Raw genomic sequence first — 144,179 nt, 5'->3', positions numbered from 1 at the left:
TGTACAGTATATTAGAGGGTTTTTTCACCCCAGTAACCAAAAAGCTGTATTTCTGTCCTAAATGTGACAGTGACTTATGCACGTGTAATCACAGATGTGCAGTATATTAGAGGCTTTTTTTTTACCCTAACCAAAAAGCTGTATTTCTGTCCTAAATGTGACAGTGACTTATGCACGTGTAATCCCAGATGTGCAGTATATTAGAGGGTTTTTTCACCCTAACCAAAAAGCTGTATTTCTGTCCTAAATGTGACAGTGACTTATGCACGTTTAATCACAGATGTGCAGTATATTAGAGGTTTTTTTTCACTCTAACCAAAAAGATGTATTTCTGTCCTTAATGTGACAGTGACTTATGTACGTGTAATCACAGATGTGCAGTATATTAGAGGCTTTTTTCACCCCAGTATGCCAAAGCTGTATTTATGGCCTAAATGTGACAGTGACTTATGCACGTGTAATCACAGATATGCAGTATATTAGAGGGTTTTTTCACCCCAGTATGCCAAAGCCGTATTTGTGGCCTAAATGTGACAGTGACTTATGCACGTGTAATCACAGATGTGCAGTATATTAGAGGCTTTTTTTTTACCATAACCAAAAAGCTGTATTTCTGTCCTAAATGTGACAGTCACTTATGCTTGTCTAATCCCAGATGTGCAGTATATTAGAGGGTTTTTTCACCCTAGTATGCCAAAGCTATTTTTCTGGACTTGCAGATAGCCTATGCTGGTGCACTATCGTTGCATAAAATGGCTGCCGATCATCTATTGATATTGACTAACTGAAGGAAAAAAAGTTTGTTTTCAGCAGTAGTTGGCTGAGGGCAGGCTTAAAAAAATTGTGCACTGCACCAACAAAACACTTTTTCTGTAGATCGCTGAGTACATAAACCAGTTCTTGACGAGATTTCTCCCTGATCTCTCCCTCACAGCAGCTGCAGCCTCTCCCTACACTAATCCGAGCAGAGTGACGGGCGGCGCTACGTGACTCCAGCTTAAATAGAGGCTGGGTCACATGCTGCAGTTGGCCAATCACAGCCATGCCAATAAAAGGCATGGCTGTGATGGCCTTTTGGGGCAAGTAGTATGACGCTTCTTGATTGGCTGCTTTGCAGCCTTTCAAAAAGCGCCATAAAAATCGCAGAACACCGAATTCGAACTCTTACGTAAATGTTCGGGTTCGGGTCCAGGTGCCAAAAACCCTAAAGTTCGGTACAAACCCGAACTTTACAGTTCGGGTTCGCTCAACTCTACTCAGCATGTCTAGCCCTGTCAATCAAAAGGAGGGGGGAGTGTGCAGAGCACAAGGGGTATTGCAAAGCAATGCTCAAAGGATTCAGCCCACCTCTTGATGCTCTAAATTCTCATTTGCATATAAATAAAAACACAGATTTCTCTGCAGCTGTTCATCACACAGACAAAAGAAAGGTATAGTTTTAATCAGCCTTATGAGCCCTACAAGTCAGTATGCCTGGTTTAAGTTGACTGGAAGGTGCACTCTTTTTTCCCTCGGGGTACATCCTGGTGTTGGGGCTCCTCCCTGGTGGTAGCTGGGGTGCCCTTGATGGTAAACAGTTTAGCAGGGTGCAAGACAGGAGTGTGGTGACCAATGGATGGATGGTGGAATCAATAACTGCGCCCACAGGTTGCAATAAATAAAGTCTTTCTTTATTTAAAGAGGTTATCCCATGACTAATGTAAAGGGAGCTTTCTCAGTGAGCAGGTCAAAGACATAAGAAAAAAAATAACAGCAGGGGGCGCTATCCAGATACTCTGTGGCTATGCTAAATTTTTAATTACATGCAACTACAAAAGTATTCAGATTCAGGTGCTGGTTTGAAAACTGTAGAATATTTTTTGTGGGACAACCCCTTTAACTGAAGATGGGAGTAGTAGTACACATGGCAGTATATATCCCATTGCAATCCTCTCCCAATAGCAGCATATGGGCAGCAATGTTGATGGCAGTTGTAGTATTCCCTGTCTCTCTAAGAACACTTTACAGTCTCTCAACAGAATCACAGGCATGCAATCACTGCTGCCAGTGATTGGTTGCAGTGACAGTCAAACCAAATTTTGATATGCAAAGAGCAGTGCGAGGCAGTGGGGGAGCAAAGAAGGCAGATCCCAGTGGTCAGGAGATGGTAAGTATGGTTCCTTCCGCAGGACTTGCCACAGGGGCGGAAGGCCTGTCTAAAAGGTCCCCAAAGATGGAAAACCCTTTTAAAGAGGTTATCCAAGTTCTCAAACTCCCCCCCATGGGCCCCTCACAGGTAATATACTTACCCCGCTCCCGGCGCCGCTCCTGGTCCCCGCACCACCTCTGCTGCTTCTCTCTGTACACGGATAAAAACATCCGGTGTCAGGAAGAGCAGCCAATGGCAGGCTGGGACAGGGACAAGCCTCCCTAGCAATGCAGGTGATGCTAGGGAGGCTCGTCCCCATCCCTACCTGCCATTGGCTGCTCCCCGCCGACACCGGATGTTTTCATGTGCAGGGACCAGGAGGGGCACCGGGAGCGGGGAGCGGGGTAAGTATATTACCTGTGAGGGGCCCGGCACATGGGGGGCTGTTTGAGAACTTAGATAACCCCTTTAATAGCCTAAAACAACTGATATGATATTAAGTTTATCTATATTTTTGCAACTGCAATGTGTTATAAATGTGTTCCCATTTTCAATGGCTTGATATTGAGGTACACAGCTTAAAGAGGACCTTTCACCGATTCTTACCCTATGAACTAACTATACAGACATGTGGAGCGGCGCCCGGGGATCTCACTGCACTTACTATTATCCCCGGGCGCCGCTCCGTTCTGCCGCTATGCCCTCCGGTATCTCCGCTCACTAAGTTATAGTAGGCGGAGATACCAGTCCCTAAGTTATGGTAGGCGGAGTCTGCCCTAGCGCTGGCCAATCGCAGCGCAGAGCTCACAGCCTGGGAGGTTATTTTCTCCCAGGCTGTGAGCTCTGCAATGCGATTGGCCAGCGCTAGGGCAGACTCCGCCTACCATAACTTAGGGAACGGAGATACCGGAGGGCATAGCAGGAGAACGGAGCGGCGCCCGGGGATAATAGTAAGTGCAGAGAGATCCCCGGGCGCCGCTCCACATGTCTGTATACTTAGTTCATAGGGTAAGAATCGGTGAAAGGTCCTCTTTAAGGCAAAGGGAAATCTCATTATTAGTGTTCAGCGGACCAAAGCATTCGAAGCAGAATTCGGTCCAAAGTTTTGGAAAACTTTGATTCGCAACGAATCCGAATCTCCTCACGCTTTGTGGTAACGAATTAGTTTTTCCTAAAATGGCGGCTGCACGTGTTACAAAGTGAAAGTAAAAAGCCCGAAATTGCAAGATCACCCATAATGCCGTGCAGCTGGCCAATCCGCAGACAGCCATCCCCTGTTATGTCACAGCCCTATAAAGCCCTCATCCCGCGTGGTCTCCACCATTGTCCTATGAGCTGAGCATAGGGAGAGCCGTGGCAAGCGCTCATGTGCTAGGGACAGTGTTGCTGTAGACGATTACTAGAAGAATATTAGAGAAGGGAGAGTGCAGAGAGACTGCAGGGAGTGCAGGGAGCCTTATGCTGTGTCAGTTTTATTTATTTATTTCTAGTGATGAGCGGCATAGGCAATATTAGTTTTCATGATATTTCGCGAATTTTTCGCATAATATTCACAATAAATTTGCAAATTTTTGAATTCGTGATCTCCAGTCATTATTTTCTCGATTGTGAAAATCGACATTAATGATGCACATATTTTTTGTGCAATACATGCAACTTCACATTTTATCAGGTCTGAGTAGATATTACTGATTGGTGCACTAAGTATTGTTGTGACATCACAGCACTATGTCTGTAGCATGGATGTATGTATGGACAGCAGAGAAACAGTAATTCCTATCGCACTACCTAACACCCTGCACTGGAGCCCATCAGCTACACTATATCACTATCTAACCTACACTGACTATCTGTCACCGCCAGTTCTGTGAGAAGGTCTGGCAGACGTTCTTCTCTACCTCTTGTATGACGTTCTTTGTTTTGGTTTCACTTTGTCATCTCCTTTCCTTCTGCCAGGTGTCACTTATTTAGACTAATCGTCTTCCTTTATATTCCCTCCCATACTACCTCACTTTGCGGTTTATACTACTTCCTGGATGAAGTGTTCGCTGCTGGAGGCTGTTGCTGCTGTTTGCTCAGATAAGTCTTTTCCTTTATTGTGTTTCCTTGCTGGCTTGATTCTAGGTGACCCTGACTCCGTCCGTATTATGTGCAGGGAACCAGTGGTCGTGTCCCCTCACTATTATAGGGTTTTCAGGTGTCACACAGTCTTAGGTACGTGGGCATGCAATTGTCTACCATTGAGACCCTTGCATGTGCATAGCAGTCAGGGAGAGCTCTTAGGTATTTAAAGGGCTCACCTATATGCTCCTTAGTTTGGGATCAAGCCAGTCGGTCGATTATTTATAAGTTCCAGCTATCTGCAACATCATCCGTGACATTATAAACCGCCATAACCGTCTTAAGCATGGATCCGGTTTCAGCCTTGATTGACCGCATGCAAGGTCTTTCGCTGGAGGTAGCAGATCTCCGTAAAACTGTGTCTCAGTTTCAGGTGACCAGTTCTGCTGGCGTTCATGGAGTTTGTTCCGAGCCTAAGATCTCGCTTCCGGATACGTTCTCCGGGGGTAGTGAGAATTTTGTTCGCTTTAGAGAGGCTTGCAAACTCCATTTTCGCCTACTTCCCCATTCCTCTGGTGATGAGGAGCAGAGGGTGGGGATCATCATCTCGCTGCTCAGGGATAACGCTCAGTCTTGGGCCTTTTCGCTGCTGGTGGGGGCACGGCCCCTCCGATCGGTGAATGAATTTTTTGTAGTCCTGGGGCAGATATATGATGACCCGGATCGTATTGCTCTGGCTGAATCTAAACTGCATCTTTTATGCCAGGGTAAACAGTCTGCAGAGATATATTGTTCTGCATTTCGGAGATGGGCAGCTGATACTGGTTGGAATGATGCTGCACTCCGAAGTCAATTTTGCCATGGTCTTTCAGAAAGATTGAAAGATGCATTTGCTTTTCATGAGAGACCAGAGTCGTTAGAGTCTGCCATGTCTCTAGCTGTTTGTATTGACAGGCGTCTTAGAGAGAGAGAGGAGACTACTCTTTCCTGTCATATTCAGCCCAAGGACAGTGGGGCTGTCTCATTCAGTGCGCAGGGGTCTCAGTCTGTCTCAATCCCCTCTGAGGAGGAGGCCATGCAGCTGGGTTTGCTTGCCTCTGATAGTAGAGGATTCAGCTCTCAGAGGAGGGTTTGTTTCTGTTGTGGGGGTATAAATCATTTGGCTAATGTTTGCCCCTCCGGAGATTCATGGAGTTTTCTGAGGATAATAAAAAATAAAAAAAATATTAAAAAAATTAAAAGAAAACTTTCCATTTGCTACTAATTGCAAGATTTATGCGGAAATGGAAGGTTTACCGTTTGCTTGTAGTTCCCATTTTCTCCTACCTGCCAGTGTGGCGCTAGACAGCAAGAACATTGTTTGTGAGATTTTTGTAGATAGTGGAGCAGCTGTCAATCTCATTGATAATCAATTTGCAACAACGCATGTTTTCCAGGTGTGCACTTTGGAAAAGGATATACAGTACAGACCAAAAGTTTGGACACACCTTCTCATTCAAAGAGTTTTCTTTATTTTTATGACTATGAAGGCATCAAAACTATGAATTAACACATGTGGAATTATATACATAACAAACAAGTGTGAAACACCTGAAAATATGTCATATTCTAGGTTCTTCAAAGTAGCCACCTTTTGCTTTGATTACTGCTTTGCACACTCTTGGCATTCTCTTGAGGAGCTTCAAGAGGTAGCCATCTGAAATGGTCTTCCAACAGTCTTGAAGGAGTTCCCAGAGATGCTTAGCACTTGTTGGCCCTTTTGCCTTCACTCTGCGGTCCAGCTCACCCCAAACCATCTCGATTGGGTTCAGGTCCGGTGACTGTGGAGGCCAGGTCATCTGGCGCAGCACCCCATCACTTTCCTTCATGGTCAAATAGCCCTTACTTTCAAAGTTTTCCCAATTTTTCGGCTGACTGACTGACCTTCATTTCTTAAAGTAATGATGACCACTCGTTTTTCTTTACTTAGCTGCTTTTTTCTTGCCATAAAACAAATTCTAACAGTCTATTCAGTAGGACTATCAGCTGTGTATCCACCTGACTTCTCCTAAATACAACTGATGGTCCCAACCCCATTTATAAGGCAAGAAATCCCACCTATTAAACCTGACAGGGCACACCTGTGAAGTGAAAACCATTTCAGGGGACTACCTCTTGAAGCTCATCAAGAGAATGCCAAGAGTGTGCAAAGCAGTAATCAAAGCAAAAGGTGGCTACTTTGAAGAACCTAGAATATGACATATTTTCAGTTGTTTCACACTTGTTTGTTATGTATATAATTCCACATGTGTTAATTCATAGTTTTGATGCCTTCAGTGTGAATCTACAATTGTCATAGTCATGAAAATAAAGAAAACTCTTTGAATGAGAAGGTGTGTCCAAACTTTTGGTCTGTACTGTACCTGTTTTTGCTATCGATTCCGCTCCAGTTTTTCAGAGAGAATTGCCTCTCAACGTCTCTTTCAGAGGTTTCTACCAAGACTGTACCATCTTTTCTCTCTGAATTTTCTGATGTGTTTTCCGAAAGTGGTGTCCAGGAGTTGCCCCCTCACCGGGAGTACGACTGCCCTATTAATCTTATCCCAGGCGCCAAGCTGCCAAAATCACGATTATACAATCTCTCCCAACCTGAAAGAGTCGCTATGCGTACTTATATCTCTGAAAGCCTGAGAAAGGGACACATCCAACCCTCAAAGTCACCTGTTGCCGCTGTTTTCTTTTTTTTTTTGTTAAGAAAAAAGATGCTTCTTTAAGACCTTGTCTGGATTTCAGGGAGCTGAACCGTATCACGATTCGTGACCCATATCCGCCTCCTCTGATCCCGGACCTGTTTAACCAGATTGTTGGGGCTAAAGTTTTTTCTAAATTGGATTTAAGAGGGGCATACAACCTAGTCAGGGTCAGGGAAGGGGACGAATGGAAGACGGCCTTCAATACCCCTGAGGGTCATTTCGAGAATTTGGTTATGCCCTTTGGTTTGAATAATGCTCCGGCCGTCTTCCAACATTTTGTGAACAGCATTTTTTATCATTTAATGGGGAAATTTGTACTGGTGCATGTGCATAGCAGTCAGGGAGAGCTCTTGTCGGTCGTTTATTTATAAGTTCCAGCTATCTGCAACTTCATCCGTGACACTATCTCCCACTATTTTTATTATATATATATGAGCTAGCTAACTATCTATCTAATGTAATTGGATAAGGAATATGATCCAGATGAAAGCACAGAGCACAGCAATGACACTGCTCTCTCTCTCAGAACTGCAAAAAAAACTGTAGAAAATGGCTGCTGGGGAGTTTCTTATATAGTAAGGGGTAGGCAGCTTTCCTTTTGGTTGCTAGGGATGTTGCTAAGCCCTGACAAAGATATTGCAGCCTTCTCATTGGCCCACAAGCAAGAAGGGAGGTTACTGATAAAAAAAATAGTAGAATATTCGCGATTACGAATATATAGCACTATATTCTATATCTTCGCAAATTCTCGAAGATATTCGCAATAAAAATTTGCGATTAGAATGTTTGTGATCAACACTATTTATTTCTACATTTACTTATCATCCGCAAACTAAGATATGTCATTTATCAGCCGTAAACTAAAATATGTAATTCAATACCAATAAGATGGAAGCCTTTATTATTCTGGTGCCAGAGTGCCAACCAATACCATCCAGTCAACACTTCTTATAGGAGCCAGGTCTTAATGATGACCATCCTCATCTTTTGCTGGCTTTACTTCTTCCAAATCACCATTCAAAGTCTCCATGTCATAGAAAAGTCAGCAAGATGCAGAGAGAAGAGGAGCTGGATGTTTCTGATGACATTTTCCCATCAATATAAGATGATGTGGAAAAGGAGGAAAATCAGATGGCAGAAGAAGGGTTCCCACCTGTAGGGTAGGAGAGCACTGGGCTTGGAGTATGGGTATGCCAGAGCTGATTAATATTCTGCGTTTACTGTCAAATAACCTGCAGGATGGTGCAGCAAGAACAGCGATAATATGCATATTGTCCCCTACCTAACTAGCCAAACCCCTTACAAGCATCCATTATCGTGTCCGCCCAGCGTGATGATCACTGCAGCGTGCAGGAGATTTTGAACTTTTTATTCAAACAAGATGGCTATGATGCCTCTCCATGATCAAATGGATGAGGTGGGTATGTTTTTCTTTTTGTTTTGTTTTTTATTATTATAACAAATTGAATTTCTTGTTGAAGTTTGACAAAGCAGACGAATTGCACTTTTGAAAACTTCGCTCATCACTAATTATCTACAGTTTCCTTATTTTGTCAACTAAATTCTTCTAGCTGATATGATTTGCAACTAAAGAAGCAGCTATGGGGAGAACATGTTTTCACCAGTGAACCCTGAAGCCTGCATAGACTATTTCTGGAAGTTTAAAGCTTGTATATGGAGTGTGGACTAGAGACTGTCTGCAGCTTGTTGATGAGTTGTAGGGAATCAACAGGGAATGTGTTATTCTTATAGCTACCTTTTTCTAAATCTAGACAAAGATTACTTCAGCTTCTGGCACAGATGGTTCTGCTGCTAAAAGTATACAACAAATAAGGCTATTCCCTGTAAGATTTACAGCAAAGTAAAATAAGCCTGTAGGTACTTTTTAAATCAGGTAATAAATAATCTTGTCCTGGTTCTAATGCTGATGACAAGTGGAATGGTCATAAGATAGTAAAAACAGTTATATGTTAGTAAAATATATGTTTATTGCTTGAGGAAGTGAATTAAATTCCCTATTTGACAATCCAGAAGTATAACCCTTTAGATCATAAATTAAGAGTAGAAAAGTAGCCAAAGAATGGAAACATAGAAAAAGTAGATTCTGAGAAATGCATAGTATTTGATGATAAGCCATTCATTGCAAACATAGATTTCCTATACTTTTATACATGCATATACATTGTGCAAAAAACCCTAAAGCGGTGTCTATAAATCAGGACATAAGAATCTATGCAAGACAATGTGAAAATCTTAGGTCTGTAATTACAGACCTTAGATTAATTACATACCTTGGATTTTAATTTACAGTGCATATAAGTGTTCATCCCTTTGGAGTGTTTTATGTTTTATTATTGAAAAAAATAAAACATTAAATCATATTGGATTTAATAAGGCCTTTATGGCACTGATCAATAGTAAAGACACTTAGATGTCAAAATGAAGCAAAATCTCTGCAAAGTTATCTACATTAAATACAATGATTAATTAAGGCCCTTAATCTTATATATGGTATCGCTAAAGGTGTTTTTTTTCTTCAAAAACATTCACACATTGCTCAAAATACATTAAAAAAATTCTAATATAGTTACCTCTTAAATTTGTCACTGATCCCCTGCTGCTCCCTAGGAATATATCAGAGGGCAGCACCTGTCCTTGATATCCCTTGTGCCACTAGAGGATGCACTTAATATATTATGAGGCACAGGCATCATCATAAATTAGGTGCATCCTCTGGCAGTCCATGCACTTGGCGTAGATTATAGTGTTGAGGGCAGTGTTGAAGAGCCACTTTCATCTACATTTAGGCAATCTGTTTTTAAAAAGTCTAGGACCCAGAAAAAACTGCCATATAGGTTAAGATAAATTTCTCCCATAGTCATTGTTACTTTCCTATAAAATGTTCAGTTTTCCACATATCACCTATAGAAGATTACTTGCCTCTAAATAAGATGACTTCAAACTGATGACAACATAGCTGTTAACTTTTCTCTCCTTGTGACACTAGGCCGAGCATCAGGATGAGGGTGCTGGCGGGGTGTCATGAAAGTGTCCCAGTCCTTGGAGAGTGTTGCCTAGCCTCTGTTGGAACTGCTGTGTGTTACCCTCGTTTCCTCTCCTCGGTTGCCCAAGGAACTACGTACTGTCCTGCCAGCATTATCAGCTGGAAACTTTTGGAGCAAAGCCTTTTCATTGGCCCACAAGCTAGAAGAAGGGAGGGATGATCACCTGATATGTACTATGTTAAAAAAAAAAGTGCGGGACGCTGTGAGATGTATCGGTTGCTGCGCCAGGCTTTACCACTACATTAGTGCCACAGTTTTCCCAGGCCACTTTGCTGTGATGCTCCATGTATTGACGCAGGGCCTTGGTGCCAACATTAGCACCCTTACTGTGCTTCACCTTCTGCCCACATATCCTGCATACCACCACGCTAACGTCCTACAGCAACTTGATAAAAAATTCCCACACTGCCGAGTATGGCATTTTACCCCCGACATTCTGTGCTAACTGCCTGCTGTTGCCTTTATGAACCTGTCCTAGTTGTTTCCTGACAGGTACATTGGCTCCTGAGTAGCAGACAGTCTACTCTGGGCGAGTTTGCCTCCAGATCTCCCATTGCTTCCACCCTGCTGGCTTATCGTCACACTGACACTCTACTGCTGTCTCATAGGCCTGCTGCCACCCTCAACCTCTGATGATGATCATCATCCACTAATGTCTGTTCATCACTTATGTCACCCTCACCAGTCTCATGGCCACGTCCCTGATCGCTCGCAACACTTACTCCCACCCAACGGTCATCATTGCCAGTTGCACGCCTAAGGGAGGACGCAGCGGACCTTTCATCCAAGTCTGTGCTGGCCTGCAGCTGCTGACTGTTCTCGGTAAGCTCGTCCTCGCTGAAAAGCAGAGCAGAGCCGGCTGCATGTATAATGTACCGAGTAGAAGTAGCAGCAAAAGAAAGAGGCAGTTGGAGTACAGTTGAAGGTACAGAGGTTGTTCCTCGACCATGCCAACTAAGTGTGGTGCAAGAGGAACCCACCGATTTCTGGCTGAGTGTATCTGTTGTAACCTGAGATGCTGTTGAAGAGCGAGTCAACCATTCTGGTACAGCTGGATTGTTGGTAAAAACACGACCGCTGGCTGAATCAGTAACGTAGCAGATGAAGTATGCATGACTTCATCAAATAGACAAAAAAAATGTGACTATATATTAGACCGCCAGTTCACAATGAGTCTGATGCATCATACGTCTATGTATAACTGAACAGAATAATTATTAATGGCTCAGCAGTAGTGTTGGGCGAGCATGCTTGTCCGAACACCATTTTGACTCGAGCATCCCAATGCTTGGCACATCGCGGTGTTCGGACGAACATCACGTGTGCTTGAGCGCGATGCTAGAGTCTCCTCCCTGCACGTTTGTTGCCTGCTACGCAGCCAATAAACGTGTGGGGAAGTACTGGCACTCACTGTAATGCCGTAGCCATGTGGGTTACTGGTATTACAGTGATTACCTGGCCGCAACGTGTCATCGGTTGCTATATAGCACCCGATGAGACGTGGTTTGGCTCTGTCTTAGTCAGTGAGAGCTGCAGCAGAAGGGACAGATAGTGTAGGGACAGGAATTGTTTTTATTTTTAGGCAGGGTTTAGTCTTGAAAGGTGTTAGAGACCTAAAATTCCTTTTAAGGACTATTGTTTTATCTGGCTGCAATATATATTATTAGTGCAACCTGCGCTAAATTGCGTGCAATTGTTTGGCCGCTGCTGACAGTGACACAACCTATGCTACATCTGTTGTCTTATATTTGTGCATTCTAAATATCTGTGACATTCAGCACAATTGTTTGGCCGCTGGTGACCGCGACATTACTTGCGCTACATTTCCTGTATAACGTTTGTGCATCCTAAATATCCGTGACATTCAGTTTAATATTTTCGCCGCTGGTGACAGCGACATTACCTGCACTACATCTCCTGTATAATGTTTGCGTATCTTAAATATCTCTGACATTCAGTTAAATTTTTTCGCCGTTGGTGACAGCGATATTACCTGGGCTACATTTCCTGTATAACGTTTTCACATCCTAAATATCTGTGACATTCAGTTTAATATTTTCGCCGCTGGTGACAGCGACATTACCTGCACTACATCTCCTATTTAACGTTTGCCTATCTTAAATATCTATGACATTCAGTTTAATTTTTTTGCCGCTGGTGACAGCGTCATTACCTGCGCTACATGTCCTGTAGAACGTTTGCACATCCTAAATATCAGTGACAGTCAGTAAAAAAAAATTACCGCTGGTGACAGCGACATTACCTGCGCTACATTTCCTGTATAACGTTTGCACATCCTAAATATCTGTGACATTCAGTTTAATATTTTCGCCGCTGGTGACAGCGACATTACCTGTGCTACATCTCCTGTATAACGCTTGCGGATCCTAAATATCTGTGACATTCAGTTTAATTTATTTCCGCATACACTTACAAAACCTGCGCTAGTGTACGTGTGACATACTTGCAATCATATATACCATTTAATGTGCTCAAGTCGAGCAGTAAGGGACGGGGAAGTGGCCATGCTGCTGATGGTGCACTCAGAGGCCATGGCCCTGGGCGCGGTGAAACTGTGCCTGCTGCCAGAGCACAAGAAACACACTCATCCACAATGCATATATCAAGGGGAGAAAAACAGAACTGGATCGCACATACACAATGCTATGCTTAGATCTAATTAAACTCGCTTCTCAGGCAATATTAACGTGTACAGCCCCCTATACTGCATGCTGTACAAGAGGTATTAAAGAAAGTCATCTACAGCTGCCGCCGGTCTGGCAACGCTGCAGCAGCAATGTGCGACGTGAGCACGTGCTGGAACTCCATGCTCCACATGTTGGCCAGGCTTTTTGAGCAGCAGAGGGCAGTAGTGGAATACCAGCTGAAACATGGTCGTCACCTTTCCAGTCAGCTTCTGCTCTTCACAAGCGACGAGTGGGCATGGATGTCTGATCTCTGTGCTCAACTTTGAGGAATCAACACAGATGGTGAGCGGCGATTCTGCTATTATCAGCGTAACCATCCCACTTTTGTGTCTACTGAAATGCTCGCTAGTGATGGACGAACATTGGCCGGGACGATCAAATGTTCGTGAACCGCAAGTTCGCGGCGGGCCCCATTCATTTTAATGGCAGGTAAACCTGAGAAACCTTCAGGTCATATTTGCAGCCACCAAATATTTACTAGAAGTGCACAAATCGCCCCAGAACATGGACAGTGACATACCAGAGGGGGAACAATGGCTAAAATTCCCACAAAAAAATATGTATTTTAATCAGGGGCATTTTTATGCATCTTAAAGGGAAACAAAATGTGCCCTGCTGGAGCCTAGAAAAGTTTTATTTTAGACCACGGGAGTACAGGCCCCACGCATTAGGCATTCGCCAGACAGAAAACATCAAGTGATTATGTGGCTGAAGGTATATTAGACGGTCATTGGATAACAATTTTAATGCAGGCCAGTGTAGTACAGGCCCCAAAAATTATTCATTCAACGTACAGAAAAGGACAAGTGATTATGTGGCTGGAGGTATATTAGACAGTCATTGGATATCAATTTTACTGCAGGCCAGTACAAAAACATATGTTTAAAAGAACAAAAAAATAAATATTGTATTAAAAACATGGCTAACAAAATCCCCCCTCTTGAAAAACCCCCAAATAATAATAGTTGAAATTCGATAACACGTGGTCGTCACAGGTGTTGAATTCCTTCGAGGTGCCAAACATTAGGCATTCACCTCACAGAAAAGGCCTTTTATACAGCTGTATTTACCTAAGACAGGGACCGTTATTTGTTCTGGGTCGTGGCGGATATGTGTGGGCTGGCATGAGGAAATTCAATTAAACGTGGTTGTCACACGTGTTGAATTCCTCCAAGATCCATGCCTCTTCTTCTTAATTCTTAGAAATGTGAGGTATTCAACACTGTCGTGAGCTAGGCGAGTGCGCTTATTGGTCACGATCCCATCTGCTGCGCTGAACGTCCTTTCGGACAGGACAGTCGACAAGGGGCAAACCAAGAGTTCCATGGCAAATTGTGCCAGCTCTGGCCACAGGTCAAGCCTGCACACCCAGTAGTCAAGGAGTTTCTTGCTTCTCAGAGCATCCACATAGGCCGTTAACCCAATGTAGTCGGACACCTGTCGGTCTAGGCGTTCCCTGAGGCCGGATCCGGAGGAAGGCTGTCAATGGGTTGGCTGCAAGATCTCATATCCGAAGTGACCAACACATCTTCAAACCGCCCTCTTCTTGCATGCGCTGTAGGATTGGTACCGGCAACTGTTTCTCTGTGGGTGGAAATTCCACTGCCAGCGCCCACAACAGCAGAATTCAGCATCTCTCGAAGCAAGGCCTGGAAATGGTGCATTCTGACAGTACTCTGTGATGCTGGTAATATGTCCACCATTTTGTGTTTGTACCGGGGGTCTAAGTACGTTGCCACCCAGTACTGGGCCTTGCCCTTTATGTTTTTTATACGGGGGTCCCTCTTTAAACACTGGGGGATGATGCCCCCATTTGCACTAAATTGGAAGCGGTGGAGCGGCCTGGCTCCTGCTCATTGCCCAGGAGAATGTCGTCCTCGGTCTCCTCCCTCCATCCACGGACAACACCAGCGATCTAAGAAAAGTTTAAAGCCTGCTCTTCCTTCTCCTTCTCCCCCTAGGCACCATCCTCCTCCGACTCCTCTTCAGACTCCTGCTGACTTGTCTTAGATGGAGTAGCCCCCAATGGGAATTCATTTAGCATTGCGACTTCCTCATCTTCCTGCTCCTCGATGGCTTGATCAATGACACGACGCAATGCACGCTCCAGAAAGAAGGCGTAAGGTACGATGTCACTGATGGCGCCCTGGCTGTGACTGACCATTTTGGTGATCTCATCAAATGGCCGCAGAAGTCTGCATGCGTCGCGCATGAGCAGCCACTGGCGCAGTGAAAAAAAAAGTTCCCCAGAACCTGTCCTGCCGCAGAGTTCGTACAGGTACAGTAGTCGTTAACGGCACGTTTCTGCTGGAGCAGCCTATCAAGCTTATACAAGGTGGAGTTCCAGCGCGTCCTGCAGTCACAAATCAAACGTCTGACAGGCAAGTGGTGTCGCTGCTGAACATCAGTAAGGCGAGCCATGGCCGTGTAAGATCTTCTAAAATGGCCAGATATTTTCCTGGCCTGCCGCAAGACGTCCTGGACCTGCGGTATTTGGCAACGAATCGCTGCACGACTAAGTTCAGGATGTGTGCCATGCACGACATGTGTGTCATTTTGTCCTGTTTCAGCGCATTCAGCAGATTGGCACCGTTGTCGCACACCACTTTACCAACTGTCAAATTGAGCGGGGTTAGCCACTGATTGGCCTGTGACCGCAGAGCTGAAAGGAGTGCAGGACCGGTGTGGCTCTTGGCTTCCAGGCACAACAGCCGCAGCACAGTATAGCAGCGTCTCACCTGGCACGTCCAATAGGTTCTGGGGAGCTGCAGAGGAAGAGGCGGTAGCAGTGGAAAAGGAGGAGTCATCCGAGGAGGAGACGGATGATGGAGTAGAAGGAGGAGAAGAAGAGGCAGCCCTGCATGCAATCTGTGGCGGTAACACCAAATCCACACAGGTTCCACGGGTTGCATGCTTGACAGCCAGGGCTGGCGCTTCCATTAAGGCAAGGGGGGCAATTGCTCCCGGGCCCCCAAGTCCTTAGGGGCCCCCGCCGGCCCGCAACTAAATATATTTTCGTGGGCCCCGTCCCCCATTAGCGGCAAGTTCGGGGCAGCGGCGCCAGGACAGTCACAAAGGGAGATGAGCGCTTCCATTGTGGAAGCGCTCATCTCCATAGTCATCTGTATCGCCGTCCTCAGGACAGCGATACAGATGGCTGTGCTGTGGAGCAGAGGAGGGAGAGGTGTGTCCCTCCCCTGTTCCTCTGATAGGCTGCCGGCATCAGAGGCCGGCGCAGGCAGTGTGATGATGTCATCGCGCCGCCTGAGCCGTACAGCACGGGACACAGGCCGGAAGGGGCCTGCATCGCATCGCTGACATGGAGGTAAGTATAAGTGTTTTTTTTTGTGTGTGTGTGTGTTTTTTGTGTACAATACTGGCGGCTACTGATATGGGGGGGGCTCTTGCTACTGGCACATGATGGGGGGGCCTCTGGCTACCGACACATGATGGGGGGGCTCTGGCTACTGGCACATTATAGGGAAGCTCTGGCTACTGGCACATGATGGTGGGGCCTCTGGCTACTGGAACATGGGGCTCTGGCTACTGGCACATGATATGGGGGGGCTCTGGCTACTGACACATGATAGGGGGACCTCTGGCTACTGGCACATGGGGCTCTGGCTACTGGCACATGGGGCTCTGGCTACTGGCACATGATATGGGTGGCTCTATCTACTGGCACATGATGGGGGGCCTCTGGCTACTGGCACATGATATGGGGGGTCTCTGGCTCCTGGCACAGGATGGTAGGGGGGCTCTTATTACTGGCACATGATTGGGGGGCATCTATGGGGGCACATTTTACTGGCACATTATTTAGGGACATCTATGGGGGAACTTATTACTGGCACATTATTGGGTGGCACTATGGGGGCACTTCTTACTGGCACATTATTGGTGGGCACTATAGGGGCATCTACTGAGGCCACAAAGAAGGGGTATTTTATATGGGGGGTTCTGTACAGTAGCATTTTATAGTGTGACACATTATGGTGGGTACAATAGGGTAGGTGGGAGAGGAGTACTATGGGGTCATTTACGGGGGCACTAAGAAGGGGTATTTTATACTTAAAAATTATGGGGGACACTGAGGGCATCTACAGGGGCACTATATATGGGGCATTTTATACTGGTACATTATGGGGGGCACTAGGAGGGAGGGGGGAGAGGAGCACTATGGGGGCATTTACTGGGGGCACTATATAGGGGTATTTTATACTGGCACATTATGGGGGCACAATTTGTAACATTAGCTCAACTGGGGGCATTACAAGGGGGTATTTTTTGCACTGTCACATTATAAGGAGAATTATTTCTACTGGGTGGGCCCCCGGCCAAAGTGTTGAAGTGGTGTCCAAGATTCCCAAGGGCCAAGCCAAGTAATTGTAAGTTTTCATGTGAAATATGTTTGTTATACACATATAGCATACACTGTGCCACACAATATACAGTTTCTTCTGTATGAACGTCCACAAATTACATCTCCAGAGTCAAGAAGGGAGGCCTTATTGTTTTTTGCCCCAGGGCCCCATTTCACCTAGAACCGGCCATGTTGACAGCCATCAGAAGGTTCACCCAGTGGGCAGTAAAAGTTATGTACCTTCCCTGCCCGTGTTTGCTAGACCATGTGTCTGTGGTCATATGTATCTTGGCACCGACACCGCGTGCCAGAGATACATTCACTTGCCGCTGAACATGGCCATATAGCAATGGCATGCCCTTCTAGGAAAAATATTTCCTTCCAGGGACCTTCCATTGCGGTGTGCCAATGGCCACAAATTTTCTAAAGGCCTCCGAGTCCACCAGTTTATATGGCAGTAGTTTTTATGGTGGAACATTTGGGCCATGGAAACCTGCCTTTTCCCAGATGAATGCAACGACAGCACGGTGGAAGGTGGAGCGGAGGACAAATGGAAGGAGACAGGAGAAGGATAAGAGGCAGGACGTGGAGCGCCGGGAGTGTGGCTTTGTGGATTCTGATGGTGTTGCTCCCACTGGGCTCAGTGATGGGAGGCCAGGTGCCTTACTTAAGGCGGTCGTCCCTAGGTAAGTGTTGGGCTTACCGCGACTTATGCGTTGACAGCACAGGCTGCAGATGGCAACAATATTGTCAGCAGCTGACACTTTAAAAAAAGCCCACACTGCAGAGCCATGTGCTGGTATCCTGGGAGCACCAGATGTGACCGTGCATGGCTCGTCCAGATACATTTGCAGTCTGCTTTTTGCCTCCTGTGCACTGCAAGTTCTGCCTGCTTCTCCTTCTTCTCCCTATCTGCTGCTCCATCTCTCCCTCTGAACTCCCCTCCTCTTCCTCTCTTGTGAGCACCCACGTGACGTCCATCGACATGTCATCATCGTCACCTTCACAACCACTGACATTAGAGATCTTGGAGTAGGCAGCAACAGCGGGGACCACCCTCCTTGGGCTGATCTGGGTACTGTCGTCAGACCGCTGGGTGGCGGCCGTTGCTACCTCCTCTTCCTTATCCGATGACAAGAATGCCTGTGCATCGGTAAGTTCTGGGAATGGATGAGAAAATAATTCTTCTGACTCGAGTGGAGGGGCTATGGTGGTGGTGGTGTCTTTGGGGGTGCACACAGCAGAGAGTGATGAGGGTGCTTATACAGAGGATGAGAAGGGTGCAGAAGCGGAAGGCTGAGTGAGCCACTCCACCAACTCTGGTGCACCTTCTCCAACTTCCCACTTAGGCTCCGGCCTGGGGCACCTGCCCGACCCCTTCCACCCCTGCGAAATGGCCTGCCTCTTCCTCTGCCTGTCATTTTCAAAATGACCCTGTGACAAAGTCCTTATAGAAGAGCAGTATTTGTGGAAGCAGGTATATCGCAGGCCTCAATCAATATTTGGTGAAAGCCGGTATATCAATACCCTGTATCAGTATTTTGTGGAAACAGGTATATAGAACTCAATAATGAGTTATTCCAATAGCGTTTGTCCCTCTATCTAGCTGCAGTATCACAGCAGAACCGCACTCAACTGCTGCACAATACAAATGCACTATAATATACTTTCTATGTTAGAAAGTATATTATGAGTATATCACACTCCTCTGTATGTCACACCTATCGATAGCACACCTATACCAGTCCTTAAAAGGACTTTTGTTGCCCTATATGCAAGCATTTGGTGTCACTAACAGTCTGGCCCTGCTCCACACAGCAACCTCTCCCTACACTGGCAAAAAAACTGAATGTAAAATGTCTGCCAGATCGGGTTTATTTATTGGGTAGGGGGTATGTCCATGTATTGAAACATCTCAATTGGCTGTCCTGTCCCACCTGATGGATGTGTCATGGGTCAAAGCTCGGCGCTATGCAAAAAAATATGGCACGTGCGAATATCGCCATATATTCACATGTTCGGCGAATCGCGAACGAGCAAAGTTCGCCGCGAAGTGACAGCCAGGCGAACCGCAAGGCCATCTCTAATGCTCGCTGTTCGTCTTCTCAGCTCGAATTGGATGATGATGAGGAGAAGCAGGAGACGGTTGCCTCCGCTACAGAGGGTAGTACCCATAGCAGGCTTATTCCATCTGTTCAGCGTGGATGGGCCGAAGAGGAGGAAGAGGATGAGGAGATTGAGAGTAATCCTCCTGATGAGGACAGCAAAGTCTTGTCTGTTGGGACTCTGGCACACATGGCAGACTTTATGTTATGCTGCCTTTCCCGTGAGCCTCAAGTTATACGCATTTTGGCCGACACTGATTACTGGTTGTTCACCCTTCTAGACCCCCGCTACAACTTCTCATGTCGCATTCCTGTGGTGGAGAGGACTAGCAAAAAAGTGCAATACCAGAAGGTCCTTGTGGAAAAATTGCTACAAAATTTTCCATCTGACTATGCTGGCGGCAGAGTACGTAGTTCCTTCGGCAACCGAGGAGGGGATATGAGGGGACCACACAGCAGTTCCAACAGAGGTAGGGAAACTGTCTCCAAGGCCTGGGGCAGTTTCATGACACCCCATCAGCAATTTAACTCTGATGCGCAGCCTAGTGTCACAAGGAGGGAAAAGTTTTGGAAGATGGTGAAGGAGTACATTGCAGACTGTGTCAGTGTCCTCAGTGATCCCTCTGTGCCTTACAGCTATTGAGTGCCCAACCTGGACACGTTGCATGAACTGGCGCTCTACGCCTTGGAGGTGCTGGCCTGCCCTGCTGCCAGCCCTTTGTCAGAGCGGGTATTTAGTGCTGCTGGGGGCATAATAACTGATAAGTACATCCGCCTGACAACTGAAAATGCTGACAGGCTGACTCTTATCAAAATGAACAAGACCTGGATTGCCCCTGACTTCTCTACTCCACCAGAGGAAAGCGGCTGTACATAAAGGCACTTTAAATGTGGCTTTTATGGTGTATTGAATACACTATATTCCCATGTAGAGATGGCCTTGCGGTTCGCCCGGCGGTCGATTTGCCAAACATGCGAAACATATGGCGATATTCGCGCCCGCCATATTCTTTTACATTGTGAAGAACTTTGACCCATGACACATCCATCAGGTGGTACAGAACAGCCAATTGAGACGTTTCAGCATATGGACACACCCCCACCCTCTAAAAAAAAAAAGAGCTGGCAGACATTTTACATTCAGTTTTTTTCCAGTGTAGGGAGAGGTTGCTGTGTGGAGCAGGGACAGGCTGTTAGGGACACGAAACGCTAGCTAATAGGGCCAAAGTTGCTGTAGTAGGCCGCGCATATGCAAAAATTACATTGCTGATATTTCGCATTGAAATAAATTATGACTGGAGATCGCAAATTCGAATAATACATCTGGGATGCCACTGTCCATGTTGTGGGACTACAGTCGTGGCCAAAAGTTTTGAGAATGACACAAATATTAGTTTTCACAAAGTTTGCTGCTAAACTGCTTTTAGATCTTTGTTTCAGTTGTTTCTGTGATGTAGTGAAATATAATTACACGCACTGCATACGTTTCAAAGGCTTTTATCGACAATTACATGACATTTATGCAAAGAGTCAGTATTTGCAGTGTTGGCCCTTCTTTTTCAGGACCTCTGCAATTCGACTGGGCATGCTCTCAATCAACTTCTGGGCCAATTCCTGACTGATAGCAACCATTCTTTCATAATCACTTCTTGGAGTTTGTCAGAATTAGTGGGTTTTTGTTTGTCCACCCGCCTCTTGAGGATTGACCACAAGTTCTCAATGGGATTAAGATCTGGGGAGTTTCCAGGCCATGGACCCAAAATGTCAATGTTTTGGTCCCCGAGCCACTTAGTTATCACTTTTGCCTTATGGCCTGGTGCTCCATCGTGCTGGAAAATGCATTGTTCTTCACCAAACAGTTGTTGGATTGTTGAAAGAAGTTGCTGTTGGAGGGTGTTTTGGTACCATTCTTTAGTCATGGCTGTGTTTTTGGGCAAAATTGTGAGTGAGCCCACTCCCTTGGATGAGAAGCAACCCCACACATGAATGGTTTCAGGATGCTTTACTGTTGGCATGACACAGGACTGATGGTAGCGCTCACCTTTTCTTCTCCGGACAAGCCTTTTTCCAGATGCCCCAAACAATCGGAAAGAGGCTTCATCGGAGAATATGACTTTGCCCCAGTCCTCAGCAGTCCATTTACCATACTTTCTGCAGAAGATCAATCTGTCCCTGATGTTTTTTTTGGAGAGAAGTGGCTTCTTTGCTGGCCTTCTTGACACCAGGCCATCTTCCAAAAGTCTTCGCCTCACTGTGCGTGCAGATGCGCTCACACCTGCCTGCTGCCATTCCTGAGCAAGCCCTGCACTGGTGGCACTCCGATCCCGCAGCTGAATCCTCTTTAGGAGAAGATCCTGGCACTTGCTGGACTTTCTTGGACGCCCTGAAGCCTTCTTAACAAGAATTGAACCTCTTTCCTTGAAGTTCTTGATGATCCTATAAATTGTTGATTGAGGTGCAATCTTAGTAGTCACAATTAGAGTTGAGCGAACACCTGGATGTTCGGGTTCGAGAAGTTCGGCCGAACTTCCCGGAAATGTTCGGGTTCAGGATCCGAACCCGACCCGAACTTCGTCCCGAACCCGAACCCCATTGAAGTCAATGGGGACCCGAACTTTTGGGCACTAAAAAGGCTGTAAAACAGCCCAGGAAAGAGCTAGAGGGCTGCAAAAGGCAGCAACATGTAGGTAAATTCCCTGCAAACAAATGTGGATAGGGAAATAAATAAAAATAAAAATAAAAAAAATAAAAATTAACCAATATCAATTGGACAGAGGTCCCATAGCAGAGAATCTGGCTTCACGTCAGCAGAGAATCAGTCTCTTCATGCCATAGCAAAGAATCTGGCTTCATGTCAGCAGTGAATCAGTCTCTTCATGCCATAGCAGAGAATCTGGCTTCATGTCAGCGCAGAATCAGTCTTCATGTCATAGCAGAGAATCAGGCTTCACCTCACCCACCCACTGGAACAGGCCACTGTCACATATTTAGGCCCAGGCACCCAGACAGAGGAGAGAGGTCCCGTAACAGAGAATCTGGCCTTATGTCAGCACAGAATCTGTCTTCATGTCATAGCAGAGAATCAGGCTTCACGTCACCCCCCACTGGAACAGGCCACTGTCACATATTTAGGCCCCGGCACCCAGACAGAGGAGAGAGGTCCCGTAACAGAGAATCTGGCCTTATGTCAGCACAGAATCTGTCTTCATGTCATAGCAGAGAATCAGGCTTCACGTCACCCACCACTGGAACAGGCCACTGTCACATATTTAGGCCCCGGCACCCAGACAGAGGAGAGAGGTCCCGTAACAGAGAATCTGGCCTTATGTCAGCACAGAATCTGTCTTCATGTCATAGCAGAGAATCAGGCTTCACGTCACCCACCACTGGAACAGGCCACTGTCACATATTTAGGCCCCGGCACCCAGACAGAGGAGAGAGGTCCCGTAACAGAGAATATGGCCTTATGTCAGCGCAGAATCTGTCTTCATGTCATAGCAGAGAATCAGGCTTCACGTCACCCACCACTGGAACAGGCCACTGTCACATATTTAGGCCCCGGCACCCAGACAGAGGAGAGAGGTCCCATAACAGAGAATCTGGCCTTATGTCAGCGCAGAATCTGTCTTCATGTCATAGCAGAGAATCAGGCTTCACGTCACCCACCACTGGAACAGGCCGCTGTCACATATTTAGGCCCCGGCACCCAGACAGAGGAGAGAGGTCCTATAACATAGAATCTGGCCTTATGTCAGCACAGAATCTGTCTTTATGTCATAGCAGAGAATCAGGCTTCACGTCACCCACCACTGGAACAGGCCACTGTCACATATTTAGGCCCCGGCACCCAGACAGAGGAGAGAGGTCCCGTAACAGAGAATCTGGCCTTATGTCAGCGCAGAATCAGTCTTCATGTCATAGCAGAGAATCAGGCTTCACGTCACCCACCCACTGGAACAGGCCACAGTCACATATTTAGGCCCAGGCACCCAGACAGAGGAGAGAGGTCCCGTAACAGAGAATCTGGCCTTATGTCAGCACAGAATCTGTCTTCATGTCATAGCAGAGAATCAGGCTTCACGTCACCCACCACTGGAACAGGCCACTGTCACATATTTAGGCCCCGGCACCCAGACAGAGGAGAGAGGTCCCGTAACAGAGAATCTGGCCTTATGTCAGCACAGAATCTGTCTTCATGTCATAGCAGAGAATCAAGCTTCACGTCACCCACCACTGGAACAGGCATCTGTCACATATTTAGGCCCCGGTACCCAGACAGAGGAGAGAGGTCCCGTAACAGAGAATCTGGCCTTATGTCAGCACAGAATCTGTCTTCATGTCATAGCAGAGAATCAGGCTTCACGTCACCCACCACTGGAACAGGCCACTGTCACATATTTAGGCCCCGGCACCCAGACAGAGGAGAGAGGTCCCGTAACAGAGAATCTGGCCTTATGTCAGCACAGAATCTGTCTTCATGTCATAGCAGAGAATCAGGCTTCACGTCACCCACCACTGGAACAGGCATCTGTCACATATTTAGGCCCCGGCACCCAGACAGAGGAGAGAGGTCCCGTAACAGAGAATCTGGCCTTATGTCAGCACAGAATCTGTCTTCATGTCATAGCAGAGAATCAGGCTTCACGTCACCCACCACTGGAACAGGCCACTGTCACATATTTAGGCCCCGGCACCCAGACAGAGGAGAGAGGTCCCGTAACAGAGAATCTGGCCTTATGTCAGCGCAGAACCAGTCTTCATGTCATAGCAGAGAATCAGGCGTCACGTCACCCACCCACTGGAACAGGCCACTGTCACATATTTAGGCCCAGGCACCCAGACAGAGGAGAGAGGTCCCGTAACAGAGAATCTGGCCTTATGTCAGCACAGAATCTGTCTTCATGTCATAGCAGAGAATCAGGCTTCACGTCACCCACCACTGGAACAGGCCACTGTCACATATTTAGGCCCCGGCACCCAGACAGAGGAGAGAGGTCCCGTAACAGAGAATCTGGCCTTATGTCAGCACAGAATCTGTCTTCATGTCATAGCAGAGAATCAGGCTTCACGTCACCCACCACTGGAACAGGCCACTGTCACATATTTAGGCCCCGGCACCCAGACAGAGGAGAGAGGTCCCGTAACAGAGAATCTGGCCTTATGTCAGCACAGAATCTGTCTTCATGTCATAGCAGAGAATCAGGCTTCACGTCACCCACCACTGGAACAGGCCACTGTCACATATTTAGGCCCCGGCACCCAGACAGAGGAGAGAGGTCCCGTAACAGAGAATCTGGCCTTATGTCAGCACAGAATCTGTCTTCATGTCATAGCAGAGAATCAGGCTTCACGTCACCCACCACTGGAACAGGCCACTGTCACATATTTAGGCCCCGGCACCCAGACAGAGGAGAGAGGTCCCGTAACAGAGAATATGGCCTTATGTCAGCGTAGAATCTGTCTTCATGTCATAGCAGAGAATCAGGCTTCACGTCACCCACCACTGGAACAGGCCACTGTCACATATTTAGGCCCCGGCACCCAGACAGAGGAGAGAGGTCCCGTAACAGAGAATCTGGCCTTATGTCAGCGCAGAATCTGTCTTCATGTCATAGCAGAGAATCAGGCTTCACGTCACCCACCACTGGAACAGGCCGCTGTCACATATTTAGGCCCCGGCACCCAGACAGAGGAGAGAGGTCCTATAACATAGAATCTGGCCTTATGTCAGCACAGAATCTGTCTTTATGTCATAGCAGAGAATCAGGCTTCACGTCACCCACCACTGGAACAGGCCACTGTCACATATTTAGGCCCCGGCACCCAGACAGAGGAGAGAGGTCCCGTAACAGAGAATCTGGCCTTATGTCAGCGCAGAATCAGTCTTCATGTCATAGCAGAGAATCAGGCTTCACGTCACCCACCCACTGGAACAGGCCACAGTCACATATTTAGGCCCAGGCACCCAGACAGAGGAGAGAGGTCCCGTAACAGAGAATCTGGCCTTATGTCAGCACAGAATCTGTCTTCATGTCATAGCAGAGAATCAGGCTTCACGTCACCCACCACTGGAACAGGCCACTGTCACATATTTAGGCCCCGGCACCCAGACAGAGGAGAGAGGTCCCGTAACAGAGAATCTGGCCTTATGTCAGCACAGAATCTGTCTTCATGTCATAGCAGAGAATCAGGCTTCACGTCACCCACCACTGGAACAGGCATCTGTCACATATTTAGGCCCCGGCACCCAGACAGAGGAGAGAGGTCCCGTAACAGAGAATCTGGCCTTATGTCAGCACAGAATCTGTCTTCATGTCATAGCAGAGAATCAGGCTTCACGTCACCCACCACTGGAACAGGCCACTGTCACATATTTAGGCCCCGGCACCCAGACAGAGGAGAGAGGTCCCGTAACAGAGAATCTGGCCTTATGTCAGCGCAGAACCAGTCTTCATGTCATAGCAGAGAATCAGGCGTCACGTCACCCACCCACTGGAACAGGCCACTGTCACATATTTAGGCCCAGGCACCCAGACAGAGGAGAGAGGTCCCGTAACAGAGAATCTGGCCTTATGTCAGCACAGAATCTGTCTTCATGTCATAGCAGAGAATCAGGCTTCACGTCACCCACCACTGGAACAGGCCACTGTCACATATTTAGGCCCCGGCATCCAGACAGAGGAGAGAGGTCCAGTAACAGAGAATCTGGCCTTATGTCAGCACAGAATCTGTCTTCATGTCATAGCAGAGAATCAGGCTTCACGTCACCCACCACTGGAACAGGCAACTGTCACATATTTAGGCCCAGGCACCCAGGCAGAGGAGAGAGGTCCCGTAACAGAGAATCTGGCCTTATGTCAGCACAGAATCTGTCTTCATGTCATAGCAGAGAATCAGGCTTCACGTCACCCACCACTGGAACAGGCCACTGTCACACATTTAGGCCCCGGCACCCAGGCAGAGGAGAGGTTCATTCAACTTTGGGTTGCCCCGCAATATAATGGGAGAATGAAAATAAAAATAGTATTGAATGAGGAAGTGCCCTGGAGTAGAATAATATATTGTTAAGGGTAGGTAGTTAATGTCTAATCTGCACAAGGGATGGACAGGTCCTGTGGGATCCATGCCTGGTTCATTTTTATGAACGTCAGCTTGTCCACATTGGCTGTAGACAGGCGGCTGCGTTTGTCTGTAATGACGCCCCCTGCCGTGCTGAATACACGTTCAGACAAATGCTGGCCGTCGGGCAGGCCAGCACCTCCAAGGCATAAAAGGCTAGCTCTGGCCACGTGGACAATTTGGAGACCCAGAAGTTGAATGGGGCCGAACCATCAGTCAGTACGTGGAGGGGTGTGCACAGGTACTGTTCCACCATGTTAGTGAAATGTTGCCTCCTGCTAACACGTTCCGTATCAGGTGGTGGTGCAGTTAGCTGTGGCGTGGTGACAAAACTTTTCCACATCTCTGCCATGCTAACCCTGCCCTCAGAGGAACTGGCCGTGACACAGCTGCGTTGGCGACCTCTTGCTCCTCCTCTGCCTTCGCCTTGGGCTTCCACTGGTTTCCCTGTGACATTTGGGAATACTCTCAGTAGCGCGTCTACCAACGTGCGCTTGTACTCGCGCATCTTCCTATCACGCTCTAGTGTAGGAAGTAAGGTGGGCACATTGTATTTGTACCGGGGATCCAGCAGGGTGGCAACCCAGTAGTCCGCACACGTTAAAATGTGGGCAACTCTGCTGTCGTTGCGCAGGCACTGCAGCATGTAGTCGCTCATGTGTGCCAGGCTGCCCAGAGGTAAGGACAAGCTGTCCTCTGTGGGAGGAGTATCGTCATCGTCCTGTGTTTCCCCCCAGCCACGCATTAGTGATGGGCCCGAGCTGCTTTGGGTGCCACCCCGCTGTGAACATGCTTCATCCTCATCCTCCTCCACCTCCTCCTCATCCTCGTCCTCCTCGTCCTCCAGTAGTGGGCCCTGTCTGGCCACATTTGTACCTGGCCTCTGCTGTTGCAAAAAAACTCCCTCTGAGTCACTTCGAAGAGACTGGCCTGAAAGTGCTAAAAATGACCCCTCTTCCTCCTGGCCACCTCCTCTTCCATCATCGCCCTAAGTGTTTTCTCAAGGAGACATAGAAGTGGTATTGTATCGCTGATAACGGCGTCATCGCCACTGGCCATGTTGGTGGAGTACTCGAAACAGCGCAATAGGGCACACAGGTCTCGCATGGAGGCCCAGTCATTGGTGGTGAAGTGGGTCTGATCCGCAGTGCGACTGACCCGTGCGTGCTGCAGCTGAAACTCCACTATGGCCTGCTGCTGCTCGCACAGTCTGTCCAGCATATGCAAGGTGGAATTCCACCCGGTGGGCACGTCGCATATGAGGCGGTGAGCGGGAAGGCCGAAGTTACGCTGTAGCGCAGACAGGCGAGCAGCGGCAGGGTGTGAACGCCGAAAGCGCGATCAGAGGGCCCGCACTTTATGCAGCAGCTCTGACATGTCGGGGTAGTTGCGAATGAACTTCTGCACCACCAAATTCAGCACATGCGCCAGGCAAGGGATGTGCGGCGTCAAACCGGCTAGTCCCAGAGCTGCAACGAGATTTCGCCCATTATCGCACACCACCAGGCCGGGCTTGAGGCTCACCGGCAGCAACCACTCGTTGGTCTGTTGTTCTATACCCCGCCACAACTCCTGTGCGGTGTGGGGCCTGTCCCCCAAACATATGAGTTTCAGAACGGCCTGCTGACGTTTACCCCGGGCTGTGCTGAAGTTGGTAGTGAAGGTGTGTGGCTGACTGGATGAGCAGGTGGAAGAAGAGGAGGAGGAAGCTGAGTAGGAGGAGGAAGAGACAGGAGGCAAAGAATGTTGCCCTGCGATCCTTGGCGGCGGAAGGACGTGCGCCAAACAGCTCTCCGCCTGGGGCCCAGCCGCCACTACATTTACCCAGTGTGCAGTTAGGGAGATATAGCGTCCCTGGCCGTGCTTACTGGTCCACGTATCTGTGGTTAGGTGGACCTTGCCACAGATGGCGTTGCGCAGTGCACACTTGATTTTATCCGACACTTGGTTGTGCAGGGAAGGCACGGCTCTCTTGGAGAAGTAGTGCCTGCTGGGAACAACATACTGTGGGACAGCAAGCGACATGAGCTGTTTGAAGCTGTGCGTGTCCACCAGCCTAAATGACAGCATTTCATAGGCCAGTAGTTTAGAAATGCTTTCATTCAGGGCCAGGGATCGAGGGTGGCTAGGTGGGAATTTACGCTTTCTCTCAAATGTTTGTGAGATGGAGAGCTGAACGCTGCCGTGTGACATGGTTGAGATGCTTGGTGACGCAGGTGGTGGTGTTGGTGGTACATCCCATGTTTGCTGGGCGGCAGGTGCCAACGTTCCTCCAGAGGCGGAGGAAGAGGCCGAGGCGGCGGCAGCAGCAGAAGAGGCCAAGGCGGCGGCAGAAGCAGAAGATGTAGCAGGGGGAGCCTGAGTGAGTTCCTTGTTTTTAAGGTGTTTATTCCACTGCAGTTCATGCTTTGCATGCAGGTGCCTTGTTCATGCAGGTTGTGCTAAGGTTCAGAACGTTAATGCCTCGCTTCAGGCTCTGATGGCACAGCGTTCAAACCACTCGTGTCTTGTCGTCAGCACATTGTTTGAAGAAGTGCCATGCCAGGGAACTCCTTGAAGCTGCCTTTGGGGTGCTCGGTCCCAGATGGCGGCGGTCAGTAGCAGGCAGAGTCTCTTTGCGGCGGGTGTTCTGATTTTGCCCACTGCTCCCTCTTTTGCTACGCTGTTGGCTCGGTCTCACCACTGCCTCTTCCTCTGAACTCTGAAAGTCAGTGGCACGACCTTCATTCCATGTGGGGTCTAGGACCTCATCGTCCCCTGCATCGTCTTCCACCCAGTCTTGACCCCTGACCTCCTGTTCAGTCTGCACACTGCAGAAAGACGCAGCAGTTGGCACCTGTGTTTCGTCATCATCAGAGATGTGCTGAGGTGGTATTCCCATGTCCTCATCATCAGGAAAAATAAGTGGTTTTTGGTTAGTGCATTCTATCTCTTCCACCCCTGGGGAAGGGCTAGGTGGATGCCCTTGGGAAACCCTGGCAGCAGAGTCTTCAAACAGCATAAGAGACTGCTGCATAACTTGAGGCTCAGACAGTTTCCCTGATATGCATGGGGGTGATGTGACAGACCGATGGGCTTGGTTTTCATGCGCCATCTGTGCGCTTTCTGCAGAAGACTGGGTGGGAGATAATGTGAACGTGCTGGATCCACTGTCGGCCACCCAATTGACTAATGCCTGTACCTGCTCAGGCCTTACCATCCTTAGAACGGCATTGGGCCCCACCAAATATCGCTGTAAATTCTGCTGGCTACTGGGACCTGAGGTAGTTGGTTCACTAGGACGTGTGGCTGTGGCAGAACGGCCATGTCCTCTCCCAGCACCAGAGGGTCCACTAACACCACCACGACCATGTCCACGTCCGCGTCCGCGTCCCTTATTAGATGTTTTCCTCATTGTTCCCGTTCACCACAATTTTGAGAATGGCAAATTTGGGAATAGTTTTTCAACCCTGAACAAAAAATGTGCTTTTACGGTCACTACAAATAACTTGACCAGCTAAAACAGTACAGATTTGGTTGAATAGAAATGTGAGGCCTGTTTTTTTTTGCGCTGTGTGACAGGTATAGGTTTAATCACAGAATTAGACTTGTATCTGCACGGTAGCGTGTGTGTTAAGTTTTTCTGAATGACACTCAGCACCTTGAATGTAAGATATCCTTTTTGGGATAGATTTCAAGTAGGCCTCATATAGCAGAAACTAGTTATTTTGAGAATGGCAAATTTGGGAATGGTTTTTCAACCCAGAACAAAAAGTGTGCTTTTACGGTTACTACAAATAAATTGACCAGCTAAAACAGTAGAGATTTGGTTGAATAGAAATGTGAGCCCTTTTTTTTTGCGCTGTGTGACAGGTATAGGTTTAATCACAGAATTAGACTTGTATCTGCACGGTAGCGTGTGTTAAGTTTTTCTGAATGACACTCAGCACCTTGAATGTAAGATATCCTTTTTGGGATAGATTTCAAGTAGGCCTCATATAGCAGAAACTAGTTATTTTGAGAAAGGCAAATTTGGGAATAGTTTTTCAACCCAGAACAAAAAGTGTGCTTTTACGGTCACTACAAATAACTTGACCAGCTAAAACAGTACAGATTTGGTTGAATAGAAATGTGAGGCCTGTTTTTTTTTTGCGCTGTGTGACAGGTATAGGTTTAATCACAGAATTAGACTTGTATCTGCACGGTAGCGTGTGTGTTAAGTTTTTCTGAATGACACTACCAGCACCTTCAATGTAAGATATCCTTTTTGGGATAGATTTCAAGTAGGCCTCATATAGCAGAAAGTAGTTATTTTGAGAATGGCAAATTTGGGAATAGTTTTTCAAGACAAAAACACAGAAATATAGTGGCAATACTGGAGGAGCGGCTCAACCCCTAACACTGTAGCGTGTTTTACATTGGGGGAGCAGCCCCACCGCATGTGGACCGCAGCAAACGACTATCCCCAGCAAAAAATGCATACGGTGGAGGATGTCGGCGCGGTCCACATGCACCACAAGGGCATCCTACACAAAACGGAGCATTGTGCGGACGTAAATACAATCATATAAAATCACAGAAAAAATGCACCAAACGGATATGCCACTGACTATACTGGCTAGTCATAAATGCAGATATTAAAAGCTGAGACTTTCGCCAATATATTCCTGTCAGGAAAATATCGGAGCCCATCATTGCACCACGTCACGGTCACTCAGCATGGCAAAGGGTCCTACCACTACGCTACCTATGGTGTGAACACTGTCTGAAGGCGATGTAATCCAGCTCGCAGCCAGGCTTCCACACAAACGCCCAGCAGGACAACTAGTGCAATGTGAACAAAGCCAAGACTGCAAGCCACGCCCATATCAGACCCTGTGATGGAGGTCACCAGGTGCAAAAGAGTGTTTGAATGCCAGGTAACGGCACATACACTACATATGAAACAAGACAAAAACACAGAAATATAGTGGCAATACTGGAGGAGCGGCTCAACCCCTAACACTGTAGCGTGTTTTACATTGGGGGAGCAGCCCAATTTATGACAAGCCAGTATAGTCAGTGGCATATCCGTTTGGTGCATTTTTTCTGTGATTTATATGATTGTATTTACATCCGCACAATGCTCCGTTTTGTGTAGGATGCCCTTGTGGTGCATGTGGACCGCGCCGACATCCTCCACCGTATGCATTTTTACTGGGGATAGTCGTTTGCTGCGGTCCACATGCGGTGGGGCTGCTCCCCCAATGTAAAACACGCTACAGTGTTAGGGGTTGAGCCGCTCCTCCAGTATTGCCACTATATTTCTGTGTTTTTGTCTTGTTTCATATGTAGTGTATGTGCCGTTACCTGGCATTCAAACACTCTTTTGCACCTGGTGACCTCCATCACAGGGTCTGATATGGGCGTGGCTTGCAGTCTTGGCTTTGTTCACATTGTACTAGTTGTCCTGCTGGGCGTTTGTGTGGAAGCCTGGCTGCGAGCTGGATTACATCGCCTTCAGACAGTGCTCACACCATAGGTAGCGTAGTGGTAGGACCCTTTGCCATGCTGAGTGACCGTGACGTGGTGCAATGATGGGCTCCGATATTTTCCTGACAGGAATATATTGGCGAAAGTCTCAGCTTTTAATATCTGCATTTATGACTAGCCAGTATAGTCAGTGGCATATCCGTTTGGTGCATTTTTTCTGTGATTTAATAGTTTTTCAACCCAGAACAAAAAGTGTGCTTTTACGGTCACTACAAATAACTTGACCAGCTAAAACAGTACAGATTTGGTTGAATAGAAATGTGAGGCCTGTTTTTTTTTGCGCTGTGTGACAGGTATAGGTTTAATCACAGAATTAGACTTGTATCTGCACGGTAGCGTGTGTGTTAAGTTTTTCTGAATGACACTCAGCACCTTGAATGTAAGATATCCTTTTTGGGATAGATTTCAAGTAGGCCTCATATAGCAGAAACTAGTTATTTTGAGAATGGCAAATTTGGGAATAGTTTTTCAACCCAGAACAAAAAGTGTGCTTTTACTGTCACTACAAATAACTTGACCAGCTAAAACAGTACAGATTTGGTTGAATAGAAATGTGAGGCCTGTTTTTTTTTTGCGCTGTGTGACAGGTATAGGTTTAATCACAGAATTAGACTTGTATCTGCACGGTAGCGTGTGTGTTAAGTTTTTCTGAATGACACTCAGCACCTTGAATGTAAGATATCCTTTTTGGGATAGATTTCAAGTAGGCCTCATATAGCAGAAACTAGTTATTTTGAGAATGGCAAATTTGGGAATAGTTTTTCAACCCTGAACAAAAAATGTGCTTTTACGGTCACTACAAATAACTTGACCAGCTAAAACAGTACAGATTTGGTTGAAAAGAAATGTGAGGCCTGTTTTTTTTTTGCGCTGTGTGACAGGTATAGGTTTAATCACAGAATTAGACTTGTATCTGCACGGTAGCGCGTGTGTTAAGTTTTTCTGAATGACACTATCAGCACCTTCAATGTAAGATATCCTTTTTGGGATAGATTTCAAGTAGGCCTCATATAGCAGAAACTAGTTATTTTCAGAATGGCAAATTTGGGAATAGTTTTTCAACCCAGAACAAAAAGTGTGCTTTTACAGTCACTACAAATAACTTGACCAGCTAAAACAGTACAAATCTGGTTGAATAGAAATGTCAGGTCTATTTTTTAGGCGCTGGGTGACAGGCTCAACTTGCCCCTGATGTAGTATATGGCCAAAAAATAACCACACTATTGATGGTTAAATGCACTTGGGTGACATAGGCTCAGCCTGCACCAGATGTAGTATATGGCCAAAAAATAACCAGACTGTTGATGGTTAAATGCACTTCGGTGACACAGGCTCAGCCTGCAGCTGATGTAGTATATGGCCAAAAAATAACCAGACTGTTGATGGTTAAATGCACTTCGGTGACACAGGCTGCAGATCGATCACAGAATGAAGTCTTTTGGAGGAGTTAATCTGCCTAATGTCGCCCTAACGTCGCAGCAGCAACCTCTCCCTATGCTTCAATCAGCAGAGTGACGTGCAGCGCTACGTGACCCAAGCTTATATAGAGGCTGGGTCACATGCTGCACTGGCCAATCACAACCATGCCAATAGTAGGCAAGGCTGTGATGGCCTCTTGGGGCAAGTAGTATGACGCTTGTTGATTGGCTGCTTTGCAGCCTTTCAAAAAGCGCCAAGAAAGCGCCGAACACCGAACACAAACTTTTACGAAAATGTTCGGGTTCGGGTCCGTGTCACGGACACCCCAAAATTCGGTACGAACCCGAACTATACAGTTCGGGTTCGCTCATCCCTAGTCACAATATCCTTGCCTGTGAAGCCATTTTTATGCAACGCAATGATGGCTGCACGCGTTTCTTTGCAGGTCACCATGGTTAACAATGGAAGAACAATGATTTCAAGCATCACCCTCCTTTTAACATGTCAAGTCTGCCATTTTAACCCAATCAGCCTGACATAATGATCTCCAGCCTTGTGCTCGTCAACATTCTCACCTGAGTTAACAAGACGATTACTGAAATGAACTCAGCAGGTCCTTTAATGACAGCAATGAAATGCAATGGAAAGTTTTTTTTGGGATTAAGTTAATTTTCATGGCAAAGAAGGACTATGCAATTCATCTGATCATTCTTCATAACATTCTGGAGTATATGCAAATTGCTATTATAAAAACTTAAGCAGCAACTTTTCCAATTTCCAATATTTATCTAATTCTCAAAACTTTTGGCCACGACTGTATTTTTGCACTTATAGTAATTATTTGGTGGCTGCAAATATGACCTGAAGGTTTTTCAGGTTCGCCTGCCATTCAAGTCTATGGGGCCCGGTGAGAACACACAGTATAGTTGGTAACAGCAAAACCATTGGTTACACAGCATATACAGTCAGGTCCATAAATTTTGGGACATTGACACAATTCTAACATTTTTGGCTCTATACACCACCACAATGGATTTGAAATGAAACGAACAAGATGTACTTTAACTGCAGACTGTCAGCTTTAATTTAAAGGGTATTTATATCCAAATGAGGTGAACGGTGTAGGAATTACAACAGTTTGCATATGTGCCTCCCACTTGTTAAGGAACCAAAAGTAATGGGACAAAATAATAATCATAAATCAAACTTTCACTTTTTAATACTTGGTTGCAAATCCTTTGCAGTCAATTACAGCCTAAAGTCTGGAATGCATAGACATCACCAGACTCTGGGTTTCATCCCTGGTGATGCTCTGCCAGGCCTCTACCGCAACTGTCTTCAGTTCCTGCTTGTTCTTGGGGCATTTTCCCTTCAGTTTTGTCTTCAGCAAGTGAAATGCATGCTCAATCGGGTTCAGGTCAGGTGATTGACTTGGCCATTGTATAACATTCCACTTCTTTCCCTTAAAAAACTCTTTGGTTGCTTTTGCAGTATGCTTTGGGTTATTGTCCATCTGCACTGTGAAGCACCGTCCAATGAGTTCTGAAGCATTTGGCTGAATATGAGCAGATAATATTGCTCGAAACACTTCAGAATTCATCCTGCTGCTTTTGGTCAGCAGTCACATCATCAATAAATACAAGAGAACCAATTCTATTGGCAGCCATACATGCCCACGCCATGACACTACCACCACCATGCCACACTGATGAGGTGGTATGCTTAAGATCATGAGCAGTTCCTTTCCTTCCCCATAGTCTTCTCTTCCCATCACTCTGGTACAAGTTGATCTTGGTCTCATCTGTCCATAGGATGTTGTTCCAGAACTGTGAAAGCTATTTTAGATGTTGTTTGGCAAACTCTAATCTGGCCTTCCTGTTTTTGAGGCTCACCAATGGTTTACATCTTGTGGTAAACCCTCTGTATTCACTCTGGTGAAGTCTTCTCTTGATTGTTGACTTTGACACACATACACCTACCTCCTGGAGAGTGTTCTTGATCTGGCCAACTGTTGTAAAGGGTGTTTTCTTCACCAGGGAAAGAATTCTTCGGTCATCCACCACAGTTGTTTTCCGTGATCTTCCTGGTATTTTTGTGTTGCTGAGCTCACCGGTGCGTTCCTTCTTTTTAAGAATTTTCCAAACAATTGTTTTGGCCACGCTTAATGTTTTTGCTATCTCTCTGATGAGTTTGTTTTGTTTTTTCACTGATAGTGACAGCTCTTTGGATCTCATCTTGAGAGTTGACAGCAATAGATTCCAAATGCAAATAGCACACTTGAATTTAACTCTGGACCTCTTATCTGCTCCTTGTAATTGGGATAATGAGGGAATAACACACACCTGGCCATGGAAGAGCTGAGAAGCCAATTGTCCCATTACTTTTGGTCCCTTAACAAGTGGGAGGCACATATGCAAACTGTTGTAATTCCTACACCGTTCACTTGATTTGGATGTAAATACCCTCAAATTAAAGCTGACAGTCTGCAGTTAAAGCACATCTTGTTCGTTTCATTTCAAATCCATTGTGGTGGTGTATAGAGCCCAAAATTTTACAATTGTGTCAATGTCCCAATATTTATGGACCTGACTGAACTTACCCAGGGGTGTACCATTCAAGAGGACTATTTTTTAGTCACTAATATTTAGGTTTAGCATATCAATTTAAAATTAAATTAAAACAAATTTGGAATGGAAAAAAGCACTGCACTGAAGTATCATAGAAAAAAGTTCCAATGTTGGCTGAAATTTTTCCTTTTAATACTGTGTTAAATGGAGACCATTGACCGTTTATGCAATCAGATAAAGGCATACTTTAGTTATTTGTGTTTCCAAATACAAGTATTGCAAATTATCAAGAAGTTTAGATATTACTGTGCCATAAAATACCTTCTTTGATCTGACATCATGTCTGGCTAGAGATCAAGAAACAAAACATTTGGTAAATGTTTAAGGTTGAAGCAAACCATAAATCCCCTTTTTAATGTGCATGGCTCACATAAAGTTCAAACACCATCTGTAATAAATGATTATAATTAGTGGATTCCAAAGTTTCTCTACTCCCTAAAATAGTGCAGGGTGGCCGCAAAATTGAAATTTAATGAAGTATGGACTACGCACTGAAAGCGAACACTAAGCAAGTATATCATATTAACATGCATTACACTGCTAAATACCATAATCAAAATAAAATAAAAATTGGGATATATTAGGGGAGATTGATCAAGACCAGCATTTTCTGCGCAGTGGTCTTGATGTCCCCTGCATCCCTGGAGCATGCGTTTAAGTTATTACACCAAATTATAAATTGTGTCCTCCAGCAGTCTGTATACCTAGAATAAAATCTGTGCCAGCTTGTAGCTGGTGTAGATTTCAGTCATCACTTAACTATCTTAGAAAGGTGGTGTAAGATGATTCTGCCGGGGCTGATGGCCCCACCCACACAACTCCAGATAAAGCTTCCTTTTCAGAAAGTGGCAAGGGTAATGTAAAAACACCATTTGTGTCAAAAAACTTTTGTGCAAATCGTATTTAAAAAGTTGCAAACGTATGATTTGCAACATTTTTAGTTCCATTTTCTGCAGTAGGGGATTGATATTAGAAGACATTAATCAATAGATAAAAACTTGATGCACTAGAAATACATTCAGGTTTCAAAATGCAGTTTTGGAAGCCAAAATCAGGAATGGATCATAAATGTAGAGAATTTATTATGGGAAGTTGCTACTTCTCTTCTTTTATTAATTCACTTCTGGTTTCGGCTTCTAAAACTGCATCAGAAAACCTGAACATGTGGCCGTACCCTTAGGCCCCTTTCAGACGGGCGAGTTCAACGCATTTGACTCGCAGCACGAGTATGCGGCAGCTGCCGTCCTGACCTCCCAGCACTGATGGGGTTGCATAGCATTGTGTTGATTTATGATGCTATATAACCTTTAGAGGTCTGGAATATATTGTATAACACTGACATAATGCTTTCAGTGTTATCCAATACATTACAGAACTGTAAGGGTTACATAGCATCATAAATCAATACAATGCTATGCAACCCTGTCAGTGCTGGGAGGTTAGGACGGAAGCTGCCGCATACTCATGCTGCGAGTCCAATGCATGGAAGTCGCTCGACTGAAAGGGGTCTTAGGTTCAAATAACTCATTCAATTTTTGGAAAGGTTTTGGTGCAGATTTGATGCAGTTTTTGAGCCAAAGCCAGGAGTGGATTCAAAGGAATCTAATATATAAAGCTGAGTGTATGTATGTCCACTAAAGGAATCCGCACCATCACATTTACAATCACGAATTTTGTCACACAGGTACATCAGGTGTCCGGGAAGGTTTTAGACCAGGTCTCAGCTCTCTAGGATGTACCATTCCTGAGATATTCCCCAAAAATTCAATAGCCAATAGAAGCTTGGTCACATAACCCTTATCAGCTAATAGAAGCTCGCAGGCCATTAGCCTCCACATACACAGTTTTACTCCAGGTTTCCATAACAACCCAGACATTTTTCTTCACTGCTATAGGTGAGCTTTAACCCCTTAGGACTCAGCCCTATTTGACCTTAAGGACTTGGCCATTTTTTGCAAATCTGACCAGTGTCACTTTAAGTGCTGATAACTTTAAAACGCTTTGACTTATCCAGGCCATTCTGAGGCTGTTTTTTCGTCACATATTGTACTTCATGACACTGGTAAAATGAAGTCAAAAAAATTAATTTTTATTTATAAAAAAAATACAATAAATTTGTAAAAAATTGCAAATTTCCAAATTTTAATTTCTCTACTTCTATAATACATAGTAATACCTCCAAAAAACAGTTATTACTTTACATTCCCCATATGTCTACTTCATGTTTGGATCATTTTGGGAATGATATTTTATTTTTTGGGGATGTTACAAGGCTTAGAAGTTTAGAAGCAAATCTTTAAATTTTTCAGAAATTTTCAAAAACCAAATTTTTAGGGACCAGTTCAGGTCTGAAGTCACTTTGAAACCACCCAAAAATGACCCCATTCTATAAACTACACCCCTCAAGGTATTCAAAACTGATTTTACAAACTTTGTTAACCCTTTAGGTGTTCCACAAGAATTAATGGAAAATAGAGATACAAATTAAAAATTTCACATTTTTGGCAGATTTTCCATTTTAATAATTTTTTTCCAGTTACAAAGCAAGGGTTAACAGCCAAACCAAACTCAATATTTATGGCCCTGATTCTGTAGTTTACAGAAACACCCCATATGTGGTCATAAACCACTGTACGGGCACACAGCAGGGCGCAGAAGGAAAGGAATGCCATACGGTCTTTGGAAGGCAGGCTTTGCTGGACTGGTTTTTTGACACCATGTCCCATTTGAAGCCCCCCTGATGCACCCCTAGAGTAGAAATTCCATAAAAGTGACCCCCATCTAAGAAACTACACCCCTCAAGGTATTCAAAACTGATTTTACAAATGTCGTTAACCAGTTAGGTGTTCCAGAAGAATTAATGGAAAATAGAGATACAATTTCAAAATTCCACATTTTGGCAGATTTTCCATTTTAATAATTTTTTTCCAGTTACAAAGCAAGGGTTAACAGCCAAACCAAACTCAATATTTATGGCCCTGATTCTGTAGTTTACAGAAACACCCCACATGTGGTCGTAAACCGCTGTACGGGCACACAGCAGGGTGCAGAAGGAAAGGAATGCCATAAGGTTTTTGGAAGGCAGGTTTTGCTGGACTGTTTTTTTTTTACACCATGTCCCATTTGAAGCCCCCCTGATGCACCCCTAGAGTAGAAACTCCAAAAAAGTGACCCCATTTTAGAAACTACGGGATAGGGTGGCAGTATTGTTGGTACTAGTTTAGGGTACATATGATTTTTGGTTGCTCTATATTACACTTTTTGTGAGGCAAGGTAACAAGAAATAGCTGTTTTGGCACCTTTTTTATTTTTGTTATTTACAAAATTCGTCTGACAGGTTAGATCATGTGATATTTTTATAGACCAGGTTGTCACGGACGCTGCGATACCTAATATGTATACTTTTTTTTATTTATGTAAGTTTTACACAATGATTTAATTTTTGAAGTAAAAAAAATCATGTTTTAGTGTTTCCATAGTCTGAGAGACATAATTTTTTCAGTTTTTGGACATTTACCTTGGGTAGGGTATGATTTTTGCGAGATGAGATGACGGTTTTATTGGCACTATTTTGGGGTGCGTGTGACTTTTTGATCGCTTGCTATTACATTTTTTGTGATGTAAGGTGACAAAAAATGGCTTTTTTTACACCGTTTTTAGTTTTACTTTTTTATGGTATTCACCTGAGGGGTTAGGTCATGTGATATTTTTATAGAGAAAGTTATTACGGACGCGGAAATACCTAATATGTATAATTTTTTTTTATTTATGTAAGTTTTACACAATGATTTCATTTTTGAAGAAAAAAAATAATGTTTTAGTGTTTCCATAGTCTGAGAGCCATAATTTTTTCAGTTTTTGGACGATTACCTTGGTTAGGGTATGATTTTTGCGGGATGAGATGATGGTTTTATTGGCACTATTTTGGGGTGCGTGTGACTTTTTGATCGCTTGCTATTACACTTTATGTGTGTAAGGTGACAAAAAATGGTTTATGTAGCACAGTTTTTATTTTTTATTTTTTACGGTGTTCATCTCACGGGTTAGGTAATGTGATATTTTTATATAGCCGGTCGATACGGGGACCCGATGGCACCGCTGCTCGCCGGATAAGGTAAAACCGCAAACCGCAGGTCTGAATTGACCTGCGGTTTGCGGCGATTGCCGATGCGGGGGGGTCACGTGACCCCCCACGGCGTTGTGACAGGATGCCCGCTGAATAATTTCAGCGGACATCCTGTTCCGATTAACCCCCGCCGTGTCGCAATCGCGTTTTAAAGTTAGGACGTACCGGTACGTCCTGGGTCCTTAAGGACTCGGCAAACATGGCGTACCGGTACGTCCTAAGTCCCTAAGGGGTTAAAGGAAATCTGTCACCAGGATAATCACTATTGAAGTAAAGCCATGGCCTAATGGCACTTAGTACCTTATTTCAAGATGTGCCTTTATTCCAGCAATTGATGTTTTTATCCTCTGAAAATCCAGCCTATTTGGTATGCAAATGAGCCAGTAAGGTGCCCAGAGGGGCGTCACTCTTGCAGGCAGGAGCCCAGACATGCCCCCTGCCACAATGTGTCCACCCTCAAAAGACGAACCTAAAACTCTGCCCCCAAGTCCATCTAAGCCACGCCCCTCCTCAGCCGACAGGGATTGAAAAAATGAAGTTAAAAATCAACTGAGGAAGCTAGCAGAGCCTGGCGATACGCGTTGGGCCCTTTTCCTGACCACCACGCAAACCCCCACTTTGCTACTTTGAATGATAAGTATTACAGCTTTCTACTTTGTTGATGGATTTCATGCACTTTAAACTGTTATACATCTATTCATGTGGGGGTATGTCCATGCTTCTGTGGTGAGTCAGTGTGGCATGTGTAATTGTTTCACATGGCCCTGATATATTGTATACAATAATTTTAACTTGTCTCTTGTCGTGTCTGTTGCTTTAAATAAATTTGATACATTTTTTTAGATGTTTCTATGTGCGGCTTTCATCTCGGTATTCTTTTTCAGTCCTTGAATCGCATTGTGCATTACATACCGTGTGCCGGCACTCTTTTCTCAACCCTGATGTGCCCCCGTTCTTTGAATTACATGTTAAAAATCAACTTCTGTCATCTGCAGGGGTGGGAGGGACGGTGACTTTCTCCCTGCAGCTCACACTGATACAGCACAGTGCTGCTGTCTTAGAGTAAGCTGTTCAAAAGGACACGCCCCTGATCCAGTTAGGCCATGCCCCCTCCCACTCCTCAGCCAACAGAGATTGAAAAAATGAAGTTAAAAATCAACTTCTAGGTCCCGCTAAGCCACGCCCCCGATTCAGTTAGGCCACGACTCCTCCCACTCCTCAGCCAACAGGGATTGAAAAAAATAAAGTTAAAAATCTACTTGTGAGCTGCAGGGGTGGGAGGGATGGTAACTTTCTACCTGCAGCTCACACTCAGAGAGCATAGTGCTGCTGTCTGAGAGTAAGCTGTTCAAAAGGACATCATTGTGTCTGTCCAGGCCCTGCGCCAGACATAGTACAGGGAGTCTGAAAGCCGGACTGTCCGGCCTAAAACTGGACCTCTGGCCACCCTAGGGGCAGTCTGCTGTGGAGGTCACAGTTAAGGGGATAGTCCACTATGGAGGTGAGTGTTAAGGGACAGATTGCTGTAAAGACCAATGTTAAGGAGGCGGGCCCCTTTGGAGGTCACTGTCAAGGGGGTGGTGTGCTGTGAAACTCACTGCTAAAGGGGAAGGCTGCAGTAAAGGTCAAAGATAAGGTGATGGGTTGCTATGGAGGTCCAATTTTAAGGGACGGGGCACTGTGGGGGGGGGTCTGTGTTAAGGGGTGGGGGGCTGTGGAGGTCACTGTTATAGTGGATAGTGTTGATATCTTTTAACGACACACACAAACATTAAATGAAATAGATTAAATATACCCGAGCATAGCCAGGTTTTTCAGCTAGTAAGAAATATAAAGTAAAGGCTAAGGCTAGTTTGACACTAGTTCTAAACAGTTCTTTACCAGAACAGCCTGCTGGAGTTAGTCATATCCGGCATAGCCAGATACTACTGTTCCCTGCTGGAGCCCATTGACTATAATGGGACCGTGGAGATCTAGGCTAGTTCCAGCATTAGTGCTGACTAGAGATGAGCAAACTTTTCAAATATTCGATTTTCAAATATTCGGAAAATTTGGTTTGATCTAAAAATATTTGCGGCGAATTACGTAAAAAAACTGCTATTTCCTGGCTGCAGAGAGCCTTTATAGTGGTTTAGAACACTGTGCCTTGCACTAACAGGCATAGAGAGTCTGCTGTGGTAGTGAAACAGTACTGTAAGTCAGTATGACAGGCTTCACTCTTAGAATCACTGCACACTTCACTTATTTGGGCAGTCACGGGGCCAAAACTGACCAAACAACTCAAGTATGAACTCAGCCTTACAGGTTGATGTTAGCGCCAAGAAGTGCACACCTTTTACACCATTGTCAGCTGATTCCACATAAATGTCTACAGAACCTGTTCTATTAAACGCTTATACAAGTACAGCCCCCCTGACAGAGTGGAGAGGGTGTCAGCAGTAAGTTTGTGTTGACGTCACTGATTAATTTGCCCTTCCTCTGATCCGTCAGAACAATAACCCACAAAAAACTGATCCTGTCTGTTAAGCATACGCCTTCACTCGGTCAGCATTTGCTCAATAATCCTTCAGTATTGCTAATGCCAAAAAAACAGGAGTGGATCTAAAACAGAGATGACACATGAATGGAATATTTGCATGTCTTCTGTGTTTTGTACCCACTCCTGCTTTTGGCTACCAAATCATAAGCCAATGGTCCATACAGGCCTTACAGCTGCTACACAGACAGGATCCTTTGTGCGTCTCATTTTTTCTTCTTTCTAACAGATCAGAAGAAAGGTCAAATACATGATGATGTCAGCCAGGCCGAAAGCCAAAATAGTGGACCAGTCATGAAGTGCAGAGGGTGTAAACAGCATGAGAAGTCCACAGAGTGGACATATGACACAGTGGTGAGGTGGAAGCAGAATGAGGAGACCACAGAGTGTCCCAATGACAGGGTCTGGAGGTGGAAACAGTATGAGGAGGCCACCGAGTGGCACAATGACAGAGTCTGGAGGTGGCGGCAGCAGCAGAATCAGGAGAAGGCCACCGAGTGGCACAATGACAGAGTCTGGAGTTGGCAGCAGTATGAGGAGGCCATCGAGTGGCACAATGACAGTGTCTGGAGTTAGCGGCAGAAGCAGCATCAGGAGAAGTCCACCAAGTGGCACAATGACATAGTCTGAAGTTGGCAGCATTAGGAGAAGGCCACCGAGTGGCACAATGACAGAGTCTGGAGTTGGCAGCAGTATGAGGAGGCCACCGAGTGGCACAATGACAGAGTCTGGAGGTGGCGCAGCAGCAGCATCAAGAGAAGGCCACCGAGTGGCACAATGACAGAGTCTGGAGGTGGCGGCAGCAGCAGAAATCAGGAGAAAGCCACCCAGTGGCACAATGACAGAGTCTGGAGTTGGCAGCAGTATGAAGAGGCCACTGAGTGGCACAATGACAGAGTCTGGAGATGGCGCAGCAGTAGCATCAAGAGAAGGCCACCGAGTGGCACATTGACAGAGTCTGGAGTTGGCAGCAGTATGATGAGGCCACTGAGTGGCACAATGACACAGTCTGGAGTTGGCAGCAACAGGAGAAGGCCACCGAGTGGCACAATGACAGAGTCTTGAGGTTGCAGCAGTATGAGGAGGCTATTGAGTGGCACAATGACAGAGTCTGGAGTTGGCAGCAGCATGAGGAGGCCACCGAGTGGCACAATGACAGAGTCTGGATGTGGCGGCAGCATCAGGAGAAGGCCACCGAGTGGCACAATGAGAGAGTCTGGAGTTGGCAGCAGTATGAGGAGGCCACCGAGAGGAACAATGACAGAATCTGGAGTTGGCAGCAGTATGAGGAGGCCACCGAGTGGCACAATGACTGAGTCTGAAGGTGGTGGCAGCAGCAGCATTAGGAAAAGGCCACCGAGTGGCACAATAACACAGTCTGGAGTTGGCAGCATCAGGAGAGAGCCACCGAGTGGCACAATGACTGAGTCTGAAGGTGGTGGCAGCAGCAGCATTAGGAAAAGGCCACCGAGTGGCACAATAACACAGTCTGGAGTTGGCAGCATCAGGAGAGAGCCACCGAGTGGCACATTGACAGAGTCTGGAGTTGGCAGCAGTATGAGGAGGCCACCAAATGGCACAATGACGGAGTCTTGAGGTGGTAGCAGTGTAGCTGGCCAGTAAAGACCTGTGCTAGGTTGCTAACATAGCTTATATGTTTATACAGCTAGATCTGCCAATAACCTTAATACAGTTCCTATGTTTGTGTGTTAAAGACAAAAGCAGAGTTATTTACAGTGACTTAATGTTTGGATGTCATATAACTGTTATATATATTGTGTTCACAGAAGCAGAAAAGATAATATGCCTTTAAGATTCATTATGTGGATGTGAGGTAAGCTCAAGGACACAGCAGAAACAACAGAAAGCATAGAGTTAAACTGTTGTTGCTGGGCAGGAGTCTTGGCCAATCACAACCAGCCTCACACACAGCCTGTGTGGGAAATTCCCTAGCAGGAGCTGCTAGAAATTATTTTTCACCAGATAGAGAAGCTGAACAGACACACACTCCACTAAGAGCTGTGTTTTATGGAAGCAGAGAGGCCAAAATAGGTATTTAAAACTGTTATATAATGTTCTTACTGTTAATATAGTGATTAGAACTGTATACTGAACTAGTTATATGTGTGTTTACTTACAGTTCCACCAAATTCAATTGCAAACAGTTAAACCACCATCTTATGCATACTGGCATTTTGTGATATCTTTTCAACACGTGTTATGTACATGGGCTATCTGCTAGGGATGCGACAGTGTTATATATGAAGAAAAGTTGAAGTTAATAAAGAAGTTATTTCAAGCATTTGGAGTGCTCTTTAAACCAATTGTTAACTCAATCAAAAGACAGCCTAAAGCTGTTCTGCTTTATGGGCCTATACGGTCCAAGCAGACTACCGCAAAGTGCAGAGCAAATTAATAAAAACGGGAAGTAGTAAAATATAACTTTTAATATGATATCTAAAATTGAAAGCCCACAATCCTGTTAATAGACACCACTACCAATGGGCAAGTGTCACCAGTGGTCCCTACCATAAGGATATATTGTTGCCTGAAAATGGAGGGAGACGGAAGGGGTAAACTAACATGGAGAGGCAAACGCTTCTTACCAGATAGTCTACGCAGGTGGTGACTTGCTTCAATATTGCACACCTTCAGGTTGTTCTCCTCCTCAAAGACGGGGGAAGCTGCTGTATTCCACCGACCAGAACCGTGCTGCTGTGTCACCGTATAGTCCGTGTATGTATATATAGCAGAAAGAGACAACCAACACCAAACTCAAGGTAGATTCTACCACTAATAATGCAGGGTGCAAAGAAACCTATATAAGTGCTCAAGTAGATAGATATTCTTAGATGTATGTGTCCCTACGCGTTTCATCAAATTTATAGCCCCAGAATCATCAGGGGACACGGGGCTAACACAACATCAATATGGACTGGTTTGTCCTCAATGTGGCCATCCAGGACGGTGTATGATTGCACCTCCGGATCTAAATACCCCTTCTGAGATAGGAAGTGCTGCGGCAAGGGTTCGCTCTAAGAAGTGATGTCTGGCGTCCCTTATTTGCCTGTGGCTGTGGTCTTATAAAAGACACGAGTGACACTGTCACCAGGTTAAAAGACATGCACGCAAATGATAATACGTTTATAGCCAGCCTGGATGTAGAGGCATTATACACGAGCATACAACACGATTTGGGTATAAAAGCGGTAGAATCCTACCTATATACGAAGGGCACTCAATTTCACGAAGACAATAATTTTGTTATTACATTTTATTTTTTTGTAAATCTCTTTTTATTATTTCAAGTTCAGCAAAAAGAAAATCACAATATGACAATCCACAAAATTGACTTGGATTATACATTATTGAAGATTACAGTAGTTACAATATATGGACATCACATCCTGACTTCAATAAACCTTCAGAGTATATTCAAACAAGTGAACAAGTAACATAGGGTGTATGCAGGGGGAGGGGGGGAGGAAAGGAGGAAGGATGACAGGGAAAGGACATAAGGCACTTGAAGTTGAGCAAATAAGGTTGACCCTTAAAGGGTGATGTTATCAAAAGTGTACACTGATGTGTGCAGCATGTAGAGAAGAAATATTGAAAGCAAGATATTTATCCCAATTAATGTGAAGTATCAGTCCTAACCTCTTCCTTTCCTAACTGATCTAAAATCTTGGTATCCCTTGCCTCCTGTGCTTTTTTCCAAGATGACCAAACCTCTAAGTTTTTAACTCTATTGCCATGGGCCCAGCCTAATAATTCTTCTAACCTATGCAGTTGCTGCATTCTGTCATACCACATTTTTAGATCTGGGGGGTTAGTATCCCTCCACTTAGATGGAATGAGCAATTTCGCAGTGGCAATCATATGTGTTCGAAGGTTATGTTTTGAAGGACAGAAAACAGGGGTTGGAATCCATAGCAATACTAATTCAGGGGAGAGTGTTATGGAGGTGGAACAGATCGAGTTGATGGACCGCTCAACATCCTTCCAAAATTGCGTTAGAAGAGGACAAGACCACCAGATATGAATCATAGAACCTTCTTCCGCATGGCATCTCCAACATTGATTATTAGGGGAGAGGCCTATGGAAAATAAGTACGCTGGAGTTCTATACCACCTTGTGACGGTTTTATAGGAATTTTCTTGAAAGCGAGTGCATGTGGAGAACCCAGTTGCATGAGACAGGATGTATGAAGATTCAGTATCAGTAAAACATCTCCCTAAATCTTTTTCCCATTGACGTAAGAAATATGGTTTAGTTCTACTGGACATGTTCAATAAATTATTATATGTGATAGATAGTGACTTCTTCAGGGGTTTAAGTAATATAGTCAAATTTTCCAGCCAGGTAGGTTCAGAGAACTTAAAATCTGGGTTTTTCTCATACTTCTTGCATGTGTTTCTAAAGTCCCATTTTTGGATTGGGGTAGGTGGTTTTCTACCTAACCTGGTGCAAATGTCATCCAAAGGCAAAATGTGGTTGGATTCCACCATCTCACCTATTCTAACTCCTCCTAAAGAGTGCCACCAGCTTTTTTCCCTACCACCCATCTTATCAGAGAGATAGGGGATCACATTAAGCGGGGCTAATTTAGATAATTTACACCCCTTAGGGGGGGCTACTGGAGAATTACGATGACTAAGAAGCATATTTTTGGTTAGTATGCCCATCTCCGGACAAAGAGAGAGAGGAGCATCCTGAGACCACAAAATAGCATTCCTGTGTATCCCGAGCAATACCCTCTCTATATCAAGAAAGGGAGCGTTTATTTTTTCATTAGTTAGTAGCGCCCATCTCGCTAATTGAATGGCTCTGTTATATAATGCCAAATCCGGCAGTGATATACCCCCTTTATGTCTTCTCTGGGAGAGAATAGAATATGCTAATCTAGGTCTCTTAGTATTCCACAGGAAGGAGGAGAACATACTTCTAATCTGGGAATAATAGGAAGTAGGGATATGTATCGGAAGGGCCTGGAATAAATATAGAAATTGAGGTAGGACAAATGTAGAGAGAAGGTTTTTCCTTCCAAACCATGACATATAAGGCACTTTTAGTGATGTGATGAAGGATCTAATTTTAGATATTAATGGGGTATAATTGAGCTTAAACAATAGGTTCAAATTGGAGGGGACATTTACACCTAAAAACTTAATTGATGACGTGGGCCACCTAAACACAGAGGAGCGTTTAAGTGTGGTTAAGACATTATTTGGTATGTTTATAGGAAGGGCTTCTGATTTAGAAAAATTTATCTTAAAGTTGGATACTGCACTATATTTATCAAACAGAGACATAATGGTAGGGAGTGCTTCCTCAGGGTTGGAAATTACTATTAAAAGGTCTTCTGCAAATGCTGCAGATCTATGATGATATTGACCAAGGGATATGCCTTGTATTTTATCTGATTGCCTAATTTTAAGAAGGAACATTTCTAGACAAAGGATGAAGAGGGCTGGTGATAGGGGGCAGCCTTGCCTGGTCCCGTTTTTGATGGGGAAGGCATCCGACAGGGTCCCATTAACCAATACCTGAGCTGTAGGACATGAATACAGCGAAAAAATTGCCGAGACAAATGTCAAGGGCAAACCAAATTTCAGCAAGGTGGCTCTCAGAAAATCCCAGTTTACCCTGTCGAATGCCTTCTCCGCATCTGTTCCCAATAATAACATAGGTGTATTTGTAACTTGAGCATTGTGAATTAAATGGATCACTCTCCAGATATTATGTTTCCCCTCCCTACCTGGGACAAACCCTACTTGTTCAGGGTTGATAAGTTTGTTAAGTAGAGGGGAAATCCTGTACGCTAATAATTTAGACCACCATTTTAGGTCGCAATTTAGTAACGAGATAGGCCTGTAGCTCCCGCACTCCTCAGGGTCCTTTCCTTCTTTATGTAAGATAGTTATATGTGCCCTTAAGGCCTGGGGAGCCAAAGACGCACCCCCCAACAGTGAGTTGCATAAATTAGTGAAGTGGGGAAGTAACCGCTCCTTGAACTTCTTGTAATAAATGATGGGGAGGCCGTCTGGACCCGGGCTCTTCCCTATGGGGATAGAACCAAGGATCTTATCCACCTCAGATATGGAAAAAGGTTCAAGGAGCGTCTGCCGTTCCTCATCTGAAAGAGAGGGGGCCTTAATTGAGGATAGGAATTTTTCAATAAGGCTCATATTGGATGTCCCTGGTGGGTCCAAATCAGTATTTGGTGAAGCGAGATTGTATAAATTAGAGTAAAACGTCTGAAAAGATTTGGCAATAAGGGGAGTGGAAGTGACTCTCAAGGATGGGTCACTCTTAATTGATGAAATTAATGTTTTTTCCCTCCTTTTTTTAATTAAATGGGCCATCATTTTGTTTCCTTTGTCCCCATGTTCATATATTTTACTCTTTAAGCGTAAAAGGGACTTGGCTTCTTTTATATTAAGTAGGTCTTTCACCTTACGTCTTAAAATTGTCAGGGCTTCTTTGTGGGCTTCAGAGTGTGTGAGTTTATGTAATTTTTCTTGTTTGTATCTGAGCGAGTAAAGACAGTAGTTCCTTTGTTGATTTCATTTTAACATATGAACCTAAAGCTATCAACTCCCCCCTTATATAAGCTTTGTGGGCCTCCCATAGTATTGGGGTAGAAGTTTCAGGAGAAGCGTTATCTCTGAAGTAATTCTCTAATTTGTCACATAGTGTATCTATGTGGACTTGTGATTCCAGGAGTGTGGTGTTAAGCCTCCATGACCAGACCTTATGTGGGAGAAACTGTAAGGAGAGAGACATAGTTATGGGTGCATGATCCGACACCACTAAGTTCCCTATTTCCGTACCCTGCACACATTGTATGTATGTATCTGGTAAGAATAAATAATCTATCCTACTGTATGAATTGTGGACATGCGAGAAGAAAGTGAAATCTTTCTCTGAAGGATGTATATTTCTCCAAACGTCTATCAGATGCTGCTCTGCCAGAGCTGCCATCAGTCTCGCAAGCTGTTTTCTAGCTAAGCTGGCAGGTTTATTAGTAGGGGCATCAAGCGAGATGTTAAAGTCACCGCCTACAACTAGCATACCTTCAGAGAAATCTTTGATCCTCTTGAGCGATTTAATCAACCATGGGACTTGGAGAGAATTGGGAGTATAGATATTTGCTATCGTGATCTTAAAGTTAAAGATAGTACCTTGGATTATGAGCAGGCGGCCTTCTGGGTCAGTATAAGATTTGACGATTTGGAAAGGAATAGATGAGCTAATAGCTATTGATACACCTCTAGAAGCTGATGAGTGAGTAGCGTGAAACCATTGGGAGTATTTGGACTTGGGTAGAGAGGGAATGTGGTTATGACGGAAATGGGTTTCCTGCCATAGAACTATGTCAGCTTTTTGTTTGTATAACAGGTTGAGGATCTGTCTTCTTTTTTGAGGGGCATTAAGCCCATTCACATTATGGGACAAAATTTTTAAGTTAGCCATACCGCATTAAGATCAGTGAAAATGTACGCTTATCAAGAGCCTTGTGGGGGTGTATAACTGGGGGAAACCAATTTTTACAGCAAACTTCGGTAATGAACCGGGTGTAAGCATTTACTTGAAGTATAATCAGTAGTTGAGGTGGTGGCGTTTCCTTGGGCCCAACCACGCCACCCCCAAAAGAAATTTGAGGAAGACGGGCCGTCTCGCAGAAACACCCCACCCCGGCTGGGAGGGAAGGAGAACCTTTGGCATCTAGACTGGCTGTCTTATGCTTATATCAAATAATACACCTCATTGTATAACGGGTGAGAAAAATCATGAAAACAAAAAACAGGTGAACCTAAAAAGGGTAAAAAAAGGTATCATAGGTATTCAATACTTTTTCAAATAAGGTAGGCCACTAAGAGGTATTTTCAGATGAGTTCCCAGGCTTTCCCACCACCTAAATTGAAGGTAAGGGAGCTCTGGATCCTCCTCTGGCCAACATGTGTAACCTATCAACTGCAACATGAGATAATCTTAGAACAGATATGACTGTTAGGCCATAACGAATGAAGCCATTAGAACAGTTACTGTTAGAGGGTCGCCATTTGACCCCCTAAGGTCAGCAATAACAGGTGACCATGAGATTATAAAGAAGATGTTATGGAGAGCTTCACAATTCCTCAGGTGACCTTCCTGTTCTTCGGAGACTTCGGCTTCTTAACTACCTGCCATGTTGGAATCTCGGGCAGGTCAGGGATACCCATATCTTCTGGCACCGGCATCCAAGATTGGACTTCTACAGGTGCGATACCAAGCTTGTCCCAAGCATCCGCTAGGTCCAGCGGTGTTCTGATAACAATCTGTTTTCCTGCTTTGGAAGTAGCCAGGCCGAAGGGGAAAAGCCATCTTACTGGAAGCTTGTGCGACCTAAGCGCTTCGGTGACGGGTTTTAGCGCCCTTCTTTTCGCCAAGGTGCTGGAGGCTAGGTCTTGATAAAATTGTAAGCGGGCTCCATTATATATAATTTCTTTTGCTTCTCTTGCGGCCCTTAATATGGATGCAGTGTCCAGGTAATTTAAAAGTCTGCAGATTATATCCCTAGGTGGACCCCCGTCAGACGGTTTTGACCTCAGGGCTCTGTGTGCTCTCTCAATTATTATCTGGGAGGCTTTTTCCTCTCCCACTAGTGAGGCAAAAATGGCTGTAACCACTCTAGTGATCTCCCCAGGGGGAACGTCCTCAGACACTCCTCTTATGCGGACATTCTTCCGCCTGCTCCTATTCTCCTGGTCTTCCAAATGAAGAAGAGCAGAAGTGATGTAGGAGTTATGGCCCTGCAGAACCTTCTGTACTGCTTCCCCATGCGAGGCTATCGCAACCTGCGTTTCTTCTAATGCCATGACGCACCCCCGATTTGTTTTACCTCGGTCTTGATATCCGAAATGTCTCTGTGTAGGGGTTGTAGCGCTTTATATAGCGTCTTCTTAAAGAAGGCTCTAGACAGCGGGAGATCCACATAATCTGCTCCTTCCGACATGGTGCATGAACTCTCGCCGTCTGAATCTTCGGTCTGCGCGGCAGCTCTGGCACCTTCCGGCGCCATCTTGGACCTGTGTGCCGGGGAAAAACTTCTCTTTTTGAGAAAACTATCCATCTCTGCTTGAGTATGACTCGATTTTTGCGTGCCTGGGGTCGAGTCGCTTCTGTCCTTGTTAGTTTTCACCATGTTAGTGGAGTATAGCACCCGTTATGCTCGAAGAACAGCGGCGTCTGTGAGGAGCTCAGAGATCAGGCGTCCATCTCGGCTCGCGGCTAGCTCCGCCCCCCCCCCCCCCCCCGTTATTACACTTTTACGTTATTTACTCACTCACAATTATTTCACATTTGATGGACAATATTATTTACAGACGAATGTCACGGTTTGTGCACCAAGTTTTGCTAATTTATTTTTAGGTAGTGGGAAGATAAATATGTAGTCACAGAACACAATACACACTATACAGTCTTGGCCAAGTTTGCTGCTAAACTGCTTTTAGATCTTTGTTTCAGTTGTTTCTGTGATGTAGTGAAATATAATTACACGCACTTCATACGTTTCAAAGGCTTTTATAGACAATTACATGACATTTATGCAAAGAGTCAGTATTTGCAGTGTTGGCCCTTCTTTTTCAGGACCTCTGCAATTCGACTGGGCATGCTCCCAATCAACTTCTGGGCCAATTCCTGACTGATAGTAACCCATTCTTTCATAATCACTTCTTGGAGTTTGTCAGAATTAGTGGGTTTTTGTTTGTCCATCCGCCTCTTGAGGATTGACCACAAGTTCTCAATGGGATTAAGATCTGGGGAGTTTCCAGGCCATGGACCCAAAATGTCAACGTTTTGGTCCCCGAGCCACTTAGTTATCACTTTTGCCTTATGGCACGGTGCTCCATCGTGCTGGAAAATGCATTGTTCTTCACCAAACTGTTGTTGGATTGTTGGAAGAAGTTGCTGTTGGAGGGTGTTTTGGTACCATTCTTTATTCATGGCTGTGTTTTTGGGCAAAATTGTGATTGAGCCCACTCCCTTGGATGAGAAGCAACCCCACACATGAATGGTCTCAGGATGCTTTACTGTTGGCATGACACAGGACTGATGGTAGCGCTCACCTTTTCTTCTCCGGACAAGCCTTTTTCCAGATGCCCCAAACAATCGGAAAGAGGCTTCATCGGAGAATATGACTTTGCCCCAGTCCTCAGCAGTCTATTCACCAAACTTTCTGCAGAAGATCAATCTGTCCCTGATGTTTTTTTTGGAGAGAAGTGGCTTCTTTGCTGCCCTTCTTGACACCAGGCCATCTTCCAAAAGTCTTCGCCTCACTGTGCGTGCAGATGCGCTCACACCTGCCTGCTGCCATTCCTGAGCAAGCTCTGCACTGGTGGCACTCCGATACCACAGCTGAATCCTCTTTAGGAGACAATCCTGGCGCTTGCTGGACTTTCTTGGACGCCCTTAAGCCTTCTTAACAAGAATTGAACCTCTTTCCTTGAAGTTCTTGATGATCCTATAAATTGTTGATTGAGGTGCAATCTTAGTAGCCACAATATCCTTGCCTGTGAAGCCATTTTTATGCAACGCAATGATGGCTGCACGCGTTTCTTTGCAGGTCACCATGGTTAACAATGGAAGAACAATGATTTCAAGCATCACCTTCCTTTTAACATGTCAAGTCTGCCATTTTAACCAAATCAGCCTGACATAATGATCTCCAGCCTTGTGCTCGTCAACATTCTCACCTGAGTTAACAAGACTATTACTGAAATGATCTCAGCAGGTCCTTTAACGACAGCAATGAAATGCAGTGGAAAGTTTTTTTGGGGATTAAGTTAATTTTCATGGCAAAGAAGGACTATGCAATTCATCTGATCATTCTTCATAACATTCTGGAGTATATGCAAATTGCTATTATAAAAACTTAAGCAGCAACTTTTCCAATTTCCAATATTTATGTAATTCTCAAAACTTTTGGCCACGACTGTACAGAACACATTTTATTTTGGGGAAGATACATAGATGATATTTAGATTTTTTGGAATGGTTTTTCTCAATTCATTAAAAGCCTCATCAGCAATGACATAGGGCTATCCTTTACAGCAGAGATTCATAAGACTAGTCTCAATTTTCTTGATTTAAAAATAAGTCTTGGACCTGGTGGCAGTGTCACAACAGAAGTGTATAGGAAACCTACCTCAACTAACAGCTTCCTACATTGGGAAAGTTTTTACCCACAGCCCCTGAAGAAAGGTATTCCAGTTGGCCAATATCTTAGAGCTAAACGGAACAGTACAAATGAATCAGCATTTGAAGATGCAAGCCGTCTGCTTTATCAGAGATTTCTAGCTAGATTGTACCCTAAGAAAGTATTACATAAAGCGTATAATAGCGCAAAGAATATAGATAGAGATAGCCTCTTTCAGAGGAAAAAATCAAAGGATGAAAAAGTAATATGATGTATAGGTACTTATGACTCACAACATCAACGTATATATGGTATAATCAGACGACATTGGCAGATTTTGAGAGCGGATAATGACTTGAGAGAAGTGCTCCCTGTAAATCCACCAATCACATATAGGAGAGCAAAGAATTTGAAAGAGACAATGGTACATAGCCATTTTCAGAGGAAGAAAAAAAACACTACGACATGGCTGACAACAAAAGGATCCTATCCTTGTGGAGGATGTATCTTTTGTAAATACATGTCTCCAAAAAAGACATTTACGAACCCAAGCCATGGGAACATATCGCATAAAGGACTATATAAACTGTAGAACAGCAGGAGTTGTCTATGCCATACAATGTGACTGTCCAAAAATCTACGTTGGTAAAACAACACAAGAATTAGTCTCTTCATGCCATAGCAGAGAATCTGGCTTCATTTCAGCGCAGAATCAGTCTTCATGTCATAGCAGAGAACCAGGCTTCACGTCACCCACCACTGGAACAGGCCACTGTCACACATTTAGGCCCAGGCACCCAGGCAGAGGAGAGAGGTCCCGTAACAGAGAATCTGGCCTTATGTCAGCGCAGAATCTGTCTTCATGTCATAGCAGAGAATCAGGCTTCACGTCACCCACCACTGGAACAGGCCACTGTCACACATTTAGGCCCAGGCACCCAGGCAGAGGAGAGAGGTCCCGTAACAGAGAATCTGGCCTTATGTCAGCGCAGAATCTGTATTCATGTCATAGCAGAGAATCAGGCTTCACGTCACCCACCACTGGAACAGGCCACTGTCACATATTTAGGCCCAGGCACCCAGGCAGAGGAGAGAGGTCGCGTAACAGAGAATCTGGCTTCATGTCAGCACAGAATAAGTCTTCATGTCATAGCAGAGAATCAGGCTTCACGTCACCCACCACTGGAACAGGCCACTGTCACACATTTAGGCCCCGGCACCCAGACAGAGGAGAGGTTCATTCAACTTTGGGTTGCCCCGCAATATAATGGTAAAATGAAATTAAAAATAGTATTTAATGAGGAAGTGCCCTGGAGTAGAATAATATATTGTTAAGGGGAGGTAGTTAATATCTAATCTGCACAAGGGATGGACAGGTCCTGTGGGATCCATGCCTGGTTCATTTTTATGAACGTCAGCTTGTCCACATTGGCTGTAGACAGGCGGCTGCGTTTGTCTGTAATGACGCCCCCTGCCGTGCTAAATACACGTTCAGACAAAACGCTGTCCGCCGGGCAGGCCAGCACCTCCAAGGCATAAAAGGCTAGCTCTGGCCACGTGGACAATTTGGAGACCCAGAAGTTGAATGGGGCCGAACCATCAGTCAGTACGTGGAGGGGTGTGCACAGGTACTGTTCCACCATGTTAGTGAAATGTTGCCTCCTGCTAACACGTTCCGTATCCGGTGGTGGTGCAGTTAGCTGTGGCGTGGTGACAAAACTTTTCCACATCTCTGCCATGCTAACCCTGCCCTCAGAGGAGCTGGCCGTGACACAGCTGCGTTGGCGACCTCTTGCTCCTCCTCTGCCTTCGCCTTGGGCTTCCACTGGTTCCCCTGTGACATTTGGGAATGCTCTCAGTAGCGCGTCTACCAACGTGCGCTTGTACTCGCGCATCTTCCTATCACGCTCCAGTGTAGGAAGTAAGGTGGGCACATTGTCTTTGTACCGGGGATCCAGCAGGGTGGCAACCCAGTATTCCGCACACGTTAAAATGTGGGCAACTCTGCTGTCGTTGCGCAGGCACTGCAGCATGTAGTCGCTCATGTGTGCCAGGCTGCCCAGAGGTAAGGACAAGCTGTCCTCTGTGGGAGGCGTATCGTCATCGTCCTGTGTTTCCCCCCAGCAACGCACCAGTGATGGGCCCGAGCTGCTTTGGGTGCCACCCCGCTGTGAACATGCTTCATCCTCATCCTCCTCCATTTCCTCCTCATCCTCGTCCTCCTCGTCCTCCAGTAGTGGGCCCTGTCTGGCCACATTTGTACCTGGCCTCTGGTGTTGCAAAAAACCTCCCTCTGAGTCACTTTGAAGAGACTGGCCTGAAAGTGCTAAAAATTACCCCTCTTCCTCCTCTTCCTCCTGGGCCACCTCCTCTTCCATCATCGCCCTAAGTGTTTTCTCAAGGAGACATAGAAGTGGTATTGTAACGCTGATAACGGCGTCATCGCCACTGGCCATGTTGGTGGAGTACTCGAAACAGCGTCACAGGGCACACAGGTCTCGCATGGAGGCCCAGTCATTGGTGGTGAAGTGTGTCTGATCCGCAGTGCGACTGACCAGTGCGTGCTGCAGCTGAAACTCCACTTTGGCCTGCTGCTGCTCGCACAGTCTGTCCAGCATATGCAAGGTGGAGTTCCATCTGGTGGGTACGTCGCATATGAGGCGGTGAGCGGGAAGGCCGAAGTTACGCTGTAGCGCAGACAGGCGAGCAGCGGCAGGGTGTGAACGTCGGAAGCGCGAACAGACGGCCCGCACTTTATGCAGCAGCTCTGACATGTCGGGGTAGTTGCGAATGAACTTCTGCACCACCAAATTCAGCACACTTGTTTGTGCAGGGAAGGCATGGCTCTCTTGGAGAAGTAGTGGCGGCTGGGAACAACATACTGTGGGACAGCAAGTGACATGAGCTGTTTGAAGCTGTGTGTGTCCACCAGCCTAAATGACAGCATTTCATAGGCCAGTAGTTTAGAAATGCTGGCATTCAGGGCCAGGGATCGAGGGTGGCTAGGTGGGAATTTACGCTTTCTCTCAAATGTTTGTGAGATGGAGAGCTGAACGCTGCCGTGTGACATGGTTGAGATGCTTGGTGAAGCAGGTGGTGGTGTTGGTGGTACATCCCATGTTTGCTGGGCGGCAGGTGCCAACGTTCCTCCAGAGGCGGAGGAAGAGGCCGAGCCGGCGGCAGCAGCAGAAGAGGCCGAGGCAGCAGAAGAGGTAGCAGGGGGAGCCTGAGTGACTTCTTTGTTTTTAAGGTGTTTACTCCACTGCAGTTCATGCTTTGCATGCAGGTGCCTGGTCATGCAGGTTGTGCTAAGGTTCAGAACGTTAATGCCTCGCTTCAGGCTCTGATGGCACAGCGTGCAAACCACTCGGGTCTTGTCGTCAGCAAATTGTTTGAAGAAGTGCCATGCCAGGGAACTCCTTGAAGCTGCCTTTGGGGTGCTCGTCCCAGATGGCGGCGGTCAGTAGCAGGCGGAGTCTCTTGGCGGCGGGTGTTCTGATTTTGCCCACTGCTCCCTCTTTTGCTACGCTGTTGGCTCGGTCTCACCACTGCCTCTTCCTCCGAACTGTGAAAGTCAGTGGCACGACCTTCATTCCATGTGGGGTCTAGGACCTCATCGTCCCCTGCATCGTCTTCCACCCAGTCTTGATCCCTGACCTCCTGTTCAGTCTGCACACTGCAGAAAGACGCAGCAGTTGGCACCTGTGTTTCGTCATCATCAGAGACGTGCTGAGGTGGTATTCCCATGTCCTCATCATCAGGAAAAATAAGTGGTTGTGCATTAGTGCATTCTATCTCTTCCACCCCTGGGGAAGGGCTAGGTGGATGCCCTTGGGAAACCCTGGCAGCAGAGTCTTCCCACAGCATAAGAGACTGCTGCATAACTTGAGGCTCAGAAAGTTTCCCTGATATGCATGGGGGTGATGTGACAGACCGATGGGCTTGGTTTTCATGCGCCATCTGTGCGCTTTCTGCAGAAGACTGGGTGGGAGATAATGTGAACGTGCTGGATCCACTGTCGGCCACCCAATTGACTAATGCCTGCACCTGCTCAGGCCTTACCATCCTTAGAACGGCATTGGGCCCCACCAAACATCGCTGTAAATTCTGCTGGCTACTGGGACCTGAGGTAGTTGGTTCACTAGGACGTGTGGCTGTGGCAGAACGGCCACGTCCTCTCCCAGCACCAGAGGGTCCACTAACACCACCACGACCATGTCCACGTCCGCGTCCCTTATTAGATGTTTTCCTCATTGTTCCCGTTCACCACAATTTTGAGAATGGCAAATTTGGGAATGGTTTTTCAACCCAGAAAAAAAAGTGTGCTTTTACGGTCACTACAAATAACTTGACCAGCTAAAACAGTACAGATTTGGTTAAATAGAGATGTGAGGCCTGTTTTTTTTTGCGCTGTGTGACAGGTATAGGTTTAATCACAGAATCAGACTTCTATCAGCACGCTAGCGTGTGTCTTAGGTTTTTCTGAATGACACTATCACTAGCTTCAATGTAAGATATTCTTTTTGGGATAGATTTCAAGTAGGCCTCAAATACCAGAAACTAGTTATTTTGAGAATGGCAAATTTGGGAATGGTTTTTCAACCCAGAAAATAAAGTGTACTTTTACGGTCACTACAAATAACTTGACCAGCTAAAACAGTACAGATTTGGTTAAATAGAGATGTGAGGCCTGTTTTTTTTTGCGCTGTGTGACAGGTATAGGTTTAATCACAGAATCAGATTTCTATCAGCACGCTAGCGTGTGTCTTAGGTTTTTCTGAATGACACTATCAGTACCTTCAATGTAAAATATTCTTTTTGGGATAGATTTCAAGTAGGCCTCAAATACCAGAAACTAGTTATTTTGAGAATGGCAAATTTGGGAATGGTTTTTCAACCCAGAAAAAAAAGTGTGCTTTTACTGTCACTACAAATAACTTGACCAGCTAAAACAGTACAGATTTGGTTAAATAGAGATGTGAGGCCTGTTTTTTTTTTGCGCTGTGTGACAGGTATAGGTTTAATCACAGAATCAGACTTCTATCTGCACGCTAGCGTGTGTCTTAGGTTTTTCTGAATGACACTATCACTAGCTTCAATGTAAGATATTCTTTTTGGGATAGATTTCAAGTAGGCCTCAAATACCAGAAACTAGTTATTTTGAGAATGGCAAATTTGGGAATGGTTTTTCAACCCAGAAAAAAAAGTGTGCTTTTGCGGTCACTACAAATAACTTGACCAGCTAAAACAGTACAGATTTGGTTGAATAGAAATGTCAGGTCTATTTTTTAGGCGCTGGGTGACTTTTTTTTAGGCGCTCAACTTGCCCCTGATGTAATATATGGCCAAAAAATAACCACACTGTTGATGGTTAAATGCACTTGGGTGACACAGGCTCAGCCTGCACCAGATGTAGTATATGGCCAAAAAATAATCAGACTGTCGATGGTTAAATGCACTTCGGTGACACAGGCTCAGCCTGCAGCTGATGTAGTATATGGCCAAAAAATAACCAGACTGTTGATGGTTAAATGCACTTGGTGATAGCTTGTGCTGGCGCACCACAAGTCACAAAATGGCCGCCGATCACCCCAGAAAAAAAGTGATCTAAAAACGCTCTGGGCAGCCTCAAAAAAGTGAGCAAGTCAATAATAGCACTTCAATGATCCACAGCTGCAGATCGATCACAGAATGAAGTCTTTTGGAGGAGTTAATCTGCCTAATCTCGCCCTAACGTCGCAGCTGCAACCTCTCCCTATACTGATCATAGCATAGTGACGTGCGGCGCTACGTGACTCCAGCTTAAATAGAGGCTGGGTCACATGCTGCACTGGCCAATCACAGCCATGCCAATAGTAGGCATGGCTGTGATGGCCTCTTGGGGCAAGTAGTATGACGCTTGTTGATTGGCTGCTTTGCAGCCTTTCAAAAAGCGCCAAGAAAGCGCCGAACACCGAACCCGGACTTTTACGAAAATGTTCGGGTTCGGGTCCGTGTCACGGACACCCCAAAATTCGGTACGAACCCGAACTATACAGTTCGGGTTCGCTCATCCCTAGTAATAGCCCCTCCGAGAAGATATCCGGGTCCTGCAATAAAGAGAAAAAGTAAATAAGAAAAAAGTAAAATAGGAAAAAGTCTCGATATAGAATAAGAAAATAGAGGACAGGATCGTATAGTGTCACCCACTGTGATGGTTGAAAATTATAATAAAATATGCAACATAAATAAATAAGGAGTTATAATACCATCTAGCATTAATACCTATATAGGTGAGATATAGAGCTCCACATAAGTACATAAAATATAGAAGAAGTAGTATCTGGATCATGGATGTATGGCTGCATAATTAATGTGGGATGTTTATCACCTATAGATAAATATGCATAATATGGAGTGTATTAAGACTCCCTCCTCCTAAGATAATAAATATACAAAAGAGAGCCTTTTAGGGCACAGTTGAGTATGTATCTATGATATTTAGGTGTGATGTAAAGGAGTAAAAGATCTACATATAAGCTCCGGCACCGTATTGCATATGACAGACGTAAATGTAGTCTATTTTGAGTATAAAATCTATAAGTTGGCGCGCGTGCGCCGAATCTTGTAAGGCACCAATGTAGATCACCCCAAAAAATTCTCTAAGTAATGGTACCTGCGCAGATCCACATGAGAAAAGAGGAAAAACTTAAAGTTCTTGAGCATGCGTGCTCGCTAGACATACTGACTTGTATATATTTCGGTAGACGCAAGCGGAGTAGAACCGGGGTGAAAAATTCAAAGTTGGCGCGCATGCACTGCACCCTACAAGGTATAGGTGTAGTCTAAATCTAAAAATCATGAGTCGCTGTGCAGGACCATATTGGAGACAATAAGAAAAATGTCTAAGTCCTGGAACATGCGTAGTCCACTCCACATATCGAGGAGGAGCCGGAGAGATGCAGGCGCATTGAACCAGGGTAAGAAATTTCTAAGTTGGTGCGCATGCGCTGAAGTGTTGTGAGGCATCGATATAGCTCATTTGAAATAATCTCTGTGGTTGCGCTTGCGCAGTCCCATAATAGAGGTAAGAGAAAGTTTTAAGTTCCGGAGCATGCGCAGTTCATGTAACATGCCGAAAAGGTGTCTGAGAGGTGAGTAGGAGGGGCGGCAATGATCGGGGGGTGGTAACTATATGACACTGACCTATAAGAATAAGAGAAGGGGTTGAAGGTGGCAACCTTTACACGGCTCAACCTATTGAAATGTAAAAGCCTAGAAAGAAAGAAGGATGGACATCGGAGCAAAGCTAGGATTGGATATTTAACAGACACAATGTGATACCGAATCTTTAAAGGATGGTTCCCGCCCCCAACACACATACCTGCACGATCCCCTGAAGACGCTGGTTGTCCAGCAAAACATGTCGGGAGGCAGGAAATATGTGTGTGTGTCATTTTAGTAACAGTGAATAGCAGAGAGGGAACTCCTTGAGAGGAGTAAATATATAGTTAGCACAGCGGGACAGGAAGTGTAGAAAAGCAGGTAATAGCTGGAGCACCAAGACTGAAGCTGTGAATGACTAGCAGACCCTCTGCTGTGAAAGACAATAAACAGCAGTAAGGTCTAAAGCAAAGGGTCTCTGCAATCACTGGGGATTTTTAAATTTGTCACAGTATTTTTGTAAAAGAAGTTTTAATAAATAGATTAAAAGTGAAGTTTTAAATACCATAGCATATGAAAAAAAGACGAAAATAGGTCCTGAGGACCACTATTGGTGCACTACTGAGGCCACCAAGTGGCACAATGACAGAGTCTAGAGGTGGCAGCAGCAGGAGAAGGCCACCGAGTGGCACAATGACAGAGTCTGGAGGTGGCGACAGCAGCAGTATCAGGATGATACCACAGAGTGGCAAGGTTACATAGTAGTAGTAGTAGTAGTAGTAATAGTTCAGTTTGTCCTCCCTCTCAGTGGGTGTAAAAAGGGTCCCCATTCTTGACCAGTAGCAAGGGTCCAACAAGGTGGAGAGCCAGAAGTCATCCCGACTGGTGACAATTCGGCTGTCACTACGCAAGCAAGTGAGCATGACTCGGAGGGACTCCCTGCCTCCATCTCCACTGCATACTGCCACAGTGTGTCTGGGTCCTCTGTCTTGTCTTCCTCATCGCCCTGTAGCTCCTCTGGCTGCTCCGGCTCCTCCTCTCTTGTCACCTGATTTGAAAAAAACACCTATTTCGCTACACATTGCCTGTGCTCCAATGTCCTCCTCCCCCTCCTCCTCCTCTTCCAGTTCAGCCCCAACAGGGCTCATGTGGCTGTGAGATGTAGGCACCACGCCTCCAGTCACCTGAGCAGCCATTGTTACCACCATCTGTTCCAGGACATGAAGTAGTGGAATGACATAGTTCATCCCGTAGTCCTGGCAATTGACAAATAACGTGGCGTCCTCAAAGGGCCTGAGAAAACGGCAGGTGTCATGTATGAGCTGCCACTGGCTTACATCGAAGTTACACAGAGGAGTACTCCTATCCACTTGCATCATCAAGAAATCGTTGATGGCCTTTCTCTGTTCGTATAGTCGCTCCATATGGAGGGTGGAATTCCAACAGGTGGAAACGTCGCATATCAGCCTATGTTGGGGGATTCCGTTCTGCCGCTGCAGCTCAAGGAGGGTGTGCTTTGCGGTGTTAGAGTGGCTGAAGTGCATGCAAAGTTTCCTGCCCATTTTTAGGATGTCTTGCAGATGGGTGAAGACTTCAGGAACAGCTTGACAACCAGATTCAACACGTGTGCCATGCAGGCCTCATGGCTCAGCCCTCCTTAGCGCAGCGGTGATCGCTTTGCTGACAGAATGACTGACGAGGAGTAGCAGGAGGAGGAGCAGGAGCATCTGGACTAGAAGAAGATGGGAATGACAGACAACTCCCTTCGGCTGAGGTGGTTGAGCCTTGACTGGCTGAAACCGGGTGCCTGCGACTGGGTGATACAGTGGTTGCTGCAGCAGGCTGGACCACCACATCGGAACCACGGTTCTTCCAGGCCACTTTTTGATGCTGCATATGTTGACGCAGGGCCGTGGTGCCAACATTGGAACCCTGGCCACGCTTCACTTTCTGCCCATATATTCTACATATAGCCATGTTAACCTCCTCCGGAGCCTTAACAAAAAACTGCCACACTGTCGAGTAGGTGATTTTACCTCCAACAGTCGGCACTGACTGACTGCTACCGCCGCTGCCTCCGTGAACCCCTGCACCACTACTTCCCGGGCAGGTAGGCTGCTGCGAAGCAGGTGGTCTACCCGGGGCACGTTTGGCTCCCGACCTCCCACTGCACTGCACTGTACTGAAATAGACCACTAAACGCTTTCAACACATATAACTGCAGAAGTGAACTGAGAATATATTTTTATTTTTGTACTGAAATAGGCCAGTAAACGCTTTCAACACAAATAACTGCAACAGTGAAGTGTGTATATATTTTTCTTTCTGTACTGAAATAGGCCACTAAACGCTTTTAACACATAACTGTAGAAGTGAAATGCGTATATATTTTTCTTTTTGTACTAAAATAGGACTAAACGCTTTCACCACAAATAACTGCAACAGGGAAGTGTGTATATATTTTTCTTTTTGTACTAAAATAGGCCACTAAAGGCTTTTCAACATAGCACTTGCACCCCAATAACAAGAACACATTGCTGGAATGACAGAGCTATATAATGGCTATTTGGATTCCCAAATAATCTTTCCCTGCACTTGTAAATCGCTTTTCTAGCACTGTCCCTAGCGCCTTCTGATGTCCCTCCCTGCACAATGATGCTGTGAAATGATTTCTCCCTATCCTTTCCCTGCACTTGTAAATTGCTTTTCTAGGACTGTCCCTAGCGCCTTCTGACGTCTCTCCCTGCACTAAGATGCTGTGAAATGATTCCTCCCTATTAGTGTTGATCGAGCATGCTCGGCCAAACACCAGTTCGAGTCTTCTCCCCGCAAGTCTCTTGGCTGCTACACAGCCAATAAACGTGCAGGTAAGTACTGCCCTCACTTTAATGCCGTAGCCATGTTGGTTACTGGCATTACAGTGATTGCTTCGCCAGAACGCCTCATCAGGTGCTATATAACATCCGATGACGCGTGTTCGGCTCATTGCGAGTCAGAGAGAGCTAAGCATAGGAAGGGACAGACAGTGTAGGAAGTGTTATTGGAAGATTTTTTTTTGAAAAACTTTTCAGAGACCCAAAAGTCCTTTTAAGGACTATTATGTGTGACAGCAGCAATGTATGTTTGTAGCGCAACCTGCACTAAATTGCTCAGTCTTAGGGAGAGCTGTGCATAGGAAGGGACAGACAGTGTAGGGAGTGTTATTGGAAGATTTTTATTAGAAAAAGTTTTCAGGGACCCAAAAGTCCTTTTAAGGACTATTGTGTATGACAGCAGCAATATATATTTTTAGCGCATCCGGCGCTAAATAGCGTCTAATAGGCCGCTGCGGACGGTTTAATTATCCGCGCCACATCTCCTGTGTAAAGTGTGCGCATCCCTAAAATATCAGTGACATCCAGTTTACTTTTTCAGTAGATGGTGTCCACTGCGGACAGTTAAATTATCCGTGCCGCATCTCCTGTGTAAAGTGTGCGCATCCCTAAAATATCTGTGACATCCAGTGTACTTTTTCCGTAAATGGTGTCCGTTGCGGACAGTGACATTAGCTGCACATTAGCTACACATCTCCAGTGTAAAGTGTGCGCATCCAAAAAATATCTGTGACATACAGTGTACTTTTTCCGTAGGCGGTGTCTGCTTCTGACAGTGGCGTTACCAGGGCCACATCTGCAGTGTAACGTGTGCGCTTCAAAAATGTATCTGTGACATACAGTGTACTTTGTCAATAGACGGGGTCCGCTTCTGACAGTGACCTTACCAGGGCCACATATGCAGTGTAACGTGTGCGCTTCTAAAATTTATCTGTGACATACAGTGTACTTTTTCCGTAGACAGTGTCCGCTTCTGACAGTGACCTTACCAGGGCCATATCTGCAGTGTAACATGTGCGCTTAAAAACCTGCGCTAAATTGCTCAGTCTTAGGGAGAGCTGTGCATAGGAAGGGACAGACAGTGCTGTGAAATGCTGTGAAATGATTCCTCCCTATCCTTTCCCAGGGCCACATCTGCAGTGTAACGTGTGTGCATCAAAAATTTATCTGTGACATACAGTGTACTTTTTCCATAGACGGTGTCCGCTTCTGACAATGACATGAGCAATTTAGCGCAGGTTTCGCTACAAGCGGACACCATCTATTGACAAAGTTCACTGTACCGTATGTCACAAATAAATTTTTTAAGCGCACATGTTACACTGCAGATGTGGCCCTGTTAAGGTCACTGTCAGAAGCGGACACCATCTACGGAAAAAGTACACTGTATGTGGCACTGGTAAGGTCACTGTCAGAAGCAGACACCGTCTATTGAAAAAGTACACTGTATGTCATAGATACATTTTTGACATACAGTGTACTTTTTCCGTAGGCGGTGTCCGCTTCTGACAGTGACGTTACCAGGGCCACATCTGCAGTGTAACGTGTGCACTTCAAAAATGTATCTGTCTTAGGCCTCTTTCACACGGGCGTTGCGGAAAAATGTGCGGGTGCGTTGCGGGAACACCCGCGATTTTTCCGCGCGAGTGCAAAACATTGTAATGCGTTTTGCACTCGTGTGAGAAAAATCGTGCGTGTTTGGTACCCAAACCCGAACTTCTTCACAGAAGGTCGGGCTTGGGATCGGTGTTCTGTAAATAGTATTATTTTCCCTTATAACATGGTTATAAGGGAAAATAATAGCATTCTGAATACAGAATGCATAGTAAAACAGCACTGGAGGGGTTAAATAAAAATAAAAAATCATTTAACTCACCTTAATCCATTTGCTCGCGTAGCCGGCATCTCCGTTTGTCTCTTTTACTGTATAGGACCAGTGGTGAGCATTAACTATAGTTCAAGGACCTGGGATGACGTCACTCTGGTCATCACATGGTACGTCACATGATCTTTTACCATGGTGAATCACCATGGTAAAAGATCATCTGACGTACCATGTGATGACCGGAGTGACGTCATCCCAGGTCCTTGAACTATAGTTAATGCTCACCACAGGTCCTATACAGTAAAAGAGACAAACGGAGATGCCGGCTACGCGAGCAAATGGATTAAGGTGAGTTAAATGATTTTTTATTTTTTTTAACCCCTCCAGTGCTGTTTTACTATGCATTCTGTATTCAGAATGCTATTATTTTCCCTTATAACCATGTTATAAGGGAAAATAATAATGATCGGGGCTCCATCCCGATCGTCTCCTAGCAACCGTGCGTGAAAATCGCACCGCATCCGCACTTGCTTGCGGATGCTTGCGATTTTCACGCAACCCCATTCACTTCTATGGGGCCTGCGTTGCGTGAAAAACGCAGAATATAGAACATGCTGCGATTTTCACGCAACGCATAAGTGATGCGTGAAAATCACCGCTCATCTGAACAGCCCCATAGAAATTAATGGGTCCGGATTCAGTGCGGGTGCAATGCGTTTACCTCCCGCATTGCACCCGCGCGGAAAACTCGCCCGTGTGAAAGGGGCCTTAGGGAGAGCTGTGCATAGGAAGGGACAGACAGTGCTGTGAAATGATTCCTCCCTATCCTTACCCAGGGCCACATCTGCAGTGTAACGTGTGTGCTTTAAAAATGTATCTGTGACATACAGTGTACTTTGTCAATAGACCATGTCCGCTTCTGACAGTGACCTTACCAGGGCCACATCTGCAGTATAACGTGTGCGCTTCTAAAATTTATCTGTGACATGCAGTGTACTTTGTCAATAGAAGGTGTCCGCTTCTGACAGTGACCTTACCAGTGCCACATCTGCAGTGTAACGTGTGCGCTTTAAAAAATGTATCTGTGACATACAGTGTACTTTTTTGCGTAGACGCTGCAGACAGTGACATTACTTGTGGTATCTCTCCTGTATAACGTTTCCTCATCCCAAACACCTGTGACATTCCCTGTAATTTTTCATTAGCCACTGGTGACGGCATTGACATTATCTGCGGGATATCTCCTGTGTGACATTTCCACATCCAAAATACCTTTTTAAATTTGTTTGCGCATACACTTCCAAATCCTACGCTACTGTACGTGTGACATACTTTCAAGAATATATCTCATTTAAAGTAAAGAAGGCGAGCAGTAGGGGGCGAGGAAGTGGCCGTGATGCTGATGGTGCACGCAGACACCCTGGCCCTGGAGGGGGAGAAACTGTGCCTGCTGCCAGAGCACAAGAAAAACAATCATCCAAGATACCTAGCTTCATGTCCAAGTTTTCAGGGTGGTGCAGGACACCACTCTTGAAGTCAGCCCAGTGCGAGAAGGTGGTCGGTTGAATTGCAGCAGATAATGCTTCCAGTCGCTTAAAGGGTTTCTATCACTTCGTTTGACATATTTAGCTGTCAGACACTAGCGATCCGCTAGTGTCTGCTCTAACAAACCATCCTAATATAATAGGTTTTGGGGCAGCCGTTTCGCTAAAAAAAGAACTTATATCTATATGCTAATGAGCCTCTAGGTGCTATGGGGGCGTCATTAGCACCTAGAGGCTCCGTCTACCTTCATAAACTGCCGCCGCCCAGCGCGTCCCTCCAGCCCGCCCATCTCCTGCTGAATGCGATCCTCCCCGTGCGCGTCTCTGTTCAGCGCATGCGCAGTGAATGTCTGACCGCTTCCCTGCTCAGATATCTCCACTGCGCCTGTTCCTCGGAGCACTATGATGTCATCGGCGCAGGCGCAGTGGAGATGTCTGAGCAGGGAAGCGGTCAGACATTCACTGCGCATGCGCCAAACAGAGACGTGCACGGGGAGGATCGCATTCAGGAGGAGGGACGCGCTGGGCGGCGGCAGTTTATGAAGGTAGACGGAGCCTCTAGGTGCTAATGACGCCCCCATAGCACCTAGAGGCTCATTAGCATATAGATATAAGTTCTTTTTTTAGCGAAACGGCTGCCCCAAAACCTATTATATTAGGATGGTTTGTTAGAGCAGACACTAGCGGATCGCTAGTGTCTGACAGCTAAATATGTCAAACGAAGTGGTAGAAACCCTTTAAGCACCACCCTGTCTTCCACCAAGTTCAGTCTCAGTAGCCAAGAGTCTGCTCAACCCAATCCTCACCCTGATCCTCCTTCCTCCTCACCATGGAGAGTCTGGGCAAACAAGTGATCCCACACTTGGATATTCCGAGGAGCTCTTTTCAGCGCCATTCCTTGATTTGACCCTCTCGCCAAGCATGCTTGAAGAGAGACAGATCTTGTGCCCTGATTCCCAAACTCTTGAGCATCCACAATCACAAGAAGATGACGGTGGGGAACAGCAATTACTGTTTAATGAGGTGGATGATGATGAGACACAGTTGCCAATAACTCAATGGCAATTACTGTCTCAAGAGGTTGATGAAGAGGATGAGACACAGTTGTCAATCACTGAAGTAGTGGTTAAATCAGGAGGATGAGCAGAGTGAGGAAGTGGAAGAGGAGGTGGTGGACGATGAAGTCACTGACCCAACCTGGGAAGGCGGAAAGCCGAGCGAGGACAGCAGTACAGAGGGGGCGGGATCTGCTGCACCACAACAGGCTGGAAGAGGCAGTAGGGTGGCAAAAGGGAGAAGGTGGGCCACACCAAACAGGCCCGCAACTGTTCCCAGAAGTACACCCTTACGAAAATCTCCCTTGCCAAAGGGTAGGTGTTCCGCAGTCTGGGGCTTTTTTGAGGAAAGTGCGGATGACAAAAGAAATATAATTTGCAACCAGTGCCATATAAAAATGAGCAGAGGCGTGAACACTAGCAACCTCACCACCACCAGCATGATCTGACACATGGCATCAAAGCAACGTAATGGGTGGGCCAAACGCCTGTGCCCACTATCTGTGTCTGCGGATCACACCACTGCCTCCTCTTCCACTGTGTTACGTGCTGCCCAATGCCCTGTCGAAGGCACAAGCCCGGATGCCCCCCCCTGCACCTGGACCTTCGCAAGAACCATCAGCGACCAAATCCACTTCCGTGTCCCAGCGCAGCGTACAAATGTCCTTACCCCAGGCATTTAAATGCAAGCGCAAATACCCAGCCACCCACCCACAGGCCATAGCACTAAATGTGCAGCTTTTCAAATTACTTGCACTGGAAATGTTGCCATTTAGGCTTGTGGACACTGAGGCCTTCCGCAGCCTCATGTCGGCGGCCGTCCCGTGTTATGCAGTCGCCAGCCGCCACTATTTTTCAAGGTGCCCTGACCAACGCAGTTACTGGGAAGGTCCACTTAACGACGGACACATGGACAAGTGCATTCAGCCAGGGACGCTACATATCCCTGACGGCTTACTGGGTGAATGTTGTGGAGTCCGGGAGAGAGTCGCACCCTGGGATGGAACAGGTGCAACCGATGCCATGGATTGCGGGCCCTTCGTCCTTTAGAGTTTCCGCCAGCACCTACATTAGTGGCTCCAACACCCACTTCTCCTCCTCCGCCTCCTCCTTTACTTCCACCTCTGAATTATCCGCATGCAGCACCAGTCAGTCATCAGTCGGTAGCTGGAAGCAGTGTAGCACTGCAGTGGGGAAGCTGATATGCTTAGGGGACAAACAGCACACCGCCGCAGAGCTGTGGCAGGGAATAAGAGACCAGACTGAGCTGTGGCTCTCGCCACTCAACCTGATAATGGCCATAACTTGGTGGCGGCTTTGGAGCTCGGCAAGCTCACACACATCCCTTGCCTAGCCACGTCTTAAACTTAGTGATTCAGCGGTTTTTCAAAACTTACCCCAATTTGCCTGAGCTACTGGTGAAGGTGCGCCGTGTGTGTGCCCATTTCCACAAGTCATCGACACCTTTAGCCGGTCTGTCAACGCTGCAGCAGCGCTTGAATTTTCCAGCTCACCGGCTGTTGTGCGACGTGAGTATGAGCTGGAATTCCACGTTCCACATGTTGGCCAGGCTTTGTGAGTAGCAGAGGGCAGTAGTGGAATACCAGCTGCAACATGGTCGTTGCCTTTCCAGTCAGCTTCCACTATTCACAAGCGAGGAGTGGGCATGGATGTCTGACCTCTGTGAGGTTTTAAGAAACTTTGAGGAATCAACACAGTTGGTGAGCGGCGATAACGCTATTATCAGCATAACCATCCCACTTCTGTGTCTACTCAAACGCTCGCTGCTCACAATTAAGGACAACGCTTTGCATGTGGAAGAGGTGGAAATGGGGGAAGACATTACACAGGGTGATAGCCAGACCACCCTTAGTTCGTCTTCTCAGCGCGAATTAGACGATGAAGAGGAGGAGGAGGAGCAGGAGACGGTTGCCTCCGCTACAGAAGGTAGTACCCATGGAAGTTTAATTCCATCTGTTCAGCATGAGTGGGGAGAAGAGGAGGAAGAGGATGAGGAGATTGAGACTGATCCTCCTGATGACGACAGCGAAGTCTTGCCTGTTGATAATCTGGCACACATGGCTGACTTCATGTTAGGCTGCCTTTCCAGCGATCCGCGTGTTTTACGCATTTTAGATAACATGGATTACTGGTTGTTCACCCTTTTGGACCCCCGCTACAAAGAGAGCTTCTCATCTCTCATTCCTCTGGTGGAGAGGAAGAGTAAAATGGTGCAATACCAGAAGATCCTTGTTGAAAAATTGCTCCAAAAATTTCCATCTGACAATGCTGGTGGCGTACTTCCTTGGCCAACCGAGGAGGGGAGACATGGGGAACACACAGCAGTTCCAACAGAGGAAGAGCAACATTCTCCAAAGCCTGGGACAGTTTCATGACACCCCGCCAGCACCCTCACCCTGATGAGCGGCCTAGTGTCAAAAGGAGGGAAAATTTTTGGAAGATGGTGAAGGAGTACATAGCAGAACGTGTCAGCATCCTTAATGATCCCTCAGTGCCTTACAACTGCTGGGTGTCCAAGCTGGACACGTGGCACAAACTGGCGCTCTACGCCTTGGAGGTGCTGGCCTGCCCTGCCACCAGCGTTTTTTCTGAGCGGGTATTTAGTGCTGCTGGTGGCATCATAACAGATAAGCGTATCTGCCTGTCAAATGAAAATGCTGACAGGTTGACTTTTATAAAAATGAACAAGGCCTGGATTGACCATGACTTCTCGACTCCACCAGAGGAAAGCGGCTGAACATAAAGGCACTTTAAATGTGTTGTTTATAATGTACTGAATACACTGTATTACTATGCAACCCTTCCACCACAAACAAGGGTATATGGTTGAATCTTACTTTTATCATCATCCTCCTCCTCTTCCATCATATCAACATGCTTATTCGTCGCATATATGCCCTTCGCATATAATTTTTTTAGAGGGTCAGCTCACCAGCAGGCCCTCACATATAATGTTTTACAGGGTCAGCTCACCAGAAGGCCCTCACCTACAAGTCCAGTCTCACTATCCAAGTCTCGTCAACACAATTAGTTATCACGGAGGAGTCTCATTTGTGCTGACATTCAGTCGGATAAAAAAAACATTGCTAGGGCACGCTGCAAGGTCTGCCCTGTGAGTACGGTAAAAGTACAGAATTCTAACCCAAAATTGATAGCCTTCTGAAATCAGGGGATCTATTACTATACTATGCTGCCCTCAGCTACAGCAGCATAGTAGCTGTGACAGGTTCCCTTTAAGTTCATATCCTGCAAAGTGAAGATACAAAATGGGATATACAAAGATGCAATAGCTGCAAACTGGAATTGTGGATAATTCCAAAAATGGGTAAACACTTGTAGTTCACAATGGTTAAGTGCTGAAATCAGCACAGTGCAGATTACTGTGTAAGAGCAATAACAAGATATATGGTTAAGTAAGAGAAAAGGCAATGAACAAAAGAAACAAATAAAGGTCTCTCTGTTATGAAGTTCAAGCATAGTTTCCAAATTGGCTTCTGATTTTATTTTTACACCCAGTCATTTTCTCCAAGTGACAAATCTGGTGCATTTTAGTGAACCACAAATAAATCATGTGTTGTGGCCCCTATTTCCACTTAAAGTTAAAGACATGCTGAGGTTTTTGGAGGTTTTGAGGCAAATTTCCCTTCAGGTTTTTCAGCCAAAGCGAGAAGAGGATCCAGCGTGAAGAAGTGTAAGAACTTCCTTTATATTTCCAATTCATTTTGAAGCCACATCTGGCTTTGGCTGATAAACCTGAAGGAAAATATGCATCAAAACCTCTTCCAAAACACTCAGTGTGAACATACTCTAAGAGGAATAAGCAGCTTGGCTGCTGAGATCATGAAAGTGGAGAGACTATATAAAGAAGTCAGACTGAGCTGGGTGATGCAAAACAGAACCAAACCCTTTACGGGGAGTACAGTGCCTTGAAAAAGTACTTATATCCCTTGAACATTTCCACATTTTTTCAAGTTATACCCACAAACCTGAGATTGTCCTGTCTGTGGAGCGACAAAGTCCCCCATTTGTTCATCCCAGAGTTCATCCCAGAGTTTAAAGTCATATTGAGGTCTCCTATGTAGAGTAGTCTCGCATCAGGATAATTATATATAAAGTCCGCTGTTCTTTGCAGAACTGACATGTTAGCAGGTTGGGGAACATATCAACCCAGTAGTACATATGGGACACAATTAATGCAGGCATGAATGAAAATAAACCTACTCTCTTGGTCTACCACTGTTCTGGTCTCCTCCCACTTCACCGAGCGATTAATCAATAAGGAAACACCCGGTGAGTATGATGTACAACAGGAATGCTTCGCGCTTTGGATCCATGGTTTTGTCTATCTACCAGCAGTGTCCGGGGTTAAATTAGTTTCTTGCAAACAGATAATGTGTGGTCTATACGTACAAATATGAGAAGACAGTGTCATTTATTTCCTAGAACTCCCTAGACCTCATATATTCCATGACAATACATTCAGGGTTGCCATATTAGCCACAGAAGTAAAAGTACCCAAGGCTCAGTTATCCCTATTACAAGAGATAATGAAAGCACAAAGAGAATATCACCTCTACCCGAAATAAGAAGGGCCATTACAGCCCTTTAACCAGCAGAGTCTTTGCGCCAGGAGGTTAGGTATTTGTTCCAGATGAAAGACACTGGCAGTAATGAAAGGCAAAATGAGGAATAAAGTAGAGCCCGCATGAAACCAGGCATAATAAACAGCTGAACTTAGGTCCTATATGTCCTTATAGGAGGAGCACCTGGTGGAGGTGGCCTTGCTGGTACATGGTGAGCCCATGCCTTCTCATATGCCATTGAGACAGTGGCATCCAGAAAGAGTTTTGAACCACAGTTCAAGAAATGTAGCAGGATCAGAGTCTTTGGCTCATTCCAGCATGTCCAGTATCCACACATTATTACTGCGTGCTCTAGTTTCTAAGTCGTCACACTTTCGGTGACACAGTTCTATCACTTTCTCCACCATGGTGATTCAGGCTGGTAGAGAAGATGAAAAGTCCTTCAGGTCAAATGCTGAATATCATGGCGTCGTAGGCCCAAATTAATCCGTACCTCCTCAAAACAGGAATGACAAGTATTTATCGCCAGCATCAGCTCATTATAGGCCTGTTTCAGAGAGCACTCTGGCTGAGATGCCTTCTCCTGAGTCGTAGGGTTAGTAGAGGTCTAACCTTGTGCGAATGTAGCACACTGCGTCATTGGAGGAAGCTCCGTCATTGGATTTCATGCCGGGCATATTCTTTCATCTTTTCAGCTGCCATGTGGGCTTTCCCAGGACTAATATTTGGGGTCTGCCGGTGCCATCTCCTTTACCTCATCAAATGCACAATGTCTGAAGCAGGAGTATAAGCAAGATGATATGAAACGGTCAGATAGAGTCAGAGCTGTGCTCAAGCACATCTCTCCATGCTGGCAGTTGGCCATGCCCCCCGTTACACCTACAAATGCAAATGTATTTAATTGGTATTTTTTGTGATAGACCAACACAAAGTAACAAGTATGTATCAAGTGAAAAGAAAATGACATGTGCTTTTCAAAAAAATTTATAAAAAAAAAAATGGAAAAGTGATGTGTGTATTTGTCTTCAGCCCCCTGTACTCTGCTACTCCAAAATAAAATTCAGTGTGAACAATTCCTTCAGAAGTCACCTAATTAGTAGATAGAGTCCACCTGTGTATAATTTATTCTCAGTATAACTATAGCTGTTCAGTGAAGGCTTCAGAGGTTTGTTAGAAAGCATTAGTAATCAAACAGCATAATAAAAACCAAGGAACGCACCGGACAGGTCAGGGAATAAAGTTATGGATAAGTGTAAAGCAGGGTTACAGTAGGTTATAAAAAAAATATCCCAAGCTCAGAACATCTTACGGAGCACTGTTCAATCCATCATCTGAAAATGGAAGGAGCATGGCACAACTGCAAACCTACCAAGACATGGCTGTCCACCTAAACTGACAGTTCAGGCAAGGAAAGCGCTGATTAGAGAAGTAGCCAAGAGGCCCATGGTCACTTGCTCAGCTCAGGTAGGAAAATCTTTCTACTGGACAACTACTGTATTAGTTATGTACTCCACAAATCTGGCCATTATGGAAGTGTGGCAAGAAGAAAGCCATGTTTAAAAAGCAAGCCACAAGAAGTCCCATTTGCAGTTTGCCTCAAACCATGTAGGGGACACAGCAAACGTGGAAGAAGGTGCTCTATTTAGATGAGAGCAAAGTTGAACCTATTGTAAATGCAGAATGCTATGTGTGGCAGAAAACTAACACTGCACATCACCCTGAACAAACCATCCCCACCATGAAACATGGTGGTGACAGCATCATGCTGTGGGGGTGCTGCAAAAGACTTAAGGCTGGGGCAGAGGTTCACCTTCCAGCAGACCAACCACCCTAAAAATACAGTCAGAGCTACAATGGAATAGTTTAGATCAAAGCATATTAATGTGTTAGAATTGTCCAAAGTCCACGCCTAAATACCATTGAGAATCAGTGGCAAGACTTGAAAACTGCTCTTTACAAACGCTCTCCATCCAGTCTGATAGAGATTGAGCTATTTTACAAGAAAGAATGAGCACAATTTAAGCCTCTAGATGTGCGAAAGGTGGTCCTACAAAGTATTGACTCAAAGGGGCTGAACACAAATGTATGCCACACTTTCCAGATTTTGATTTATTAAAATTTTTTAAAACCATTTATCATTTTCTTTTCATGTCACACATTTTTGCTACTTTGTGTATCACATTTGTGACTATTACATACAATTCCAATAAAATATATGTAAGTTTGTAGGTATAACATGAAATAAGTGGAAAAGTGCAAGGGGTATGAATATATTTTCAAGACACTGTATGTGAACAGCAGATTTTTTTCATTAAGGACTGGGACTCTACTTCCTGCAGAAGAAAACATCATGGGAACGCCTGGTGGTTAGAATATACTATCGGATCTGAGTTAGATCTGATGGTATATTCTAACCACCAGGCGTTCCCATGGTGATGGGGACGCTTGAAGTTAGAATATACCGCCAGGGCGCTGTGATCCCGCCCTGTGTGCCCTCCCCCCCACCTCCCCAGTATTAAAATTATTGGTGGCCAGTGCGCCCCCCCTACCCAGTATTAAAATAATTGGTGGCCAGTGCGCCCTAACTCCCCTCCCCAGTATTAAAATAATTGGTGGCCAGTGCGCCCTAACTCCTCCTCCCCCCAGTATTAAAATCATTTGTGGCAGTGGCCACAGGGTCCCCCTCCCCCCCGGCAGTGGCCAAAGAGTCCCCCTCCCCGTCATTGGTGGCAGCAGGCAGTTCCGATCGAGTCCCAGCGTAATGGCCGGGCTTTGATCGGTTACCATGGCAGCCAGGACGCTACTGAAGTCCTGGCTGCCATGGTTAGTTAATCACTCAGCAGCATTTACTTACCTGCGGGGCTATCCTCCTTCTGAGAACTCACAGGTCTATGCGGCACATTGCTGAAGGCATATGCGGCGCATAGACCTGTGAGTTCTCAGAAGGAGGAGAGCCCTGCAGGTAAGTAAATGCTGCTGAGTGAAACTGCCTGCTGCCACCAATGACGGGGGGGGAAGGACCCTGTGGCCACTGCCAGGGGGGGAGGGGGACCCTGTGGCCACTGCAACCAATGATTTTAATACTGGGGGAAGGGGGGGTTAGGGCGCACTGGCCACCAATTATTTTAATACTGGGGAGGGGGGGCGCACTGGCCACCAATTATTTTAATACTGGGGAGGTGGGGGGGAGGGCGCACAGGGCGCTGTGATCAGCGCAATTAACCCGCACCTGAGGGGTTAATTGCGCGGATCACAGCGCCCTGGTGGTATATTCTAACCATCACCATGGGAACGCCTGGTGGTTAGAATATACCATCGGATCTAAGTTAGATCGTGAAAACTCAGATCCGATGGAATATTCTAACCGCCAGGCGTTCCTATGTTGACAGGGACGCTTGTCGGGGAGGAGTATGCCGAAGGGCAATAACTGTACTAATTGGGGGGGGGGAATATTCTATAAAACGAATATATGTGATATAGTGCTATATATTTGTTTTTTAGAATATTCATCATTTTTTACCATCTAAACTCTTGATTCCTCCCTGCTTCTTGCTTGTGGGCCAATGAGTCATTAGCCCACAAGCATTTTAAGCAGGAAGGAATCATGTGTTCAGATGGAGAAAATGACGAATATTCGATATAACGAATATATAGCACTATATTCGCAATATTCGTGAATTATCAAAGTTGCGATATTCGCGATTAATATTCGCTATGCGAATATTCGCGCTCAACACTACTGTCCTTCCCCCAAACACTGGAGAGAAAGAAGAAGTACCCTCCTACCCACCAGAGATCCCTGGCCCTGAATGCCAGCATTTCAAAATTTCTGGCCTTTGAAATGCTGTCATTCCGTCTGGTGGAGATGGAGACTTTTAAAACCTTATGGTGGTCGCTGTCCCACAGTACGTGGTTCCCAGCCGCCACTACTTTTTCAGGCGAGCCATCCCTGCCCTGCACAACCAAGCAGATCAGCAAAGGATGTCCCGCGGCACAAGAAGACCATCCGATATTTTGGTTAAAATTCCAAGTAAGTGGTACAATGCGTTTCAGGGACAGCAGTCCCCTTCATCAGGTACAGAATACTTGCATACAGACAATATAGCTGTTACACCCATATAAATATATATATATAAATATATATATATATATATATATATATATATACACGTACGTACGTACATATATACATATACATACATATACACATACACACAAATGCACACACATGTATACATACGCATACATATACACACATATGTGGGGGGGAGGAGGATGAACTGTGGAAAATGGAAATGCGTTTTGTATACGAGGGGGCAAAAAACAATTTAGCATGATGGAGATAGCTGCACTTATGAAAGAAGGGGAAAGATGATAGGGTAATGGTGGTCGGGTCGCATGAAAGTATGAAAATCGTAAACGAATTAAAGGTTGATTTCAATCGCTTCTTTGAGGCCCATCCCCACCCCCTGGTTTTTCAATATTTTTGGTGTTTTTTTATGACATATAACAAAAAACTCCAGTGACATAAGTAAGTATTCTTGATTAGTGAATTTTAATAGTTATGCGGCTTAGACGTGAAGTTTCGGCCTACAAGGCCTTTTTCAAACTGGTGCTGCTCTGTAGTAAGATGAGAAGGTGTAGCATAGGCGATGGCTGGATCTCAAGAAATGTGCTGCTGCACGACAGGATGATGCCATATATATATACATGTTTGTCTGTAATTTCATATTTTTATTTACAGTTTCATTCCATTCTCACACCTCATTTCCCCCATCCATGCGTATTCATTCCCGTTGTACTGAACCATCTCAATTGTACTGGGTCTAGCCCCTTTTTTATGCTATTTCAGCTTTATATACTGTACATATTTACACATCACCTATTTATTCATATATTTATAAAATTATTCTTTTACATTATTTTTTTACATTTTCATTATGTAAGTTCCTCCTTTATTATGTATTTCATTCACTTTTACCCACATGTAATTCATCAAAACAGCCAGCACTAATTTTAAATGAATTAATTATTTATTATACTGTCCCCCTCTTGCTCTCAAGTGACAAGAGTCACTTCACCCAGCGCCAAGCTGATCGCTTAATTTCCCCTGCCTGGTGCTGGTGCACTCCTCCCTCCCAACAGCACATACATTTTTGCTGCCTCCAGCTGCCTCAGCATCTAGTTGCTGGGCAGCGGCGGTCACGTGCCCGCTTTAGCGATCACGTGACCGCTGTCCCGAGTCACGTGGGCGCCTCCACACCACGATCGCCTCAGTAATTACCAGGCACCACTAGGGGACAATATACTGATGCCAGACATACATTTTTACACACCACTTACTCCACCAATGTCTTTTAACACAGTGCAAACCCATTTTCAAATAAAAATAAAAATAAATTAATACCCACCAGGAACCCCTTATGCAAATGTCCAGTAACACCCATCCCCACCCCCTGACACCCACTCCAATGTTTTTGGCAATTTTTTTTACATTTATATGGGTGTAACAGCTATATTGTCTGTATGCGAGTATTCTGTACCTGTTGAAGGGGACTGCTGTACCCGAAACGCATTGTACCACTTGCTGAATAAATACGTTAGCAAAACGTGCCCGAGGTAGACCACCCGCTTTGCGGGAGCCTACTTGCCCGGGAAATAGCAGTGCAGGGCTTCAAAGAGGCAGTGGCGGTAGCAGTCAGTCAGTGCATAGTGTTGGGGGTAAAATCACCTACTCGGCGATGTGGCAGTTTTTTGTTAAGCCGCCGGAGGAGGTGAACGTGGCCATATATAGAATCTGTGGGCAGAGGGTGAGGCGTGGCCAGGGTGCCAATGTTGGCACTATGGCCCTGTGTGAACATGTGCATCATCGCCATAAAGTGGTCTGGGAGAACCGTGGCTCCGATGTGGTGGTCCAGGCTGCCGCAGCTACTGCTGGATCACCCAGTGGCACGCACACGGTTTCAGGCAATCAAGGCTCCACCACCTCAGCCGAAGGGAGCTGTCTGTCCTTTTCATCATCTGCCAGTCCTGATGCTCTTGCTCCTCCTCTTCCAACTCATTCCGTCAGCAATCGATCACCAAATCGATTCCCAAGAGACAACAGTATGCGTGCACTCATCTAACGGCACAGAAGCTGAACGCGCTCCTGTCCAAGTTGCTGGTGCTGCAGTCCCTGCTTTTCCAAGTGGTGTACTCTGTTCCTTTCATAGAACTGATGGCTTCTGCCGAGCTGAGGTGGAGAGTCCCAAGCCGTCATTACTTTGCCAAAAAGGCAGTACCAGCCCTGCACACACATGTAGAGCAGAAGGTGGGCCAGTCCTTGAGCCTGTTGGTGTCTGCCAAAGTGCACGGCAGCACCGACGTGTGGAGCTGTAACTACGGTCAGGAACAATACATGTCCTACTCTTTTACGGCCCACTGGGTGAATGTGGTTCCTGCACAGCCACACCAGCAACTTGGCCAGGTGACGGCGCTTCTGTCTCCACGTTTTCATGCCGTTGGTCCTGCAACAATGTCCACCTCTGCCTCCTCATCCTCCACCGTGTCCTCAGCCTCCACTGCAAGGACAATTCACAGTGCCTCTTTTTTAATTTTAATTTTTTATTTAATCTTTATTGTTTTTACAAATTATAATACAATATTCATCAGTCAAACTAGTTTGCTTTACATTTTGTAACAGCATATACACGATTGTACATAAATATTCTCCCACCCCTCCCTGTGAATAGGAAGGAAAGAGAGGGAAAAAGGAGAAAAAAATGAAATACATTTTCTAGTCTCTCCCTCCGCCCCGCCCACGCCCCCCCCCATCCCCTTATCACAGGTCATTTTAGCCATTTCTGCAAGAGTCCATCAAATCTAACATTTTTTTTCCTAGATACCAGATGGAATTTCTCTCTGGCAAGTGAGACTCTAGCCTGGTTCTCCCACTCTCTGACCTCAGGAACCGCACTCCCCAATGTGCTACAATGCACTTCCTGGCCTGAAATAGAAGTTTGGATGCTATAATGTAGATTGTAAGCCCTCACGGGCAGGGCCCTCTCTCCTTCTGTACCAGTTTGTAACTCATCTTGTTTATGATTAGTGCAATATTCTGTATTATGTATGTATACCTCTTCTCATATGTACAGCACTATGGAATGAATGGCGCTTTAATAATAAATAATAATAATAATAATAATAATAATAATAATATCTCGATACTTAACAGACTCTATCTTATCCATCTTCCCCAAAATGCATGTTTCAAACTCCCAAGGGACTCTAAACCCATGATTTTCCTCTATTCTTTCATTCACCTCCCACCAAAATTCTTGGATCTTCATGCATGTCTATAGTATATGTACATCATCCACACCCAGCTACCCACATTTTTTACAGCTAAATTCTTTGGTTTTATAATATTTCATCAACATCTTAGGGGAGTAGTATAACCGGTATATTATATTAAATTGAGTAATCCTATGGGAGAAATTATTTGAGACCCTGTTTTTGGCCTTTATCAGCTTCTCCCAGAATTCCTCCCATTGAGGTTCCAAGGCATCCTGCCATTTATGCATTAGGCAATTGGGTGCTCTTTTTTTTTACTTTTGATATAACAGACGTTCATTTATCCTGGACACCAAAGTATCAATTTGTGTTCCCCTTCCTAACGACACTCATAGAGCTTGTTTCAATTGTAGGTAGAAGAGACTCAGGTCCTTATTCCCAATTCCGCCTTCAAGATCTGAATATGTAATTAGGTCTCCCTCCTTCCATACCTGTCCCAATCTGAAAATTCCATATTTCCACCAAATTTTCTGTTTGATTGGCTCCAATTCTATGAGATGTATGTTATCCCACAGTAAGGTGTCTGTATGTAATCTAGTCTGGGGCCACAGTTCTCTTGCTTCTTTGCAAATTTTGGCCCACAACCCAAATAGCGGTATTTTACTAGTTTGCTGTTGTGACAGAATATCAGCTTCCACCACTTGAAAAATGCTACATTTGTCCAGTTTTTTTATTAATACCTGCTATCATATTCTTATATCTTTGTGAATTACTTCATATTATCATATTTATAATGTGTCCAGAGACAAAATATAGTTCCACATCCGGGACCGACAATCCACCCTCCTTCTCCCAGATATGCAGTATTTGCGCTCTTATTCGCGTTTTTTTGCCACGCCATATTGAATCCGCCAATAAGGAAGCTGTATTTTTGAAAAAATTTTGGGGAATTATTACCGGCACATTCCGCATAATATAATTCACGGAGGGTAGGATGCACATTTTCACTAGTGAAATGCGACCTGCCATTGAGATATATAGTTTTTTACATACTTATATTTTCATCCTAATGTCTTGTATTTTGGGCAGTACATTTAACTGAACATAGTCTTTAGGGTTAGAAGTTATTTGAATTCCTAGGTATTTTACGGGTTCATCTATTCTCTTAATTTCCAATTGACCCGGTATTGAACCATTCAGAGGATCAATCGGGATGCATGCGAACTTAGACCAGTTTATATTGAGTCCAGCATATTTGCTGTACTCATCAAATATCTCGAAAATCCTAGTAAATGATCCATGGGAGCCCACAAACAGCATAATGTCGTCTGCATATAGAGCAATTTTTTATTTGTGAAATCCGTACCTAAATCCCTCAATATCCTTATCTTGCCTGATCAAATACGCTAAGGGTTCCATAGCTATAGCAAATAGCAGGGGGGAGAGGGGGCAACCCTGTCTAACCCCCCTGCCAATGGGTATATTATCAGAATATTCTCCATTCAAAATCACCCTCGACGATATTTCAGTATATAATAACTTGACCCAAGAGACAAATATGTCGCCAAATCCCATTTTCTTCAAGGTTGCCATTAAAAAGGGCCATTCTATAGTATCGAAAGCTTTTGAGGCATCTATAGTTAGGATCATTCACTCACCACTATTTGTGGGTTCCACTTGGATATTCACAAAGTACCTCATAATATTTTCAGTTGTGGTTTTGCCCGACATGAATCCCGCCTGGTCCTCATGCACAAGCCCTGACATTACCCCCCCAAGCCTAGCTGCCAGAATCTTTGCTAATATTTTATTATCTGTAATGATCAGTGAGATGGGACGATATGAATCTGGTAAAATTGGATCTTTTCCGGGTTTTAAGATAAGTGTGATTAAGGCTTCCCTCAAGGAGTCCGGCAATTTACCTGACTCTCTCGATGCTGTCCACATATTTAGTAGTTTCGGAATCATTATTTCTCTATATTGGGCATACACTTCAAACTGGATACCGTCTATACCTGGCGTCTTATTCTTAGTTATCTTTGTTAGTATTTTATCCACTACTTCGGGGTCTATTGGGGTTTCCAAGCTTTCCCTTTGGGCTGGGGTTAAGGTAGTGATAGTAATTTTATCCAAAAACTGTTGTATTTGAGCCATATTTTTCTTTATTTTACTACTGTATATATCCTCAAAATAATCCTTAAGTAATTCTATTTTAGCCATTTGTTCAATGGTTTTATGTCCTAATTTATCTACTAGGCAATGAATATAGTTTTTTATTTTATTTTTTATCTGTGCTGCCACCAGGGCCGCTAGCTTTTTACCCGGTAAAATATGTGCATAGATGTAATTATCCCTTACATAATTTTCTTTTTGTTGCTCATCCTGCAGAAACAATTCATCTTCCATTTTAGTGACTCTATCCATCCATTCTTTGTAATTTGCTTCTACGGGGCTTTCAACATTTTTTTCATGCCTTTCCACCTCATGTTCTAATACTAATAGTTTCTTCCTTAAACTTTTCTTATATGATAACGTGTATTTTGTAATAATCCCTCTAATAAAGGCCTTTGCAGCCTCCCAAACCATGTTATTTGCCGCTGAACTCTCATTTATATCAAAATATTCCCTAATCTCTTTGAAAACTTTATCGTGTATGCCCATTATATTTATCCAATCCACATTCATCCCTAATTTTTTTTCCCCCTCCTTTTTATATTTATATTTATGGGGTTGTGATCCAAAATCCTGCGTTGCCCGTACCTGACTCGTTCGATATCCAATGTGCCTTTATTGTTAGTGAAAACTAAATCAATCCGTGATAGACTCCTGTGTGTTTTAGAGAAACATGAGTATTTCTTTAACTTCGGGTGCATTACCCTCCAAATATCAGTCCAACCCAACTCTTCTGTGATAGTTTTTAATTTAGTGCCCGTGCACTTTCCCTGTGTATTACCTATCCTACATCTATCTATATTACCATCCATTACATTATTACATGTTTTAACCCCTTCCCGACCTTCGACGTGCTGTTACGTCATGGGAACCACTGAGTTCCCGCAATTTGACGTAATAGTACGTCATAGTGATCGCGCGGGCACCAGAGCGGTGCGCGCGCGATCACTGCAGGGGCCCAGCAGTCCGTGGTAGTCGGGCCCCTGCTGTATCCGCCGGCGTCGCTGTAAAAGCCGATGCCAGCGGATTAACCCCTTCTATGCCACGGTCCACACTGACCGCGACATAGAAGAGGTTTGTGTCGGGTGAGGGAGAGCATCGAGTCCCTGCGCTGCTGTGGCGGGGACCCGATGCGACACAAGGCAGCCCGATGCCATGCATAGGCTGCCCAATGCCTTGCACGCCATCGGGAACTGCCTTCTACGGGAGCCGAGGAGATCCAGCCTCAGGCTGGGTCTCCTAGGCAACCTGTTAGTGTATGACTCAGTGTCATACACTAACAGGCAATGCATTACAATATAGATGTATTGTAATGCATTGCAGAGGGGATCAGACCCCCAAAAGTGAATGTCATAAATAAAGTAAAGTAAAAAAAAGTTTAAAAAAAAGTGTTTTTAATAAAATTAATAAAGTAATAAAATTAATAAAGTAAAAAAGAAAAAAAATGCCCCTTTCCACTTATTTTATAATAAAAAACTGAAAAAAAACAAAAACACACATATTAGGTATTTCCGCATCCGTAATGACCGGCTCTATAAATATATCACATGATACATCCTGTCCGATAAACACCATAAAAATAAATAAAATAAAAACAGTGAAAAAAAAGCCATTTTTGTCACCTTACATCACAAAAAGTGCAACACCAAGCGATCAAAAAGGCGTATGCCCCCCCAAAATGGTATCAATAAAACCGTCACCTCATCCCGCAAAAAATTAGCCTCTACCTAAGACAATCGCCCAAAAAATAAAAAAAACTATAGCTCTCAGAACATGGAGACACTAAAACATCATTTTTTTTGTGTCAAAACTGCTATTATTGTGCTAAAGTGAAAAAAAAAAAAAGTATACATATTAGGTATCGCCACGTCCGTAACAAACAGCTCTATAAAAATATCACATGACCTAACACTCAGGTGAACACCGTAAAAAAAAAAATAATAACTGTGTAAAAAAAGACATTTTTGTCACATTACATCACAAAAATTGCAACAGCAAGTGATCAAAAAGGCGTATGCCCCCCAAAATAGTACCAATCAGACCGTCACCTCATCCCGCAAATAAGACCCTACCTGAGAGAATCAGTCAAAAAATAAAAAAGCTATGGCTCTCAGACTATGAGACACTAAAATATTATAATTTTTTGCTTCAAAACTGCTATTATTGTGCTAAAGTGAAAAAAAATTAAAAAAAAGTATACATATTAGGTATTGCCACGTGCGTAACGATCTTCTCTATAAAAAAGTCACATGACCTAATCCCTCGGTTAAACGCTGTAAAAATAAAAAATAAAAACGGTGCCAAAACATCAATTTTTTTGTTACCTTGCCTCACAAAAAACATAATATAGAGCAATAAAAAATCATTTGTACCCCAAAATAGTACCAATAAAACTGGCACCTTATCCCGTAGTTTCCAAAATGTGGTCACTTTTTTGAGTTTCTACTGTAGGGGTGCATCAGGGGGGCTTCAAATGGGACATGGCATCTAAAAACCATTTCAGCTAAATTTGCCTTCCAAAAACCATATGGCGTTCATTTCCTTCTGTGCCCTGCTGTGTGCCCGTACAGCAGTTTACGATCACATGTGGGGTGTTTCTGTAAACCGCAGAATCGGGGTAATAAATGTTGAGTTTTATTTAGCTGTTAACCCTTGCTTTGCTACTGGAAAAAATGGATTAAAATGTAAAATCTGCCAAAAAAGTGAAATTCTGAAATTTCATCTCCATTTTCCATCAATTCTTGTGGAACACCTAAAGGGTTAAGAAAGTTTGTAAAAATCTGTTTAGTATACCTTGAGGGGTGTAGTTTCTATAATGGGGTCATTTTTGGGTGGTTTCTATTATGTAAGCCTCACAAAGTGACTTCAGACCTGAACTGGTCCTTAAAAAGTGGGTTTTGTAAATTTTACGAAAAATTTCAAGATTTGCTTCCATACTAAGCCTTCCAACGTCCCCCAAAAATGTCATTTTCAAAATGATCCAAACATGAAGTATACATATGGGGAATGTAAAGTAATTACTATTTTTGAAGGTATTACTATCTATTATAAAAGTAAAGAAATTGAAATTTTTTTTTTTTAATTTTTTGGTCAATTTGGTATTTTTTTTATGAATAAAAATGTGTTTTTTTTTACTTATTTTTACCACTGTCATGAAGTACAATATGTGACGAGAAAACAATCTCATAATGGCCTGTATAAGTAAAAGCGTTTTAAAGTTATCTCTACATAAAGTGACACATGTCAGATTTTCAAAAAATGGCTTGGGCAGGAAGGTGAAAACAGGCTCGGGGTTGAAGGGGTTAAAAGGTGGCGGTATATAAATATTTGCTATCAACCATGCTTTTCCTTCTAGTATACAATCCATGAAGACATAACAACCTTGTGTATCTATCACAGTTTTAATCACTTTAATGTCTATGTCTCGATGTATTAATATGCTCACCCCTCTCACGTATGATGAATAAACTGAATGGAAGGCATGCTGCATCCATGGTCTAGTTACCCCTCCTTTCGTCTCGTCTGTCAGATGTGTTTCTTGTAGGCAAATTATGGCCGGTAGTGCCCTTTTGATTGCATCAAACACAGCAACTCTCTTTACACCCCTACTCAAGCCCCTAATATTTCATGAGATTATTCTCATAAAGGCTAATTAATGCTGACTGTCTCTTACCAGATTTATTATAGACCGAAGAGAAGGGGGAGGGGGTGGGGAAGAGGGGGAGGAGGGAACACGCCGGGGCGAGAGAAGGGAGAGAGAAAGAAAAAAAAGCTGAATGACCCAGAATGGCATCTAGCCCTGGCTCTCTTCCTTAGCATTACTCCCTCCCAGCCCCTCCCCAGCCCATTTTTCACCTCAGCTTTTAATTTTTTCTCTAATCTATTCACCCGCCGCCTCTGCGGTATCCAAGAACCAGGTTCTATTTTCCCATTCAACCCGTAGCTTAGCTGGAAACATCATTGAATACTTTACGTTATGTACACAATTTTTTTTTTTTCATATCAATGAACTGACCCGTCTCCCTAGCGTAGTCAGGAAATAGCATCACTGCTGCACCCTCACACTCCAGACTCCCTTTCTTCCTGAACCTAAATGCTATCTCCTGATTGTCCCTTACTGATAATAGATTAATGATTATTAATCTCGGTCTTGTTCCAGGAGGGGGCAGTTTCGCCGGCAATCTATAGGCCCTTTTTTTAACAAAATTTTTGTGGTCTGAGATATCTTGGCCCAGGTGTTCCCTCAACCAAGTTTGTATATAGTCGCGAAGGTCTCGTCCTACCAACTTGGGGATCCCTAGGCATCTCAAATTGGCCCTTCTGGACTTATTTTCTAAATCTAATCATTTATTTTTTAATTCTCTATTCTCTTCCTTTAGGGTGTTTTTCTCCTTAACCGTTATCTGTAAGAGGTCCTCTGAGTCCGATATTCTTTTCTCTGCCTCTGTCAGCCTATCCTTATATTTTTGTAAATCCGTTCTTAGGAGCCCAACCACCTCCTTAATATTTCCAGTCTGAAGAGAGAGGTCTTTTATTGCCAGACTACAGTTCTTTATTTCTTGGAATATGTCTTGCAAGCTAGGCGCCTGGTCCCGTTTATTAGAATTACATTCATCTGCCTCTTCTATCTGATTAGTACCTCTCTCTCCAGTCTGGGGACCCTCATCAGACGTTTTCATATTAATATTTTCCACCGACCCAAAGAGTTCCCCCTCCAGGTCTTGGGGTGTATCATCTTTTTTTTTCTTAGTGTGGGACATCTGACTTCTCATATTAGTCAGAAGTTGTTGCTTAGTCCTTTCTGTTTTTTTAAACATTGGGGAAATTGAAGTGTTTAATTCCAGTTGCCCCCGCCCCTTTTTCCCGTCCCCCTGTCTGGCCATGTTTACCTTACGTAGCTGACCAAATCGAGAGCTCTCCAACAGTAAAACGGCCAAGCATGTAGATTCCTCCCACCGTCCTAACAATTAGTACCCTAGTAGCCTAACTTAGGTATTCAGCATATTACATTGGCACCGTTTTCTTTATGTCCACATCCCCCTACCCTCATGCAGGTATCCCTCACTCTGGCTGGCTGCCGGCAAACTTAAGCCAGTTATGCATTAGAAAGTGTATTGCTCTGTTAGAAGCAAGCAACTCTCTCTTCATCTATCGGGCAGCCGGTCACAGAAGGCTCCGACAAGCTACCCATGAAAACAGGGGGGGGAGGCTGCGTTTATATGTGTATAGCAGTCCTGCACACAACCTATTCATTGCATTCAACACACCCAAAACATTCAAACCAATTAGCAGTATTTCCAGTTGGTATAGTGGCACGATTGGCCAAACTCAAAAATTAAGCTCGTCTATTGGTGACATCTATGTCGCAGCTCTACAATATTATACGACGATCAGTCAATAGGTTAATTCATGCCACGCTGTTAGTATAATTAATATAATTAGCGCAAGTAGATTTGTGTTCCAATTCATGTAGTTAGTACCCTTATAATCACAAGCCCATTAGTATGGTTAGCTCTATTAAACTGCAGCAAAAAATTTCACCAGAGACTTCAGAGACAGTAGAGCGTAATGGCTTTTACACCTATATAACGGGCGGGCAGTTAATTCGGACAATTCGTTCCACACAGTGATGTAATTAGTGTAATTCAGCAACAGCGCCAATTAGTATAACAAACACCTCTGTGCTCCAGACCAGTTACTATAGTTAGTTCCGTTAAGCAATCCCAGGTGTCTCCGCCGGTCATATAGCATGGCAGTTTATGCAATTATTTTGCAAACACCAGGTTAGTTGGATTAATGCATTCCACACTTGTCATTCTTGAATCCATCCATCCCGACTTTATCTCTTTATAGGCCAATTCCAAAATGCCGCTTCTCCTCCTGTCAATGTGACTCACTCGCACCACAAGGCCTCCTTTCAGCTAGCACTCCGCACTGTTAAGTGTGTTTAAGCTTTAAATTTATGCACCGTAGATAAAAAGACCAGTTCTTTCGTTTGTGCACCGGCAGCCGTCCCCCAGGACTTCAGAACCTTAAGCCAGTTATTCAGGGAAGGGGAGGGGGAGATTGAGGGTAGCTCAGGGGGCCAGCCTAGCTCTGTACACAATCTAGATGCTGGCTTTTTCACTTGCTCCCCTGTTTTTTTTCCCCCCCTCTGAGCCTATCCTCTCCCGTCAGCAACAACAACTTGTCTTGCCCCTGCCACCTCGGCTCTTCCCCAAGGTACCCACTGTCCCACAGGGGGAAAAAGGGGGGAGGGGCGCCCGGTACTCACTCCTTGGAGCTGCTTACTTGGCGGTCTCAGCCTTCCTTATGTTAGTTGAATCGCTTCTGCTCCAGCAGCCAACAGCAAAAAGTCCATTTAGACTCCTGTCTAACCCGACCTCCCTACTCCTCACCTCATGCTGGCTCCTGGTAACAGGGAGGGGGAAAGGAGGACGGACACTCCGGAGATCAACTAAGAGTCAGCTAGGCAGCAGTTCACCCTCGCAGTGTCCAGGCATCGGGGAGTCTAGTAACGGCGCAGCAGAGCAGGGGCGACAATACAGCAGGACGGCGGAGTGATGAGCTGCAGCTAAGGTGGCATCGGTTCCATTGCGGTGCAGACTGGAGCTCGGCGGCCGGGAGGGAGGTGCGCACGTCACATACGTGCGTCCGCACGCATGCTCCTCCCTCCTCCAAAGGGTGTCTGACAGTGCCTCTTCAGCATACCACATGTGCAGGGCACGGCTGTTTCACGTTGTTCTGTACCTCGCTTGCCTGGGCGAACAGAGTCACAAAGGGGAGGAACTGCTCCGTGTCCTTCATCAAAAAATCGAATCCTGGCTTTCTCCGCGATAACTCAAAAACAGACATCGACAACGGGAAGAACATTGTGTTGGCGCTGCGTCAAGGAGGGCTAAGCTATGCGCCCTGCATGGCACACGTGTTCAATCTGGTTGTCAAGCATTTCCTGAAGTCTTCCACCCATCTGCAAGACATCCTAAAAATGGGCAGGAAACTTTGCATGCACTTCAGCCACTCGTACACCGCAAAGCATACCCTCCTTGAGCTGCAGCAGCAGAATGGCACCCCCAACATAGGCTGATATGTGACGTTTCCACCCGTTGTAATTCCACCCTCCATATGTTGGACCGACTATACGAACAGAGAAAGGCCATAAATGATTTCCTGATGATCCAAGCGGACAGGAGTACTCCCCTGTGTAACTTCGATGTTAGTCAGTGGCAGCTCATGCATGACACTTGCCGTATCCTCCACGTTATTTGTCAGTCGCCAGGACTACGGGATGAACTATGTCATTCCACTGCTTCATGTTCTGGAACAGATGCTGGTAAATACGGCTGGTCAGGGGACTGGAGACGTGGCGCCTAGATCTCACGGCCACATGAGCCATGTGGGGGCTAAACTGGAGGAGGAGGACATGGGAGCATAAGCGATGTGTAGCGAAATGGGTGGTTTTTCTACACAGGTGACAAGAGAGGAGAAGCAGGACCAGCCAGAGGAGCTACAGGGCGATGAGACAGAGGACCCAGACACACCGTGGCAGTATGCAGTGAAGATGGAGGCAGGGAGTCCCTCCGAGTCACTTGCGCAAATGGCCTGCTGCATGCTCACTTGCTTGGGTAGTGACAGCCGAATTCTCACCATTCGGCAGAGAGATGACTATTCTGGCTCTCCACCTTGTTTGACCCTCGCTACCGGTCCAAGATGGGGGCCTTTTTTACACCCGCCGCGAGGGAGGACAAGCTGAATTACTATAGAGACATCATATGTAGTCAGTTGGCTGCTGCCTATCTTAGCCATAGTCCATCCTCTCGCAGGTCTGACCGGGGGGGCCCTCTGCACTCACTTTCCACTGCCATGGCTGCTGGGGAGGGGTGGGGTGTCAGGAGCAGTACCAGTTCCATCAGCAGCAGCCTGAGTCTAGAGTTGCTGATGAGCAGCATAGTGAAGAAACTACTCACCAGCAGCAGCATCTGGACCTGGAGCAGAACCTGAACCAGCAGGTTGTGGCATCCTGCCTGCCGTCATTGAATATCCGCTGGACTACTGGGCAGCCAAACTGGATTTTTGGCCGCAACTGGCAGAGTTTGCCCTGGAAAAGCTGTCTTGCCAGTAGTGTGGCATCAGAGCAGGTGTTTAGTGCTGCGGGAGTCATAGTTATCCCAAGAAGAACTTGCCTGTCCACCCAAAATGTGGAGAGACTGACCTTTGTCAAGATGAATCAGGCGTGGATCAGCCAGGATTTACACCCACCAATTCCTGATGCATCAGACTAGATAATCCATGGTGCCACACCAACACTTTGACAAAAGAGACCTGTTTCTTCTGACTACCTGCCTCAGCTACTATTCTGATGCTGCCACCCCACACATCTGATGCCAAGTGGTCCTTCTTTCACCCACCACCTTCAGCTTCTACTGGTATTGCCACCCACCTCCACACTATGTCACCTTGCCACTCTGTGGCCTCCTGATACTGCTGCCACCTTCACATTCTGTCATTGTGCCACTCTGTGGCCTCCTTATGCTGCCAGCACCTCCCCACTGTCATTGTGCCACACTGTGGCCTCCTCCTAATGCTTCCACCACCTCCAGACTCTGTCATTGGGCCACTCTGTAGTCTCCTCATGCTGCTTCCACCTCCACACTATGACACCATGCCACTCTGTGGCCTTCTGATGCTGCCGCCACCTCCACACTATGTCATGGTGCCACTCTGTGGCCTCCTCCTTATGCTGCCGCCACCTCCAGATTCTGTTATTTGGCCACTCTGTGGTCTCCTCATGCTGTTCCCACCCTCCCCACTTCATGACTGGGCCACTATTTTGCCTTTTGGCCTGGCTGACATCATCAATTATTTGACCCTTCTACTGATCTGTCAGAAGGAAGGAAAAATGAGACGCACAACGGATCCTCTCTGTGTAGTAGCTGTAAGGCCTGTATGGTCCCATCAGAATTGGCTTATGATTTGGTAGCCAAAAGCAGGAGTGGGTACAAAACACAGAAGACATGCAAATATTCAGTTCACGTGTCATCTCTGTTTTGGATCCACTCATGTTTTTTTGGGCATTAGCAATGCTGATGGATTACTAACCAAATGCTGACCGAGTGAAGGCAGATGCTCCACAGACAGGATCCATTTTTTGTGGGTTATTGTTCTGACGGATCAGAGGAAGGCCAAAATAATCAGTGACGTCAACACAAACTTACTACTGACACCCTCTCCACTCTGTCGGGGGGCTGTACTTGTATAAGCGTTTAATAGAACAGGTTCTGTAGACATCTATGTGGAATCAGCTGACGACGGTGTAAAAGGAGTGCGCTTCTTATTGGTGCTAACATCGACCTTTAAGGCTGAGTTCATACTTGAGTTATGTGGTCAGTTTTGGCCCCTTGACTGCCCAAATAAGTGAACTGTGCAGTGATTCTAAGAGCAACGCTTGTCATCTGCATGTCATACTAACTCACAGTATTATTTCACTACCAAAGCAGACTCCCTATGCATGTTACCGCAAGGCACAGTGTTCTACACCACTATAAAGGCTCTCTGCAGCCAGGAAATAGCAGTTTTTTTACGTAATTCGCCGCGAATAAATTCATATCGAACCAATTTTTTGCAAAAAAATTTGGCGAACCTTCAAATCAAATTTTTGAAAAATTTGCTCATCTCTAGTTGGCACAGTGGGTCCACACCCACTGTCTGTTACAGCTGTGATTCTACTCCACCTATGGGGCATTCCCATATACAGTACTCTACTCCTTACTGTCATAAGGGTAAATGTCATTTCACTACACCCCAAACTATTTGATTGTTGTCTGGTGAATGACCATATCCGCTGTCTTTTCTATATTGGTATGCACTAATTGACTAGTTTTGTATGCTGTCATTCCTTTCTTGATTTTCTTTATCTTTAAACCCACCATTGACACTTCCATATCCCCCTTTTTTCCTTCTATCTTTGCTCAGGTCACTTGATTTTTATTGTTGTTCATTGGCCCAAGCCAGTTTAATACCTATCTCTTTACTGTTGCTCACTGTATAAATGTATTCTTCCCTTTTCCCATGAGGGCTAACATCCTCCTTGACCCACATTGTTTTGTGGGTTTTTACTGGACTTGTAAGTTTACTTTCTTATTTTAGCCTATATATATTTCTTGTCCCACCTCTAGATTCTTCTCTCCTTATTTTTTCTTCTTGCCCTTTTTCTCATTCACTCTCTCCATTATTTTGTGTGCCTTGTGTGCATTTTTTTATTTTATTTTTTTTGCCTTAGCTAGAATCATAATTGATGATTACAGCTACAATAAGAAAATAATTGGCCAAAAATTACATTTATGCAAGATGGAACTAATAATATTGTGGTTTGCGGAAACTCCTTACTTCATGAGAACATGCAATTGAAGGAATCATGAATTCTTCAGTGTAATAAAAATGGATCCAAAAGCATTAGCTGTTATAGCTGGGAAAAAGATTCAGCTATTCAACAATAGGGGGTCTCCCTGTTGCTTCATGTTCATCTAGTTACTAAATTTGTTCAAGAACTGGCATGCATCTATTTCTGGGTTTGGTTATCACCTAGCTTTACATAGTTAATTAGGGTGGCGATGCTGATTGTCTAACTTTTATACAATTAGACCTTACTGCATTCTGGTTGTCGGGTATAGTGCTTTCTAGATGTATTCTGTATTTTGTGATCTGTACTTCCATGATTGTACGTATGTTGTTCTAACCTTGTGTGTTTTCTGTTTCTTCTGGGATCTGTAGTTCCAAACTTTTTCTTGATGTGTTTGGGAATTGTTTATTTTTGTACCAGTGTATTGTCCTAGTTGATTTGCTGACAAATTCAGATAGGATCAGTTCAGTATTGCTCCATTTCTGTTCACTGTCATTAATCTACTATTTTCTTGCATGCCATACATCTGCCAAACATTCCGTTGCTGGATCATCTCCTCTTTCAAAAACCCTTGGCACTAATTTCCTTTCATCCACCAGTGAGTTTGGTTTAGTGTCTTGCTTTCTGCTCAGGGGTGTAGCAATAGGGGAAGCAAAGGAAGCAGCTGCTTTGGGGCCCTGACCCCGAAGGAGCCCATCCAGGAGGAAGAGGACTAAAAGATTTTGTCAGGGCCCCCTCAACAGTATTACACAATGAAATGATATACAGTGACAGTATAGACGGATGGAACAGCTGCCGGGCCTGGTCTGAGAGAGCGATCTTTACTAGCCATAGGAATGGGGGCGGCATGAAAGGAAGGGGTTGCGAAAAAATTACTGGGAGAGGGGGGACCCATTCAAAAATTTGCTGTGGGACCCAGTCATTTCTAGCTACGCCACTGTTTCTGCTAGTACTGATATGTGCTTCATGTATATATATATATATATATATATATATATACAGTGGATATAAAAAAAAGTCTACACACCCCTGTTAAAATGTCAGGTTTCTGTGATGTAAAAAAATGAGACAAAGATAAATCATTTCAGAACTTTTTCCACCTTTAATGTGACCTAAAAACTCTACAACTCAATTGAAAAACAAACTGAAATCTTTTAGGTAGAGGGAAGAAAAAATATAAAAATAAAATAATATGGTTACATAAGTGTGCACACCCTTAAACTAATACTTTGTTGAAGCACCTTTTGATTTTATTACAGCACTCAGTCTTTTTGTTGATTTGGATTTATGCTTTGGGTCGTTGTCATGCTGAAAGATGAAGTATCTCTTCATGTTCAGCTTTCTAGCAGAAGCCTGAAGGTTTTGTGCCAATATTGACTGGTATTTGGAACTGTTCATAATTCCCTCTAGCTTAACTAAGGCCCCAGTTTCAGCTGAAGAAAAACAGCCCCAAAGCATGATGCTGCAACCACCATGCTTCACTGTGGGTATGGAGTTCTTTTGGTGATGTGCAGTGTTGTTTTTGTGCCAAACATATCTTTTGGAATTATGGCCAAAAAGTTCAACCTTGGTTTCATCAGACCATAACACCTTTTCCCACATGTTTTTGGGAGACTTCAGAGGTGTTTTTGCAAAATGCAGCCTGGCTTGGATGTCTTTCTTCGTAAGAAAAGGCTTTCGTCTTGCCACTCTACCCCATAGCCCAGACAGAAGAATACGGGAGATTGTTGTCACATGTACCACACAGCCAGTACTTGCCAGATATTCCTGCAGCTCGTTTAATGTTGCTGTAGGCCTCTTGGTAGCCTCCCAGACCAGTTTTCTTCTCGCCTTTTCATCAATTTTGGAGGGACGTCCAGTTCTTGGTAATGTCACTGTTGTGCCATATTTTCTCCACTTGATGATGACTGTCTTCACTGTGTTCCATGGTATATCTAATGCCTTGGAAATTCTTTTGTACCCTTCTGCTGACTGATACCGTTTAACAATGAGATCCCTCTGATCCTTTGGAAGCTCTCTGTGGACCATGGCTTTTGCTGTGGGATGTGACTAAGAAAATTTCAGGAAAGACCAACTAGAGCAGCTGAACTTTATTTGGGGTTAATCAGAGGCACCTTAAATGATGGCAGGTGTATGCACACTTATGCAACTTTATTTTAGTTTTTTTTTTTGTTTTCTTCTCTCTACCTAAAAGATTTCAGTTTGTTTTTCAATTGAGTGGTACAGTTTATAGGTCACATTAAAGGTGGAAAAAGTTCTGAAATGATTTATCTTTGTCTCATTTTTTTACAGCACAAAAACCTGACATTTTATCAGGGGTGTGTAGACTTTTTATATCCACTGTATATATATATATATATATATATATATATACACTGCTCAAAAAAATAAAGGGAACACTTAAACAACACAATGTAACTCCAAGTCAATCACACTTCTGTGAAATCAAACTGTCCACTTAGGAAGCAACACTGAGTGACAATCAATTTCACATGCTGTTGTGAAAATGGGATAGACAACAGGTGGAAATTATAGGCAATTAGCAAGACACCCCCAATAAAGAAGTGGTTCTGCAGGTAGTGATCGCAGACCACTTCTCAGTTCCTATGCTTCCTGGCTGATGTTTTGGTCACTTTTGAATGCTGGCAGTGCTTTCACTCTAGTGGTAGCATGAGACGGAGTCTACAGCCCACACAAGTGGCTCAGATAGTGCAGCTTATCCAGGATGGCACATCAATGCGAGCTGTGGCAAGAAGGTTTGCTGTGTCTGTCAGCGTAGTGTCCAGAGCATGGAGGCGCTACCAGGAGACAGGCCAGTACATCAGGAGACATGGAGGAGGCCGTAGGAGGGCAACAACCCAGCAGCAGGACCGCTACCTCCGCCTTTGTGCAAGGAGGAACAGGAGGAGCACTGCCAGAGCCCTGCAAAATGACCTCCAGCAGGCCACAAATGTGCATGTGTCTGCTCAAACGGTCAGAATCAGACTCCATGAGGGTGATATGAGGGCCCGACGTCCACAGGTGGGGGTTGTGCTTACAGCCCAACACCGTGCAGGACGTTTGGCATTTGCCAGAGAACACCAAGATTGGCAAATTCGCCACTGGCGCCCTGTGCTCTTAACAGATGAAAGCAGGTTTACACTGAGCACATGTGACAGACGTGACAGAGTCTGGAGACGACGTGGAGAACGTTCTGCTGCCTGCAACATAATCCAGCATGACTGGTTTGGCATTGGGTCAGTAATGGTGTGTTGTGGCATTTCTTTGGAGGGCCGTACAGCCCTCCATGTGCTCGCCAGAAGTAGCCTGACTGCCATTAGGTACCGAGATGAGATCCTCAGACCCCTTGTGAGACCATATGCTGGTGCGGTTGGCCCTGGGTTCCTCCTAATGCAAGACAATGCTAAACCTCATGTGGCTGAAGTGTGTCAGCAGTTCCTGCAAGACGAAGGCATTGATGCTATGGACTGGCCCGCCCGTTCCCCAGACCTGAATCCAATTGAGCACATCTGGGACATCATGTCTCGCTCTATCCACCAACGTCACATTGCACCACAGACTGTCCAGGAGTTGGCAGATGCTTTAGTCCAGGTCTGGGAGGAGATCCCTCAGGAGACCGTCCGCCACCTCATCAGGAGCATGCACAGGCATTGTAGGGAGGTCATACAGGCACGTGGAGGCCACACACACTACTGAGCCTCATTTTGACTTGTTTTAAGGACATTACATCAAAGTTGGATCAGCCTGTAGTGTGTTTTTCCACTTAAATTTTGAGTGTGACTCCAAATCCAGACCTCCATGGGTTGAAAAATTTGATTTCCATTTTAAATTTTTGTGTGATTTTGTCAGCACATTCAACTATGTAAAGAACAAAGTATTTCAGAAGAATATTTAATTAATTCAGATCTAGGATGTGTTATGTTTGTGTTCCCTTTATTTTTTTGAGCAGTGTATATATATATATATATATATATATATAACCAAAGAAAAGAACAGCACCTCCAGACAGAATCGCAGGTGCAAGCTACCAGGCAACAATGTATAAAACACAAAAAAAGTTGCAGCACACTACTAAATGCATTAAGACTGGGTGAACAGGTGAATGTGTGAACAGGGTCAAATACATGATGCCCATACTTATTGCTAAGCGGGGTAGAAGCTCTTAGTGCATATAATTGATCAAAAATATGTCGGGCCCATCTACCAGACGTCAAGGTGACTTCTAATCAGATGGGACCTACTCTAACACGGAGTGTCCAGCTCCATTGTTACTCTGACTAAAAGCACCAGGAAGTGGGCGGAGAGTGCTAAGTTCCACAGAGGATGCCTTATTCCTCTACTATATATACATATAACCACACATTCACCTGTTCACCCAGTCTTAGTGCATTTAGTAGTGTGCTGCTACCTTTTTCTTTTTTTTATACATTGTTTCCTTGGTAGCGTGCACCTGCGATTCTGTCTGGAGGTGCTGTTCTTTTCTTTGGTTATATGTATATATAGTAGAGGAATAAGGCGTCCTCTGTGGAACTTAGCACTCCCCGCCCACCCCCTGGTGCTTTTATTCAGAGTAACAATGGAGCTGGACACTCCGTGTTAGAGTAGGTCCCATCTGATTAGAAGCCACCTTGATGTCTGGTAGATGGGCCCGACATATTTATGATCAATTATATGCGCTAAGAGCTTCTACCCCTCTTAATAGTAAGTATTGGCGTCATGTATTTGACCCTGTTCACACATTCACCTGTTCACCCAGTCTTTTTTCTTTTTTCGTGTTTATATACTGTATATATTTTTGCAACTGTCCAGTTGTGCAGTTCAGCTCTACTTTATGTTCTGGGGGTATCTTAGTACCAATAGCCACTGTTAGAACTTGGGAAGGGTGGCTGCTATAGGTGAAATCCAGTTATGTGGTCTTGCACACAATTAGCTTCATTGCATCAAGCCATGTGATACACATATGAAGGTAATATTTCTTAGCACTTCTATGCTCTAGCTCGTAAAAGGGATGTCCATATATCCTAATAGGATTTCTGGAAAGGGGTAGTCTTGATGAGACACTTTCCAATTTATGACAGGCAAAATTGCATTCCAGTAGCAACATTGAAATCAATAAATGATGTCCGCAAAAGAAGGGGTCTCTCTTTGATATAATAATGGAAACACAGCAATGTGATTACCAGAGTTTCACAGTTCAGAGAGACAGCCAAGGTCTTTTGAAAGGACTGGAGAGCTCTGGTAACCTTGCTCTGCTGTAACAGCTGCATGTTTGTTATTATACATAATATTAAAGTACTAAAATACATGTTCTATACAAATTCCAGTTAAAAAAGAAATATCAAATATAAGAATGCCTTAACATAATAGAAATGAAATAAACAAAACTGAATTTGGTCCTTTTTTAAAGTCTATCATAGACCTCCCCTCCGATGGTGGGATGGTATTAGACCCAGGAGGTCTAGTGAAGTGTCTGCTATTCTGGGTACATATGCAGCACTGCTATGTTCAGTTGCTATTATTCAGCTACACTGCTTTTGATATCTACTGCAATGCTGTTCCTAATGTATAAGTCAAGATCTGCTATATACAGTATACTCAGCCAGTTCTCTCAGCCATTCTCATTAGGATCTACAGTATGTCAATTTTACAGGTAAGGCTAAACTGTAAGGCACTAACACTGCGGCTGTGCAGCTTGAGAACTACAGTAACAGGCAGCCGCTGCAGTTTCCAAATTAGACGTTAAGTGAATAGTTTAGTTTCCTGTGAAACAATGGTTTCACCCGCAAAACCGCCGAGCCATTACAATAACCCACGTCACCTCATCAGTCCACTCCCCTTACCCTACAAGTGTATTCTTGGATGCACCTATCTGATTCTTGTGCATTTTACCTCAAGCTGCCATATTCCAATTTTGTTTCTAATTCTAAGTGATTCCTGGTATTTCTGGGACTACTGGTTATCGGTTGCTACATTCTATGGCTACTGCATTTGGCTCCTAAACGGATCTCCTAGTGACGATTAGAGATGAGCAAAGTGGCCGATTCATCGAACTTCGACAAGAAATTTGGTTTGTTATGAATTAACTCGTCGTGAATCCCTATAAATCAGGTATACTCAGGCCTCTCAGTGTGAAGGCTTGGAAGTTAACCCTTTCCCGACTGTGGAAAGTATATTTATGTCAGTGACCGGGCATTTAAAAATGGCACGTGCAGCGGGCACCATGGCCGCCGGATGTCTGTTGTTTTAAATAGCGGACACCCGGCACTAATATCCGCGGCAGGCCGTAATGGTGGTCGCAGACTTTTAACCTTTCAGATGTCACTATCCCATACTACCAACTGCCCCTGTTTGGTCACCATATTATATGTAAGCTAGTTTTCAGGCTCCTGCCCCTTATGGCAATAATCCAGCTGCCATGTTTGATCCAACCACCATGCTCTGTCCATCTGATTTTAACCCTAATATATTTTGAAAGCAAAATGCCATTAGGTTTATAGTATGGAGGGATCCCAGACCTTATGGAGGGATCCACATGAGTTAAAATTTTGTTGCACTGCACAGTGACGTCGAATCTGTCAGAGTGCCGCAGAATAAAATTTTTGTTAACAGAACGTGTTAGCTAGGATTTATGAATTTGGGTCCACTTGATGGATCGATTTGTGTGGTTCATTCCGATAACCAACGAGACTCCTCCCGGCTAAGCATTCATTTGACCCCAGGCGGTCTGCATACAAAATCTTAGAAGGACAAGTGGCGTTCAGCAATAACAGGCCTGTGATGCCCTTGCGCTACACTGAAGGGATCGCCATGTATCTACCCTTCGCCAATAGGTGCGGGTAACCCGACCAATGCTGTTCGCCATTGGGGATTGAAGCCATTTGTTGTCATAAATTTGGCTCCACTGCTCATTTGATCAGGGTGAAATATTTAACCGTGGCCTAATACTGACGCTATGTAACACAACAGCTAAAAGAATGCGGACACTATGATAAATTTCCCTCCACTGCACAATTGAACAGGGCAAACTATTTAACCGTGGCCTAATACTGATGCTATATAATGCAACAGCTAACAGAATGCATTCGCTATGATAAATTTGGCTTCATTGCACAGTTGAGAAATATTACACCATCCTGGAATACGGACACAATGCAACTGTTTGGCTAACATAAAGGATTAACTCTGAATGTGGGTGCAGTAGAACGTGCTGCACACTGCGAAATACTACACCTGCCATATATAGTGAGGCACACTGGGGGAGATTTATCAAAACTGGTGTAAAGGAAAACTGGCTTATTTGCCCATAGCAACCAATCAGATTCCACCTTTCTTTTTCCAAAGGAGCTTCGCAAAATGAAAATTGGAATCTGAAAATTGGAATCTTGCTATGGGAAACTAAGATGTTTTTACTTTACACCAGTTTAGATAAATCTCCCCCACTAATTGTATGAGTAAAATAACAGATTAACTCTGCAGTAGAGCATAATGGGTGCAGTAGAGCATAATGCACACAGCAACACACTCAAATTGCAGTCTCCCTAATGCCTCAAATCAGTCTCCCAGCACTGTCCCTATACTTGCCCTTTTCAATATTCTTTTTAAACCAGTTTTCAGCAAAACACTGTCGCTAGCGCTTGTCACATCTCTCCCTATGCTCTTGGCCTTTTGGCTAAGATCAATTGTAGTATCTGTTCTTATCAGTCCAGTCAAGCTTGCTCCCGGGCTGTAAACTCCGTCCATACAGGGCATACCTGAGGGCTTGCAGTGTGGCATGGAGGAGAGCAGTGAACCACACAGCATCCCTAGCGTGTACGGCTTGGGTTTAAAGGTACCCTTGCTAGGTGACGAAGGGCTCTGCTGGATCGAAGGCATGGGCTGAGTTGTTTGGAAGCCCGAGGTGCAGAAGTGCCCCAGGAGTGGTGACCCTGGGGTGCCTGAACTCACTGGGGGTGGGATCCCACTGAGTGACGGCACATTTGCACGCACTTCACTTTCACACATTTTAGCATACTCACCTCTCTTTGCTCGGCTTCGGCCTTGGCAAGACGAGAAATTTTCATAATTCCGGTCGAAAGTCCGGGCCGTAATGGCACACATCCACTTTATTTATTTTTGTGTTCACTGTGTGCACTTTACACGTTGTTTGTCACTTGTATTTTCAGGGTTGCGGCGCCCTTACGGGTACCCCCCTGAGGTCTAAAGAGGGGATGTGTGGCCATATTGGTTCCTCACCCCCCGCCAAACCCCGTGGGCTCTCCCTTCGGGGAGAGTCCAGACCTTTGTTGAGGCTCTTGGCTGACGCCTTGGGTGGCAGCCTAGTCGAAAGCCGGGAGCATAGATGGGTGTACCCTTGGCTTCGGCTGAGGGTTGCCATTTGTCCCAGTCCCTTGCAGGAGCTTCGGCCCCAGAGGGATAGGGAATGGTTTGTGGGGGGCCCTTCTCTTATGGAGAGGGACTGCGATAGACGGTGACCTAGTGCACGTTTTTGTGTGGCACGCTTGACAATTTTGTTGCACGGGTGTAGAAAGCACGTTCTTCGGGCTTCTAAAAAAAAAAAAAATCTCTCCCTATGCTCAGCTCACAGTTAAATGGTGGAGACCGCACAGGATGAGGCTTTTATAGGGCTGTGACATCACAGGGGATGGCTAACAGCGGATTGGCTAGCTGCACGACATTATGAGTCATATCATGTTCCCAGGCTTCTTACTTTCACTTTGTAACACATACTGTACAGCTGCCATTTTAGGAAAAACTGATTTGTTACCATGAAGCATGAGGAAATACGGATTTGTGGCAAATCAAATTTTTCCTGAACTTCGGATCGAATTCTCTTCGGATGCTTTGATTCACTCAACACTGGTGACAATCTTTACCTATATTTGTAACAACGTCCTGTTAATTACACTGCTGCATTGTCCCTTGGTGACTACATTTGGACCATGTGTTTCTAGGTTCTAACTCATGTGTCCTGCAACCCACCTATTACCTGTTACTTGCTTCCAGACTGAATTTCTGCCTTGGTGACACTCTGCCTGTACTGAGACCTTCATACTGTGCTACTGATAGCGCCAAAGATCTTCTAATGGCTGCCATTTATGGTGTCTCCTGGGCCCCGTTCCTTGTGCTCTTTGTTCCCCTGTGCTCCACTATTACTGGACTCTGCCATTCCTAAGTAACAATCTGGACTCTGCTGTTCCATAACAAAAGTCTGTTCTCTTATTAGCTGGAACAATACAAAAAAATATTGTGCCGTTTGATTGATATGAGTAATCAAAGAATACACTGGACATGTATGGAGGCATTTATCAATTGCGCTGTTTCTTCTGACACTTTTAAGTCTGCTATTGTTTTTTTTTGTGCTGTGCCAAATTATGAGATAGCACATGGGTTTTATCATTTCAGTGCACGTGTAATGTGGTTTGGCTTTTTTAAGTGATTGTACGTCAGGGGGTTGCCTGACCAACTTTACATTTTGTGCATCATTTACCAGTGTCCCACATCATAAATGCACCTTAAAAGTTATCTGTATTTCCCAAACAGACTTCCCAAATTGTCAAGTGCGCAAAAACACCACATTACTGGGTTAACTACAGTACCTTCATCAATTCCCCCCATAGTTTGATTCCAAGTCTTACCCAAGCTTTAGAAAGGCTCTAAAGCAGAAATGAAAAATCACAGTCATATAGTGAATAAAGTTGTACATTTTTTCACCAAATCTGTTGGAGTGCTGCCATACTTCATTTATTTGCATATAAGTGGGACCTGAAGTTAATTTGTTGAGGCTTGCACCGTTTCATTTATTGCAGTGTAATAAAAGCACACTTGAAATATATGAAATGGAGAAAAAGTACTGGGATATACCCCTTTTAATCACTGATTCCATTCTGTGCCATTGCCCCAGGTGTATAAAATCCAGCCCCTAGCCATGCAGTCTGCCTTTACAAACATTTGTAAAAGAATGAGCTATTCTGGAGAGTTTACTGAATTCCAGTGTGGTACTCTAATAGGATGCCACCACTGCAATAAGTCAGCTCGTAAAATGTAGTCCCTCCTAGATATTTACTGCCAAGTAGAAACGTTTAAGAACCTAAGCACAAAGTGTCAGCCTATGTAAAGTTACAAACAAGGGTTGCCCAATGCTGAGACACATATTGCATAAAAGTGAGTAATGTTCTGCTGACTTAAAGGGAACCTGTCACCGGCATTTTGTGCATAGAGCTGAGGACATGGGTTGCTAGATGGCCGCTAGCACATCCGCAATATCCAGTCCTCATAACTCTGTGTGCTCAGACATCAGGTGTCAGCCCTCAGCCAAAACTCCATCAGTCGTCCGCCGTCAGGCATCAGACATCAGGTGTCATCCGTCAGGCATCAGCTGTCAGGTGTCAGACGTCAGCCATCAGCCAAAACTCTATCAGTAGTTAGTCGTCAGGGGTCAGATGTTAGACATCGGGTGTCAGACATTGGTTGTCTGGGGAGGGGGCGGCACAAAGCATAATGTCACTTGTACTACTGCCGGACCTTTTCTTCATGCAACTAAGCCTGGAGGGGAGGAGCCTATCATTAAGTCCCCAGGATTTCAGATGGATCTTTATGCCTGGGCAAAGCACTTAGATGCACAGATCCACTACACAGCGGTCACAGCAGCAGCAGCCTTAGTGTCTCTCCTTGTATTACAGGTCTTTACTTTACTTATGGCTCAGGTACATTTTGTGTATCATGGGACTCAGGGTGGGGGTCTCGGTCTCTTAAAGGGCCAGGGACATGAAAGCCATTTCATAAAAGTTTATGGGACGGAACTTTATGACAGGTGTTTATGACAGTGACCGCTATGTGTTAGATCCGTGCGCCCATGTGCTGGGAAGTGTCATAAAGACCTGTCATAAAGTTCCGTCCCATAAACTTTTATGAAATGGCTTCCATGTCCCTGGCCCTTTAAGAGACCAAGACCCCCACCCTGAGTCCCACCATACACAAAATGTACCTGAGCCATGAGTAAAGTAAATACCTGTAATACAAGGAGAGACACTAAGGCTGCTGCTGCTGTGACCGCTGTGTAATGGATCCGTGCATCCGTGACGACTGACTGCTGATGGAGTTTTGGCTGATGGCTGACGCCTGACACCTGACGGCTGACGGATGACACCCGATGTCTGATGCCTGACGGCGGACGGCTGATGGAGTTTTGGCTGAGGGCTGACACCTGATGTCTGACCCCTGACAGCTGATGGAGTTTAGGCTGTGGGATGACAACTGATGTCTGACCCCTGACGGCTGATGGAGTTTGGGTTGAGGACTGATGGAGGAGGTATTTTTTGACTGACCTCTGAGGTCGAGGGAGTTTTGAGTTAGGGGAGGGATTTTTGGCTGACGTCTGAAGGAGGAGGGAGTTTTGGCTGACGTTTGAGGTAGGAGGGAGTTTGGGCTGATGGAGGAGGGAGTTTGGTCTGAGGGAGGAGGACTGATGGAGTTTTGCCTGACAGAGGAGGGAGTTGTGGATGATGTCTGAGGATGTCCTAATATGTATGCCATAGGAGTGACAAATCACACTTCTCTATCTGGCAGTCTGATGGATAAGTCTGGGTTTGGAGTTAAGGGATTTCTTAATGCTTTTGGAAATGCCCTTTTCTGTTCCAGCATGCCCCAGTGCACAAAGCAAGCCCCAAAAAGGAAGAGTTGGCTTGGTGTGGAAGAACTTGATTGGCCCACAGAAAGCCCTGACTTCAACCCCTTCAAACACCTTTGGGATGAACTAGAAAAGAGATTGCAAGCCAGACCCTCTGGTTCACCATCAGTGTCTGAATTCTGGATGAACGGGCAAATATTCCCACAGACAAACTCCAAAATCTCGTAAAAAGATTTTCCAAAAGAGCAGATGTTTTAGCTACAAATGGGGGACTAACTCTCTTTTAACAGGTCAATTTAAATTGGCTAAGCTTCTTACTGTTATGCTATTCTATTTTTTTACAAAGAAGATATTATTGACATTATCTAGAATTGAGATTAGTGAGGGATATTTAAATTCATTGGCATTTTTCATATATATGTGTTTCCACAGTTTTATTAGAATAAACATCAAGTTCGCCGTAATCCAGGTTATATTTCTGATTGCAAAATAGACTGTCTTGGTCCTCTATAGATAACTTTGCTTTATAAAAATCAAATCCGGACAATGTCTTCCTTCATTGGGATTATATTACTTGAGTATAATCAGCATCATGTTCAGGATTAAGATTTTTTTATTCCTTCAATAGATGAATTGTCCTAAATTTTCTTCAGTTCAAGTGAACCTGTGTACAAAGCCAAAGAGTAGAACTTTGCTTTCTGTTATTTTTTTTTTATAATTTTAAATTTATAATTAGTGTTGTGCAAAGCAAAGCATTCGAAGCAGAATTCGGTTTGAAGTTTAGGAAAAACTTCAATTCGCAATGAATCCGAATTTCCTTGTGCTTCATGGTAACAAATCAGGTTTTTCTAAAATGGTGGCTGCACATGTTACAAAGTGAAACTAAATATAGAGGAGACAAGATTACCCAAAATGCTGTGCAGCCAGCCAATCTGCAGATAGTCAACCCTATAAAAGCCTCTTAATGATGACAATCCTCATCTTTTGCTGGCTTTACTTCCTATAAAATTCAGCAAGATGCAGAGAGAGGAGGAGCTGGATGTTCCTGATGACATATTTTCATCGATATTAGATGATGTGGAAAAGGAGGAAAGGCAGATGGCAGAATAAAGGCTCCCACCTGTGGGGCAGGAGAGCACTGGGGTTGGAGAAGTGGGTATGCCAGCATATTGTTCCCTCACCTAACCAGCTAAACCCCATACTAACAACAGCCCCTGTTTAAAGGTGCATTAAAAGGTGCCGCACGGCCACTAACAATGAAGACCGATTAATTGGCTGTGCGGTTCTTCACTGCAGCATTGCATCAACCCGCCCGCAACACGGCCGCTCCGTGTGGCTGCCCTAAAGCAGAATGGACTGGGTATACCTGATTTATAGCAATTCGTGACAAATTAATTCTTAACAAATCATATTTCTTTGGAAACTTCGGTGAAGCTGCTGAATCAAATTTTTCAAAACTTCACTCATCTCTATTTATGATTATAAAATACAAAATCACAACATAAACTATATCCAATGAACTGCAACTTTTATTAGCTCAATATAAATGTTTTTAAATTTTCATATGGATCTGACAAATATTTAAAATTTACATGGTACAGTTTTTTTTACTTTTTGAACAATTCACCTCCTAATGAAACAAAAAAATTAATTCATTTATACTATAATATTTTTATGGAAAAAAAACAAATAAACAATGCAATAATGATTTGGGTCTTCTCTGTTTGCCATTACTGGGCAGGAGAAATAAAGGATTGTGCACCTGAGTCGGGATTTAAAAGTACAGTTCTTTATAATATTGTACCATTGAAACTCACAGTGAAGAATTATTTTTACTTCTTAACTCTCTGGCTGCTGTTCCCATCCTTGCCCTTTGTGGGGCCCCTAGGAAAATGAGGTCCTGTGCATTTGGCCTGTTCATCAAGTCCTAAAGCCAGCATATAATCATTTCTAGTGAGTGGGGTGTGAATGGTAGGAGTGAAGATGGTAATCAAGAATAATACCTCCATACAGTTAAAGGTGTTGACTGACGGGTAAGTGTTTTTTAAAGGGTCAGAATGGCATACAAAAATTGATCTCTCATTGATCCCAATGCTATTCCCATGCCTCCTGGGTCCCCACTGGTCTCTACTTCCTGGTTCCTGTCAACACACAGGAAATGACCATTCAGCCAATCACTGGCCACAGAGTTGACCTACCTCAACCAGTGATTGACTGAGTCATTTCTGGTGTGTCTAGAGCAGTGATTCTCAGCCAGCGGCCCTCCAGCTGTTGTAAAACTACAACTCCCACAATGCCCTGCTGTAGGCTGATAGCTGTAGGCTGTCAGGGAATTATGGGAGTTGTAGTTCTCCAACAGCTGGAGGGCCGCAGGTTGGGCATGCCTGGTCTACAGGGAGTGCAGAATTATTAGGCAAGTTGTATTTTTGAGGATAAATTTTATTATTGAACAACAACCATGTTCTCAATGAACCCAAAAAACTAATTAATATCAAAGCTGAATATTTTTGGAAGTAGTTTTTAGTTTGTTTTTAGTTTTAGCTATTTTAGGGGGATATCTGTGTGTGCAGGTGACTATTACTGTGCATAATTATTAGGCAACTTAACAAAAAACAAATATATACCCATTTCAATTATTTATTTTTACCAGTGAAACCAATATAACATCTCAACATTCACTAATATACATTTCTGACATTAAAAAACAAAACAAAACAAATCAGTGACCAATATAGCCACCTTTCTTTGCAAGGACACTCAAAAGCCTGCCATCCATGGATTCTGTCAGTGTTTTGATCTGTTCACCATCAACATTGCGTGCAGCAGCAACCACAGCCTCCCAGACACTGTTCAGAGAGGTGTACTGTTTTCCCTCCTTGTAAATCTCACATTTGATGATGGACCACAGGTTCTCAATGGGGTTCAGATCAGGTGAACAAGGAGGCCATGTCATTCGATTTTCTTCTTTTATACCCTTTCTTGCCAGCCACGCTGTGGAGTACTTGGACGCGTGTGATGGAGCATTGTCCTGCATGAAAATCATGTTTTTCTTGAAGGATGCAGACTTCTTCCTGTACCACTGCTTGAAGAAGGTGTCTTCCAGAAACTGGCAGTAGGACTGGGAGTTGAGCTTGACTCCATCCTCAACCCGAAAAGGCCCCACAAGCTCATCTTTGATGATACCAGCCCAAACCAGTACTCCACCTCCACCTTGCTGGCGTCTGAGTCGGACTAGAGCTCTCTGCCCTTTACCAATCCAGCCACGGGCCCATCCATCTGGCCCATCAAGACTCACTCTCATTTCATCAGTCCATAAAACCTTAGAAAAATCAGTCTTGAGATATTTCTTGGCCCAGTCTTGACGTTTCAGCTTGTGTGTCTTGTTCAGTGGTGGTCGTCTTTCAGCCTTTCTTACCTTGGCCATGTCTCTGAGTATTGCACACCTTGTGCTTTTGGGCACTCCAGTGATGTTGCAGCTCTGAAATATGGCCAAACTGGTGGCAAGTGGCATCTTGGCAGCTGCACGCTTGACTTTTCTCAGTTCATGGGCAGTTATTTTACGCCTTGGTTTTTCCACACGCTTCTTGCGACCCTGTTGACTATTTTGAATGAAACGCTTGATTGTTCGATGATCACCCTTCAGAAGCTTTGCAATTTTAAGAGTGCTGCATCCCTCTGCAAGATATCTCACTATTTTTGACTTTTCTGAGCCTGTCAAGTCCTTCTTTTGACCCATTTTGCCAAAGGAAAGGAAGTTGCCTAATAATTATGCACACCTAATATACGGTGTTGATGTCATTAGACCACACCCCTTCTCATTACAGAGATGCACATCACCTAATATGCTTAATTGGTAGTAGGCTTTCGAGCCTATACAGCTTGGAGTAAGACAACATGCATAAAGAGGATGATGTGGTCAAAATACTCATTTGCCTAATAATTCTGCACGCAGTGTAGAGGGAGCAGAAAGTAAAGACCAGCAGGATTCTGGGATATGACAGAAGGTGAGTACGGGAAAATTGATGAAGGGAGTATCATTTTTATGTTTTTCTTTTGTCGTTCTTTATCAATTTTTTTAAAAAGTAATTTACCAGCTAGACAACCCCATTTAAGTCTTACTTTAAAGGGGCTTTTCCAAGACTTAGGTATTGATAACCTATCCTCAGGATAAGTCATTAATGTTAGATCAACAGGGGTCCAACTAAAGGCATACCCTCTAATCAGTTTTTCTGGCACTGGGAACTATTCAGTGGATAGAGCTAGAAGGAGAAGGCTCCACCCACTGTTTACTGACCATTTCAAGTGAATGATGAAATCTGAGCTGTAATACATCATTGCCCCAAAACTACACAGTGGATGGAACCTGAAACAGCTGATTAGTGGGGGTGCCAGGTGTCAAACCCCTACTGACTGATATTGAAGATAAGTGTTGAGCGCGAATATTCGAATAGCAAATTTTTATTACGAATATCTCCACTTCGAGAATTCACAAATATTTAGAATTTAGTGCTATATATTCATTATATCGAATATTCAGATTTTTTTCCATCTGAGCACATGATTCCTCTCTGCTTCTTGCTTGTAGGTCAATGAGAAGGAAGCAATGTCAAGATCACAACAATACTTAGTGCACCAATCAGTAATCTGTAGTCAGACCTGCTAAAATGTGAAGTTGCATGTAGTGCGAAAAAATTATTCTAATCACTGCCGATTAGCGCAATCGCAAATATATTGGAGCACTTCACTCTATCTGCATATAAAGCTATTGTAATGTTCTGCCATGCCAACCATTTTCTCCAGTCTCAGGAGAAACTCATGAAACTTCTAGCAGCTTGAAAAATGTAGCCAAAGTGACCCACGTCTGTATTTCATGTTACGAATTTGCATTTGCGCGATTTTTACATTGCTGATTTTTCACATTCAATAAAATAATCTATAATTCTCAAATTCGCGAATATTATATTATGAATGTTATTATTATTATTTATTATTAAAGCGCCATTCATTCCATAGCGCTGTACATAAGGTATACATACATAATACAGACAATTGCACTAATCATAAACAAGACAAAATATTCGTGAAATATTAATTCGAATATAGCCCCTGCCGCTCATCACTATTGATGAGCTATCCTGACGATTATTAATATCAAAGTGTCCTGGAAAACATAGCTTTCCAGTTTTTTTTTTGTATGTCTAATCCTGCTATCTGATGCTAAAATATCATGTGTCTATGTCAGCATGTGTTATGCATGCTATTCCTCAGAGAAATCTTAGCCTGAAGGAAACAGATAAGTTTCTATTCAAATTTCGCAAATATTTATATCCTTAGGGAATCCCAGTGACTCTTTCAAGAATATTTATGTTAAATAACCTTAACTTTACATTTTTGCTTATAGCTTTTGTGGAAAAGGTGGAGACCTTTAAAAGTGAGACTTCTCTACTACCTAATAACTAAGTGATTTGATGTTTCATCCTACACACACCGATGACTTCACAATTTGAACAATTTGACTATAGCACAGTACATAACAGAATGGGACAGATTTACTAATCCTTTGTAGAATGTGGACATTGTAACACACTGTCCAAAGATCTGATAAATGTACAGTGGGATGAGAAAGTTTGGGCAACCTTGTTAATCGTCATGATTTTCCTGTATAAATTGTTGGTTGTTATGATAAAAAATGTCAGTTAAATATATCATATAGGAGACACACACAGTGATATTTGAGAAGTGAAATGAAGTTTATTGGATTTACAGAAAGTGTGCTATAATTGTTTAAACAAAATTAGGCAGGTGCATAAATTTGGGGACCACAAAAAAGAAATGAAATCAATATTTAGTAGATCCTCCTTTTGCAGAAATTACAGTCTCTAAACGCTTCCTGTAGGTTCCAATGAGAGTCTGGATTCTGGTTGAAGGTATTTTGGACCATTCCTCTTTACAAAACATCTTTAGTTCATTCAGGTTTGATGGCTTCCGAGCATGGACAGCTCTCTTTAAGTCACACCACAGATTTTCAATTATATTCAGGTCTGGGGACTGAGATGGCCATTCCAGAACGTTGTACTTGTTCCTCTGCATAAATGCCTTAGTGGATTTTGAGCAGTGTTTAGGGTCGTTATCTTGTTGAAAGATCCAGCCCCGGCGCAGCTTCAGCTTCAGCTTTGTCACTGATTCCTGGACATTGGTTTCCAGAATCTGCTGATACTGAGTGGAATCCATGCGTCCCTCAACTTTGACAAGATTCCCAGTCCCTGCACTGGCCACACAGCCCCACAGCATGATGGATCCACCACCATATTTTACTGTAGGTAGCAGGTGTTTTTCTTGGAATGCTGTGTTCTTTTTCCTCCATGCATAACGCCCCTTGTTATGGCCAAATAACTCAATTTTAGTTTCATCAGTCCACAGCACCTTATTCCAAAATGAAGCTGGCTTGTCCAAATGTGCTTTAGTCCACCTCAAGTGGCACTTTTTGTGCTGTGGGCAGAGAAAAGGCATCCTCTGCATCACTCTCGCATACAGCATCTACTTGTGTAAAGTGCGCCGAATGGTTGAACGATGCACAGTGACTCCATCTGCAGCAAGATGATGTTGTAGGTCTTTGGTGCTGGTCTGTGGGTTGACTCTAACTGTTCTCACCATTCGTCTCTTCTGTCTATCCGAGATTTTTCTTGGTCTGCCACTTCGAGCCTTAACTTGAACTGAGCCTGTGGTCTTTAATTTCCTCAATATGTTCCTAACTGTGGAAACAGACAGCAGAAATCTCTGAGACAGCTTTCTGTATCCTTCCCCTAAACCATGATGGTGAACAATCTTTGTCTTCAGGTCATTTGAGAGTTGTTTTGAGACACCCACGTTGCTACTCTTCAGAGAAAATTAAAAGAGGAGGGAAACTTACAATTGACCCCCTTAAATACTCTTTCTCATAATTGGATTCACCTGTGTATGTAGGTCAGGGGTCACTGAGCTTACCAAGCCAATTTGAGTTCGAATAATTAGTTCTAAAGGTTTTGGAATCAATAAAATGACAACAGTGCCCAAATTTATGCACCTGCCTAATTTTGTTTAAACAATTATAGCACACTTTCTGTAAATCCAATAAACTTAATTTCACTTCTCAAATATCACTGTGTGTGTCTCCTATATGATATATTTAATAGTGTTGAGCGCGAATATTCGAATATCAAATTTTTTTAGCGAATATTGGCACTTCGCTAATTCGCGAATATTTCAAATATAGTGCTATAAATTCGATATTTCGAATATTCGTTTATTTTTATTTTTATTGTTATATTTTTTTTCTTTCCTACTTCCCAAAAGTAGTTCTTACCTGTCCTTAGGATTCCTGGCTTCCTGGCTGCTCCAGTCAGTGCCCGTTGCCGCTTCTGACGACTTCCATGCTCATGGAGCATCCCCATCACCATGGGAACGTCTCCATACTAGAATGTACTGTCGGATTTGAGAATTACGTTGAAATCGCAATTCGATTAATTCAAGTTATAATAATCGAATTGCGATTTCAACTTAGCACTGCTATATTCCATATTAGGCTAGAATTAACGAATATGGAATATAGCAGTGCTAAGTTGAAATTGCAATTCGATTATTATAACTTTAATTAATCGCATTGCTATTTCAACTTGGACCTGGTTTACTATGGTTGGCTTGGTAGAATTAGCGAATATGACGAATGTATTCGTCATATTCCTCAAAACGAAGATAACAAAGTATTCTGCATCTTCGTTTTAGCTACCTATTCATCAACTTCGCTAATTCTATCAATCAAATAGGAAGGTTGACTATAGAGACAGCTGTGTTTAATTCGCTATGCGATTATATTACTTTGATTTAAATTTTTTTTTAAATAGTTATAAATAATTCTTGATTATTATAATGATTCTATTTATAAAAATAAAAAAAAGCAAAGTAATATAATCGCATAGCGAATTAAACACAGCTGTCTCTATAGTCAACCTTCCTATTTGATTGCTAGAATTAGCGAAGTTGACGAATAGGTAGCTAAAACGAAGATGGAGAACATTTCGTTATCTTCGTTTTGAGGAATATGACGAATACATTTGTCATAGACATAGAAACATAGAAACATAGAATGTGTCGGCAGATAAGAACCATTTGGCCCATCTAGTCTGCCCAATATACTGAATACTATGGATAGCCCCCGGCCCTATCTTATATGAAGGATGGCCTTATGCCTATCCCATGCATGCTTAAACCCCTTCACTGTATTTGCAGCTATCACTTCTGCAGGAAGGCTATTCCATGCATCCACTACTCTCTCAGTAAAGTAATACTTCCTTATATTACTTTTAAACCTTTGCCCCTCTAATTTAAAACTGTGTCCTCTTGTGGTAGTTTTTCTTCTTTTAAATATGCTCTCTTCCTTTACCGAGTTGATTCCCTTTATGTATTTAAAAGTTTCTATCATATCCCCTCTGTCTCTTCTTTCTTCCAAGCTATACATATTAAGGTCCTTTAACCTTTCCTGGTAAGTTTTATCCTGCAATCCATGTACTAGTTTAGTAGCTCTTCTCTGAACTCTCTCTGGAGTATCTATATCCTTCTGGAGATATGGCCTCCAGTACTGCGCACAATACTCCAAGTGAGGTCTCACCAGTGTTCTGTACAGCGGCATAAGCACTTCACTCTTTCTACTGCTTATACCTCTCCCTATACATCCAAGCATTCTGCTGGCATTTCGTGCTGCTCTATTACATTGTCTTCCCACCTTTAAGTCTTCTGAAATAATTACTCCTAAATCCCTTTCCTCAGATACTGAGGTCAGGACTGTGTCAAATATTCTATATTCTGCCCTTGGGTTTTTACGCCCCAGGTGCATTATCTTGCACTTATCCACATTAAATTTCAGTTGCCAGAGTTCTGACCATTCTTCTAGTTTTCCTAAATCCTTTTCCATTTGGCGTTTCCCTCCAGGAACATCAACCCTGTTACCTATCTTTGTGTCATCAGCAAAAAGACAAACCTTACCAGCGAGGCCTTTTGCAATATCACTTATGAAGATATTAAACAAAATCGGTCCCAGTACAGATCCCTGTGGAACCCCACTGGTAACATGACCTTGTTTTGAATGTTCTCCATTGACTACCACCCTCTGTTGTCTGTCACTCAGCCACTGCCTAATCCACTCAACAATATGGGAGTCCATGCTCAATGACTGCAGTTTATTGATAAGTCTTCTATGTGGGACAGTGTCAAAAGCCTTACTAAAATCTAGATATGCGATGTCTACTGCACCTCCACCGTCTATTATTTTATTCACCCAGTCAAAAAAATCTATAAGATTTGTTTGACATGATCTCCCTGAAGTAAACCCATGTTGTTTTTCATCTTGCAATCCATGGGATTTTAGATGTTCCACAATCCTATCCTTTAATAGGGTTTCCATTAATTTGCCTACTATTGATGTCAGACTCACTGGTCTATAGTTGCTCGATTCCTCCCTACTACCTTTCTTGTGAATGGGCACGACATTAGCCAATTTCCAATCTTCCGGGACGACTCCTGTTACTAATGATTGGTTAAATAAATCTGTTAACGGTTTTGCCAGCTCACCACTAAGCTCTTTTAATAATTTTGGGTGTATCTCATCAGGCCCCTGTGACTTATTTGTCTTCACCTTAGACAGCAAACTTAGAACATCTTCCTCTGTAAAGATACATGCATCAAACGATTTATTAGTCATTCTTTCTAGTGGAGGTCCTTCTCCTTTTTCTTTTGTAAAAACTGAACAGAAGTATTCATTAAGGCAGTCGGCTAGCCCTTTATTCTCTTCTACATACCTTCCGTCCTTTGTTTTTAATTTAGTTATTCCTTGTTTTAATTTCCTTTTTTCATTTATATATCTGAAGAATGTCTTATCCCCTTTTTTCATAGACTGAGCTAGTTTTTCTTCTGCCTGCGCTTTAGAAGTTCTTATAACTTGCTTGGCCTCTCTCTGCCTAATCTTGTAGATTTCCTTATCTTCATTGCTCTGGTTTTTTTTATAATTACAAAATGCTAGCTTTTTATTTTTAATGATTTGGGCCACTTCTGCTGAGTACCACAGTGGTCTCCTCCTTTTTTTGTTTTTACTGACAAGTCTAATGCAATTTTCTGTTGCCTTCAATAATGCACCTTTTAAGTAGTCCCATTTCTCCTGGACTCCATGTAATCCGTTCCAGTCTGATAAGGACTCATTTATGACTAATTTCATTTTTGAAAAGTCTGTTTTTCTAAAATCTAAAACTTTTGTTTTTGTGTGGTGGGACTCTTTCACAGTTCTTATATTAAACCACACTGACTGGTGATCACTAGATCCCAAGGTTTCGCCTACAATGACATCATATACCGAATCCCCGTTTGTGAATACCAAATCCAAAATGGCCTCCCTCCGGGTTGGCTCCTCAACCACTTGTTGTAGAGATAACCCCAGTAGGGAATTTAGAATATCTGTACTCCTGGTAGAACTTGCTATTTTGGTTTTCCAGTTTATATCTGGAAGATTGAAATCTCCCATAATGATAACTTCTCCTTTCATTGTCATTTTAGCTATTTCTTCAACTAGTAGATCATCTAGTTCTTTAACTTGACCAGGTGGTCTATATATCACACCTACACGAGTTACTGCATGGTTAGCAAACTGCAACGTAACCCAAACTGACTCTATGTTGGCCTCACCAACTTGTATTAGGTTAGATTTAATGCTATCTTTCACATACAGGGCCACTCCTCCTCCTTTCTTGCCTTCTCTGTCTCTTCTGTATAAAGAGTACCCTGGTATGGTTATGTCCCAGTCATTTCTTTCATTAAACCATGTCTCCGTAACAGCCACTAAATCTACATTCTCAGATGCCATTATTGACCCAAGTTCATTGATTTTTTTACCTAAACTGCGAGCATTTGTAGACAGGACTCTGAGCTTATCATTTCTTAACCTCTGTGCTTCTGACCTGTTCTGGCATTGTTTCGGGGGGCAATTGGACTCTTTTATTTTCACTCTTTTGCCCCCCCTTCCTAGTTTAAATACTCTTCCGCAAATTCTTGGAGTTGTTCACTAAGTACATTTGTTCCTTTGAGAGAAAGATGCAAACCATCTTTTTTGTACAGTTCCTTTCTATTCCAAGTAGAGCTATCATGAGAAACAAAGCCAAATCCTTGCTCTTGACACCATTTACCAAGCCATATGTTGAACTCCTTTATGCGCCTCTGCCTATCATTCTGAACATTATGCACAGGCAGAACTTCAGAAAATGAAATGCTGGATGCAAAATCCTGTACGTCATTACCAAGTGTGATAAAAGTTTTTTTCACCTCTGACACTTCATTGCAAGCCAGGTCATTTGTCCCTAGATGGACAAGAACATCCACGTCCCCTTCCTGCTTTGCTTGCTTAACAATATTAATAATACGTCTTCTATCTCTTCTAGCAGTAGCCCCAGGGAGACATCTCACAAAACCATTTTCTTTAAGCTCCAAACTTCTTATGATTGAATCACCCAGCAACAGCTGCTTCCTTTGAGACTTCACTTTATCTTTTTTGTTGCATACATTAGACATAGGAGTCGATGGTTTCACACCCACTGTGCTTGAGTCCATATCCATGTTATCCTTACATTCTGAGAGTGCTGCAAATGAATTATGGAGAACCACCGACTGTGGGACATGTCTTCTATCCACCACTCTAAGACTTCCAGAACCTACAGTAACCCATCTGCCATTTCTGGGGGTCCTCTGTGGCAGCTGCATTGCAGCAGTCCTAGCTGGAGTTTGTTTAACAGATAATTTAAATATTTCAGCTTTCAAAAATGCAATTTCCTGCTGCAGTAAGGAGAACTGTCTACAGATCTGACAGCATCCGAATCTCCAAAGAGTGGAACATGAAATAAATGCACAACAATTCCTGCACTGAACCAAGTCTGCCATTTTAAAGAGGAGAAAAAAAAAAAAAAAAAAAATTTGTAACTTTAAATCAAACAAATCTTACCTTTTTTTTTGTATTGTTTCCACCTTCCAGCCTACCTCCTGACTATCTCCTGCAATATCTCTTTACTAGTACTTAATGTAGTACTTGAAGCTAGTAGTTGGTTCTAGATATTAAACCAATAGGAAAGTAGCCTTAAGTAAAAATCGCAATACGTGATTATTTAAATCGCATATTAATCGTGATAACTAGAATAATGAAGAATATTCGATTTCGACGAATATGAAACGAATATTCGCGAATTTCGTCGAAATCGAATATGGCACCTGCCGCTCATCACTAATATTTAACTGACATTTTTTATCGTAACAATCAACGATTTATACAGGAAAATCATGATGATTAACAAGGTTGCCCAAACTTTCGCATCCCACTGTATCAGTAGCTCATGTTATATAATAAATTTGGCTTCTCTAACTCTACACCAACTATTGGGTGGCTCATTTTGCGTCATAATTTTGGTGCAATTTTTGGTGCTTGTTTTACAATCTTAAATTAATCCCCATTTTGCTAAACCACACACTTTCATCAAGCTGGAATACTGAAACAGGCAAGATTGATGCAATGGACTGTTATTTTTTATCCATTTCTTAAATAGGTATAAAACCTGATGCACCAGAAATGCGACAAACGGGTAAGGAATTATATGAGTCAATTTCTCCATTATATAGTATTGACACTTACGTAGATATATAATACCATGTTACAAACCACCTGAACTGCTAATGTCAAATACCAGAAAAAGAGTCCTTTACATAGGCCAAGGATCATATCAATTATCAGAAACAAATGGTCGAAAACCTGTTCCTGATAATTGCCACTTCTAATGGTACCACCTATCACTCAACAAACTAGCAAATGCTAATTTCTTGATTGATCTTTCATGCAACACCAGAAATCCTTGTATTTTGCCAGCACAACACCCTGTGTACAAAGTGAGAGGGGGGTGAACAATAATGACTTTCTATCAGCGGCAATTTTGGGAGCACAGCATTGGGAGCAGGTAAGTGGACCTGCAAGTAAACATACAGTGGTTCTTTAAAGTTTATTAACCCTACAGAATTTCCTATATTTTTGCATGTTTGTAAAAGTAAGTCATGGTATAAACAAAGGAGATTTCTGAGGACCTCAGAACTAGAGCTGTTGATGTTCATAAGGCAGGGTCGGTGCAAGGATTTTTGCCAACACAAGCGAAGCTACATTTTGGTGCCCCGCCCACACCAGAAATCGGTGGGGGGGATGTAAAAAGGAGGTGGTGATGTAACATTGAGGGGAAGATGTGACATGGAGGGGGAGAAAAGTGACATGGAGGGGGAGACATTTGACATGGGGAGGGATGAGAAATGTGACACGGAGGGGGTGATGTGACATGGAGGGGGGAGAAATGTGACATGGAGGGGGGAGAAATGTGACATGGAAGGGGAGAAATGTGACATGGAGGGAGATAAATGTGACATGGAGGGGGAGAAATGTGATATGGGGGGTGATGTGACATGGAGGGGGAGAAATGTGACATAGGGGGAGAAATGTGACATGGGGGGATGATGTGACATGGGGGAGAAGAAATGTGACACAAAGGGGGTGATATAAAAAGGATGGGGTGATGTGACATGGAGGGGGAGAAATGTAACATTGAGGGGGAGAAATATGACATGGAGGGGGGAGAAATGTGACATGAAGGGGGAGAAATGTGACATGGAGGGTGATGTGACATGGAGGGGGAGAAATGTGACATAGCGGGAGAAATGTGACATGGGGGGATGATGTGCCATGGGGAGAAGAAATGTGACACAAAGGGGGTGATGTAAAAAGGAGGGGGTGATGTGACATGGAGGGGGAGAAATGTAACATTGAGGGGGAGAAATGTGACATGGAGGGGGAGAAATGTGACATGGAGGGGGAGAAATGTGACATGGAGGGGGAGAAATGTAACATTGAGGGGGAGAAATGTGACATGGAGGGGGGAGAAATGTGACATGGAGGGGGAGAAATGTGACATGGAGGGGGAGAAATGTGACATTTCTCCCCCATGTCACATTTCTTCCCCATGTCACATTTCTCCCCCATGTCACATTTCTCCCCCTCCATGTCACATTTCTCCCTCCATGTCAAATTTCACCCCCTCAATGTCACATTTCTCCCCCTCCATGTTACATTTTCCCCCTCCATGTCACATTTCACCCCCTCCATGTCGCATTTCACCCCCTCCATGTCGCATTTCATCGCCTCCATGTCACATTTCTCCCCCTCCATGTCACATTTCTCCCCCTCCATGTCCCTTTTCACCTCCTCAATGTCACATTTCTCCCCTCAATGTCAAATTTCACCCCCTCCATGTCACATTTCACCCCCTCCGTGTCACATTTCTCCCCCTCCGTGTCACATTTCTCCCCCTCCATGTCACATTTTACCCCCTGCATGTCACATTTCACCCCCTCCATGTCACATTTCTCCCCCTCCATGTCACATTTCTCCGCCTCCATGTCACATTTCACCCCCTCAATGTCACATTTCTCCCACTCCATGTCACATTTCTCCCCCTTAATGTTACATATCACCCCCCATGTCATATCACCCCATGTCACATTTCTCCCTCTCCATGGCCCATTTCCCCCCCTGTCATGTCACCCCCCCCATTAATGTTGTGTAAAAAACATTACGCTCACCTGACCCTGGTCCCGCCTGCAGCAGCTCCCGACTATGTGGTCCTGGTTTCTTTTCTCTGGGCTCCCGACAAGTTTGAGGACCTTTCCCACTCAGCCAATCAGTGGCCGCAGCTGTGACACGTGTCAGGCTCAGCAGGAAATCACTGGCCGCGGTCGGCATCTCTGCGCCCTAAGGCAACAGCTTGGTCTGCCTTATTATAGCGCCGGGCCTGTCATCAGGCTGGGAAAGGTTATAAAACCATCTTTAAGGAGTTTAGAGTCCACCAATCCACAGTCAGACACAGAAACAGATTGGCAGGAAAATGTCCTAGTGGGCCAATGCCTAGGGGGCTGCCTGAGCTCTCCTCACAGCTGCTGGCCAGGTGATGCTCTCAGCACTAAGTAATGCTTGGGGCATCAGGTACTTATGCACCTGGCCAGCAGCCACAAGTACCCTCCTGAATTTTACTGTATTACCATCCTCAGTATGGTGATAGGGCAGTATTTCATGCTGCACTGTGGTACATAGTTTTGCTGGGGCTGTACTTTGTGCTGCACTTTGGTATTGCTGGCCCTGCATACTTCTGTTGTCTGTGCCTACTTATGGCTTGTGTTGCCTCTGCCTACTTATGTTGCCTCGCCTTTTGTCAATTTGGACTTGCTTACAACTTGGGACCACTTTTAGTTTTTGTTTTAGGGCCACTTTAAGTTCCCAGTCCGCCCCTGGTCAGACAGACTGTGTATAAATGGAGGAAAATTAAGACCATTATTACCCACACACCAAAAACAAGGAATGTAATAGTCTAAGTAAGTAAGGTCTAATTAACTAAGGATACAGTCACTTGATAAACTGTCAGTTTTTAACGGAAGTTTTTTCACGGATGCCTTTCTGAGAAACACATGTAAAAAAAATGGTGTAATTCAATTGCATCGGGGCGGTTAGTCAGTGAAAACAGACATGATAGAACATGTTCTATTTTTTGATGACCGTTATTCACTAGCTTAAAAAACAACTGCCATGTGAATAACCCCATAGACTCCCATTGCTCATAAAACAAGTTTATGTGCAAAGGTAACCTAAGGCTACATGCACACGACAGTGAAAAAAAAGTCCATTAAAAACTGATAAACTGTCCATTTTTAACTGATGTTTTTTTCACTCATGTCTTTCTGAGAAACGGACGGAAAAAATTGACCCATTCAATTGTATGGGGCAGTCGGTCAGTGAAAAACGGACAAGATAGAACATGATCAATTTTTTGTCGTCCGTTTTCCACTGACCATCAATGTACGTGTTCATGAGTGCACAATCAGGGGACAGTGGGACACTGAACAACAATGGTATGTATGGCAGAATTGCCAGGAGAAAGACGCTGCTCTCTAAAAAATCATTGCTGCTCATCTGCAGTATAAATTTCACACATACAAGCCTAAAGGTTATTGGAACTAATAGGAATGAGTGAATAGATTTGTATGAATCTATCTATATATGCTCCCTCTGCCAGCAGATCAACATGGCTGCACATCTCAAGTGGCCTTGATTGTGCATGCTCAGTTACTGCAAGTATCAGTAGATGTGCGGATGAGACAATGCATTCTGAAAGTCCAGGCCCTTTCACTTTTTTCAGATTTGGTTATGTTGGGGCCTTGTTAGGGTTGCCACCCGTCCGGGATTGACCCGGACAGTCCGGGTTTGTAATTCTGTGCCCGGGTACAAGCCTTTCATAGACCCGGGCACAGGATTATTCATTCAAACTGCAGACAGTGTGGACGTCCGACCGACACTCACTGCGGCTCACTCACTGTTCTGTCTCCGGACTCCTCGCTCCTCCTTGCTCCTCCCCTGCCTCCCAGTCCCTCCCTCCTTCTCTCTGATAAGGAAGTCAGGTCCACACAGGAAGTGACATCAGAGAGAGAGGCAGAGAGGGAGAATTGAAATCATTCTTCTTCTCCAGTCCAGCAGCTCCAGGCTCCAGCAGCCTGCCCAACTAGTGCCCAGCCCAGTGCAGACAGTGCAGCAGTGGTTTTTCAACCTGACCAAGACAGTCCTGAGTCCTGACACCAGATAATCACTTACTTCTAAAAAGGTATAAATATAAAACATTTAAAGTGTGTATGTAACAGTGTTTAAACAGGTTTCTGAATCTGTCAATCAGAAAAAAACGTTATGTTATGTAGCTGACTGACATTAGCGATGCGCTAATGTCAGCACTAGAGTTGAGCGAACACCTGGATGTTCGGGTTCGACGAGTTCGGCCGAACTTTCGAAAAATGTTCGGGTTCGGGATCCGAACTCGACCCGAACTTCATCCCGAACCCCATAGAAGTCAATGGGGACCCGAACTTTTGGGCACTAAAAAGGCTGTAAAACACACCCGGAAAGGGCTAGAGGGCTGCAAAAGGCAGCAAAATGTAGTTAAATCCCCTGCAAACAAATGTAGATAGGGAAATGATGAGTTAACATAAAATAAATAAAAATTAAACAATATTAATTGGAGTGAGGTCCCATAGCACAGAATCAGGCTTCAAGTCACCCACCAATGGAGAAGGTCACTTACTATTATTTTGACCACAGCACCCAGACAAAGGAGAGAGGTCCCACAGCAGAGAACCAGGCATCATATCACCCACCACAGGAGTAGGCCACCATTTAGTTACTTTGACCCCTACACCCAGACGGAGGAGAGAGGTTACACAGCAGAGAATCAGGCATTTAGATCACCCACCACAGGAGTAGGCCACCATTGAATCAGACCCCGGCAACCATGTCAGATGGCACAAGCATAAGCTTTATATCAATCAGCACAGGAGAAGGCGACTTTAACAGACTTTGACCCCTACACCCGGACGGAGGAGAGAGGTTTCAAAGCAGAGAATCAGGCATTTAGATCACCCACCACAGGAGTAGGCCCCAATTTAATGGGACCCCGGCAACCATGTCAGATGGCACAACCATCAGCTTCATATCAATCAGCACAGGAGAAGGCGACTTTGAAAGACTTTGACCCCTACACCCAGACGGAGGAGAGAGGTTTCACAGCAGAGAATCAGGCATTTAGATCACCCACCACAGGAGTAGGCCCCCATTGAATCAGACCCTGGCAACCATGTCAGATGGCACAACCATCAGCTTTATATCAATCAGCACAGGAGAAGGCGACTTTGAAAGACTTTGACCCCTACACCCAGATGGAGGAGAGAGGTTTCACAGCAGAGAATCAGGCATCATATCAACCACCACAGGAGTAGGCCACAATTTAGTTTATTTGACCCCTGCACCCAGGAAGAGGAGAGAGGCCCCACAGCACATATTCTGGCATCATATCACACACCACAGGAGAAGGCCTCTTTCAGTGATTTAGGCCTTTGGACCCAGACAGAGGAGAGAGGTCAGAGATTAGCTTCATATCCCCCAGCACAGCAGAAGACCGCTTTATTTGACTTAGGCCTCAGCACCCAGACAGAAGACAGAGGTAGCATGGCAGAGGTTATGGCTTCATGTCACCCGTTAGTTTAACCGGCTACTTTCATCTGGTTAGGCCCCGGCGCCCAGACAGAGAAGAGTTTCATTCAACTGTGGGTTTCATAAAATTTGTATCAAATAAAGAAGTGGCCCGTAGCACAACAAGACATGTTTTAGGCAGTTAATAAGGACTACTCTGCACAAGGGAGGGACAGGTCCTGTGGGATCCATGCCTGGTTCATCTTTATGAAGGTCAGCTTGTCCACGTTGGCTGTGGACAGGCGGCTGCGCTTGTCAGTAATGACGCCCCCTGCCGTGCTGAATACGCGTTCAGATAAAACGCTGGCCGCCGGGCAGGAAAGCACCTCCAAGGCATAACATGCTAACTCTGGCCACGTGGACAATTTCGAAACCCAGTAGTTGAATGGGGCCGAACCATCCGTCAGGATGTGGAGGGGTGTGCAGACATACTGTTCAACCATGTTAGTGAAATGCTGCCTCCTGCTAACACGTTCCGTATCAGGTGTCGGTGCAGATAGCTGTGGCGTGGAGACAAAACTTTTCCACATTTCTGCCATGCTAACCCTGCCCTCAGATGAGCTGGCCGTGACACAGCTGCGTTGGCGACCTCTTGCCACTCCTCTGCCTTCACCTTCCACCTGTTCCCCTGTGACATGTGGGAATGCTCTCAAGAGCGCCTCTATCAGCGTGCGCTTGTACTCGCGCATCTTACGGTCGCGCTCCAGTTCAGGAATTAAAGTGGGCACATTGTCTTTATACCGGGGATCCAGCAGGGTGGCCACCCAGTAGTCTGCACACGTTAAAACGTGGGCAACTCTGCTGTCGTTGCGCAGGCATTGGAGCATATATTCGCTCATGTGGGCCAGGCTACCCATGGGTAAGGACAAGCTGTCCTCTGTGGGAGGCGTATCGTCATCGTCCACCGTATCCCCCCAGCCACGCACCAGTGATGGGCCTGGGCTGCCACCCCGCTGTGAACTTGCGTCATCCTCGTCCCCCTCCACCTCCTCCTCCTCCTCGTCCTCCAGTACAGTGCCTTGGCTGGCGACTTGTGAACCTGTCCTCTGCTGCTTAAACAAACCTCCCTCTGAGCCACTTCGAACAGACTGGCCCGAAAGTGTTAGAAACGAGCCCTCATCCTCCTCCTCCTCCTCCACCTGGGCCACCTCCTCTAACATCATTGCCCTAAGTGTTTTCTCAAGGAGACATAGAAGTGGTATTGTAACGCTGATAACAGTGTCATCGCCACTGGCCATGTTGGTGGAGTACTCGAAACAGCGCAGCAGGGCACACAGGTCTCGCATGGAGGCCCAATCATTGGTGGTGAAGTGGTGCTGTTCGGCAGTACGACTGACGCGAGCGTGCTGCAGCTGAAACTCCACTATGGCCTGCTGCTGCTCGCACAGTCTCTCCAGCATGTGCAAGGTGGAGTTCCACCGGGTGGGCACGTCGCATATGAGGCGGTGAGTGGGAAGGCCGAAGTTCCGCTGTAGCGCAGACAGGCGAGCAGCGGCAGGATGTGAACGGCGGAAGCGCGCACAGACGGCCCGCACTTTATGCAGCAGCTCTGACATGTTGGGGTAGTGGTGAATGAACCTCTGCACCACCAAGTTCAGCACATGCGCCAGGCAAGGGATGTGCGTCAAACCGGCTAGTCCCAGAGCTGCCACGAGATTTCGCCCATTATCGCATACCACCAGGCCTGGCTTGAGGCCCACCGGCAGAAACCACTCGTCGGTCTGTTGTTCAATACCCCGCCACAACTCCTGTGCGGTGTGGGGCCTGTCCCCCAAACATATGAGTTTCAGAATGGCCTGCTGACGTTTACCCCGGGCTGTGCTGAAGTTGGTGGTGAAGGTGTGTGGCTGACCGGATGAGCTGGTGGAAGCAGTGGAGGAGGAAGCCGAGTAGGAGGAGGAGGCTACAGGAGGCAGAGAATGATGCCCTGCGATCCTAGGGGGCGGAAGGACGTGCGCCAAGGAACTGTCCGCCGGGGGCCCAGCCGCCACTACATTCATCCAGTGTGCAGTTAGTGAGATATAGCGTCCCTGGCCGTGCTTACTGGTCCACGTATCTGTGGTTAGGTGGACCTTGCCACAAATGGCGTTGCGCAGTGCACACTTGATTTTATCGGACACTTGCATGTGCAGGGAAGGCACGGCTGTCTTGGAGAAGTAGTGGCGGCTGGGAACCACATACTGCGGGACAGCCATGGCCATCAGCTGTTTGAAGCTGTCTGTGTCCACCAGCCGGAATGACAGCATTTCAAAGGCCAGCAGTTTAGAAATGCTGGCGTTCAGGCCAAGGGCTCGAGGGTGACTCGGGGGGAATTTGCGCTTCCTCTCTAAGGTTTGAGATATTGAGAGCTGAACGCTGCTGTGTGATATAGTGGAGACGCTAGTTGACGGTGGCGGTGGTGGTGGTGTCGGTGGCACATCCTCTGTTTGCTGCTCGGCAGGTGGCAACATTCCTCTCGAGGCGGAAGCCGAGGCAGCAGCGGTAGAGGGAGCAGGGGGAGCCTCAGCGAGTGCCTGGTTTTTAAGGTGTGTACCCCACTGCAGTTCATGCTTTGCATGTAGATGCCTGGTCATGCAGGTTGTGCTGAGGTTCAGAACGTTAATGCCTCGCCTCAGGCTCTGATGGCAGAGCGTGCAAGTCACTCGGGTCTTGTCGGTAGGACATTGTTTAAAGAAGTGCCATGCCAGGGAACTCTTTGAAGCTGCCTTTGTGGGGCTGGGTCCCTGTTGGTGATGTCCAGTAGCAGGCGAACTCTGGGGGCGGCGGCTCGTCTGCTTTGGCCCCCTGCTCCCTCTTTGGCTTCGCTGTTGTCTCGGTCTCACCACTACCTCTTCCTCTGAACTGTGAAAGTCATCGCCACGACCTTCAGTCCATGTGGGGTCTAAGACCTCATCGTCCTCTGCATCGTCTTCCACCCAGTCTCCCTCCCTGACCTCCTCCTGTTCAGTCTGCACACTGCAAAAAGACGCGGCAGTGGGCACCTGTGTTTCGTCATCATCAGAGAGTCGGTGACTCTGCTGTGGTGGTATTCCCATGTCCTCTTCATCTGGAGACATAAGTGGTTGTGCGTCAGTGCATGGTATGTCTTCCTCCACTGGGGAAGGGCTAGGTGGACGCCCCTGGGAAACCCTGGAAGCAGAGTCTTCAAACAGAAGAAGAGACTGCTGCATAACTTGTGGCTCAGACCGTTTCCCTGATATGCTTGGGGGTGATGTGACAGACTGATGGGCTTGGTTTTCAGGTGCCACCTGTGCGCTTTCCGCAGAAGACTGGGTGGAAGACCATGTGGTGAACGTGCTGGAAGCACTGTCGGCCACCCAATCGATTAATGCCTGTACCTGCTCAGGCCTTACCATCCTAAGAGCGTCATTGGGCCCCACGAGATATTGCGGTACATTCTGCCGGCTAGTTGAGGGAGTTCGTTCCCTACTGTGTGCGCCTGGGGCCGAACGGCCACGTCCTCTACCAGCAACAGAGGCTCCACGGACACCACCACGACCGCGTCCTCGTCCCTTAATAGTATTTTTCTTCATTGTTGCGATTCAACTCGCACCACAATGAAATATATTATTTTTTATAAGCAAAATCCCCTCACTGGAATACTTTCAGTCTTTTGACTGTATGGATTACAGATGGAATGACTGTTATATGTGAGTACCGCTTTCTTTGACAGATTCTAGTATGGGTACATATATGTTTTCCCAACCCCAGCACATTAGTTTGCTAATTCCAGATGTATGAAACGCAGGCCTAACTGTATCTAGTATATTGAACGCCAGATAAACTAACTTGGCCTTTTTTAAATAAAAAAAATTCCCTCACTGGAATACTTTCAGTCTTTTGACTGTATGGATTACAGATGGAATGACTGTTATATGTGAGTACCGCTTTCTTTGACAGATTCTAGTATGGGTACATATATGTTTTCCCAACCCCAGCACATTAGTTTGCTAATTCCAGATGTATGAAACGCAGGCCTAACTGTATCTAGTATATTGAACGCCAGATAAACTAACTTGGCCTTTTTTAAATAAAAAAAATTCCCTCACTGGAATACTTTCAGTCTTTTGACTGTATGGATTACAGATGGAATGACTGTTATATGTGAGTACCGCTTTCTTTGACAGATTCTAGTATGGGTACATATATGTTTTCCCAACCCCAGCACATTAGTTTGCTAATTCCAGATGTATGAAACGCAGGCCTAACTGTATCTAGTATATTGAACGCCAGATAAACTAACTTGGCCTTTTTTAAATAAAAAAAAAATTCCCTCACTGGAATACTTTCAGTCTTTTGACTGTATGGATTACAGATGTGTAGTATACGGGAGTTGTAATACCCGTTACTACCAAAGGTCACTTGGTGTGCTGTCGTCCCTCCTTAATATTGGGGTGTTGTTGTATGTCAGTTTTATAAAATGCAATGTAATGTGTGTATTTCCCTGTCACTGAAGCTTGCATGCACAGGCCTGCTAGGGGTGTTATTACAGGTTCTAGTCCATAGAGGGAGCTAGAGAGCCCTAGTTTATATAAGGCCAAACAAGGAAGTGCAAGGGAGACGGAGTCTAGTGTCTGTAATCTACAGATGGAGATTAGATAATGTCTGAGACAAGTCCAGGCCTGAAGCCTGCTGTTCAGGAGAAGATTCCCTCCTGAATTCCTACATGCAGAAGCAGGAATACCTTAGCCTGAGGAACCATTCAGAAGCTAGGAGAGACTGAGGCAAATATCAGAGGAGCCAGAGGTATTGAGGAAACAGAGGAGGTACTTATGAAAGCCATAATCAAGGATATAAAGCCAGACTTAGGTTAATGGGCCTTGGTGAAGAATTGCTATATTCCAGGATCAGACAGAATTAGAGTGCTAGCTCCTGTGCTGCGAATCCTGTGTTTTACACTCTGTAATTACTCTGCTGTACTGAATTGCCTGCATCGACCGAATTGCAAAATCGACTGTATGCTGAGGAACTGCGTTTCCAATATTGTCTCTGCCTGCAACCTACTAAAGTTGAAGTTCTGTTTAACACCGCGTTTCCTCAAATTATTTCCTGCATCCGCAAACGGCGTGCCACCGTTTACTTGGCACTGGCGTCACGAACTATTCCTACCTATACCTGCCCTTGCAGAGAGTCAGCTGTACCAGGTTAGTGTATATTGCACTACTACACCCAGAAACACCTACTACGCACAACTTGAGTACACTGCACCTTCTCTTTTGGCGTCACGAACAGGATACGCACGCTTTATAGTGCAAGAAGCGTGAACTTTGTGCCTTATACAGTTGCCCTGTGACCAAAGTGACAATTTGCCTGTTTATTTCAAGTGGACTTTGTGGACTGAAAATTATACCCAAAGTATACCAAAAACTTCTAAAAAGCGCTGTGCAGTATTGCGCTATACAGAGGAAGAAAATCGCCGCATTGGAGTGTGGTTTTGTGGACTTTAAACATTCCTGCTTGCTGTCAGTGAACAGACAGCGTTTGTACCTAAAGATGGCCGCTGAGCTGGCTGAATTTACTGCTGCGTCACCTTCATCCCGAAAAGGCGGGAAAAATTGGCGCCTTTCTGAGGAAAAGGCGGGAAGAAGGTCAAGGGCAGGCGCCACGGCTTATCTGGACATTTGCATGTCTGCCAGCATGGACACCGCCTTCCCTATATTGAGATACCTGGGGGGCGGCTCCCCAGTGCAATGGGAGGAGCTGGCTACTCTAATTGACGCGACCCTATCGCTCTCCTCAGTAGGATCGAGCATGTTGGATTGTGAGCAGAGTGTTGCTGCAGCGTCCGCACCTATGATTGGAAAAATGACCGACACCGGTGTAGAGCCAGAGGAGGCTCCACCGGCCTACGCTCCGGGACCGGAGCAACCTGCCTGCCGCACCAGGGAGAAAGAACCCGAGCCCTACTATGGCTCATGGAGGGACTTTTTTCAGCCATCGTTTAAATGGTCGTCCCTGATGGCGGAGATTCGGGAGGCCGCTATCAAGCGGAATACCAAGACAAAGATCGTGTATGAGGAGCTAACCAAGACCATACATGAAAGACACACGCACACCCAACCCCGCCTGGAAAGGAGAAAGGGAGTGGTGCTGTCGTTTGACAAATCCCGTGGCTACGGGTTTATTCAGGACTATCTTACTGGCAGAGACCTCTATGTCAATCGAAGGTCTGTCAAGAGAGACTACCTCCCTTCGTACCAGCACAGCCTCCGCGAGGGAGAGGAAGTGGAGTACACCCCTGCCGAGGGCCTGCGAGGCCCCTATGCGACTGCTGTGACCCGTCCGAAGCGAGGACCTGAGGATTGGGAGGCAGAAGAAGAAGACCACTCTGGCTGCGAGCGAGAACCGGAACGCTCTCCAGAGCCGGCCCATCACGCCTTTCAGGAGCGGAGCTCCTTCATCGGGCCGAACGTCTTCTGGCAGCCAACCGTGTTGGAGAAATGGGTGAGTCCCTACCCTTCCCCCGAGCTGCCACGTCGGGAGAAGACACTATCTGAGCTGGAGCAGCAAAGAGGATTGAGTGCTACCTTCCAGAACATCCGGATGGGACGGAGACCAGAGGCAAGTCCAGAACCTGAAGAGGCCGAGTCTGCATCAGCGGTGACTGTACCTGCGCCGGCGGCGCCAGCAGAGAACAGCGACTCCGACACCGAGAGTATTGGTGAGCAGATCGTCCGGCTGGAGGAGAAGTTGCGGGAGTTGCGTAAGACCTACACCGCCAGGATCCAGACACCGCCGAGGAAGGATGAGGTAAGGGTGCCTGTCACCACCCGCCGACCGCCTTCTGTTGCCATCGCTCCGTCAGTGCCCCAGACCGGACCCGCGATTGCTGTGAATTGCTGCACCCAGAGCACCGGACCGCTTGCTGCGGCGGTACCAAGTATGTCACACCCTGCAGTGATTATGCCAGGGCCGGCACGGCCCACCAGAGGGTTCACCCCTAGGCCTATGGGGCCAATACCTATTAGGGGCCCCTTTACCCTGCAGCTACCCCCTGATACAGTCATGTGGGCCCATCCTCCTGTAGAGGACTACTACAGACGGTACCTGCCAGCAGAGCCAAGTAGCTACAATATGCCACTGTGATCAGCCTGCTAGGCCTTGGATTTATTTCTTCAGAAGGTGATGTTAACCCTTCCAGGACAGGAGTCCTATGTTGCTGGTCCTTTGTTGCAGCTGCCAGTTTGTCCACGGCTCAGTGGTAGGTGTTGACCACTGAAATCATAAAGTCAGCAAGGCCACGTTTGTTTCCAGGACCTCCTGCCTGCTTTTGTTACCCCACACCAAGTTGTGCCTGTTCCTTTGTTGCACCTTTTACCCTTCACCCCCTTTTCAGGTTGATCAGGGGTATTACAGCACTTGTCTTTGCTGTCCATTTTATTGTGCAACCTGTTACTAAGGAACCGTGCCCGGAGACAGACTCAAAAGATACCTGAGCCTCTGAGATTCTTACTCTTTTAAAGTATTGTGCCCAGAGATGGACTCCACCGCATGAGAGCCTCTGTGATTTAATATGGAAATAACCTGGGTACGGACTCATGTTTGTTATTTGAGCCTCCAAGAACTTTTATACCGTTTTCTACTGTTTTATCATGGACTTATTCATTGTTATGGACTATCCTGGTTATAATGTTACGCTGTGCCAGGTCAGCGCCCCCGTTCCATTCACTATCCTGAGAGAAGAGAACGACGTCCCTTGTCACTACCCTTCACCTTTGCCAATTGGACCTGATGTAAATGTAAATGCAGATGGATTACATGTATGTATGCCTGCATGTCTCTATTTTCTATTTCAGGTAGAGATTCCAGTTGGGAGACCCATGATGGAGTACGAGGTCGTACTCAGCTTAAAGCAGTGGGGTATGTAGTATACGGGAGTTGTAATACCCGTTACTACCAAAGGTCACTTGGTGTGCTGTCGTCCCTCCTTAATATTGGGGTGTTGTTGTATGTCAGTTTTATAAAATGCAATGTAATGTGTGTATTTCCCTGTCACTGAAGCTTGCATGCACAGGCCTGCTAGGGGTGTTATTACAGGTTCTAGTCCATAGAGGGAGCTAGAGAGCCCTAGTTTATATAAGGCCAAACAAGGAAGTGCAAGGGAGACGGAGTCTAGTGTCTGTAATCTACAGATGGAGATTAGATAATGTCTGAGACAAGTCCAGGCCTGAAGCCTGCTGTTCAGGAGAAGATTCCCTCCTGAATTCCTACATGCAGAAGCAGGAATACCTTAGCCTGAGGAACCATTCAGAAGCTAGGAGAGACTGAGGCAAATATCAGAGGAGCCAGAGGTATTGAGGAAACAGAGGAGGTACTTATGAAAGCCATAATCAAGGATATAAAGCCAGACTTAGGTTAATGGGCCTTGGTGAAGAATTGCTATATTCCAGGATCAGACAGAATTAGAGTGCTAGCTCCTGTGCTGCGAATCCTGTGTTTTACACTCTGTAATTACTCTGCTGTACTGAATTGCCTGCATCGACCGAATTGCAAAATCGACTGTATGCTGAGGAACTGCGTTTCCAATATTGTCTCTGCCTGCAACCTACTAAAGTTGAAGTTCTGTTTAACACCGCGTTTCCTCAAATTATTTCCTGCATCCGCAAACGGCGTGCCACCGTTTACTTGGCACTGGCGTCACGAACTATTCCTACCTATACCTGCCCTTGCAGAGAGTCAGCTGTACCAGGTTAGTGTATATTGCACTACTACACCCAGAAACACCTACTACGCACAACTTGAGTACACTGCAGATGGAATGACTGTTATATGTGAGTACCGCTTTCTTTGACAGATTCTAGTATGGGTACATATATGTTTTCCCAACCCCAGCACATTAGTTTGCTAATTCCAGATGTATGAAACGCAGGCCTAACTGTATCTAGTATATTGAACGCCAGATAAACTAACTTGGCCTTTTTTAAATAAAAAAAAAATTCCCTCACTGGAATACTTTCAGTCTTTTGACTGTATGGATTACAGATGGAATGACTGTTATATGTGAGTACCGCTTTCTTTGACAGATTCTAGTATGGGTACATATATGTTTTCCCAACCCCACGACATTAGTTTGCTAATTCCAGATGTATGAAACGCAGGCCTAACTGTATCTAGTATATTGAACGGCAGATAAACTAACTTGGCCTTTTTTAAATAAAAAAAATTCCCTCACTGGAATACTTTCAGTCTTTTGACTGTATGGATTACAGATGGAATGACTGTTATATGTGAGTACCGCTTTCTTTGACAGATTCTAGTATGGGTACATATATGTTTTCCCAACCCCAGCACATTAGTTTGCTAATTCCAGATGTATGAAACGCAGGCCTAACTGTATCTAGTATATTGAACGCCAGATAAACTAACTTGGCCTTTTTTAAATAAAAAAAATTCCCTCACTGGAATACTTTCAGTCTTTTGACTGTATGGATTACAGATGGAATGACTGTTATATGTGAGTACCGCTTTCTTTGACAGATTCTAGTATGGGTACATATATGTTTTCCCAACCCCAGCACATTAGTTTGCTAATTCCAGGTGTATGAAACGCAGGCCTAACTGTATCTAGTATATTGAACGCCAGATAAACTAACTTGGCCTTTTTTAAATAAAAAAAATTCCCTCACTGGAATACTTTCAGTCTTTTGACTGTATGGATTACAGATGGAATGACTGTTATATGTGAGTACCGCTTTCTTTGACAGATTCTAGTATGGGTACATATATGTTTTCCCAACCCCAGCACATTAGTTTGCTAATTCCAGATGTATGAAACGCAGGCCTAACTGTATCTAGTATATTGAACGCCAGATAAACTAAATTGGCCTTTTTTAAATAAAAAAAATTCCCTCACTGGAATACTTTCAGTCTTTTGACTGTATGGATTACAGATGGAATGACTGTTATATGTGAGTACCGCTTTCTTTGACAGATTCTAGTATGGGTACATATATGTTTTCCCAACCCCAGCACATTAGTTTGCTAATTCCAGATGTATGAAACGCAGGCCTAACTGTATCTAGTATATTGAACGCCAGATAAACTAACTTGGCCTTTTTTAAATAAAAAAAATTCCCTCACTGGAATACTTTCAGTCTTTTGACTGTATGGATTACAGATGGAATGACTGTTATATGTGAGTACCGCTTTCTTTGACAGATTCTAGTATGGGTACATATATGTTTTCCCAACCCCAGCACATTAGTTTGCTAATTCCAGATGTATGAAACGCAGGCCTAACTGTATCTAGTATATTGAACGCCAGATAAACTAACTTGGCCTTTTTTAAATAAAATAAAAATTCCCTCACTGGAATACTTTCAGTCTTTTGACTGTATGGATTACAGATGGAATGACTGTTATATGTGAGTACCGCTTTCTTTGACAGATTCTAGTATGGGTACATATATGTTTTCCCAACCCCAGCACATTAGTTTGCTAATTCCAGATGTATGAAACGCAGGCCTAACTGTATCTAGTATATTGAACGCCAGATAAACTAACTTGGCCTTTTTTAAATAAAAAAAAAATTCCCTCACTGGAATACTTTCAGTCTTTTGACTGTATGGATTACAGATGGAATGACTGTTATATGTGAGTACCGCTTTCTTTGACAGATTCTAGTATGGGTACATATATGTTTTCCCAACCCCAGCACATTAGTTTGCTAATTCCAGATGTATGAAACGCAGGCCTAACTGTATCTAGTATATTGAACGCCAGATAAACTAACTTGGCCTTTTTTAAATAAAAAAAATTCCCTCACTGGAATACTTTCAGTCTTTTGACTGTATGGATTACAGATGGAATGACTGTTATATGTGAGTACCGCTTTCTTTGACAGATTCTAGTATGGGTACATATATGTTTTCCCAACCCCAGCACATTAGTTTGCTAATTCCAGATGTATGAAACGCAGGCCTAACTGTATCTAGTATATTGAACGCCAGATAAACTAACTTGGCCTTTTTTAAATAAATAAAAAATTCCCTCACTGGAATACTTTATGGCTTTTCACTGTATGGATTACAGGTGGACTGGTATTAGTAGGGGTGACACAAGCACACCCAAGTCCCTGATGTAGGATTTCTATGGCACAGACCACTATTACAAGTGATTAATGGACGTTGGGAGAGATTGTGCTGCAGCACTAGTCCCAAGATGGCCGCCGCCTATCAGCCCAGTAACATGTGCCACAAAATGGTCTGCACAACCTTTAAAAAAAATAGCCTTGGACTGTGCTGCTAAATCGCTATTGGTCTGAATCCCAGGTGTAGATGTCTGACTTGTTTGGAGCTTTGGAATGCACACTGTGGAAGCTTCTGCTGCAGCACTACAAGTCGCAAAATGGCGGCCGGCGGTCAGCCCAGGTACATGTGGAGGGAAAAATCACTCTGGCCACTCTAAAAATAGCCAATCCCTATCAAAAAAGCAGCTCAGCTGCAGTTGTTCAGATGAATCACAGGTGGAGGAGAGAAATTTGCTTCCAGTTATTCAATTATCCCTGCCTATTCTCGCCCTAGCATCAGCTGCGTCTATCCCTGTTCTATTCACATCGGGAGTGAGCACGTCCCGACGTGCGCACAAGCTTATAAAGAGGCTGAGTCACATGCTGCACTTGGCCAATCACAGCCTTGCCAATAGTAGGCATGGCTGCGATGGCATCTTAGGGCAAGTAGTATGATGCATGTTGATTGGCTGCTTTGCAGCCTTTCAAAATGCGCCAAAATACATGCCGAACGACGAACCCGAACCCGAACTTTTACGAAAAAGTTCGGGTTCGGGTCCGTGTCACGAACACCCCAAAATTCGGTACGGACCCGAACTATGCTCGAACTGTTCGCTCAACACTAGTCAGCACTACATAACAGTGTGATTTATAACTCCCTGCCTGCCGCTGCCGCTGTTCTCTTAAAATAAAGACTTATAATATGCTAATGAGCCTCTAGGTGCTATGAGGGCATTGCTGCAGCACCTAGAGGCTCCGTCTATTCACCCTTTGTCAGTGGCACGCCCATGTCCAGTTGATTGACGTCCGAGTTCTCCTCTTCGTCCCGTAAATCCTGCGCCTGCGCCGAATACTAAACGGGACGACGCAGGCGTGGGATCAGGGGCGTAACAATCGCGGTGCGACAGCGACCAGGGGTGGAGGCGTGACATGGGAGTCGTTGGAGGCGGGACATGGGTGAGGCTGGAGGGGGGACATGTGTGGGGCCTGGAAGGGGGCCCTCCCTTCTGTTCGGGTTTGGCTTAAAGAAAAGGTGGCAACCCTAGGCCTTGTGCTAAAATAAAAACACATTCAAGTTTTCCCCATTAATCTTCACTTAATACCCTATAATGAGAAAGTTAAAAAAAAAACTTTAGAAATGTTAGCAAATTTATTAAAAACGAAAAACTAAAATTTGTCATGGACATAAGTATTCAGACCCTTTGTTATGACACTTGAAATTTAGCTCTAGGGGCCTTAAATTTCTCTTGATCATCTTTGAGATGTTTCTGCACCTTAATTGGAGTCTGCCTGTGGAAAATTCAATTGATTGGACATGATTTTGACACACACACCACTGTTTATATAAGGTCTCATAGCTGACAATGCATATCAGAGCAAAAACTAAGGCAAGAACTGCCTGTAGAGCTCAGAGACAGGACTGTGTGCTATATTGAAAGTGGTGACAGCAATTTGTTGCAGGGTGTTCTTCAGTGGCTGGGGCAGAGAGACTGGACGTAATACTGATTAGCTTGTTATAAAGATCCATCTTAAAATTGAGGCTTGTGATGCAAGACCTGTGTGGAAAGGGCATGTGACACTCAGTCATGCTGTGTATAGTGGGGAGGCCCGATGGGAATGAGACTAATGAATATACTGTATAATCAATCTGTATTTTAATGTACGTAGGAACTGATTTAACCTATCAATGAAACAAAGCTTATTTTGAGGTATTAATATATCATACATATATGGGGGGGGGGCATTTTATGGAGACTGTCCTATTGTACGCTGGTCTTGATTCCCCCTGCGCTGCTGGGGAATGGGCCAAATGTATGCATATGTTTGGTGCATCTTTCAGCCATGCTGTGTAACACCCTTAAATCTAAGGCAGCCTCCTAGCTGCCATAGATGTAAGTCTTTATTTTATTACTCTTTAATAGTTAAAGGGGTTGTCTCATGACATACAATGCGGGCATATAACTAGGATATGCCCCCATTGTCTAATAAGTGCGGGCCCCACTGCTGGGACCCGCACCTATATCAAGAACGGAGCTCCGAAAGTGAAGGAGGGCGCATTGTGCATGCACAGCCACCCTTCATTCATTTATTCCGTCATCCCATAGAAGTGAATGAGAGCGGTGGCCGGTCATGCGCAGTGCGCTCCCATTCACTTTTATGGGGAGCCGGCTTGGTGGTGACCGGACCGGAGTCCTCCAGCCACCACCTTGCGGGGCTCTGTTCTCGATATAGGTGCGGAACCCAGCGGTGGGACCCGAACCTACAGTGTAAGACAATAGGAGCATATCCTAGCGATATGCCCCCATTGTCTATGATAAGACAACCCCTTTAAGATATGCAGTACGCCAGTCCTGCAGGGTGAGCGAATGTGAGGTCACGGGGGTCAGTTAACAGACCGAGGGTTGCTCTTTGTACTCACAGTTTGTAGTATACCCTGGGCAGGCGTACAGCAGTGATGGAGAGGCTGGCACATAGATCCACTGGGGCACTCTCTGGATATAGGGACCAGGCCAGGTGATAGGTGAGGTGCCCTGGGTGTTGAAAGTTTAGCGTGCCTGTGGCAAGATCCCTTATAGTTCGTGACGCCAGTGCCGGTAACGGTGGCACACCGATTTGTTAGGCGGAATAATGGAGGTACACAAGATTGTAGTGAACTAGAATTCCTCTTTACTGAACAGTTCAACTATATACAAGTTTCAGACAGTTCCATATGAAGTAGCTTTGGTAACAGGCAGGCTTTACATAAATGGCAGGTATAATCCTGGCAAGATAACTCTGAGGGAATAAACTCACAGATCAGGCTGTAGTTTCTGCAGAATCCTGTCTGACTTTCTCCAAGGCCCGAATGCCTAATAGCTGGCTTTATCCTTGGGTAAGGAAACCTTCCTCTGGTATAAATCCACTTGCTGTACAATAAACTTCTGCCCTTCAGCTTTCTACTTGGCTGGATACAATTAGCACTGCTTTGTACTTTGCTTGATGCAGGATAACTTCAGGAGGAAACTTCTTCTCCTGGACTAACTTCTGAGCTTCACTTACTCAGGACTTCAGGCAGGCTAGACTGAGCTACTTAGCCGACTGGACTGGACTGGACTGGACTGAACTAACTCTTTCCTGTCTGGGCCTAACTATATATACTAGGGGGTTCCCTAGCTCCCTCTACAGCTTGGGAGGAGAAACTACACCCCTACAGGCCTGGTACACAGGAAATAACATTAAAATATGCATTACAATGCAAAATAAAACACAATAGCAATTTCCCACAGGAGGTGGGGGCAACATGTCCCTTAGTAGTGCCCACCCTTACGTAGTGGGACACTACAGATACGGCTTCATGAATACAGTGTCCGTAACCTGTTATGGTCCCATTCTGTACTTTCATGTACCTTCCGCTTCATACAGAATTGAACTGGAGAGTTAAACTGGAGAATTGTGTTGGGGTGGTATCACACATATGTCTTTAGTAACATTTTTGTACGCTTTTGTGGCTTTTGGTACATTGTTTGTGTAAACGCACATGCTCTGGATGTTCTCTGAAGGTCTGTGAAACATGGGACATACAAGCGTTTTTTTACTACTGGTATGTTTGTTAAATAGTTACAGTGTCATTTTTTGTTAGTTTTTTAGAAAAACTTGCCATGTTGAAGTTTCTGGCATTTTTTCTGGCATCTCCTTTCCTATAAAGAAAAAATGCCAGAATAAAATGTGGTTTACACAGTTAATTAGGGGGAAAAAAGCCTCTGAAAAGTGCTATAAAAACCACATACAGTAAGGAAGAAGACGCAAGTGGTTCCTTTTCTATAGTAAACAAATGCCAGGCAAAATGTGTGCATGTAGGGGGCCTTACAAATACCTATACAGTACTATTATAATACACTCTATAAATAGTTCTAAATTTACTTGTACTAGTAACATGGGAATTGGTCTTTTGCCTGTATACCATTGAGAAATGCTAGTATACATTTAATGTGGTATTGTGAGTGTTCTGCATTACCACTAGAAACGTATATCAGTCATACAAGGATTTGTAACAGAGCGCTAATGTTTTCGAGTGTTAACACTGAACACTTCTTGTGGTTGAGCTTGAATGGTTCCTTTCAACTACCTAATGAAATGTAACACCACAAAGCATTGCCCAAGACATAAAGATCTTAAGTAAATCAATACTTTTCTTGCCTCACACAACCAAGAAGGAACTATGATCTATCAGAATTTCAGTAGCTAGTTTCCAGTCTTAACATCTGAGAGTGGTATTACTTTTATAAAGCGTGATAAATTACAGTATGTTAGCACTTTGGTCGTCAACATGGCCGTCTTCTGTGTGAGACTTCTAAGGTCTACTCAAAAGTGTTTTAATATAATAATATAGAGTTTTAAGTAACAGCACGATTACTTTTACTTTGGTGCTCTGCCCAGTGGCATGCTAGGGTGTTTGGCACCCGAGGCGGGTCCTTTCTTTGGCATCCCCCTCCCCCAATACTTTTAAAAAGTTGTATCCCCTCACAGTAGTATTGCCCTCATTGTACAACCTTCACTGTAGTTTTGTTCAGATGCACAGATCTTTGAGGGGGGCAGATATGTGCCCCCTCAAAGTAGTTATGGCCAGATATGAGCCCCCCACAGTAGTTATGCCAGATATGTACCCCCTCACAGTGGTTATGGCCAGATATGTGCCCCCTCACAGTAGTTATGCCCAGTTATGTGCCCCCTCACAGTAGTTATGTCAGATTATGTGCCCCCTCACAGTAGTTGTGCCAGATTATGTTCCCCACCACAGTAGTTATGCCTTCATATGTGCCCCCTCACAGTAGGTATGCCCTCATATGTGCCCCATCACAGTAGTTGTTCCAGATTAGGTGCCCCCTCTGTAAAAATGCCCACTTTTGTGCCCCCTCACTCTGGTTGTGGCCCCCCTTTTGCCTCCAGTCTTCAGCTTTATGAAAAAAAACAAAAAAAAACGCATACTTACCTTCTTCCCTGATGACGCGCTCCCACATTCAAATCACGCTGCTGGCTGTGCTGGAGGCCGATTCCTGGGCTTTCAGCTCTCCTCCCACAGCCAGCAGCACCATGTGTGGCCTGCAGAGGGAGCGCCGGAGCTCAGAAGAAAAGTGAAGCAGGGAGCGGAGAGGGCTCCCTGGTTCACTCTGGAGACAACAGCCCGGCAATGACAAGAACTGCCGGGTGAGTGCGCTCGCCCCCCCTTGCTGGAATGCACCAATGTATTTTTGCATGCAAGTTTTAGGAATTGTGTAGTATAATAACTGAAATAAAGTGGCCTAAGGCTACGTCTACACGACGACATTTGTTGTGCGACATTTTGTTGCACTAATGTTGCGCGACAATTTTTATAATGGCAGTCTATGGTGTCGCACTGCAACATGCCGCGACTGCGACGCAACAGTCGCAGAAAATCCATTTGAGATGGATTTTTCTGCGACTGTTGCGTCGCAGTATGTTGCATGTTGCAGTGCGACACCATAGACTGCCATTATAAAAATTGTCGCGCGACATTAGTGCAACAAAACGTTGCGCTACAGATGTTGCAGTGTAGTTGTGCCCTATCTGTCGCGCGACTTATTGTCGCGCGACAAATGTCGTCGTGTAGACGTAGCCTAAATGGGAGGAAATGCTCAAAAACCCCAAACACTGTGGCGTGTTTATAACCGGGGGAGCAATTCCTCCGCATGTGATCCGTTGCTAGCGGCAATCCCCAGCAAAAATGCACACAATGGAGGGTGTCGGCAGCGGACTACATGCACCACAAAAGCATCCTACACAAGATGGGATAATGTGTTGATGCGAATATAAAAATACATAAATCACTGCGAAAGGTGCACCACAATGATATGCAACTGACAACACTGGCCAATCCCTCAAGCTGATGTTAAGAACTGAGACTTTAGCCAATGTATTCCTGTCAGTAACACATCGGAGCCCTTTTGCACCACCGTCAAGGTATCTCAGTGTGGCATGGGTTCCTACCACTAGACTACCTATGGTGTGTGAACACGGTCTGAGAGGTGCTAAGATACAACTTACAGCCAAGCTCCCACATACCTCCATAGTGAAATCACTCATGTAGTGGGAGAGATGATAAGGCTGCAAGCCCACCTATAACAGGCCATGTGACAGGCTACCAGGTGCGACAGAATGCTACCAGCAGTACACAATGGCACATTCTGAACATATCAAGAAAAATAACTGAAATAAAGTGGCCTAAATGGGAAGAAATGCTTTCGATTTAACCTGAAATAGTGTAAAAAACAAAAAAAATTAAAACTTACCTCCTCCATTTGCTCGCGTCAGGCCCCCAGCCTCCATCTTGATTGAAGATCTCGTCCGAAATCCCGTGCGACGTGATGATGTAATCTCGCGCTGCTCGAGATTTCGCTCCAGATCTTCAAGCAAGATGGCATGCCGCCCATCACAAGCAAATGGAGGCGGTAAGTTTGATTACATTTTTTCTTTATTGTTAATTTTACACAGTTTTTACACTCCGATGCCGCGATCATGTATGAGGGGTACAATGATGGGGGCGGCGTTATAGCAGGTCCCTGTCATTGCACCCGCTACTTACAAAAAAAAAAATCACTTTGTGATGAAGTAATTCATCACGAAGCAAAAAAAATAATTTAAATTCGGCGAGTCAGCCGAATTGAATTTTTCAATTATTTGCTCATCTCTAATTATACAGTCATTCTGACATGGAGTTTTAAAGACAGTACACCAGGCTTCTCAATTCCTATATATTTTTTTATATAAGCATCTACATGATCTTGTCTCTGATGTCACCCTGATTCCAACAATTTCTTTCATCTTTATGCCTCCCAGTTTGGTACCAAGGTCCAATGAAGCTGAGACCTTCTTTCTCCTCCTTAGATATTGTCTTCAGTATGCTGTCCAATCAGAGCGAACAGTGTCAGAGCGATCCTGAAGCACAGCTGATCTCATGAGATTTACACAAGACATGGTTGTGTGAAGGCATCATTCCAGATTCCAATGTCATTTCGAATAGAGCAGGAATGAGGCCTTCACACAGACTAGATAAATCTCACAAGATCAGAGCATAAAAACATTAAAAAAAAACATTACAGTACAAACATAACAGGATACAAACATAACAGGATAAATCAATGTAGTAATTGCCTATGCTGTTTCACAAGTGAAACACATTGGGGGAGATTTATCAAACTGGTGTAAAGTAGAACTGGCTTAGGGTACTTTCACATTAGCGGCAGGAGAGTCCGGCAGGCTGTTCCGGCGGGTGAACAGCCTGTCCGATCCATCCTGCCGCTAGTTCACGTGTGCCCCCGGACTGCTGCTCCATCCCCATTGACTATAATGGGGGAGGGGGCGGAGTTCCGGCAGCAGCGCACGGCGAGAGGCAGCCGGACTAAAAGTATGACATGCAGTACTTTTAGTCCGGCTGCCTCTTGCCGTGCTGCCGCTGGAACTCCGCCCTGCCCCCATTATAGTCAATGGGGACGGAGCGGCAGTCCGGGGGCACACGTGAACTAGCGGCAGGATGGATCGGACAGGCTGTTCACCCTCCAGAACAGGCTGCCGGACTCCCCTGCCGCTAGTGTGAAACTAGCCTTAGTTGCTTATTGCCACCAATCAGATTCCACCTTTCATTTTGGACAGCTCCTTTGTAAAATGAAAGGTGGAATCTGATTGGTTGCTATGGGCAGCTAAGCCAGTTCTACTTTACGCCAGATTGATAAATCTCCCCCACCGATTTAACATTTAACCTGTAAAAAAACAGGGCAGTTTAGATGTGGCTTTAGCTTTTTGATGCGTTTTCAAAAAGTAACATATTGATTGCTGGTCTGCAATAGAGATGTCCCGAACTATTAGCCGGCGAATAGTTCCTGGCGAACATCGCTTGTTCGCGTTCGCAGCGGCGTGCGAACATATGCGATGTTCGGTCCACCCCCTATTCGTCATCATTGTGTAAACTTTGACCCTGAACCTCACAGTCAGCAGACACATTCCAGCCAATCAGCAGCATACCCTCCCTCCCAGACCCTCCCACCTCCTGGACAGCATCCATTTTAGATTCATTCGGAAGCTGCAGTGTCACAAATTTGACTAAGTTGTACAGGTTATATTAATCGCATTGCAAATTCAACTTAGAGCTGGGTTCCTAATGGTTGTTGTATTGCTAGAATTTTACGAAGATTGAGAATATAGTGCTATATTCATTATATTCGTCAATTCTAGCAATACAACAACCATTAGGAACTCAGATCTAAGTTGTAATCGCCATGCGATTAATAAAGGTTATATTAATCGCATTGCGAATTCAATTTAGAGCTGGGTTCCTAATGGTTGGTGCTGCTATGGCTGGTGTCACCTGGTGCGGTAGAAAATGGTGTCACCCCTGCCCCCCCCCCCCCCTCCTGAAGCCATAATAAAGAGATAAAGAGAAAAAAAAGAAGTCACTAAGTCAGCTCCAATCAGATATCTGCATAGACCCAGAGTCTTGGTCTATGTGCAGATAACTGATTGGAGCTGACTTCTTATTTTCTCTTTTGCACATAAACGTTTAAACTATATTCCTTAGTAAAAATGACCAGTCCACACCATGTGGGTCTATATTTATGAGGGCCTCCCTGAGCAAAGATTAGTAAATGTGGCCGGGTGGCCCCAGCCCACAGTTCAGCCCAACCCCTTATGTCTCCTGGCCTGGGGCCGTCTCTATAATAATCCACCAGTAATTTATGAATGGGGTTAGGTTATTAACTTATTATTATTGGGGTATTATTAAAATAATTTGGTCTATAAAGTCAGAGCCGCTCTACCTACTTCCTCCTCCCGGCACCACAGACTCCTGCAGGGCAGCTGCCGCGGTGCCCCACCACTCACCAGGCTGCAGTGAGTCACACCCCCGTCCCCCTTTACCACGTGACGGCGCAACGTGCTTGCTTGCGAAGTTTAGAAGTTGAACTTGTGAGTGAGAACCCCTGCGCCGGCGGGCCACGGGTGACACCCCATCAGACTGGTGTCACCAGGTGTGGCCCGTACCCACCTCACCCCCCTCGCAACGCCACTGGATCTAAGTTGTAATCGCAATGCGATTAATACAGGTTATATTAATCGCATTGCGATTACAACTTAGATCTGAGTTCCTAATGGTTGTATTGCTAGAATTGACGAATATATTCTCAATCTTCGTTATATTCTAGCAATACAACCATTAGGAACTCAGATCTAAGTTGTAATCGCAATGCGATTAATACAGGTTATATTAATCGCATTGCGAATTTAACTTACCACACTCTGCGTCAACTACGTCATTTTCCATGGGAGTTTTGCCATGGATCCCCCTCCGGCATGCCACAGTCCAGGTGTTAGTCCCCTTGAAACAACTTTTCCATCACTATTGTGGCCAGAAAGAGTCCCTGTGGGTTTTAAAATTCGCCTGTCTATTGAAGTCTATGGCGATTCGCCCGTTCGTGAACATTTGCGGAAATTCACGTTCGCCACTCGCGAACGGAAAAATTTATGTTCGCGACATCTCTAGTCTGCAACTGAAAAATATCAGATGCAGGTGCAACCCATTGGTATGGCACCTGCTGCTTTGCCTTGAACGTGAAATAGCACCCTTAAATTGGCAGTAGGATACCCAAAATGTAGCAAGTACATTGATAGATTTAGTATTATGCCTAATATAAATGCATGCTTCTATTTTTTTTATGCTGACACTGCAAGATGAATAATGTATACTCAATGGGGGTCCACTATCATAGCCCCTACATCAGGAAACTGGGTTTAAAAATTCACAAACCACTGGTATTTTAGACAATATTTGCACAAAGATGATTGCGCAAATGGTGGTTTTATGCCGCTCCACTACTATCTTAAAAGGGAGCGTGACACGGGTGTTGTGAGGGCATGACCATTGGCCCCAGCTGTATATCATCATTTACATCAGTTTTTGGCATAAATGGTTACATTAAACCTATGGCAGATATAAGCTGGCATTGATTTCATTCTAGACACAAGGACTGCTGGAGGATATGCTTCAAGGGAATCTGTCACCTCAATTCTGGACTATTATCTGCACGTATACATTAGAAGTGCTGTACATAAGGAGTCCAAATTGCCATTTTTTATTTACCCTTTGCTCCCTGTTCCAGTACTTTGAGCTGTGCTGCAGCCTGCTGTGCCATACCAACACAATAGAGGGGTCTCCTGTGCGCATGCGCTGCAGTACCAACAATGTATTTCAGTGCAGCTTTACATATAGACAGAGGGGGAACAGGAAGCAGTAGGAAAATAAAAATAAAATAGTAATCTGGACTCTTTTATCTGCAGTATTGCTCATTTATTACAACACATAGTAGTCCATGATCGTGGTGACAGATTCCCTTTAATTTATGATGAGGCATATGCCTCATCATCCAGCGGTGCAGTGGGTATCAAGACTAGAGTAGAAAACTGATGTGTTTTGACAGCAAATCAAGCAAAGGATGACCTCTAACATTTGCACAATACTGTATTTACAGTATATGCCAGCTCTACATTACCTTGTCAGGGGCAACTTGTTCCATTGAAGATTTTGTGAGAAACTTAACATCAATGAACAAATAT

This window comes from Bufo bufo, chromosome 4, assembly GCF_905171765.1.
Source record: "Bufo bufo chromosome 4, aBufBuf1.1, whole genome shotgun sequence".
In the NCBI taxonomy this organism is placed as follows: Eukaryota; Metazoa; Chordata; class Amphibia; order Anura; family Bufonidae; genus Bufo; species Bufo bufo.
Note: the sequence above shows the minus strand (reverse complement) of the source record.